Genomic DNA, 138,050 nt, shown 5'->3' with positions numbered 1-138,050 from the left:
GAATGGAGAGCTGATGCCTGTCCCAGCTCTAAGCATACCGTAGAAATTTTAGGACATTATCTTAATATGATATATTTATGACATCATTAATTGCTATATCCATGCATTGGAAATTTGGATTTTTGAAAATCTACAAAATCAAGTAATTGAAGAAATAGATGCACTACATAAATTCAATTCCTCTTTCATTTCTTATCATAATTTTTTGTTTATTTATTTCTACCTAATAGCAATACCCATTTCAATTGATGTTTCAGAAATTATTTTTAACCCACTTTATTTGTCATTAAAATAAATTAAAAATTATTAATTAATTTTTCAAATTTACCCTAATATAAATATTTATAATAATATATATTTTCAAAATATAAAAAACTGGATTTAATGGCAAAAAAGAGAAGAAATAGTGAGCCCGTGGTATTGGCCCAAAAACAACTTGGCAAGGGCACAAACACAAAATCAATTAATCAAACACTCGGGCTTTATCGGTATCGGTTCCTAAATTCAATACCTTGTTAAAAGATACAGAAATAAAAGAATACCCATTAAGAAAGGATTCGATCTGCTTCATCACCGCCTTGATCGTCTCCGGCGACGAAAGGTAGGTTTGTTTTGTCTGTATGTTTCTCGACACAGTTATTTCCGATTGAGCTTATTCAATTTTTATATATGTGTATATTTGTATATATGTTTTGTCTGCTTCTCACTAGAATTCTTATCTGGGGCTCTAATTGTGTGCTCAGTATGTCCCATTATCCCCTTCTTGCTCTGTGGTCTTGGCTTCTTATTTTGTTTCAATTTTTTCCTTGTTCCCAGCTCACTGAATGCCTCTGCTATATCAGCAGTGCATAAAATTGTTTTGTCTTAGCTTGAGAGCTACCTAACCCGAACCTGAACATGACCCTTTTCATTAAATGGGCTCAAAATTGATAGCCCTAATTCTGGCACCTATATTTGATGATCCAGTAATCGGGTAGCTTAGCTTAATTGGTTCAATCTGGAAGTTACTTTGTTATCTATATATTATTTGTTTGGTGGGGGGTGGTTTCTGGTGGATTGCCTTCGTTTTGGATTTAGCTAAGTTCTGAACTTGCATGCCCAATGTTATTTTTTTTTAACTCTTTTTGTTTTTTTAGTTCATAGATGATTTCTGGTAAAGTTCAATTCAATCAATGTACCTGCTTAATGAATTGATTTAGATTTACCTTTTCCTTCTTTTCTTTTAGTTCGTAATTTTAACCTAGGTGTTCGCCTTGTAAATTGTTATTATTTTGACATTACTTCATTTTGGTTCTGAATACTTTGTATTTTCATTAGATATTTGATACATGCCAACACAGAGCTCGATTGGATGATAATGGCTGCTCCTGCATATGTGAAACAAGGCACCTATGACTTCAATGATGATGATGATGATGATGGGCCCCTAGTTTTTAAAAGGGGTAGCAACTCAACTTCTAAGCAAAATCAGTTAAACCTCGAAACAAGGAAGCCTCTATTGTCATCTCAGAACTCTAATGGTCAAAGCTCAAATGTCCAAAAGGGTAAAAACGCTGTTCCATCTTCCAAGGCATCACCAGTGAAATCTCCAATTGGAAGCCCTAAAGCATCAACTTCATCTGTGATGGCATCTTCAGTGAAGTCACTGGTGCCAAATTCAAAAGCCTCAAGTTCTTTAGATGAACACATGAAACAGGCATCCAAACATAATACATCTAATGTTGTCAAGGAGGATATCAATTCTGTTAAACGTGAATCAAATGATGCTGAAGATGATTCTGAGGATGATCTGCCATTGAGTTCTAGAATTAAGGGAACCAACAGAAGTGCACCTAATGTTGTCAAAGATGAAGATTCAGATGATGATAATACCCCTTTATCCAAGAAGTACATAATGAAGTCGAGTACAGGGACATTGGATAGTAAGCCCAACAACTCTAGCTTAAAGAAACCTTTGGCTTCGAAAATTCTAGAGAATGGTTCCATTATGAGGGACAAACAACAGAAAACATCTCAGCTGCCAACTAAGAGACCTATAGATAAGCCTAATTCATCCGATCAGTCTTCTTCTAAAAAGCCTAAGCTTTCTGATGTATCTACAACAACAAAAATTAAGCAAGTGACAGTCAAGCCAGAACAGAAGGCAGATGATGATGCCTGTGACAATGTTGTGCTTAGTCAGAGAAAGAAGATGGGCTCTTCGGATAATAAATTACCATCTTCCAAGCAAAATGCAACAAAAGTTGCTTCTTCTTCAGTTCAAAAGAAGAATATTAAGAACAAGAAACAAATTAAAAATGCAAAATATTCCAAGTCAACAAAAATGCAACCTAGTTCCACAGATGGGCAGAAAAAGTGGACTACCTTGGTTCACAATGGTGTCATTTTTCCACCTCCATACCAGCCTCACAGCATTAAGATTCTCTACAAGGGGCAGCCAGTTAATTTGACTCCTGAACAAGAGGAGGTATCTCTTCCCCTTTGTATTAGAGCGTTTCATTTGCAATTTTGCATGTTTGGATGGCCTTCATTCCTCTATTTCTGTGTCAACCACTTCAATTTCTCCAAGTCCTTTCTTCATATTAAGTGAAAGCTATTTGTTTTACATTGATTTTGCCAATCTGCAGGTTGCAACAATGTTTGCAGTTATGAAAGATACAGATTACATGCAAAAACCAAAATTTCTTGAGAACTTCTGGACTGATTGGCGAAAATTATTGGGGAAGAACCATGTGATACAGAAGTTGGAAGACTGTGATTTCACCCCAATATATGAATGGCATCAGCAGGAGAAGGAGAAGAAAAAACAAATGAGTACAGAAGTATGTTGCTGCAATTAGCACTCTTTGGAATTGACACTCAAAAACATGATAAATTTTGTCATTAAGCAAAGACTCTCATTACACTTCCCAAGCAACTTGATCAGACCATTCATGGTGTATGCTATTATTTTTGTTATGGCTAGAATGGATTTCTCCAGCTTCAATCTGTAATGAAGCATTATTTTACATTTTTTAGGACTTTCTACTGCTTTCAAAATTGTCAATCAATGAATTATGCTGTTTTGGTTATAAGCTCTAGATTCCCAGGAGTGCACAGTTTTTGGGCTTTATCACATTAGTATTGACAAATCAATATGTTTGTTTCTGTCTTCTTCTAGTAGAGAATCTTTCATATTATATATCTTTGATAATCAATATTACTGTTCATATAGGAGAAGAAGGCCTTGAAAGAAGAGAAGTTGAAGCAAGAGGAGAAGTACATGTGGGCTATTGTTGATGGTGTCAAAGAGAAGGTGATTAACTTATTATTATTCTTGTAAAAGAACCGCTGTTGCTGTTTCTACATGTCAAGGGTGTGTGTGTGTGTGTGTGATTGTATTTTCTGGTCAGATATCCTAGCAAGCTGTGGTTTTTATTGTGAACGTTTTTGTTTTTATATATTCTTTACTTGCCTAGATTCATCTCATTTCCTAGTCATTTCTGAATCCCAGGTAGGAAATTTCAGAGTTGAACCACCTGGGCTGTTCCGAGGCCGGGGAGAGCATCCAAAGGTACATCTTTCCCACCAACAACAATAATAAAGAGATTTTGCAATATTTTATTTGATGTTATTGCTTTAACTGAATTATACTTGTTTCTGAGTACAAGTTTTTTTAAGAAAAAAGGTGTGCATCACTTGTTAAATCTTGATACTTGTCAGATGGGAAAGCTGAAAAAGCGCATCCGTCCAAGTGATATTACCATAAATATTGGAAAGGATGCCCCAATTCCTGACTGCCCTATTCCTGGTGAAAGGTGATGTTTCATTTTCTTTCATCCAAATATGGGAGGCATACTATTTTAACATAAGCTGAAAAATTATAATTTCTTTGCTAAGCTGAAGTCTTTGCATTGCAGTTGGAAAGAAGTGAAGCATGATAATACTGTTACATGGTTGGCTTTCTGGAATGATCCAATCAATCCAAAAGAATTCAAATATGTCTTTTTGGCAGCCAGCAGTTCCTTGAAGGGGCAAAGTGACAAGGAGAAATATGAGAAGGCAAGAAAGTTGAAGGTGGTGACCTAAAGCTTCTGGCAGTTACCATTTGTGTATCTAAACTTAAGTCAACTGTTAACAATGAGTTTTGTTTGAGTGCAGGACTACATATGGAACATCAGAGCAGCCTACCAAAAGGATTTTAAGAGTAAAGATCTTACAAAGAAGCAAATAGCAGTTGCTACATATCTTATTGATAAGCTAGCTCTTAGGGCGGGTAATGAGAAGGTATAACATATTTAATCTTGCTTGATATGTGTTTATTTCTTTCTTCCTATAATTTCTTTTAGTGTTTGCACTCCTTTTCTAATAAGTGTGGTGCCTTTTGTGGCTTTAGTTAAATCCCTAGAGATTATTGTTAATTTGTATTGAAATTGTTCTGATGCAGTAGATTCCTTTTGAATAAATTTCATGCTTCCTTGTTGAGAGAACTAATTTTCAATTTACTTCTGGCCTTGAAATAGATTCCAGCTGCTTCATGGTATTTGAACAAAACAATAGGATTTTTTTTAAAAAAAATATTGGCCTCAATTTTTCATGGAATTCATGAAGACTTAGTTTATCAAGTATCAAATTCTGCATCAGATCACTAGCCATTGTTGCCTCCTAAGATTTCGATTCCTTTTTGTCTTCTTATCTTTGTGTCACTTTAGCTTGAGTTGGCAGAAGAATTTTCGGTTTCTATTGTGATAGTCCACAGGTGAATAAAGCTAATGGCTATTTATTTTTCTTTTATCAATATGTAGCAATTGTAGAATAATTGAGATCTTATGATCAAGATTGGGAAATTCTCAATTCCAGGCAACTGATTCAGAAATTTGCATCTTCTGAGATAATTGAGACCTGTTAAATATTTTCTACAACTAATTGGTGGTGATCACTAAATATTTTTGCGTTCTATGTTGGTTCTTAAGACTTGCCAAGTTATCATAACATGTTTGCTTTGGTTAGTTGTGGCGCTTGATATTATTGGGTTAACTTCCAAGCTGTCTAAAATATTCTCAGTGGCAATACAACCTGTTTGCATTTTCGGTCAATATAGATTCATGTTTTTCTCATATTGGGGTTATGCAGGATGATGATGAAGCCGATACTGTTGGTTGTTGTACATTAAAAGTAGCAAATGTAGAGTGTATTCCTGGAAGTTCTAATTTGAAGGTACTTTTTATGTCTCTGGAAAACCTATCCTTGCTTTTTATTGGATAACTGTGTAAATGAGCCTATTTTTGTTTTTGAAAATTCCTTTAGAAGATTTATATGTATCTTGGTTCAACTAAATTTTAAATGGATTATTTTGTTGATTTTTTATCCTTTGCAGCAACTATTAGTAATTCTACAATTTGAATATAAAAATGCAAACCTTCCAGTCAAGTATTAGCCTTGACACTTGCACTTTTGTTGTATTGTTTAGTTTGACTTCCTTGGAAAAGATTCCATTCGATACGAAAACACAGTTGAGGTTAAGCATGAGGTGTATGAAGCTATTGGAACTTTCCAGAAGGGTGAGAATATTATCCCAATATCAGGTTTCTTTTGGTTAATGGTTAGGCCTGATGGACTTGTTGTTTATCTCAGGGAAAAAGCAAACGGATGATCTTTTTGACAAGCTGGATACAACTAAACTGAATGCTCACCTGAAGGAACTTATGCCTGGCCTTACAGCAAAAGTTTTTCGTACATACAATGCATCAATCACATTGGATGAAAAGGTGAATTGCAAAATGGGGCTTGCTATCATTTTTAATAATGCTTATTGAATTTAATGGGTTATGGTAAAGTATGTGAGACAGCTTATACCATATTGTTGTGTTGGTCATAGTGAGATTTAATAAAAGGAATCCAAACATTCATTTGCTGAAGTTATATGGTGATATCTGAATAGAATTTTCATAGTAAGCATTTGTACGTGTTTGGTGATGTATGCATTTTGGCATAACAAAGTAAGATCATGATTGTTTATGCTGATTTTATCCTTCTGACCTATGGAGACCTGATGAAAAAATTTTAGTATTTTGCTGCTTTATGCTCTCTTTTTTCTGCCATCCGTGTGAAGTATATTTGTTGGTTTTGGTCCATCTTGACTTAGAGGCTATTTTTGTTCTGTTGACAGTTGTATGAGGAAACTGAAGATGGGGATGTCGCAGAAAAAGTTGTCATTTATCAACGAGCAAACAAAGAGGTAAAGCAGGCTTGGTGAACAACCTTCACGACTGGTGGCTATCCTTGTTTTATTTGACTTTAAACCCATGATTTTTGTTTCATGTGTGCAGGTTGCGATCATTTGTAATCACCAGCGTACTATCTCAAAATCTCATGGTGCACAAATGTCAAGGTTGACTGAGAAAATTGAGGAACTCAAGGTGATAAACATTTCTAATACTGTTCTCATTGTTGAGGAATTCAGTGATTTTGTACCTTAGACATTGGATCTTTGTTGGGTCACATGGAATTTTCTGGGACAAAACTCACTTTCCACTTCCATTTCATTTGTGTTTGCACCCTTGCTCGTGTATATTCATTGGCCTTGTACTTACCCTATGCTCGTAAACATCCTGGGACATTCAGGTTTCCATGAATTTGACCTGAGGAGCTATTCATGTTCTTGAAGTTCATGCTTCGAGTTGATTTTATTCTTGCAGGCCACCCTTAAAGAGCTGAAAATTGATTTGGACAGGGCAAAGAAGGGGAAACCCCCATTAAAGGATTCTGCTGGAAAGCGAAAGAGGAACCTGAGTCCGGAAGCGTAATATAACTTGAGCCTTTTGTTGAAGTATTTTATGCCTTTTTGTTTTTGTATGCTGTTTGACTGTGGTTCATCTATTGATACAGCATAGAGAAAAAGATAGCATCTACCAATCAGAGGATTGAGAAAATGGAATTGGCTATGAAGACCAAAGAGGATCTGAAAACTGTGGCTTTAGGGACGTCCAAAGTCAATTACCTTGATCCTAGGATCACTGTGGCATGGTGCAAACGACATGAAGTTCCAATTGAAAAGGTGCACAACTTATGCAAACTTTTCTTGGGGACATTACGGTTCCATTGCTGCTGATCGAAACAAACTAAAAATTTCTTGCTTTCTAACTAGGGGGGGATGATGTTAAATGCTTGTTTTTGTTTTTGCAGATATTCAACAAATCTCTTCTGGCAAAGTTTGCCTGGGCAATGGATGTGGATCCCCAATTCAGATTCTGATCCTCCACTGCGACCACCTCCCAAAAAGGAAAAAAGAAAACCAACCTAAAAAAGTCATAAAAAAGAGTACAATTCCTGTTCTTTCATCACCCTCATTACAGTTTATTTGAACATATATATTCTTTTCCTCATGTTCAAGCAGAAAAATTAATGTTGTATGTTCAATCTAATCTAATCATGTGGCGATTTGCCCTCTTCTTTATACTGTCTTTATTTGAGATCATTCAGTGATGGTAAAGAGTTGCAAAAAAGAATTATTTGCTTAGACTTTGAGGTACCTTGAGCTAACAATATGATAAAAAATAAACATCAAATTAATCAGACAAGTAATTTTTTGCTGGTTTTCCTGTTGATCTTCTCAAGATGTCAAATTTGTGATGGTTGCAGAAGTTGCCATCTGTCGATAAGAGTGAAGGTCAGTTGAAATTGTGCGTGTATTTGTGTATTTGGATTCATGGATATGGTTGGAGGTGAAATTTAGAATGAGTTTTGCAGATTAAATTAGATGAATAAGGTAATGCTATGTCATGAAAGAAATTTTTTGTAGCTGCACTGAAAAAGTAAGGAACTATAGTAGCTGTCCATTTTTTTGCTTTAATATAAGAATAATGTTCTGTTTATGCCATTAATGCGCAGTTTAATGCGAGATCTTGTCGTCATAATTTTTTATTTTTTATTTTATTTAGTTTTTGTCAAACAGAAGGGAAGATATTGCTGAGTAATGATTGTTTTGCAAGCTAAAAATTGACAAATTTGTCTGTGGATTGAGTTAGATATTGCAGAGTAAGGTCCAAGGCAAGGAATTAGGAAAGGCTTGGTGCTTCCCATTTTTTCTAGCAACACGGATATCATGTCCATGTTCTTATTCATGTCCATACTCGTATGCCCGCCCATCTTCATGTTTGCCTCCATGGTTGTGCCTGTGCTCATCTCCATGACTCTTTGTGCTCGTCCCTAGACTCTTTGTGCTCGACGAGCATCAGAAAAAAAATTAAAAAAATCGAATCGATTAGTGCTAATAATATGTTATTTTTAATAATATAAAAAAATTATATCTCTTTAATTTTAATTAAATTTTAAAATATTAAAAATAAAATATAAAAAGTAAAAGATTTATTAAAAATTGAAATCGATTGAATCGAATTAAATCAAATTGATTTAATTTTTTATTAAAATTGATTTGAAATACTCACCCCTACTTATGTCTATTGATTATCTGACCCTATGTTTTTTAAAAAAATATTCTTCAATTTTAATTTAAATATCATTAAATTTCCTTTAATATGATATTTCAAATTTATATATTAATTCCATTAAAATTTATTCTGTTTTTATATCTCACGTAATTTTATTTTTCCTAATTAACATTTACGCTAATAAAAATATATTTCTGCTGACCACATCATATATAAAATTTATTCTTTATTAGTTTTAATTATTAAATATAAAATTTTTAATTAGATATTTTTATCCTCTTATTTACTTACTTTCTTTTGAAATCAAATAATAAATAAATAAATATTCAATATGAACTAAATTGTAATAATTCATAAATTTTTAAAATTATTATAAATATTATTAATTTTAATTATATTTTATTTGCATATTATAATTATTATAAGCTATCCATTATTAAATATTTAAATATTTTATCTAGTTAAAATATTTATTTAATATTAATATTAAAAATGTAATTAATAAAAAATTAATTAGTTTATTTTTTTCTTGTTATTTGATTTACATATTTTATTAAAAATTAGCAATAAATATAGTTACAGAAACTTCCACAAATTGAAATATATTTGAGCGTAGTGACAATAAATAGACAATAATTAAAACGTTCAAAATGACTAAATATCTCCTTTATAATAATAATAATAATAATAATAATAATAATAATAATAATTTCTTAAAATTATCATAAATAAATAATATATTTCGCACTCATAAATTTATTCTGATAATAAATATATCTAAATAAATATGAGAGATCTCAGATTTTATTCTTCGATTTCAAATTTCTATTTTAAAAAAAATTACTAATATATTTCATAAATAAAATTAAAGTTTAAAATTTAAATTTAAAAATTTTTGGGTTAAAACTATTAGCATTTTTTTTCTGTGAAACAGAGAAAAGAAAAAAAAGAAAGAAAGAGATCGGAAAAAAAAAGTTCAAAGAGTTTTAAAAAATTTAAAGTTTAATGATTAAATTTAAAATACGATCAAATGAAATGCTTAAATGGGCCTAAATGAATTTGGGCCTGTATCCCTACTGATTCAAGCATCGCCTATATTCACAAAAATGGATCTCGCAGCAACCTACACCGCTAGAAGCTTCAAATCCATGTAAGGTCCACTCAAATTTTCCTTTTCCTTTTTCCTGCATTTTCTCGCCAACCAAACTGATTATTTATAGCATTCTCTCCTTTTGTTTTCTTTCTCTCGCGATCTCAAATCTCTTTTCGTTATTTATATGTTGAATCTTGATAAATTAAACCTCGGGCCCTTCTTCTCTTGAAGCATTGCAGAAATCTGAGATCCAATTAGGAAATCGAGATGGGGTTTTTCGTAACAACTCTAATTTTTGTAGTGATCGGAATAATCGCGTCGCTCTGTACCAGAATCTGTTGCAATAGAGGCCCGTCTGCTAATTTGTAAGCTTCGTTTGCCTCAATTATGTTGTTTTCTGTTAGTTTAATTATTGAATTCGTTGTCATTAATTTAATGGATGTTCCATTTGTTACTAAGGGAATGTGTGCATAAACTTTTGCTTCTTTACATTTTTTTTTTTTTTTTTTTGCTTTGCCTTCTCGGAGATTTTAATGAGAGGTAGTGTCTCTAGTTTTATACTTTCACGAATTGAGTAGATGGATAGAGATGCAATTTTTTAAGCATAAATTCCTGTAAAAGATGGATGGATCAGATCAGAACAATTGAATTTGACTTGGGACACATTTCATCTGACTTTTAGCGCATCAGAACTTGATATTTCTTCTCTTCCCACCCCCGCCTCCCTGCCTATTCTTCTTCTTTTTTTGGTGGGTTGGTGTGCTGATTATCAGATTGGATACTTGCATTTAAATTGTGTGTTATTTGATTGTTGATATTCTGTAATTTCACTAGTTTCACTAGATGTGAACCATACTTTTCTGGTTTATGGATATTTCTTCATGTGCTTTTTGTAGAGAATGTAATTTTTCTTCATGTGTATGCTTACCCTTTTGGCATTGTAACATTACGTACATGTGCTGCATGATCTGTAACCTAGTGTAAATCTTTTTTTGCGGTGTGTATGCTTACCAGTGTGCACGGTTTATCTGCCTAGTGATAGATTATGTGATGCATATGCACTCACTGGATGCTCTTATTTTGCACGTTAGTTGTCAGATTCTTGTGTTTATGTGGTTGCTTTAATAAGCAAATGCTGATATTAGGCAGATGCTTTAGGCTTTATTTTTTGTTTCCTCTTCATGATTACTTTACTATCTTTTATTCTTGTGCAATATGTCTTACCTGGGCATTTTGGTGCAGGTTCCATTTGACATTGGTTATAACAGCAACGGTCTGTTGTTGGATGATGTAAGTTTGTGTTCCACAACACCTCCTGTATTTTCATGAGATCCCACTGTATTTTCATGAGTGAATATTTATACTACAGATACATATTTATTATTATGCATCCATAACAAACATGAAAATCTTTGGGGAAGGGAGTATGTGATCAAGATGCGTGATTTACTGAATATGTATCATTGGGAAAACTGTTGAAGTGTTGGTTGCCTATGATTTTCATACTTAACATGAACTGCTATGAAACTTGTTATTGATTCTAAACAAATTCTATATTTGTGTCATTATGACCATAGCAACTGCCAACTTGCACTGCTAGCACATTGCTTCATGTTACCATTAACACTATCATGTTCAACAAGGAAACTAGGAAACTACTGTCTTCTGGTTTTCATACTTCAGTTATACGAAGACATAGGCTGTATTTACCTTTATCTGTTACATTGTAATATAGTGAGAGTTTGGCAGTGTACATGCTTTTCTCAAATGGTAATATTGAGGAATAGATTCCAAAGCAGTTATATTTACATTTTTTTCTAGCCTTTTCATGGGTTCAAATCGGTTTCGGTTCTGTTGTAGTTCTAATCTAGAACAGGAACCAAACTGGTTGTCTGATTTTTAGGTGTCAAACTTTAGTTCCTCTTCTAGTTCACTTCTAAGAAATTTCAATACGGTGTTGGTTCTATTATGATTTTAATTTTGGTTCTAATTTCATGTCAAATCTTGATTTTTACACACAAAATTACAACATTTTTGTGTTCATTTTAAATTAGTAAACAATTGTAATTTCTAACATCAAAACTACAATAAAAGTAATAATGACCCTTGCATACATGTCTATATTTTTCTCATTCTCTTCTTTTATCTGTTAGGTGGGCTATTGTGTATCTTGCACAAATGAAACCACTCATTGTTCCGATTCTAAGTGAAGGAGAGTGAAGATGTTCCTGGAAAAGCATAGTAGTAGGACGACATTGATAAACCAGGAACATGTATTGTCCATTGGTTGCCGGAGAATGTCCGAGTAAGACTCATGGATCATTCAATATTTTCTTATTTTGGGTCTGCGTGTAACATTTATCAGTGTGAACTTTGAATTGATTTTAGTTTGGTGGTTCACTTCACCTGTTTTGTTGATCTCGCATTCAAATTTCATTACATTGAGCAGTTATTCTGTCAGACAGCGACAGCAAAAATATGTAATTTGCATGAAATAATTGTTGCAGAAGAGAATATTGATTTTAGTGTCACGAAGAATTTAAGGAATATTATTATATTGTGGTAACTTGTAAACTGGCAATTCAATGCAGTCTAACATTCTTTTATGGCTGTTGAATATCTCACATATGTTCTGGGGGTCATAGCCTTGGCGATGAACCAAGAAAGTTCTGCGATCTTTTCTTCTGTTCTTGGTACATGAGAAATTTTTAAGTTCAAATTTATCATCAAAGGGGTAGTATTTTATAATTTGGTTGTAAACCAAATCGAACTGAATTAAAAATTATCGATTCAGTTTGTCAGTTTTGATATTATCTCATTCATTGGTAAAGTTGAAATACAATGACAGTTCAGAATCCATACTCACGAAGATGAAATAGAAAAATCTTTCAAACACAAATCTACGACCAAACAAGACTCATCCAAACAAAATTAGACCCGGGAAATTTTTTCACAAATTGCTAATACAAAAAGAAATTTATAACCCAAAAATCAAACAAAAAAAAAAAGCAAAAGCTTTTTTTTTTTTTAAACAAAGAACCAGATGAGTTAGTCAAAGAATGTCTACCATGTTGCCAATCGCATATCCAAACCCAATCAAAGAAACCCTTGTCTTTCTAAAACAAAGAGAAAAGTTGAACCATTCGAAGATCTGGCTATCTTGGCCATCACAATTGAATACTTGAAAGCTAAGGCCGAGATTTGCACAAAGAACTGAGAACATGTGGCAACAAGGAGGGGCTTAGGGGTGAGGGAAAGCAAAATGCGTTGATTGAGCCATTGAGGGCGGAGGAAGGCAAGAATAAGAAGAGAATGAGGAGGAAGAAGATTCAATAAAATGAAGAAGACAAAGAACAAATAGAAGAGGGAGTCGTGAAAGAAGAAACGGTGGCAGGGATGAATGAAATGGAAGTTAGTTATTAGGTTAAAGGAGATATCTATATGTATACAACATTTCAGCGCAAATCAATAAATCAGTTTGGCCTATTGAACAAAAAAAACTTTCATTTTTTTATATTTATGTCCTAATCTTAAAATTTTGAATAATAAAGTTCATCTTTTTACATTTGTTTCAAATTTAGTTATTTGCTTTAATCAATTTTAACTAATAAATTTATAATTCATGTGTTATGTAAAATTATTTCTTAAAACACCGGTTAGATAAAAAAATTTAAATGTTTACGTTAATTTATATTTATATTCAAAACCTTAAATTTTAAATAATAAAACTAAATTTTGTTAATTTATTATAATTATAATTAAGAGATAATTAAGAGTATTAGATTAAATATAAAAAAAATTAATAATGAATTATAATATATTCTCTAAATTTTATATTAATAAATATATAGTCTTCTAATTTAAATTTTATATTAAAAGTATATTTATTTTATATTTATTATTATATATATTGAACAAATATTTAATATAAATAAAATTTTCACTATATAAAATATTATATATAAATATTATTATTAGAATATTTTTTTAAGGTTTATACTCACCATAATTACATATTTTTAAGATATGAAAAATTATATTTTATATTAATAATATTAAATAAAATATTATATGTTTCTGTGTGTAAAGCAATTCCTTTATAATTTTTATAAAATTTAAAATATATTAAATATGTCACTTATAATTTATCTTAAATATTCAATATTTTTATTTTACTTATCTATATAAAAAATAAACTTATAATGTATATTAATTTATTAGTTAATAGAATAAAAAATTATATTTCATATCAATAATATTAAATAAAATAAAATATTATATACTTTATACTATAATTTTTTATATTTTAAATTTTTATTAATATATATATATATATATATATATATATATATATTTATATAAAAGAAGAAAAAGTAAATAATGAGATTAACAAAAAAAGATATTGTTGAAATAGAAATATATATTTTAAGGACTATTTTATTGTTCTAATAAAACTTTAGAGGTTATATTGTAATTTTTTGATAACTTTTCAAATTCAATATAATACTCTTAGTGATAATTATTTAATTTTATTATTTAAAATTTAAAGTTTTGAATATAAATATAATTTAAGGTAAATAGTTCTATTTTTTTATTTAATAAATTTTTCAAAAAATAATAAGACACGACAGATCAACTATAAATTTTTTATTAAAATTAATTATGATAAATAATTAAAATTGAAAAAAATATGAAATAATTAATTTTATTTTTTAAAATTTTAAGTTTGTAAAGAATGAACAATGATTAAATTTTTTTATTTAATAATTTTTTTTAAAATTTTTAAATAAAAAATTAAACTAAAAAAATTAAAATTTTAAAAAATTTATAACTAAAATTATAGTATTTAATTGAAAAAATTAAATTAAATCTGTCGATTCAATTTTTGGATTTTAACACGTTAATGCTTAGCCCTCAGTCCTCTCACCTTCCCCTTTTCTCGTCGTTCTCTCTCCATGAACATTCGTATAATTTCAGGAGAAACAGCTTTATTCTTTCGTTTTTAATGCAAAAATTAACGACAATTTAATTTAAATAAAATAAATATATAATTTTTTATATTCAGAACAACAAAAATTATTTTTAGATATATAAGATATACGAATTAGGAAATATTTATTATTTTGGGTTATCCACTTTAATTTAAGAATCACTTTAAATATATTAGGATTTATTAAATCTAATTTGTTTTACTAATTTGAGTTGGTTTAATTATTTATATTAAAAATTACATTAAACAGTTAAAATAAATATATACTTATTATATTAATTTTTAAACTTAAATAAGAATTGAAGCGACTCTCGTAATGATGGCAAATGCAGTTTATTTGTTGCGACGGCGTCGTTTAGGAATTAGAGCAAAAGCAGAAGCAGAGGCCCACCCGATCTTTATGCAACTCCCAAAAATCAATCAGCTCGAAGAATATTGACAAGAAAAAGGAGATGTTGAGATTCAGATGTTTCTAAAACCCTAAAACCTCTCTGTGTTTCTCCCTCAAAAGCATCGAAACATTTTCTCAAAAAGATAATTCTGATAAAACAAGAAAATGGCGACACTTCATCTTCATCTATCAAATCCCAATGCATCGTCTCCGTCATTGTCGACTTCATTGCACCGCAAGTTTTCTATTTCCCAGAGAACTGGGCGAAGTTCCGTTTGGAAACGATACCGTTCTGGCTCTGGGTCTGTGAGCTGCTCATTTGCCCCAGTGGAGTCTGCCAAAATAAAGGTTGTGGGTGTGGGTGGCGGCGGCAATAATGCCGTCAATCGCATGATTGGCAGTGGTTTGCAGGTATTCGCTTTTCAATTTCGCATTTTTCCTATCGTGAATTTCGTAGTTAAGAATAAAATTTGAGTTTAGACATTGTTTTCTCTTTTGTGGGCTAATGTGTGCCCTGGTTCTTTTGTATAAGGATTTTTGTTTTGTGATTCTTTTTTTCCCCCTAGACTTGCTTCGGAATACAACTGCATCTGTAATTTGTCACGCGTTTTCTTATTCTTAGTGGAACCCAGAGTTTGAATTTTGTAATTTATTTATTATGAAAATTATGATGACAAAGTAGGATTTGATTGAGTAAATCAATGGGGAATGTACCCAGTGGCATGAAGATGAAAGAATAATTGATTTCTTGAACTTTGGCACGTGTTGACTGCTTGACTTGGTGTTTACTTGCATGGAAGGTCTTGCTGATGATAATATTTGTCGATACTCGGTTTTGAAATTAGGGCGTTGATTTCTATGCCATAAACACCGATTCTCAAGCGCTATTACAGTCTGCTGCTCAGAACCCACTTCAAATTGGAGAGCTTTTGACTCGTGGTCTAGGTCTGACTCTCTCCCTTTGGTCCAGATGGAAATTCTGTTTCTTAATGTTCTTGACATGGTCTAGTATTTTACCACCCACCGTTACTTCTCTTGGGGTGTGTCACTTCTTTCTTGTGTTTCTTTGATTCGATTGCAGGTACAGGTGGAAATCCCCTTTTAGGAGAGCAGGCTGCAGAGGAATCAAAAGAAGCCATTGCAAATGCTCTTAAGGGCTCAGATCTTGTTTTTATAACAGCTGGTATGGGTGGAGGCACAGGATCTGGTGCTGCACCAGTTGTAGCCCAGATATCCAAGGAGGCAGGGTATTTGACTGTTGGTGTGGTCACCTATCCTTTCAGCTTTGAGGGGCGTAAGAGATCCCTGCAGGTAGGTGTTACTTTGGTTGTTATCATTCTAATTGGCTTGTTAGCATTGGTCCGAGGCAGAGTAAAAGTGGTGTGTTTGTTCAACTTTCAACTGCAATCCACATCCAATGCATTGCTGTCAATCTTAGCGAGTGGCACAAGAACTTTAGATTGTAAATGAAGAACTGCATACATATCTCTTGCTGATGTTTCTTTTCCTTCACTTAGACTGCTTCCTGTTTGGAATAAGCCATTTGCAATAAAAGTATTCAATTGATTTCTTATGCAAACTTACATGATTTACATTTCTTTTGAAATGAACTTTCTTTTAAATTAAAAAGAATTGAAGAGTCTTTTATTCCAAACATGAAAGTTAACAGAAAAGAAATCAATTGAATTGAATTTTTACAAATTTTTAGATTCCAAATTGGGGGGGGGGGGGAGAGAGATTTTCTTATATGTTTTCATTGATATACATTGAATGATCTGTATATCTTTTCAGACAATTTGGTTGACGGCTTCTTAGTTGCCTTATTTTATGTATGGAGCTTTGTTTACTGGCAAGCTGCTTCCTCAAATTTTGAATTCAAACATAATTTTGAGCTTTTAGGTCATGGTAATTTGGTATCTCGAACAGATGCTTATATTTTTAACTTTTGCTAAATAGTTGTCCTATTTTTGTATTTTTCTGCAGGCTTTGGAGGCTATTGAAAAATTACAAAAAAATGTTGATACACTAATAGTGATACCCAATGATCGCCTGCTTGATATTGCTGATGAGCAGACACCCCTTCAGGATGCCTTCCTTCTGGCTGATGATGTTCTACGCCAAGGAGTGCAAGGAATTTCGGATATTATTACAGTGCGTGACTGTACTGAAATAGTGCAATAGTAGGCCTTTTGATAAGCTGATTTTGAATGTCCTACATTACACATGTGAAGGCTTGACAATTTTGCGTTTAAGCAGAATGCCAAACTTCTGAAATCAACCCACAAATATAACTGCATCGTTTGATGACAGCATGTTAACAGAATGCAATCCGTAGTTGGTTTTATTCCCCAAACACTGATTGACACATGTCTAATGATGGAAGCTTAGTTTGGAACTTAGGCCTTAGCAGCGTTGGTTATATCTTTGTTAAACTGAAAATTCTGGTCATACTTCAATTTCTTTTTTTCATAAGAAGAGTAGCCTCTTCTACTTAGGTGACAGTTACCTTGTTTATAAATTTTGGCAGGAAAGTTGACTGTGGTTGTCATTCATAAAATTTTCCTTGATATTTTTTACTCCATACTTTTTTTTGCCGGATTTTTAACACCATAAAACCTTGGCAGTATATGATGTTAACATTCTCTTGTTATGCAGATACCTGGATTGGTTAATGTGGACTTTGCAGATGTAAAAGCAGTTATGAAAGATTCTGGTACTGCAATGCTTGGTGTGGGAGTTTCCTCCAGCAAAAATCGGGCAGAAGAAGCAGCTGAACAAGCAACCTTGGCACCATTGATTGGATCATCAATTCAATCAGCTACTGGAGTAGTTTATAACATTACTGGAGGGAAAGACATAACCTTGCAGGAAGTGAACAGAGTGTCGCAGGTACATTGTACGTTTCATTTTCTAGACTTTCTAGCTGAGAAAGGAACAGTAGGCATCAAACTCTGTCTAAGGCCTTTGAAAGTATTCAGAAGTTATTAACGTTAAGCATGGTTATAATTCCAGGTTGTGACGAGCTTGGCTGATCCATCTGCAAACATAATATTTGGTGCTGTTGTGGACGATCGCTATAATGGAGAGATCCATGTGACTATTATTGCAACTGGTTTCTCCCAGTCATTCCAGAAGACACTTCTAACAGACCCCAGGGCTGCAAAACTGGTAGACAAAATGTCAGGGAGCCAAGAAGGCAAAGGAGTTCCACTCCCTCTCAAGCCTGCAACCTCACCTTCCACGGTTCCTTCTAGACCATCTCCTAGAAAGCTGTTCTTTTAATTCTTTTATTTTTTGGGCTTTTGTGTTGGGTAGATAGAGAAGGGAGTGAGTGCTTTCTCCTGTGCGAAATTCACCTTTTGTAATCGTGGAAGTTAAATCCAAATCAGTTGGTTGTTTCTTGCTCATCATGGTGCATACTATTATCCGTCCATTCTTATAGCCATGACAAAAATTTATGGATCTGACGAAGAAATATTAAAACTTGCCAAATTGCTCTTGATTTGGGTTCTGAATTATGATCCACGTCTCCAGTGCAAGTACTCGGATTGTGTAAAACACATTCCAGTAATGTTATTGGACTTTTTTTTTTTTGTAAACTTAATTCATATGAAATATTACTCAGTTTTCAATGAACCACGTCTCCAGTGCAAGTACTCGGATTGTGTAGAATACATTCCAGTAATGTTATTGGACATTTTTTTTTTTCGTAAACTTAATTCATATGAAATATTACTCAATTTTCCTTGAAAACATTTAAATTTAAAATATTTAACTTTTCAATGTATAAACAGAAGCAAGAGGTTGCTACCCTTGTTTTAATAGTAAGGGAGCTTTTCCCTTTCACTCAAGTTTTCTCTCATTTTCAATGAGGTTCTCTGAGGCAGGATGCCTCGTTTTGTGCCAGTTGTGCGCCTGTCCTTACCCTATCCAGGTCGGGATGGCTTTTCCCTCTCCCTCGCCTTCTCCGCTAGGTGAGATTTGTACATAGTTTTGGTGGTTTCGGTTTTGCGTTCAGTGGTTTATTGGAAGGGAGTGGTTTTTGGCCTGTCATATGTTGGTGCAAGTGGTTGTTTTCTCTTGTTTTTGTAGGTTTTGTAGCTCTAGATCTACAAGCAAAAGGAGTCTGATGGAGATATGAAGGCGGGAGGTGTTCTCTGTTTCTTGTTTGAAGCGGTACCCTCTCCCTTCTTTGTCTGTTTTGTAGATCTTGTAGAGATGGTTGACCTGACTTGATTGAGGAAGAATGACTTCTCTTTTTGTAGAGTTAGATGCCTTTCTTCGTCTGACTCGGTGCATGTGCTTCTCTATTCTTTGCGTCTTTTGGTTTTCTCTATTCTTTGCGTCTTTTGGTTTTCTCTGTTCTTTGCGTCTTTTGGTTTTGGTTGACTTGCATTTCTTTGGCACTAGTGGTTCTGAACTCCTTGGGCTTCATCTGGATGTTTAACTCTTCGATTTTCATGGATGAGGATCAATTTCCTTCTACCGCCGGTGATGTTGGCTTCTAGAGTTGAGAGCGGCGTCTTTTTTTACTTTTATTAGGTTGGGAAGTTGGGTTGTCTTCTAGTTATTGGGTCTAGGGTTCTTTGGCTTCTTTGCTATTTACCTTTTGAGCCCTGGACTCTTGTTTATTCCTTGTGCTTAGTTTGTAATATGGCCTTGTTTCAGAAAAAAAAAATAAGGGAAAATTATTTTTTAGTCCCTAAGATTTAATGTAATTAATATTTATGTCCTTTTATTTTGGCGATCCAACACTCCGTCCATTTAAATCGTTTGGTCAAAGAGTCAAAGGTGAGAGTTGATAATTTTTTTCAAAAATACCATTCTCTTAATGTAAAATCCCTATTTTTTCAAGAAGAAGAAGGACCTCAGGAACTAAAAAGTAATTTTTTTAAAAAATAATATCTAAAATGACGCAAAGAAATATATAAAAAAAGTAAATTTATTATTTAATTTTTAAGTATTGATATTATTAATAAATTAATTTTTATTTAAATTTATTAAAATGTTTTTTTTGTTAAAAATAAATAAGAGGTTTTTATTAAAAATAAATTAGAAATTAAAGATAAAATTTTTAAAATTTAATTTTGGTTTCAAATAAAACTTCTTCGTGAATATTATTATTATTAACCAGTCAATTTTTATATTTTTAAAAAAAAACTGAGAGTCCATGTTATTATTTTCAAAACTAAATACTTATTCTTAGTGCAAAAGTTGGGTCCAAATCCATGTTTGTAAATTTTTATTGCTAAGTTTAGAAATTGTTAAGGTTAGGAATTAGAAAGAGAGTGGGGTTGGTACCAGTATTAAGATTTTGGGGAATCCTTAGTTGAATAAGGATATTAATTTTTATTTAGATAAGGATATTAATTTTTATTTAAATATTTTTACTACAAAAGGATTAGAAAATTTTAGAATGGTTCTAATCAAGACTAGTCGTGATTGGAATATGGTACTATTATATAAGTTGTTTTCCTAATGAAATGGAGGTGATACCTCGCTTTCCAATTTTTATGCTTAATCAAGAAGACAAGCAAATTTAGCATTTATATATGTATATATATATAAAAAATAAGCATTTTGTAAAATTTATATATCATATCATTTTTAAGTCCCTTAGCAAGCCTGAATTGATGTCAAACCCAGGTGATTTGTAGAAGTTATGGAACTTTTGAGCCCTTTCAAAAATCATAAATTTTCTTTGAAGGCCGCTTAGAAGTATTGGCCGCTTACTCTCTCGCTAAGTCATGAGTTAAGTGTTCAAATCTATTTGGAATGAATTTCAATTTAATGTTTTCCTATGTCTTTTATCTTAATATTTCAGGGTTTAAGTTTTGGAGTTAATCATGCTATTTGCATTGAAAAAACCATTGGACTAAAGGTATACGTAGGATAAACAGACTGAAGCCTAACAAAAAAGCCTAAAATCACAACCTAGCAACCCACCAAAGGATCCAGCCCATAAGCAAAGCTCACAACAAGCCACCCATTCTATAACAACATCACATTCCACCAGTTAGTGCTGCCTGAACACAAATTGACAATCTATCGCCACCATTGTTCTCCATTGCAGTTGGAGGCATATAAGAAATTGCATACCTAGAAAACATAATAATAAAAAAAAGAACATGCACATTGAATCTAGAGCCAGTTAGCACACAAATAAAGAAAAAACAATTCGATGAAGATGACAAGGAAGGTAAACAAACCCAACAGACCCATTGTCATAGCTAAATAAACTAACACCAATATAAAACAAAGCTTAAAGTCTCCAATAAGATAGATATAGTACTAAGAGAGAGATGGTCACGAATTCTTTAGGAGTAATGATTTAGATATCGACGTCATTCGAACATATATCCTCCCTCGAAGCTATGTCCCAAAAAATAAATAAATTCAAATTCACAAAAACTATATTAAGAATTTTTAACCAAAACCAAAGAAAACAACAGCGGAAGCCTCCTCTTCATCAACAAACCATCACGAACGCTCTTGCTTGCTCTTTCTAAGCAGTTGTTTTTCAAGTCGTAGTCGTCATGAGTGAAATTAGATCCGATTAATCAAATGATTATTTAAAAAAACGGTGGAAAAAAATTGTCTTATTATAATAAATATACTCTAGATAAGATATATAATAACCTAATAATAATAGTGCAACAGATAGCCAGCCGCCCTTCTTATAAGGTGAGGTGTCGAGATATGATCCACATATTGGAGCAACGTAAACGGTGCGTTTAAGTCGACGACAAGAACGTCGCTAAGAAACACTCGAAGCTTATTTATTTCGCGTTATATCAAAACGACGAATGGGTCGGAAAGACATTCGCCGGTTGATGTTGACGGCGTATCTCGTACGTTAGGTCCCGCTTACTTTATTACGACCCCGTTTTTATCACGCTTCAAATCACGGCTCGCTTCTCTCTCTCTCTCTCTCTCAACCAAAATCATAATTTTGATCGCAACGAGTAAAACTGTACACAGGTAATTCCCGTTCTGTTTCCTTCTCTCATGTCCTTCCTTTTTCAATTGCCACTCGGTCTCAATTCATAATCGTTCCGATCGGTTCATTTTTTGTCTGGTGGGTTAATAAATTATGTGAATTTCGATGAATGTAGTATATTGTTGTAATCCGATTGTGTTTATGCTGAATTTGACAAAGTCGTTAGGGTTATGTTATGCGTTTTTGTGAGCAACAGAATGATTTATCTGTTAACCTTATCAATAGGTGGATATCGGTCTCAATTTTTGGGTTTTTGCGATTGATCTCTTTACCCCTTATTTGGTTAGTCTTCTGAATTGTCGAAATTGTTGCTGTGCGATTTTTAGGTGACTATGGTTTGGCTTTCTATCGCAGATGTATTTGTTATATTTTAAGCTAAATGCTTAGCATCTTTGAGGACATGAGGCAAATTAGGGGAAGAGAATAAAATTATGTTTTATGGCAATTGGATAAGGTGCTAAAGAAATTGAGCGCCGTCTATTTCAAATCATTTAGAATTTTTGGCCTATTACTTTTTTTTTTTTTTAATTTTATTTGTTGTGTATTCCATTGGGTTCTGCACTCTTCTCTTTTTAATTGAGCGCCTGAATCTGTATATGAGTTATTGCACCTTTTAATGAATAGTTATGCATTAATTCGTACTAAGATTATCTGTTGATCAGCTAAGTTATCATTTAGGTAAAAATGGCATCTTCTACAGACCCATGGATGAAGGAACATAATGAAGCTGCAAAGCTTGCAGAGGATATCAATGGCATGATTGCAGAAAGGAGTTCTTTTCCTGCATCAGGGCCTGACACACAGCGTCATGCATCTGCTATTCGGAGGAAGATTACAATTTTAGGGACAAGGCTTGATAGCTTACAGTCCCTTTTGACAAAGCTTCCTGGGAAGCAGAAAATGTGAGTTAGTTCTAGTTATCTACAATTGAATCCTTCATGATTTTGGTGTTTTGTATATGCTAATCATCTTTTGTCGTACTGTATGTCTAGTCATCTACATTCTTGCTTCTATTTTGTTCCAGGCTGTTACCTCATGGCATGTTTTTTTTCTTTTCATAGTTTTAAGTCTGTTGTGCTTCTCTATCTCTGCGCTTTCTCAGGTTTCAACTTTGTTTCACTTCTTCTAGTTGAATCTGTTCATCCCCTCAGTTGCTGGTCTATCCATATGTCTTTGGATTCTTTGAACGTGGCCAAGTCTCCTGAATTTATCTTGAAATGTTGATGTACTGCTGTTTCTTGCTTCCTCCATTATTTGGTGATTGCATATCATTTTTTTTTTCTTCAAAATTGATGAACATGTTGGTTACTGTTATGGGAAATTTATGTCCTGAGTGGTATTGTTGTGTCCTAAGGGTTTTAGGTTAGAAAGGACGAGCATTTGAAAAGAGAAAAGAGAAGTGCTTACTGCACAAATTTCACTCATTACAGTTTGCAGCACAAATTTGCTCCTTGGATTGGCGCATGATATGTTCTCTTCTCTATATGAGATGTTTCCACTTTAACCTTCCAATGCTCTGTACAATAAAGGGTAAATTTATCCTATTTCTTGCTTCCTGCGCTGTTTTAATTTTGGTGATTCACTATTGTAGTTTTTATATTGTTCAAAATGAATAACCATGCATGCAAAGCCCAATGTGGTAAATAAAAGTGATGCTTATTTATTATGATCTTCTGAAATTTATAGGTGTTGCATTTTTTGATGCACAGATCAGAGAAAGAGATGAATCGTCGCAGGGACATGGTTGCAAATTTGAGAACAAAAGTAAACCAAATGGCTTCCACATTGAATATGTCAAACTTTGCCAACAGGGATAGCTTGTTGGGTCCAGAAATAAAGCCAGCTGATGCCATGCGTAGAACTGAAGGTCTGGACAACCACGGCATTGTCGGTCTTCAGCGGCAAATTATGAAAGGCAAGCTTCTACCCCTTGTTGCTGATGCTCTTATTGTTATGTTGGTCGGTTTCTTGCGGTACTGGTTCCTTACAAGCTATATGCTTTTGAAGCAGAGCAAGATGAGGGCCTTGAAAAGTTGGAGGAGACAGTAACAAGTACAAAACATATTGCACTGGCAGTCAATGAAGAACTTGATCTTCACACTAGACTTATTGTATGTTTTTTTTTTTTCTCATTAACTTGGTGGTTACATTATTTCCCCTGTATATTTGAATATCAGTACCCAAAAACATGTCCTTTATATGTTGAATCGTGCAAGGCTCTGTAACGATTATTTCTCTCCCACCACGCAGGATGACTTGGATCAACACGTGGATGTTACTGATTCCCGCTTACGGGTAATACTCTTGCCTCGAGTTCTATAACTCCATAATGCTTTGGCTTTTTTTATTTACATTGGCAATAAGGGGTGAGTAAATAAATTAAGATAGAAAAAAGTCCCTGACAAACAGAGAGAGATGGAAGGAAAAGAAAAGGTTACATTGTTCTTTTAGAAATATTTGGAATTGTCTGAAACCTTCGGGAATTTGATCTTTGTTAATGCTCTACAAACTGTCAAACTTAGGGGAACATTGGGGAGTTTACTTGCTCTTTTTAGGCTGCTGTTAGCGTGAATCTTAAGTGAAACAATTAGGTCAGTGGTTATGGTTATTGTCATTTTGAAGCCCCCGCTTTGCAAATGCAACTGAAATTCGAAAATATATTTGAGTTTTAGTTCATTGTATAATTTGACTTAGATTTATAAAGGAGAAAAGAAAGAAAAGGAAAGGAAATCTTTAACGACCAATAATGTTATAAAGGATTTTTGCGGGAAAGCCAACAGTGGATGTACTGCAATGTGTGTCAGTGGAGTCATCGGAGTGGTCTGCTGTTTTATTTTCTGTATTTATGCTTCTGTTTTATTTTTTCTATACATCTGAATCTCATTTAACAATATAATTTGGATTGAATTTGGTCATTGTATAACAGCGAGTGCAGAAGAATCTGGCCGTGCTGAACAAGCGTACAAAGGGAGGCTGCTCCTGCTTGTGCATGCTTTTATCTGTTGTCGGGATTGTGGGTCTGGTTGTCGTCATATATTTACTGATAAAATATCTGTAACACTACCAATAGCAAACTTATACATTTTTCCTCGTTATTTATGTGTGATGTGTTGTGCAATTGGCCTTAATTATTGGTTGATGTTGGAACATTGCGTTTGGCATTTCTTCTTTTTTAATTTTCTTTTGTTGCTTTGCGAGTGAAGATGCTGAGTTGTTAAGCAACTGTGTAAATTATGCCTCTCTTTATGGAAATGAATACTGTGCTTTTCACTCAAGTATTGCAAATGCAGCACCACCTACTGATGCATCTAAAATTTGGTTTGATGCTTGAGAAGAAACAAACCAAGTGTGGGGTGAAAACAAGTACAAGCAACCAGAAAAATGGGGAATCAATGATACTGGGATTTATTATAAAAATGACCCAATTTCTATTTGTCATAATTTTAATTCAAACAAAAAACTATGCTTGTAGTTATTATAAGTTTGATTTTACACAAGAATAAATCAATTATTGAATTGGATATTTATACATATTTGTTTTTAAAAGTCAATAAGGGGTCATTTGAGTTTTTGTAAGTTCACAAAGTAGGTAAAGTTTCTCGTTTAAATCTCTTTTATCTACTTATTTTAGAATACATTTTGTTGTGCATCTTATTAATAATACTCGGCTATTATAATTCTTTCTTTTTTCAGAAAAAAATTTTGTTTTTAGAAAGAAAATCTTAGACGTAAGAAAAAACTTTTTATAACTCGAGATATAAATTTGCAAATTTTACTAATTTTACATGTGATATGTATATTTTTAATTCACTATAAATTAATTTAATATTGACTCATTTTCATATGAAACCAATAAAAAAATTTGTTAGAATTTAATTTAATTAATTTTTTATAGATTTTTTAATTTAATTTTTTTATTTTAAAATAACTTCATTTTAAAAAATTGAATTCATATATAATTTGATAATAATTTATTTAAATTTTTTTATAAAAATAATTATTTTAAATGAAGGGATTAAGATTTATTTTACAAAGTAAATCTAAAACATAAGGGAAAACCTTTTTATTATCAGTTTATATTAGACTGGACTTACAAATGTGTAAATTTTACCTATTTTGAAAGTGAATTTTTCTGTATTTTCAATTCACTATGACCTAACAAGAATTTTTTTATAGATAGAAGTTTTTATAGATTAATTTATTAAATTCAACTAATCCAACCCAGTACAAATCAATGCTAGATTAATTTAGATATTTTATTTAATTTTATTTATTTTTTATTAATTAACTAATAAATAATAATTTTATATTCAATTATACATTTTGATTTTAACTTTATTATAGTTTTTGTGTTGGTTTGTGTATAATATTAATTTAATTTATATATATATATTATTATTAAAAATATAATATTTCAATTTAATCTCTTGATTTTGATTTTTACTTTTATTTTTTAAAACCTGAATTATGAGTCATAGGCAGATTAATTTGGATCCGAAATTCTACTGGGCCTCCATCACATGCATAATCAACCCGAGCCCAGCCTTGCCCAGACGGAGCTTCATTATCGCTTACTAGCCTCGAACAAATATCGTCTGAGGCCCATGAAATTGCCGAACGCGGCCTTGGCTAATAGCTATTACTGCTTTCCAGTTTCCATCGCCTCGCCGGTATCAAGCTTTGCAGAATTTTACGGTTAACCCTAAATTCTGATTCAGATTTTTTACTCTCCAGTTTCAGAGTTAGCTCCAATTTTTAAATTTATTTGCTTCTACATATCTAATCTACCAACGCTATTGGACACGTATAAGACCAATGTCAGCATCTGAGCTCGGGCTTTCTCTTTCTTGCGTTTGATCAGTTCTCTGTTCTCTTTTGGCGGTCGTTGTGCATAAACCGGAATTGAAAATGAGTATAGTGCCCAAGGAAGCAATCGAGGTGATTGCACAGAGCATTGGAATCAACAATTTGTCTCCTGAGGTTGCTCTTGCTCTAGCTCCTGATGTCGAGTACCGAGTCCGCGAGATCATGCAGGTGTTGTTTCTGTCACTTTTTTGTTATTTATTATGTTAGTTCTCTGCTATGAAACTGTTTAATGAGTTTGGAAACTAAAAACAATTGGAATTTGGTTTCTCAAGGAGGCTATTAAGTGCATGCGCCATTCAAGGAGAACTACTTTGACCACAGAAGATGTGGATAGTGCTCTCAGCTTAAGAAATGTGGATGTTAGTATTCCATTTTAATTTTCCCTTTTGTTCTGGGAGGGGGTTGTGTTTCTTTTTACTTCTTTTCTTCTTACTGCTGCTGCTGGTGGTGATGGTGCTGCAGCCTGTGTATGGCTTTGCCTCTGGGGATCCGCTGCGTTTCAAAAGAGCTGCGGGACATAAGGATCTGTACTACATTGATGATGCGGATGTCGAGTTCAAAGATGTAAGGAAGTTGCGATCTTAAACTGTTATTGGTTGAAGAACCCTTTTATCTCCTTGTATATAGTTTGTATTTGATGTGGTGTTTGTAGGTGATGGGGGCTCCTTTACCAAAAGCGCCTCTTGATACGTCAGTTACAGTTCACTGGTTGGCAATTGAAGGCGTTCAACCTGCAATTCCGGAGAATGCTCCTGTTGAAGGTATTTTCAAATCTTAGGTGCATAATTTGCAACTATTGCATTGGTTCCAATATGCTGTGGAGTACAAAAAGTATGAATTAGTTATTCCAGATGCTATTGATGAATAGTTAATTCACTCTTCTGCATTTTCTAAATTTTTAATAGGATGTTTTGATGGTCCATTTGTCTCACACCCTTTTCCTACTATATAATGGTTATGTTTAATAAGCTTCTATTAACCTTCATTATGAGTTATTTGCTTGGATAAAATTGTTAGGTTAAAAAATTTATGCTGGTGTTTTACTTTGTTTGCACCACTTGCAGCATCATCTGATGGTAAAAAGTCTGAATATAAAGAAGATGGTCTTCCTGTTGATGTTAAATTACCTGTCAAGCATGTATTATCGAGGGAACTTCAGGTAAAATTTTGTGTAGATTGTTATGTATACTCTCTGCCCTCTACCTGCACCTAATACTTGTCAGGAACATCTTATGGTTTATGTGCAGCTGTACTTTGACAAAATCACTGAGCTTACCATGAGAAAGTCTGGTTCTATACTCTTCAAACAAGCTTTAGTAAGCTTGGCAACAGACCCTGGTCTCCATCCTTTGCTTCCATATTTCACTTACTTGATTGCTGATGAGGTAGCTTTGGAGGATTGTCATATTGTCTTATTTTGATGAAGTTTATTCTCACTTGAGCTCATGTTCTTTTCACAATGTTTTCAGGTCTCACGAAATTTGAATAACTTTTCTGTCCTGTTTGGTTTGATGCGTGTGGCACGAAGCCTTATTCAAAATCCAAACATACATGTAGAACCTTATGTAAGTTTATTTTCACCTTAGCAAATTTGTACCTAATAAAGTGTCAGAAGTTTTTGTATCTTTTGTGGTAATTTATTTCTGATCTGTGGTTCCTATATCCTCCACTCACACTCAGATTCAATGTTGTTTAACACTTCAGGTGGTTGAGAAGTTCTAAATTGCTATGCTAAAGTTAAAGGGCATGTTTTCCTATCTAATTTTCCCCCTTTTCTTCAGCTACACCAATTGATGCCTCCTATTATTACCTGCCTAGTTGCTAAAAGGTTGGGAAATAGATTTTCTGACAATCATTGGGAGCTTAGAAACTTCACAGCAGACCTGGTTGCTTCAATATGCAAAAGGCAAGGATTTTGTTTCTATTTTGTATGCATAAAAATCAATCTCTTGGGTTATCAACTTTGTTTTTGCAAGTTTCATTCTTAATTAAAAACTTCCTAATCAACTTTGATTAGAAATGTTCATTCTTTATTATAAACTTCCCAATGAAAGGACATAAACAGATGTTAGAGATCAAATTCTCAAACCCTGCTATTGATGTGATATATTTTATTGTGATGCTTAATAAAGATTGGGTTTCTGGTATTGAACAGAGCGAAATTTAATTTTTCAGAAGCTTGCCTTGCATAGTTCCCTCCATTTATAAGAACTTGTGTATTGCAGTAATTCTTGCATTTAAGCATTAATGTACATACAACACAAGTGATGTACTTCTTTGTGTAGACATTATAATGAATATGATGATGCTAGCTAGTGTGGATTATCATACATCTACTACTATTATGTTTGAGAGAATGAAATACTAAATCTCTTTAATCTGCCTTTCTATTCACCAGTACTACATATAATATACTTCTTATCAGATGATATGTTGCAGATTTGGGCATGTTTATCACAATCTGCAGCCACGTGTCACAAGGACTTTACTCCATGCATTCTTAGATCCAACAAAATCATTGACTCAACATTATGGTGCAGTACAAGGATTGGCAGCTTTAGGACCCAGTGTGGTATTCCTCTGTTATCATCTTACCATATATATATGACAATTTTTATTAGGAACTGTGAGTTTATTTTGCAAGGATATGAGTGCCTTCTTGGCATGCTATTTAGGAGATCTTAACTCCTCAGAAGGAAAGAGGATAAAAAAGGGAACTAAAGTAAGAACTAAAAATGCTATTTAGGAGATCTTAACTCTTCAGAAGGAAAGAGGATAAAAAAGGGAACTAAAGTAAGAACTAAAAGGAAAGTAGTTTGCAGTGAAATTATTTTAGCTGTAATAACATTTGTGTTTTTCTGGATCCCTTGTCTTCTTCACTTCTGGTTACACTCTTCACTCTCACTAACTTTACTTAATGTGGTTTTCAGAATTTTATAATGATTTTTTTTGACTTTGGACAGGTTCGCCTTCTTGTACTGCCAAACCTAGAGCCATATTTGCTACTGCTTGAACCAGATATGCTTCTTGAGAAGCAAAAAAATGAGATGAAGAGGCATGAAGCTTGGTGTGTTTATGGGGCCTTGATGGTGAGTTTGTTTTTCAGTTTGATGCTGAAATTCAATTCATGTTCAATTCGGATTTCTGTTGATGCAGCCATGCTGTTACTAACCTAGTCTAGCATAAATCATTCAGCGTGCTGCTGGTCTATGCATGTATGATCGGCTCAAAATGTTACCTGGTATGCTAATGTCACCAACACGGTCTGTCTTGAAGAGCAATAGAAGAGTTATGACTCAAACACCAAGTATGACTTCATTTTACTTCCTTCCTGGAATAGTATACGTTAAATGCTTGTACATATCCATTTTGGCATTTTTTAGAATCCACTGTCTGAAAATCAATGCAAATGCTTTTCTTTATGTGGTGGGTCTTCCTGAAACCCTAGTTAACATGCATGTGTGTTCATTAAAAAATTTAAGTGCTGGATATTGAATACCCTGCATAAAAGTCATGAGATCAATGCTCTGTTTGCGGTGGAAAATTAACTTGTCAGTTAGAAAATATTTTCAAAGAAAATAACTTATTTTCCAATGTTTGGTTGTAATGCTTAAAATTAAAGGAAAATTATGTTCTCCTATTTGGAGAATACTGAAAAACATTTTCTTTCAATTCATAATACTGCAGAAATATTTAGACAATAAAATTCTGTTCTTTTTTTCTACTCTATTGTTCTAATGAGAAAAAATACATAAAAACCTTAAATTATGGCTTTCACGAGTCATCACTGACCAGTGGTGGCTGGCGGTAGTCAAGAGCGATCATTTAACCATTCAGTGTATGTTTACCTCATGCATTTACAACTTCATTTGCTTTTTAATAAGTTTGTGAAACTCTAGAAAATAACTTTTCTGGAAATAACTCCCTTTTTGAGAAGAGGAAGTTATTTTCTTTAAAGGTTACTTAGTTTTCTCATTGATTAATAAAATATTTTTCTTTAAAGGTTGCTTAGTTTTCTCATTGATTAATAAAATATTTTCTATTAACTAATTTTCCTTAGCAGCGAGAGCCCCAAATATCTGAAAATGCAAAATATGTTCTCTTGGAAAGTTTTTCCATGAAATAATTAGAGCCCGGGTACAAGTAAGTTGTTTAAGCAACTTGCTAGTGGAATAGCCTATGACAACAAACCTTGCTTACATATTAGAAAAAAAGTTGCTTAGATCATCTGTAATTTCAATATATCACTTCACATGAGTCCTGGATAACTCTTTTTTCCAAGCCATTGTGCATGAGCTGGTGGTGGATGGTTCCTTGATCCACACAAAATTATTAAGTTCTCATATGATAGTGTGATGTATAAGTTAATCAGAATAAATAATAAATTGAGTTCTTCAATGCACATGACTTGGAGAATTTGAGTCATGTTCATCCTTTTGGCCAAAATTCATGTGAATATCTCATTAACTTGGTGACATGATTTAGCTTCTTCCAAGTATATTACACTTTTGCACTATGTATTCCTGATAATTCTTTTTGGGCTTCCATTTCCTTGGGGGGTCATTACCTTCAAACGTGTAAAGATAAACGAAAAGCAAGCACAGACAACTTGATGCAGCAACCACCACTGAAGAAACTAGCAACAGATGGTGCGATGGGCGTAATGCCAATGAACACCATGCAAGTTGAGATGCAAGGGGCAACAGGTGGATTTCCCAAGGCTGTTGGGGCTTCTAGCATGGGCGTACCATTAATGTCTCGGCAGTTGCCTAATGAAAACATGCCAGGAAGGGATAGCGGTCAGGTGTTAAAAACATCAACTGTGCTCGCACAGGCTTGGAAGGAGGACATAGATGCCGGACGTTTGCTGGCATCTCTATATGAACTTTTTGGTGAGAGTATGTTTGCCTTCATTCCTAAACCAGAGTTGTCTTTTTTCCTGTAATTTAACTGGAACAATTGTCCTCATAATATCTTTGTAAATTACCAATTACATTTATTTTGTTTTCCCTCCGGGGTAGGTTATAGATTCTAACTTGGGGATAGCTCATGTATTTCCAAAGAAAGTTGCGTGAATTTCATTTTGTAGATAATCAGTTGTGCTATGCCAAGTTGTGGTCCAGTCCAGGAGTGGATGACCCACAGCTGAATTCTTAGTGCAGATCTTAGTGGTCCTTCCATGCTTACTCCTTCCATGCTTACTCCTTATATTACGGGCAATTTAAGTGCTTCTTAAGACTAATGGTTAATTGGGAAGGGGTCATAACACCTACACAGTAAATCAATTTTATTTGCTTATAACATTAATTTTTCGTTTAGAATCAATAATTTTATAAAAAATTTAATTTAATTAACTTTTTTCTTACAATTTTTTATTTAAAATAAAAAATTTAATTATTTTTAATTTGGAATTTTTTCAATCATGCAAAAAAAATTCATCTATTTTTTTTTTAAATTATTCATTTCAGATGAAAGGTAAGTTTGAATAAGAAATTTCATTTTTAAAGTTTAATAATATAACTTTATCAAATTACTGTTAAGTAATTTCAAATTAAAATTAAATAATGATGACTGGCATCCAGAAAATAAATTCGGTTCAGAGCCTGCGAAGTTACTTAAGTCGAACAGTTCAGCTCTATAGGTTACTTAAGTCGAACAGTTCAGCTCTATAGGTTTTGATCTAGACACACGAGGCATGTTAAATAATATGTGAACCCGAGTCCAGTGAGGAGAAATTCAGTTTGTTGATGTGACGTGATAAAAGATAGCAGTTCCAATCACTTTGCAGTCGAAAAAATTAAATGGTCGCTTAGCATGAAAAGAGGTTTGACACTTTCGTACGTACGGATTTATATGACAGAAATATGTGATATGACAGAAATATGTGATATTGTGAGAAATATGTTATTGTAATAGAAAGACAATTAAACGTCGTTAGCAATAAGAAAACAGTTAAACGGCGTTAGCAAATAAAAAAAAAGGATAATATTTCTTTTCATCTAAACTCTAAACTTACAATTATACGGTAAATTTTAATTTTTGGATTTGGGAACATTGAATATTGATTAATTTCATTAATGTATATTGAAATTTAATGAAATGATTAGGCTAGGATAATATGTACATTGAAATTTAATGAAATGATTAGGCTAGGGATTATCCGTCAAATTAAGCCTTCAGATTTGAAAAGTTGGCTTTATCGCAATAATGTATTTATTACGTAAGAAAAGTTGGACAGGATATACTCCGCATTCTTTTTTCAAAAAAGTGAAACGTTTCGGTCAGTGTTAGTGATTTACTGGGAAATTAATTATTTAATTTTTATAATATATTAAAATTCATTAGTTAATTTTTATATTTTAAAAAATATATTAAAATATTTTTAATATTTTAAAAAAATTATTAATTAATTTTAAATATTATAAAAAATTTTTAAATATTTTTAATATAAAAAAATCAATTAATAAATTTTTTTAAAATTTTTTAAAAATGATTAATAAATTTAAAATCTTAAAATATTAGTAGTATTTTAATATATTTTTTAAAATATAGAGATAATTAAATAATAATTTTTCTTAATTAATATTGAAGTGGAAAAGGAAATGTTCAAACTGATGGGGGCCAAAAGCTAAAAATTTAAGGAAATACGAGCATAAAATTGTCAAAACAGGCAACTTCGAGGACTAAAAGAAAGAAGTGAACCAGAATTGTATAAATTGTACTAGTAGCAAACGGCAAATATGACAGACTAGTGAGAAAATGCTTTAAGCAGTAGAGGCAGAGCCGCTGAGATTCAAAGAGAGAGAGATTACAAATTCTCAATCCTGTAATTTTTAGGGTTTCTGAGAGGAACGAGACAGTGGTAGAGGGAGATGTCTGACCTAGATAGGCAAATAGAGCAGCTAAAGAAATGCGAGCCACTGAAGGAATCGGAAGTGAAGGCTCTTTGCCTCAAAGCCATGGAAATTCTTGTGGAAGAAAGCAACGTACAGCGCGTCGATGCCCCTGTTACTGTTAGTATTTATACATACAAATTTTCTATTCTATTTTGTTTGTATTTGTGCATTTTCGTTTAGTTTGGTTGATTCTGATTTAGATGAGAGCTTGCTATGGCTTTTAGCTTTGCAGCTGACTGGTTTCAATCTTCGTTGCAGCAATCTGTGGGTTTATTTTGTGGGTGGGGGGGTAAATTATGATTTAGGGTTTCTGAACAGAACACTGCTTTTCGCATTACATTATGGTACTTTTGGTATGCTTTTGAAGATTCAAGCGGAATGGTATCCCGGAAAGTTTTTTGAGGCTTCTCTCTTCTTGTTCTTCTTCTTCTTCTTCTTCTTTGAATAAGCTTTGCCTATTTACCATCTCTATAGGAATTTATAGTTGTTGTTGTCATAGGTTACAGAGCTCCTTGAAATTGTTGGGTCTTGGATGTCTTATTGTGCTGGGATGGTTTTGGTTTAGTCGGAGCTTATGTGGCTTTGCTGCAACAATTTCTTCACTTCATTTATGAAGCCATTTTGACTGATATTAATTATGTGACTTTTTGGGTCTTAACTAATTTTTTGGGGTTGAGGAAAGTTCTACAGCATTTTTCCGAAGTTCATTGTGTGCATGTTTCAGTGCACAGTGAAAGGCGCAAGTAATTTCTAGGAAAGGTATAGTTCAACTAGGCAGCATCAGGTTAGCATGATGTTTTGATGTGAGTTCAGTGGTGTACCAGTTGTTCCAGGTGGAGCCCTGGAGTTTCAGCTAAAAGTTTATTGAAATTGGATTAGTGACCATGTTGGGCCTGAATCTGGTCAATTTGCATGATCCTTGTACTGTTAATTGGATTGTGGTGTACTTCCTAAACTATCTAGGTCAATTTGATTTATATAATTTTGAAATGGAGCTAACCCTAATTGCTTCAAACTTTTCAGAGTGGTGCTGGTGAAAATTGTTTCCTATTTCTCCATTTTAACTTGGTGGTGCTTTTAAATCTAATATATTTCTTATATGCTCTATATTGAGGGAAGGATTTTTTCAGTGGTGCATGGTAGGAGTAGAATTTCTTATTCTCTTATGGAGCAAAGTTTTTCTGTTTTCTACATAATTGTATATATTTTATCACCTGTTTAATGTGATAAAAAAGAGGTGCTTCTCTTTTTCACATGCTCAATTGCTGAGTTCTGGCAAAAGCAAAACATTATGTTTGTTTCAAGTAATGGCTGGCACTGAATTGATTCCACTTGTTGCTTATCTATTTCATGCTGCAATCTTTTCTTTCCTGCCTAGTTAAATAGAAAGTGCCAATATATCGGCCAAGGTTTGCATGGAAATAATCCACCTGGAATATATTTTTTGGTTAATGTGCAATAATTGTGCTAAATTTTGGATACCTTGTACTATATATTTAACGATTGCTCTTTATGTGCACAGATATGTGGAGATATCCATGGGCAGTTCTATGACATGAAAGAACTTTTCAAAGTAGGAGGGGATTGCCCTAAGACAAATTACTTGTTTCTTGGAGATTTTGTTGACAGAGGATTTTACTCTGTTGAAACATTTCTGCTTCTGCTAGCCCTTAAGGTACTGTCCTTATCTGTGGGAAAATATGTTTTTTGCTTTCTGTTTTATGTCTTATTTTTCCCATTTGTTCAGATTAGGTGGATTCCTTTACATTTATCTAATTTTAAGCAGAATGGTTGTTGACTTTGTAGTAGCTGTTTGTTCTGATTATGTCTTATGATGCTGCTGTGTATGCCAGCGTTTGGTTATCACATCTATATTGTGATTAACTCTGGAGTTCTTATGCAATTTATTCAAGCAATTTGAATAATTTTGTGCTACCTTATCTCGACAATATGTATGATGGTAGTGGCTTTATTAAAATGTGTTTTCCCTTTCTCCTAAGGCTTAATTGAAGTAATTGCATAAGAAGATACGTAAGTGCTGTCATTTATTGTGTCTGTGTTTGTTAACTAGGCGCAGGGTTTACGAGGCCCTTGAGCTAGTGTCTGCAGGGATGAGGCAGGTGGCATCATGGACTAGAGACTACTAATGTTGATACCAATAATTTGCCATGTTCCTAGTTGTTCAGCATTCAATTACTAATATTACTTACTTCTATCAAAGAAACTCATGGTTATGAGAAAATCATGTGATTTATTAGGAATCAATGTTTTTTTTTTAATGCTTGTTTAAAGGGGTGGTTTATGGTCATTGATAGGACGCCATTCATGTCCCATATCTTCCATTATAAATATGGACTCTTATGTATAATGACAACACAAATGAATAAATTAGCCCTTTCAGATGTGTCCATGGGTCTAGGCTTTTGGTAGCCAAGCTACTTTTATCCTCTTCTTGCTATTTTCTCCTATCTTTTCTGTTATTCTAAAAATCAACATGGTATCAGAGCCTTAGGACCGGTACTGCCATTTGAAGGAGGTCTTCTGGAAGGCAGTTGACCTCACTTCCCTGTCCAATAGCCATGTTGGTCATCAATTGCCTTCTACATAGAGCCATCAGCTGAAAGTCCATGCTCTACCATGCATCACCACAAACTTCTGCCCTGTACATGTGTTGGCATATGAGGAGCTGCCAGCTGTCTTTTTCTGATGGAATCAACTCTAGCCACTTGCCTTGATAAAGTGCCTCAGCCTGCTTCTATTCTTCATGTGGCTTCCTTGAATCCTCAACAATTCAGCATAACAATGGCCTTTTCACTCTGCACAATTATCATTTTCAGTCTTGGTCTATTTTTTGGCTCATCCTGCTTGCTGAGTACTTTGAATTTGGCTTTCTGCTACTATTGAGGTTAAATACCACTTTATCGGTAGTATTTTTTCTACCTTTACTTCAGTTTTTGACTGTCATTGTTCTGCATTTATTTGTCTAAAAGCCACCTTCTGTTCTTGGTTGGATCATTGTTATAATCTACTGCTTCAATTTGCTGCTTGCTTTGGCAATCTAATGCTGGCTCAATCCCCTTGCTTTTGTTTTTGCTGATTTGCTTGCTTTGACTTGATGTTGGCTGTCTATTTGTGGCTCACCTCTCCCACTTTTCTGCTGATATCTAGAATTCAGTTTATGCACTGTTTTTGGTCTTGGCTTGCTGTTTCTATTTTCTGTTGAACAGTTTGAGTGCTGTGACTTTCTTCAACTTCTGCTACAAATTTTCATTTGTTGCCATCTCTACTCACTTTTTGAAGCCTTGTACCTTAAATCCTTTATTGTTTATTTCTCCTCTTATTAATTTCTTCGCGGTTTCAGCATGTTCTTTTCTTTTCCTTTCATCCATTGCTTCATTTTTATCCAATTTCAACACCAATAAGCATTCTATTCAATCATCCTTCTTCACCATTTGCAAGTTTGGCACTTTATCATCACTCCATGCACAACTTGTGGGAAAAGTATTGAAGAATCTCATGTTAAGAGAAAATCATGTGAATCATTAGCAAAAGCATTGGCTTGATTAGTGCTTGTATAATGAGTGATTTAGCAGTCATCAATAAGATGCCTTGTGCACCTTGTAAACCCTACTGTAAAAGTGGACTCTTATGTTGATGTGTTCTGAATTCTAATACAAAACTGATGTCCCTAAAAGACACCAAATAGAGAAATTCGTTAGGTAGCCTAGAAGCACTAAGGTATGTCCAGCAGAAGTTTAAATTTTGATGGAATAAACAAAATATAGCGCAATGAATAAGAAAGAAAAGTTGAAAACAAAAAGGAATATTAGTTAATCAACAACTGAAAATTACATAACATAGAGGGTTATTTATAAGTTTATGAAAGAATCCTACTTAATCAACTGCTAAACCCTACAAAAATAATTTAACTACCTACTTGAACTAGGAAAATACAATGTAACTTAACTAGAAAGTATAAACTAAATAAGAAACAAAAATAGAAGTCTACTTGCTGCCATAATTAGTTGCACGTGCCAAAGGATAAAGAATTATTGGTAGTTTTTAACTCAAGTTAGGACTTTTAAAAGAACACAAACACATGACAAAATTCATCGAGAACGCAAACACATGACAAAATTCGTCTATCTCAGTGGCTGGCAAAAGTCCTTCATATAGGAGAATCTTTAGTCAATGATGTCTATTTAACTCATAACCCATATAGGATTATAAGAAACATCAAAAAATTTTGAGATGGCCCCACAAATTTTAAGACAAATATGAGATCTTCCACACATTGCCATATTGAATTTGAGTGGAAATTTTACATTTGGGCTTGGCCTTCTTCAACCCAAATAGGCCCAACCCCCTTGATCTAATTGAAACCAAATTCTTACATTCCATTTGCGCACTATGCTTCCACGTCACATATTTGTGATTGACATACTTCGAGGTTTCATATGTGGTGCCTAAATGTGTCCCATGATGTTTCACATCATATATATTATGTTAACACAGGTGTGTGAAATGAAGCTGTTTGATGTTTTGTGTATGGATTGGATATGGTTTTCAGTATCTGAACTTCGCATATCCTTCTCTTGTTATGTTATCATATCTTCTCAGTTATTCTAAATTTCAACAGCCGCTACTATTATTGTTAATCCTAGTTATTTACATTCTGCTGCCGCTACTATTACTATGAGTGTTTTGTCATCTTACTTCTTCTTCTTCCTTACTTTCTGCTACTACTAGTATTGATATTGGCAATTTGCATTTATCAGGTGAGATATCCAGATCGGATAACCCTTATTAGAGGGAATCATGAGAGCCGTCAGATAACACAGGTTATTTATTTAACTACTCCTTTTTTTACATACTATTGCTTAAAGTTATTTATCAGCTATCCTTCTTCTCAGGTGTATGGATTTTATGATGAGTGCCTACGTAAATATGGCTCTGTGAATGTTTGGAGATATTGCACAGATATATTTGATTACTTAAGGTATGTCAATGTGGATTAGAGAAAACACGGGGCTCTTTTCTGTAATCAAGGTTGAATGATGTAAAATTATGGATCCATTGCGCTCTGTGGGGGATGTTTGGGCATATGTACAATTTGCAAATCATGATGAACTTACTTATCCTACATCTTTTGGGTGATCAAATAAATTTTATTCATTTGGATGGTTATAATCACCCAATAAATTTGGATGCTTACACCTGAGATAGTCTTCTGTAGGAGCAATCAACAAATGCTTTATTTTTCTGGCATTGCTAAAATTGATTTCCAGACTCCCCCATTTCTGCGAAATCAGATGCTCGATGTTGGTCTATGTGGATAATACTTCTCTTGTGCATAATTGAGTTTCAATGGCTGGGAAGTCAGATTTTAGTGTGGCTTATATTTCTTTTTTGCGTAGTAACATACTTCCAGCATACTATTGTGTCATCCAACTGGCAGGTCCCTGATTTTGATTTGCCTACTTGGTTATTGTTGGGAACAAATCAAGGTTGTTAAGCTCGCATTTTTAACCTAGAATAATGAGGGATGTATAAACTTGACTTGTAAGATCATAACCATGTAAAATATTCTTTAAAAAAAACTATTTCCTGATGTTATATATGACCTTTTTAATATATTGTTAAGTCTAGTATCCATGCTATTTTAATTTTAAATGTAACATTTTCTTCACCTAGTTATAGATATGAGAATGATTAAAATTATTTAACAATTTAATAGGTTGATTTATGTTTTTTAAGCTTCATATTTGAAGGCATGATCCATCTTTGAGAAGTTGTGAATACAAATAATAGAAATACATTTACTATGAGAACATTATATTGAATAATATATACAAATTTGCTCATATTTATGATAATAACAATATTGCAAATTTTGCTAAAAAATATAGAAAAAATTATAATGTATATGTATGATATATTTAAAAACTTGAAAATCTAGGATTAATGTAAAAATAAACAAATGGGGTAATTATTCTGATAAGTTAAAAGGTAGTATTTAAAATTTAAATATATAAATCGTGTAGTTGTAAGCTTCTATTGATTTCATTATTTGATTTATCTCATTTCTGATTTATCTACATTTTGATAAGCTTTGATGATTACAGCTTGAAATATGTAGGAGTTCACCATTTTAACTACAATGAAATATATACTAATCTTCCTTATATTGTGTCTTAAAAATGTTCAGTTGTCTTATGACAACTCTATTGAACTGATTGTCAATGAGTAGGTACTGCTTGCATTATTAGGCTAAACATTGCTAACATTGAGTTAGCAAGTTTTACTGCATTATATACTGCCTTCCCCTGTATCATGGCAAACAGCAATTGGGCTTCTGGTAGTTACTTGTAATGATGTTTATCTTCCCTTTTCTTTTCATTTTTATTTCCTCCTGTATCTTAAGTTGGTTCCTATAAAGCTTGCTACTCCTGATTTTACAGTTTGTCAGCTCTCATTGAGAATCGGATTTTTAGTGTTCATGGTGGTCTGTCTCCTGCCATATCAACATTGGATCAGGTAACAATCCATTCTGAATGTTCACTTGCTTTTCTGAAGTTATACATAGGAAATTACCATTGAGATCCTTTTCCAGATCCGAACAATTGATCGAAAGCAAGAAGTGCCTCATGATGGTGCCATGTGTGATCTTCTATGGTCAGATCCTGAAGATATTGTGGATGGTTGGGGTTTGAGTCCGCGTGGTGCTGGTTTTTTATTTGGTGGCAGTGTGGTCACTTCTTTCAACCATTCAAACAATATAGACTATATTTGCCGTGCCCATCAATTGGTAATGGAAGGATACAAATGGATGTTCAATAACCAAATAGTTACTGTCTGGTCGGCTCCAAACTACTGTTACAGGTAAATCGGCTTCTGAATTTCTCCCTTCGTCTATCTCATACTAATGATTTCTCTATTGGATTTGCTACAGATGTGGTAATGTGGCTGCAATCTTGGAGTTGGATGAGAACCTTAACAAGCGATTTCGTGTTTTTGAGGCAGCTCCACAGGTTGGTATATGTTATCCAAAATTGATCCCATAAATGGAAAAAGAAACTGTTTGGCATTGATCATTCTAAGTATAAGTGGGGCAGTATGAAGGCTTATTGACAATGGGCATGTGATATTCTTTGTTATTACAGGCATACAGTGGTTGAAAAATGCAAAAAATCATTTAACAAATGAGTAACTGTATGCTGTGCAGTGTTATTGTAAAGAATTCGATCTGATGCTAATGCTATGATTTCTATCGTATGCTTTCTGTGTCTACATCCTTGTGAGCTTCGTGAACTACTAGCACTATAAGATTATTGATATGCTTCTCTGAGAGACCACCGAGTGTGTATGCAAATGCTCGAGTAGTTTAAACATATAGGGTTGCTGTGAGGTTGCGTTCTCTGTCTCATCAATTGCAATTTCTGATTTTACTTGTCCTTCAATGCCCCTTTTTTTTTGTGTGCGTGTGTTTACGTGTCTGATGTACATTAATAAGCCACTGAAAAGTTCAAATTAAATGCAGGAATCAAGGGGCACGCCTGCAAAGAAACCTGCACCCGATTATTTCTTGTGATAAAATTGGCGAAGCCATTTTTTATTAATTACCAATGGGTTGATGACAAAGAAAGATCGACTGTAGCATGGCGAAGGAAATCAGGAGCAATACTAGAAGATCCAATAGGGATGTTGCCCTGTAACCAGGCAGGGTTGAGCTTTCTGGTTCTTTTATACATTTGGATTATTGGGGTTTGCTTTCTTGTATTCCCACTTCTACCACCGTTGATTTCTGTGTAATAGTATTTGTATATCATGCCTTGTGCGAGTGGGTCATTGAAATATAGGACATCTATCCTTCCTCAACTCTGGTGGGGGTAAATGGGTCTTGTGGAAGGAGACTTTGTTTTTTTTTTTTTTTTTCACAGAAAAATATTAGGTTAGGAACGATGAGGAAGCAAAAGAGGTATATGAAGCTCTCAAATTTGTTATTTGCCCTTCAGGACAATAAAAGTTGTGATTATCTTCCTTTATTTGTATTTTTGCGTGGTACCATGCTAGTGTTAACAAGATGACAGGATTGAAGCAGAGGTTCACATTCCAAGTATTTGTAGGATTTGTTCATGATGATTTCTACCTCTCTTTTCGTGTGGGTCTTCCAAGTGAGATGGTTAAGGGCATCTACTAGTTTTAATCCCCTGGAGGGAGTAGCGAGAACATGAGGCCTCCTTGGTCATCGGGAAAGGATGGCTTATGACCATGATTGCCAAGCTCTCCTGTTTCTTAAAACGCAGATTTTCAACAGAAGTTCAAGTTCCTGCAATTGATCTTTACTCGTTCACTGATTACAAATAATTCCACTGGATATGTGTAGGTTTATGCAGTTGTCCAATGGAAATGCTACCAGTTGGTGTGCTGGTATCATGTTGGTTTCATAGAATATTTGTCAAAATTCATCCTCTCATGTGAATTATCTACTAAAAAGTTTGTTCTTTTCCTTGTTTTTTACACTAGAATTGGTGAAAAACCTTTCGTGGAAAGGGAAAGGAAATCGAGTTTGAGTTTATGGTTTAATTTAATGGCTTCTGTTGTTTAATCAACTATTCCCTTGTTGGTCGTTCGTATAGATTCTTCTGTTGCCGGCAAAAGAAGAATCACGCGCCTTAAACATCGACAATAGACCGTCTCTGTAACGCGAGCTAGACGCGCGTGGTTCTTGTTGTCAGCTCTTAAAATCCAAGCCGACTATAAATCAAAATAATGGACTTCACGCCAAAATCTTTAAACCCGTTTCGTGCACGTATGACCTGAACCCTTCGCCCGTTGCTTTCGCCCAAAAGGTTTTCTTAGCTGCTTCTCTCAGTGGATTTTCATGGTCTGTTTTATGATTTAATCATCTTATCTTACATGGATATCTTCTTGAATTTCATGGCATCCCTTATTTGCTTTCTAGTTTTGTCACTTGTATTGATTCCTGCAAGTACCCACCCACAATCCAATGAACAAGGATATACATCTGTGATCTTGTCGGATAAAGGCATTGATTTTGCCAAGGATATGCTAATAAAAAAGGCAGTATCCTCCATGATTCCACTTCAACTGCCAGACATAGAGAAGTACGTGAAAATCCCACTTCTGGGCAGAGTCCATGTGGTTCTTTCAAACATCACCATTAATAGTGTGATTGCTCCTTCATCTGTTGAAACCGGAGCGACAGGTATAGTTCTACTTGCTTCAGGTGCTACCGCGGATTTGACCATGAATTGGCGGTACTCTTATAAAAGTTGGATAGTTGTTATTTCGGATAGTGGAGATGCCTCGGTTAAGGTAGGCAAGGGCAAAATTCTTTTTGTTGGCTTAAGAGTTTAATAAATGTTTATGTTGTTGATTGCTTTGTTTTGTTCTTTGATGTGACATTATCGTTGCAAATTTTATCAAGCTTGAGAAGAAGAGACGTGTATTAAGATTCATTTTCAAGGTTGTGCCACTGGGGAATTGTGCATCTGTTAAAATTCAATTATGCTAGGGAAGAGGGAAACATTAAGGAGGCAAAAGGTTAGCATTTAGCAATGTTACTTGCATAATTTAATGAACTAAAGTCGAAGTGCATATTAATTTATGATTTTGGTGTTCTGACACAAGAGGGATACAATATTACTGGAGAGTTCATAACCTATCTTGTCAAATCCTTAATGGGGCTTGTGACTAACCCTTGGTTTGGATGCTTCAATGTGTGAGGAAATGAAGAGACATTAAAAAGGAGAAATGAATAGAATGAGAGAAATGCAATCTCTCTTGAAGGGAAAGATGAGAAATGACTATTGTATATCGTTACAAACTAAGAAAGAGAGGTTTAGAGAAATGAATACACATAACACTCATTCCTTTTCAATTTTTTTCTCCATTTTTCTACCGATTTGGAGAGAAATGCTTTGGGTTAAATAGAGTTGAAGAGTTTTTTTTTTTCTCATCTACCTAATATGCAAACAAGAGAAACTAAGGAAATTTCTTTTCTTTTCTCTTCTCTCCATTTTCCTCAATCCAAACAAGAGTAAATGACCTTCTTTAAGTTGCAAAATACAAAAGCCACTTCTATTATGTAATTTCCATGATATTATTTCCACTTAATACATCTGAGAATTTCTTTATTCTTACACCTCTGCTTGGCTACGCATTCCCATGTTTCGGAGAGTTCCAATATTAAAAGCTTTTTAGTGACCTATTCAACATTCGATGAAGAGCAGTTGATTATATAACCACTCTAGTTTTACATCTTCTGAATAGCAAAGTGTGCAGTTTATCTTATTCAATTTTTTAAGAGAAGCATCTGCCCTTACCGAGGGCTATTACTTCAGGGAACTGAAAAAGCAGGCAGCAAGTACAATGGTCATTATCTTCTTTGATGCATTATTGTGATGAAACTGGGATGTGAGGGATGTGTATGCATCATGAGCATAGAGTTCTAAGTTGCAGAGTCAGATTAATTAACCTATAATAAAATGAGTGCAATAGTCAAAGTCAAACAACAAAGAATTAAATATGCAGTACAATAAAATACTAATTTTGCTTCTGTTATCATTTTTATGGTATTTACTTTCATAGGAAAAAAGGTTTTGTGATGTGTCATTTATTTTCTGTCATTTTAATTTATTTTTTTTTCATATGTGGCACAATAAAAATCTCTTTGATTTTCAAATCCATAAAACAAAAATGATGACTTTGTTTCTGCAAAGGTTAAAGATATGGAAGTTGGGCTTACTGTTACTTCAGAAGAACAAGATGGAACCCTCACTTTGTCTCTCTTGGATTGTGGATGCTATGTGAAAGATATCTCTATTAAGATGGATGGTGGAGCATCTTGGCTTTATCAAGTGTAAGCTTCCTCTCTCACACCAGTTAATCCTTGAGAAACTAATTGTTTCTCTTGTTCTAGTAAAGACGGTAGTCTCACTTGATACTTTTAGGTGTTTCTTCTTCTTCTTCTCTTTTTTCAAAAAAATAAAATAAAATAAAGTTACATCTTCCTGCAATAGATCTGGGGGAAAATGTTTCTAGATTTATACTGTTCGTTGTGTCCTATATAGTTATTGGTCGAACCAAAACAAAATACTTTTTCGTGGTATGTGTGACTTGTTGGATATAGATCCAAAATTTCACTTATTTCAATTCCTTAGAATTTGTTGTTGCTATTCCTGTTGGTATTAAGATATCACTGCATATGGATGTTCTATCTGTCTCTCCTGGAAAATGGATATCTCCATAAAAGATTTTAAGTTCCAATACTAAACAAATTATACTGCATAATATGATCTCAAATTTAGTTTTTAACTACTGGTTATGGTGACGGCCCTAAAAGGAAGAAGCATATGGATGTCCAAAGTAAAGGTTAACTATGGCATTGTACAAGACAAGACAACACTACAGCAACGTGCAAGTTATTTTGCTGGTTATATCCCAATTTCAATTTTATCCTCATGTCTTGCAGGGTGGTAGATGCTTTCGAAGGTCCAATAGGATCTGCAGTAGAAAATGCTATTTCTAAGAAAATCAAAGAAGGGATATCAAAACTTGATTCCCGATTACAATCACTTCCAAAACAAGTCTCAGTAGATCATGTTTCTGCAATGAATGTCACTTTTACAGGCAACCCTGTTTTGGTTAATTCTTCAATTGAAATTGATATCAATGGTCTATTCATGACGAGGGACAATGTTTTAATTCCCAGTTATTACTACAAGGGATTGCAAGCTTCTGATTCATCAAACTGTCCAGCTAAGATGATTGGAATTTCATTACATGAAAATGTTTTTAATACAGCTGCAGTAGTATATTTCAATGTAAGTTCTTGCTCAACTACATTATGAACTTTGACATGATAACACTAGTACGTACTGCATCCTTTTTCTCTTTGAGAAGTTTCTGTAAAATTAGTAAAACGATCTTTCAAAATAAATGGAAAAAACAGGCAGAATGTAATTGTTTCATATTTTCTATTTCAATAAACATAGTGCAAACTCATATACATCAGCCATTGTGCACTCTCATGGAGATGTGCTATCGCATGACATATAATGTTATTGTGGTTAAGCAGTTAAGCTCACAGTTCTTTGGCTAATTTCTTCGGTCAGGCAGGTTATATGCATTGGACAGTGGATAGATTTCCAAATCAATCCCTCTTAAACACAACAACATGGAGATACATATATCCTCAACTCTACGAGGTGTATCCGAACGATGGCATGAAACTTAATATATCACTAACTTCTCCTCCAGTGATTAAAATTGTGGAGAACGACCTTGATGTGACCATTTATCTAGATGTGACAGTTAATGTTTTGGATGCTGATGAAGTTATACCAGTTGCATCTGTCTCATTGGTATGTAAGATTATATTTTCTTTCCCTTTTCGCTGTAATTTCACAAACTACTTCTCATTACCTTTTATCCACTCACATTTTGGTGCAGGTAGTTAATGCTTCATGCTCTCCACATATTTTGAGAAATAAGCTAGCCGGTATCCTCAAGTTGAAAAACTTTACTGTGTCTTATAATTGGAGCAATATAGGGGACCTGCATGTGCCTCTAGTTTCGGTATGTTAATACTGAATCTCACATTGGATTTGTTGATATATGCAACTTTTAATCATTGGCCAGTTTGCGCTTTAGTCAATTTTCTATGTTATTGTCGTCTGTGTTGAGGCTATGGGTTAAAGCTCGAAGCCATGCGCATGATTGAACATGTTACCTACAGTGTACATATTTCCCTAAGCATTGTTATTAATTCATAATATTTTCTATTAAATGGGAATGGAAACAAGATTCTGTCTGATTTCTCTTCTTTGAAGCATCATCTCTTGTGAGATTAACTTGTTTATTTCTGGGGTGACTGGTAAATGGTATCTAAATCAGTCTAATCTCACAGAGCTTTTGTTACCATTCGCAGCCGATAGCTTATGCAGTCGTTGAAACCATCTTCCTTCCATATGTGAACTTACCCCTCTTGAAGGGGTTACCATTGCCATTTCTTCATGGATTTACCCTTAAGAATGCTGAAATCCATTGCATGAAATCCAAGATGATGATATGCAGCAACCTTGCCTTCTCACAGCAGTACCATATCAGTTAGCAGTCAATGGATCAGTCCACTTCAACCAGATGCTTAAAGTTGCATATTTTCATCTGTTGTGTTTGATGTGTATATACACATGATGGTGTAAATTAAACACAAAAATCAATTCAAATCCGTAATTTAGCAATTATTGATTGTTTTGGATTGGAAAATAATTCATATTCCTGCTGTATGCATGATTGCTGAGTGCCTGCGTCTGGGTAAAAATACCCTAATCTGTTTTTATGTAGTCTTTTTCTGGACATGATTGTATGTACATATTTTTCACATCTTTAATCCAGTTACAGATTAAATGATTGGCTTCTCAATATTATTGTTATTTTATTATTATAACACATTATCTTTTTATAAATAATCAGTATTATGTCTGATTTATTTCCCTTAAATGCTTACAATTTTATTTGTTGTTATAAATCATATTTAGTAACGCTATATTTCATTTGCATTTTCTTTGAATTCTAATGAAATTAATGCATTGGTTAAAGATATATCACTTCTTACTAAATTTAGATTAATAATTTTCATATCGCCGGTCTGATTTGATTATATTTGGTATTTTTAATATTTTGACTCCATTTGATTATCTTTCCAAAGCGTTTTAATTAATTGATTTATGGTTTACCAACCAAATGCTCAGCTTTAATCGCACACACTTTGTACCATTCGCTCATTATCTGTGCTAATGCTACAATTTGAAATCAGCGCTTCCGCCTGAAATCAATTTTACCCAATTTGGACTACCAAATAATTTCTAATTTTTATTTAATTTAAATTAAAATAATTCAATGTTTACAAAAAAAAAATCAAAATTTCCAGTTAATGAACGATACTATTAGGCGGAACCAATGATTTAAATTTCGACTTGATGCGAAAATTTGAAAAAAAAAAAGCTTAATTCGTTAAATATTCTGATATAATCCGTAATTTTGATTTAAAATCAATAAATAAGGACATTAAAATCATCTAATTAAATGAAAAATTGAATTTTCACTCACTAAAATAATCAAATTTGATTACTTCAATTCGGTTATACCTAGATAAGGCACAATAAGTTATTAAATTGTGAAAAATAAATCCCATGCCATAAGAGTGAAGGTGTGTAATTCAAGATTTACCAGCATTTTAGGCATCCTATAAATAATTTATAAACATGAACATAGTTTTCTATCTTCTAAAACTTGTGGGCTAGCTACTCTTGATTATTTTGTTAATTTTCTCTAAACAATGGCATTTTCTACTGGCTGCCCTCCATTTCTTTTTTCTCTTTATATTAACCCTTCACTAGTTTCGTCCTAATGTGTTTTTGCCTGTCTTCCAATAATCCCAATCCCAATTCACCTCAATCAATGCCTTGTGTTCTCATTGTCTCCCTCCAAAAGCTCACCAAATTGCAATTAATCCACTCCTACGTTAGTTGGTTATGAGAAAATACTCGAGCATGTTTAGGATCTAATGCTAGATAGTAAGCCTACCACTTGATGTATTGCCTATATATGCTATTATACCTATATATATAGTTCGCAAAAAATGGTGGACGACGCGGACGCGGTTGCTCTTGAATACTAGATAGCTCTTCTCTTATCGGTCTACTCTCGAGGTTCCTTGTTCTCTAGTTCGCCGCATGGATGCGGTCTTCTACGACGGCAGGGCTCCCCAGAAGCAGGTGTCTATATAAAGGTTTTCTTAATATTCTTAGGCGTTGGTGTCTATATATAACTTGAGAAGCCTTGTTGCATATGCAATAGTAGCCATACTTGCTATTACTAAATTTCTTTGATTTTCATTTAATGTCTATTTATAGAGTGGTAGAGTAATCTCGCCATGCAATACGAATTTCATGGCTGGCACGATCCGAGTACTATATCTGTATTGAAACAACAAATTTTGTAGAACCGTTTCACCTAATCGATTGCTGTTACCGAGCCAAGGGCAGAGATGAATCTCACATTGTTATGCCTAGAAGAAATTACATTACTTTAATCTAAAAACTTTAATTTTTAGAATTTCATCCTATTTGTTGAATGCCCTTGAGAGGAGTATCAGCATGGGCAGATTTGGAGTAGTACACCTGGTAAATTTGAAGTCTCAGTCCACCAATTGTTCTTCATCATAGTTTAGAATTGTTCTTTCTCTAGTTGTTTGAGAAAAGCTTCAGGTTTTGTCTATCATACTGAAAATAGTGAATTTGCTTTTATTGATTATGCAAATCATGATTTTCTTTGAATGAGTTTTGTCTCAAACAACTGTCGTATGATTCAACTGCAAGATGGAAAATAACGTGGAGAACTTAATCTTCTTCTACTTTAGTATTTAATTTTTTTTTTCTATAATGGTAACAAAACTTTAATGATTTTATAGAATTTCTGGAAAAAAAATTGTAGTTTCAAAAGTAAAATTTGAGAGAAATAATCATGCACAAATTTAAAGATCTCTATTAGCTTGTGTTGGTTACCTAATATCTGAAATATATGAAAACAAATGTTATGTGTTAATACTTATGTAATCCATATGTTTTATATATTGATAAAGGGGGAAATATAAATTTATAATCAAATTTATACTTAGATTCTTGTTTAAAAATCTTTGATGTATTTAGACAGTTTCTATAATTTTTGTCATCTGAATTTTAATGCAATAAAATTTACCATACGAAAATAAAGTTTTTATTAAATTTTTGAGATTATGATTTAATAGAATCAAATTATGATTTGACTTAATAAAAAAGGTGTGTATATGGTGATTGAGCAAATTTTAATGGGACCGAAATACAAAATTTTTCATGCATAAATTAATGATAGACGAAAAATGAACCATATTACTAAATTAAAGGAGTCGTCGGGTACCTGGATCGAGAATGAACAGGAAATTAAAAATCATGTTTTGCATTATTTTCAGTCCATTTTTTATGGCGATTTTGTAGATTGTGAACGAGTTTTTGAGTTGGTGCCGCCCTTGATTAGTGATGCCGATAATGTTGATCTTTGTGCTCCTTTTTCGAATGAGAAATTTAGAGCTGCTCTTTTTTAGATGCATCCAGACAAGACACATGAGCGGGATGGATTAAATCCTGCATTTTACCAGAGATTTTGGCATTTGATTGGCAATGATGTTTCCGATGGTTGTCGTCTATGGTTTCAACAAAGTACTTTTCCTTCTTCTCTTACTGAAACAATAATTGTTTTGATCCCTAAAGTGGATAGCTCTGAAACTGTTAAAAACTTTCATCCAATTGCATTATGTAATGTGTTATATAAGATTCTCGCTAAAACTTTGGCGAACAGATTTAAAAGGGTCATTCCTATGATTATCTCTGAGAATCGGTCTGTCTTTATCCCTCATCGATTGATTACCGATAATGTTATGATTGCATTTGAAATGATTCACAATATGAAAATTAATAAGGGCAGAAACAATGGTAATTGTGCACTTAAAATTGATATTTCTAAGGCTTATGATATGGTAGAGTGGGAGTTTCTAAAAGACATGCTGGAACAATTTGATTTTTCTACTCAATGGATTAAGTGGTTGACTATGTACTTTTCGGAAGTTTCTTACAATATCAATTTTAATGGTGATTGGATTGGTCCTATTGTACCTAGTAGAGGTCTTCGACAGGGGATCCTATTTCTCCGTATCTCTATTGTAATACCCGGCTAGACTCTGGTATCAGAATTCCTACCGTCCAGTGAAATCTCGGATGTTGGAAACCTCTAGAAGGGTAAAATCATGTTTTTATAAAATGTTTTCAAGTGTTTTAAGGTTTTAAGTAAGAAAGAAATTGAGTTTTGAATGAAAATGACCATAGAGGGAAATCCAGGTTCGGCCGCCGAACCTCATGTTCGGCCGCCGAACTTGGTGGAGTTTTGGAGTCACCTTTGGCTTCCGAAAGTGGTCTGGCCAGCCACCTATAAAAGGCCCCATGGCCAAAAATGGGCGAGCTTTCTCCCCTATTTTCGGTCAACGGTGAGTCCATGCCCTTCCATGATTGGTTTTGATGATTTTCCTCAAATCTTTCAAGTTTTAACGAGTGCTAACTTGGTTTTGAGGATTTTTGGAGCTAAAGATCAAGATTTGAAGTTTGGAGACCCCGGAGCTTTCTTCCTCCATTTCTCCAAGTTTAGGTCGCCTCCCCTCTTGATCCTCAAGAGGTAAGGGTAGATCTTTAGCTTATCCCATGTTTTACACAAGTTCTATGAGGGGTTATGGGGTAGACATGCATGTTTAGGTTAGTTGATTGTTGTTAGGGTTAATGTTGAGTTTATGGATAATGTATATTATATGAGTTGCTATATGTGTTGTTGTTGGGGTTTAAGAGAGTGTGAGACCCCTATATGCTTGTTTGCTTGTGTATGCATGTTGTAGAATAGCTAAATGCATGTTTGAAAGGTTTGGGAGGCAAAATGTGCATGAGAAGGCTGAGTTCTGCCACTTTGGAAGAACTCAGGTTCGGCAACCGAAGGACTTTCAGCCGCCGAATCTGCCTGTGGAGGCAAGCTTTTGGCTGCCGAACCCTACCCCCGAAAGTTCGACTTTCGGCTCTGGAAGGGAGTTTCGGCCGCCGACGGTGCCGCCGAACATGCATGAGTTTCGTCTCTGGAAGGGACTTTCGGCCGCCGAACCTGCCGCCGAAAGTGCCCTGTTCAGCCTTCCTTTACATGATTTCTATGATTGTTTTATGATGTTTTAGGGGGTTTTTGGGGAGTTGTTTAGAGTTATGTTAGTCTATGTTTGGTCCCTCATTTGAGTCCGCCTGTGTAGGTTCGGACCCGAGGAACCAAGGACCCCAGTAGTGAGATAGCTGCTTCAGAGTCTTTTCAGAGCTAGCCTGAGGTGAGTAGAATGACTCTTTATATGGCAAATATAAATAAATAAATTTTGAGTATGTTCATGCATCACGAATGCCATGAGATATATTAGGTTGTTTGCATTAGAATTCACGAATATATTGCATTGCATAATATGATGTTGATGTGGATGAACATTGGATGATCCATTAGCCCTCGTATGAAATGATACGATATGATGATGATACGGTATGGAAGTCCAGGAAGACCCATTCTACGTCCCTGGCACAATGTAAGAGAAAGTCCAGAAAGACTCATTCTACGTCCCTGGCACATTGGAATGTTATGATATGTTATGTAAGGGAAAGACCAGGACCCATTCTACGTTCTGGCACTATTGGATATGTAGGGGGCTATTGGTGACAAGTTCATCCTTAAGGTGATTTGTTTGTGATGTGATGCATTTCATGAAAGCATGAATTTTAATATAATGTTTTACTATTCTGCTCACTGGGCTCTAGTAGCTCACCCCATTCCCTTAACCTCCAGGTTTGCAGGTACGAGATAGATTAGGAAGTCAGCAAGAGTAAAAAAGTCATATTGTATGTAATAGTTAGCTGTGGACATGTACTGTAAAATGTCATAATGTGATGTAATGTAAAGAATGGTATTGGGGATAGAATTATGCTTGGCCCTAATGTATGTTAATCCCTTTTTAGCACATGATCCTTTAATGAAATGATTTAATGATGTCTAAGTAAACCAAGCTTAATGTATGATATGTTACCCCATTTGAGCATTTGATGAGGGCTCCAGTGTGAGGTTTTTATGATTATGAGTTTGTGCATGCACGGGTTAAGCTTGGTGAATGAAAGAAAAAGTTTAAAGTTTTTATGCATATGTATGATCATGTATGGGATTTAACAGGTATACAGGATGTATGTTAGGCTTGCTACGGGTCCCGTCGGCCTTAAGCCGATTTGGATCCTAGCACCAGTAGCGGTCCGATTTCCGGGTCGTTACATCTATTTGGTGTGTGCGGAAGGTTTATCATTACTACTTAAAGATGCTGAATCTAGGGGCTGGTTGCAGGACTGTAGGGCAGGTGTTAGATGCCCAAAGATCTCATATTTATTTTTTACAGATGATTTTCTGCTATTTTTTAATGCTAGACTGGAGGAAGCAGATAGTATTAAATCTATTCTCAATACCTATGCGGCTGCTTTTGGACAAGTGGTGAATTTTAACAAATCTGACATTTTCTTCAGTCTCAATGTGGTCTCCTCTGTAAGGACTAATATCAATAATATCCTGGATGTTCATTTAACATTGAGTCATAGTGCTTACTTGAGGATACCTTCTCTTATTGGGAGGAACAAAAAAGTAATTTTTGATTTTCTGAAAGAAGGAATGTGGAAGAGGATTAATTCATGATGCAACAGATTCCTATTTAGAACAGCCAGGGAGGTTCTCATAAAATCTGTGTTGCAGGCTATACTTGCATATTGCATGAATATTTTTTTGATTCTCATTACTATTTGAATGAATTGCATAGAATGGTCAATGGCTTTTGGGAGGGTAAAAGAGAAGGGCGGAGGGGTATTAATTGGCTAGCGTGGGAGAAAATGTGTAGTAGAAAAAAGGAGGGGGGTATGGGGTTTTGGGACTTTAGGAGTTTTAATTTGCCTTTACTTGGCAAACAACTGTGGAGATTCTTAACAAATCCTAATACTCTTTGTTATAGAGTGTTTAAAGCAAAGTACTTCCCAAATTATGATTTATTTTCCACCAATGTAAGTAATATATAGTGCTATCTTTATTTGAAAAAGTGTGATGGCATCAAGAGAGTTGATTCGCAGGAGTACAAGGTAGAGGGTGGGTAATGAAGAGAAGATTTTAGTGGCTTCAGCTCCCTGGATTCCTAAGGAGGATACCTTTTTTGTGGATGATGGCCCCGATTTTATTGAACCACATTTGCGTGTTTGTGATCTTTTTGAAGGTAATGGGAGGGTTTGGAACATTGCTCTTTTAATAGAGCTTTTTTCTCCAAGAGATATCAGGGCTATTATTAGTATTTCTATTAGTATTACCACTAAGGAAGATTCCTCCTTGTGGCACTTTTATAAAAGAGGTGTGTATACGGTGAAGTCCGCGTACTTTGTTTGTATGGACTTACTAGGAAGATCAACTTTTAATGTGAGGGTAAGTTGTGGACTAATTTGTGGAATGTTTCGGTCCCTCCAAAAGTGAAGGATTTCTGTAATACCCGGCTAGACTCCGGTATCGGAATTCCTACCGTCCGGTGGAATCCCGGGTGTCGAAGACCTCTAGAAGGGTAAAATCATGTTTTTATAGAATATTTTAATGTATTTTATGTTTTAAGCTAGAAAGAAAATGAGTTTTTGCTTGAAAATGATCTTGGAGGAAGACCCAGGTTCGGCTGCCGAACCTCAAGTTCGGCCGTCGAACATGCATGCGCTTCGGGAGTGCTTTAGGCCCCCGAAAGCATAAGTGAGGGAAGTCCAGGTTCGGTCGCCGAACCTTATGTTCGGCCGCCGAACATGGCATGCATGCGGAGGCACGTTCGGCCCTCGAATGTGGCCTGGCCAACCACCTATAAAGGGGTCCCTTAGCCGAAACGGGTGAGCTTTTCTCCCCATTTTCGGCCAAGGTGAGCTCTTCGCCATCCCTCGCCGATCTTGAGTTCCTTCCTTCAGATCTTTCACGATTTTCACAAGTTTTCACTTTATTTTGAAGATTTTCGAGTATAAAGCAAGTTTTGGAGCTTTGAGGTTCAAGAAACTCAATCTCTCCCATCTCCGAGCTAGGGTCGTGTTCCTCTCGATCTTCAAGAGGTAAGGGCCGATCTTGAGCTCACTATATGTTTTAAACAAGTTTTATGCAAGTTTATGGAGTAGAAATGCATGTTTAGGTTGTTTTGAGTTTATGGGTTTAATGTGTGTTTATGAGCAATGTGGGTATATTTGATGTGTTGTAGTTGGGGTTTAGGCTAGTTTGGGACCCATATGAACTTGTATGCTTGATTGTGTATGATTGGGAGTGTTGTAGAATAGGTTTATGCATGTTTGAAAGGTTTGGGAGGCGTTTGTGCATGTTGGAGCTGAGTTTCTGCCACTTTGGAGAAACTCAGGTTCGGCCGCCGAAGGAACTTTCGGCCGCCGAACCCGTTTGTGGAGGCAGCCTTCGGCTGCCGAAGCCTGCCCCCGAAAGAGGACTTTCGTCTCTGGAGGGCAGTTTCGGCCGCCGAAAGTGCCGCCAAACATGCATGAGTTTCGTCTCTGTCTGGGAGTTTCGGCCGCCGAAGGTGCCGCCGAACCTGCCTGACTTTCGGCTCTGGAGGGACTTTCAGCCGCCGAACCTGCCGCCGAAAGTGCCCTGTTCAGCCTTCCTTTGCATGTTTTGCATGATTGTTTTGAGGTGTTTTAGGGGGTTTTTGGGGGATGTTTTTAGAGTCATGTTCTAGTATGTTTGGTCCTTCATTTGAGTCCACCTGTGTAGGTTCGGACCCGAGGAAACGAGGACCCTAGCAGTGAGTCAGCTGCTTCAGTCATTGTCAGAGCTAGCTGAGGTGAGTAGAATAAACCTTTACATTTTAAAGCGAATAAATTATAAAGTTTTGAGCATATTCATGCATCATGAATGCCATGTGATATCTTAGGTTGTTTGCATTAGAATTCACGAATATGTTGCATTGCATTCTATGATGTTGATGTGGATTGGTTATTGGATGATCCTTTAGTCCTCGATATGATGTGATGTGATATGATACGGTATGGCATAGTATGGAAGTCCGATTGACCCATTCTACGTCCCGGCACTATGTAAGAGAAAGACCGGTTGACCCATTCTACGTCCCGGCACCTTGGAAATGTTATGTTATGATATGTTTAAGAGAAAGACCGGTTGACCCATTCTACGTCCCGACACTTTGGAATGTAGAGGACTATTGGTGACAATACCATCCGTGATGTGATTTGTCTGTGATGTGTTGCATTCCATTATGGCATATGATTTAAATGTTTTTATTATTCTGCTCACTGGGCTCTAGTAGCTCACCCCTTTCCCTAATCCCCCAGGGTTGCAGGTACGGGCTAGACAGAGAAGTCAAGATGGGTGAAGTTATGTGTATATAATAGATAGAATGTGGACATGATAAATTGTAAAATGATGTAAAGATATGAATAGTTATGTTATGTAAAAATGATATTGAGGATTAGAGGTTGTGCTTGACCCTATGTGTATGGTGATCCCTTTTTGTATACATGATCTATGTTTTATGATGTTTATGTTGATGTTCCACCAAGCTTGTGTATGAGGAGATGCCCCATTGGAGCATTTGATGAGAGCTCCAGTGTGGGGTCTATGTTTATGTTTATGTATATGTTTATGGGCATGCACAGGTTGAGCTTGGTAAAAGAAAAGTTTAAATTTTTATGTATGTTGTTGATCATGTATGGGATTAACCAGGTTTACAGGATGCATGTCAGGCTTGCTACGGGTCCCGGCGGCCTTATGCCGATCTGGATCCTAGCGCCGGTGGCGGTCCGATTTTTGGGTCGTTACAATTTTCGTTGGAGAGCTTGTTGAAATATATTGCCTACCAAGGATAACTTAAGGCAAAAGGGTGTGGATGTGGATGCTAGATGTCTTTGGTGCCATAAAGATGAAAGTGTCAATCATATTTTATTGCATTGTCTTGTGTCCAAGGAAGTTTGGAGGTTAGGGGGTTAGGGGGAGTGAGAGATTTGCAGCCTAATGATAATTTTTTCAATTTTTTACTGCAGATTTTGAAGTCCTAAGACAAGATTCGAAAAACCTTCGTAATGGTCTGTGCATGAAGATTATGGTCAGCAAGGAACTCATTATTATGGAACCAGGTGCAAAATTCAACAGTTCACCTTGTGGAAGACGTCATGCATCATATCTTTGCATGGAAACACCACTGCTACTTTATATCAGGGCAGTAACTTGTTTTATTCCTCCAACCCTGCTCGAGATCCTAAAGCCATTCCTCTCCAAATTCGTGCGTCATCTTCAAGCTTAGACAATTTCAGTTAGTTTTGTCAAGTTGATGGGGCTTTGTTTCAAGTTTAAGATTTTATTGGTTACAGTTTTGTTGTGGAAAATTCTGAGAGTATATTTCAACGTGATGTTTCTGGTTTCTCGGAAGGTAATGGTACACCGGTAATTATTGAAACTTTAGCTCTCCGTCACTGTTTGCTTTTTGCGATGGAATTTTTACCTTTTAATAGCCGTATTCTTATGGATTGTTTGCAAGTGATTCAATATCTTCAGTCTTCACATTTAGATATTTCAAAACTCGATTTGATTTTGAATGATTGTAAATCTTTGTTAGACTCTAGAACTGATATTTCTGTTAGATGAGTTCGTCGTAATACTATTCTAACTGCTCATATTTTGGCTAGAGAATCTATTAGATATGATCGTCTCTCTGTTTGGAATTATATCTCTATTTATTTGATGAAATTTTATTAACACAATTGGTTATGGTTTTAAAATATATATATATATATATATATATATATATATATATATATATATATAATTTTAATTAAATTTTAAATTTAAAAATTTTAAACTTTCTGAAAATGACTCTAATACTTACAAATTATAAATTATTAGTTATTTCCCTATGTATTTCACCTTTGCTAAAAATCACCAACCACTTGTTTCCATAACAAGCACACACCAACCCCTTGTTTCCATATTATTTATTACAATATCTCAAAACAATATTTCCATTTTTGTTGTGTATATATATAATTAATTTTAACTGACTTTTTTCTTTTTTTTCTTTTTTTTTCTTTTATTTCTATTGTGAACATAATTAAATATAACTCTACACTAATGTGGCAATATAAAATAGGGAATATCTATTTTCTCAACCTAATTTATTAGGGCCACAAATAATTTAATAAATAACTTATAAGGAGAAAAAAAAAACAACTTAAACCAATTTTTAAACTTTTCTTTTAAGTCCTTGCATCAATATTTTCTAATGTTTGAAATATTAAAAAATTTAATTAATAAAAAATAATTAAAGAGAAAATTAAATATTTTTAAAGAAAATAACTTTATTTTTTAAAAGGAAAAAAGCTATTTTTTAAATTTTAAATATTTATTTACACTACTATATATATATTTATTAATATCGTTATTTTTTTAAATCACAACAATAAAATAAAAATAAATTTATTAATATCCCTAGAAAAATATTTTTTTACAAAAAGTAATTTCTAAATACAAATTATTTTCGCAAATTAAATTTACAAAAAATTATCTTATTATACTCCACTATAATTAATAATTATAATAAAATTATATTATACATACAATAAAATTTCTCTTCATAGTAATATCATATATGGTAAGTAATTAAGGTTTACACATTTATTTAAATAATAATAATTAATTATTTATTATTTATGGCCATTAATCGTAACGTAAGGCCATTTGAATTGTAACTTAAATGCCCAGATTCAATGGCCAATGTCATCTAGCTAGCTTTTTTTGAATCTTTTCGTTTTATGGTTACTTTTTTTTTTTTAAATATAATAATTATTGATAAAATCAAAACATTTAACGTAGATTGATTTCAATTTCTTGGCTATAAATAGAGGCGTTTTGTGTCATTTGATACACCAACCAAAAAGCCATTTTCAGATTTCTTAAGACAACACTACAACTTTCATCTCTGCTATGGCTTCTAAAAGAGACAATGTTGCTCTTGAAGAATTGCTTTGCATGAAAGGAGGCAAGGGAGAGGCTAGCTATGCCAATAACTCCCAAGCCCAGGTTGCTTTTTTCTCCATTTTATCTATCCTTTTTATGTTTAATTTCTTTCTTTTTCTCCCATAAATTATATATGTTTAATACACCAAACGCAGTTAAAAATTCAATTAAGATCAAATAGAAAATTTCTTTACATTCCATTTATTTTAAAAAAATTCAATACTAAATATAGTATAAGATTATACATGGATAATCTTTAGTTTATTTGTATAAATACTATTTTAAGCAATTATAAATTATTTTTTCTTACTATCCAAACAGACAAACACTATTCACAATTCTAGATATAATTATTAATTTAATAAAATGAACGAGATAATTTTTAATAACGTCCGAGGGTGTATATATATCTAATAAAAGAAATAATCTATTATTAAAATAATAATACCTTATAAAATATTAATTTATTAATTTTTTTAATGATTATTACAAGCTTTAATTAGTAGATTTTAAAATTTTTCCAAATATATATTATTTAAATATGGATGAGTTATTGATAGCTTATGGTAGATCGGACTTATTGATAGCTTACTATTGGTCTGAGTCTTTATGCATGGCGGTGGTAATTTTGGATGCAGGCTTTGCATGCTCGATCAATGCTTCACCTTGTTGAAGAAACTCTAGATAAGGTGCAGCTGAACTCTCCGGAGGTCCCATTTCAGGTGGCGGAATTAGGATGCTCTTCTGGAAGCAACACACTTTTTATAATGGACGTTATCATCAAGCACATGATCAAGCGATACAAGTCATCTGGACTTGAACCTCCTGAATTCTTTGCCTTTTTTTCCGACCTTCCCAGCAACGATTTCAACACTCTTTTTCAACTCCTTCCTACCATGGGTACCAGTTATGAGAGAAGCATCGAAAATTATCTAGCTGCCAATAACGGCCACCGAAATTATTTTGCAGCTGGAGTTCCTGGTTCCTTTTACAAGAGACTCTTGCCGTCGAGGTCTATTGATGTGTTTCATTCAGCATTTTCCTTGCACTGGCTCTCTCAGGTTAGCTTTTTTTTGATATCTTGGTAGTTATTTTTGAGATCTATACATTACATATATTTAGTTGTGCGCGTGTGTATATATATATATATAGGTGCCGGAAAGTGTGGTGGACCAGAGATCGGAAGCATACAACAAAGGGAGGGTGTTCATCCACGGTGCCGGCAAGTCCACCGCTAATGCTTACAAGCACCAGTTTCAAGCTGATCTTGCAAAATTCTTAAAAGCAAGATCACAAGAAATGAAGAAAGGTGGGTCCATGTTCCTTGTCTGCTTGGGTAGAACTTCAGTGGACCCCGCACACCAAGGTGGGGCTGGCATCTTATTTGGGACCCACTATCAGGATGCTTGGGATGATCTTGTCCAAGAGGTACATAAAACACAACACAAGAGATGGAACTTTTGTGTCTAGCTTAAAAGAAAATTTTTACATGGTATTATTATTTGCTACAGGGGCTTATTACAAGTGAGAAGCGTGATAGTTTCAACATTCCTGTGTATGCACCAAGCCTAGAAGAATTCAAGGATGTCGTTGAAGCTGAGGGCTCATTTGCCATAAACAATCTTACGGTTTTCAAAGGAGGGAGCCCTCTGGTGGTTGATCGTCACGACGATCCTGATGAGATTGGCAGAGCATTAGCCAATGCCTGCAGGAGCGTCTCTGGGGTGCTTGCCGATGCCCATATCGGCGACCAGCTAAGTGAGGAGCTGTTCTTACGAGTGGAGCGCCGAGGCAGAAGCCATGCAAAAGACCTAATAGAGAAGCTGCAATTCTTCCATATCGTGGCGTCACTTTCTTTTGTCTAAGGAAAAAGATACAGAAAGTGGACAAAACTCTCTTCTTCTGGTTTGCTATTTTTAAATTATGGTAATAAAGGAGAGGATGATAGTGCTAATAACATCGTGTTGTGTTGGAGTGTTTCTTAACTTTCCTTAGTTAGTTGTTGCCTGAGCAGGCTTTCGGTTTGGTTTAATTGGCAACGTCTGCCATGTGTTCTCTATATCTTCTAACTTTTAATAAAATTATGCTTATAGAAAAATTTGGTGGTGTTTATTATAATTTGTGTTCTTCTGAATAGTTGTGATTTCAGTAAGAGATTGCACAAATAAGAAGTCATGAGAATTAGCTGCCTAGCTAGTCATGGAATAAAGTAATTAGTCGTTTCAACGTCATAATAGAGAATTAATATTAATTACATTGAAAAAGTATTGCCACTTTTTCATTATGATAAAATTTTCCCATTTTAAATACATTTAAAAAAAAAATTTACAAGCTTGAAAGATGAATACTTTACCATTGTGACCACCACTTAAGAAATTCCCAGAGTCCAAATTAAGCAGCACTTACAGACAAGCAAATTAAGCAGTTTATAGCTATTCATCAGTTTCCTCTGATATATTATATACTATTATATCAGCCTCTTCTGGTAGTCTAAAGCTCACCTTCTTCTTCCTCTTCCCACTTTGGCTTCTGCTCAATGAAGAATAAACTTCCACTTCACTGCTTCCAACTTCACCAGCCTTTAGAAGCCTTTGCTTTGAGAAACTGCCTCTTGGATTATTAGATGCATAATCTGAAGGATACACCTTGTTCTGCTTCAGCACATGGTGGTGTAATGCTTGATCTCCATTAGAGTTATAGCTATTAGGCATTGGTGAAGCTAGAAAACACTCCTCTAGAGTAGAGAACTTCTTGTAATTTTCAAGCTGAAGCTGCTGCTGCTGCTGCTGCTTCTCTTGTGGGCGAAACTGCCTCTTCTTTACCTCATGCCTTCTCCAAGAACGTCCTCGCTTCATGAACTCGACATCTGATGTTAAACCAACATCTTGGTTGTTTAATTTCCGTTTTGGCGATCTCTGGGGGCTGGGTTGTCCGAAACAAGAACCACATATTCCCATTGCTTCTGAGAGTTGAGCACAGTTAGCGATTGAGCTGTGGTTTTTTTGACATTATATATAGAATGCTACCTTTGACGTTTTCTCCAAGAGGGGAAAAGCTCATTACCAACTTGAAAATTAATGTATAGCTTAGTTATTATCAAATTACTGTACTCGCAGAACAATTTTTATTACAAAACTGCTTATCCAATGAAATTAATATCTTATTACTGTATATACGGTGAGAGGCATGAATATATTCATCATAGGAATTCCAACTAATTATTAGGAAAATAGTAGTAATAATAGTAATCTAAGTTGGAAGTAGGATGATGATAACATTGTTTCTAGGCTTATCCGATCGAATGGTGATAAGAGCAACACCACTTAACTGTCCAAGACAAAGCTAGATTGGGACAAAACCCTTGAATGGTAAGGACAAAGCAAGCTACTGTAGTTGCTTAATTGCCAATCAAAGGGTTTTCAAACTGTTACTTTGCACATTTTGACAAAAAACTTGCATCGACAATCTTAGAATCTCTCCTTGTTAAGCTCATCCATCAAATACAAGTTTCCAGGATGGATCTATGGTGGGGTCAAATGAGATTCTTATCACCACTGCCCCCAAGGGGATCTTTTTGAATTACTAGGTAGTTGTTTTCTCTTTAAGATTTGCCCCATATTTTATATTTATATTTGTTCTACATCTCTTTTTTTTATTAGATTAAGGCAACATTTGTTTTTATTAGTATTATTTAGATATTAATTGTAATAAGTAATAAGAAATTATTTTGACAAAGTTTGAATTTTATGTTCCTCCCTTCTTTGGTATTTTCATGTAAAGTATTAAGTAATTTTTATGCAAAAATAATACTACAGATTAAGATTATAATGAACATAAGAAAAATAAATAAAAAATACTAATTTTAAAGCTAAACTTAATAGGTATGAAAAACTGATAGGATCATTCGTTTTAATTCTTAAGATTAAAAATTAAAATAGATTAATAAATAATATGCATAGTTTTATAAATTAAATTTTTAAGTTCGTGGAGAAATTCAAATTAAGTGAAAAAAAGAAAAGAAAAGAAAAGAAAAGAAGAGTACAGAAAATTTGGATTTGATGGCAAATCTGAATAGAAAATATCACTATTACTATATAATTTAAAAAGATCTAAGTGCGGGCACTTGCCCATTCATCCCATTGAAGATCCCCGAATTCATCCTTGTATTTTAGCTAGACTCGACCAAATTTAGAAACAGCAGTTTTCAGTTGCAGCATTATCTCTGCAACATTAACTATAACTTGACAACTTTGCTACTTTGATATCTTATAGCAGAGATGCACGTTTTTGAGCTCATCCCATTCAAATTTGATAACTGATAGAGTAACGTTTCAGCCTGAAAAGATGCATCTCAAATACAAAGTCATTTCCCAACATCCAAACAGCCACGACGCCACAGAACTTAAAATTTAATATCAATAACTTCCATTCACATCAATATGTCAAAATGGTCAATTATAGCTCTTCTGTTGCAAATATCCAATCACTTTACATACCAAACCATTCAAAAGCCAAAGTCCAAATGACAGAAGCACCAGAAAAATCCGATTCCATGAAAATAACTTACTGACTAGCCGATGGATTCGTCAGAAGTTCAAGTGATTTCCTCAGGTAGTCTACTGCAACGGACACATCATCAAATGCCAAGGCTCCAACTGCAAATCTTGCAGCCTTGTGTGCCTCAGCAATTTTTTCAGGTGGAGGCTGGTAATTGCTGTCATATTGGTATGACTGAGTGGAAGTAGGGGCAGGATCCAAGTCAGTCCCATTTCTATTTGTGGAAGTGTATTGGGCACTTGAAGGATAGCTAGTAGGAGGAGCTGATTGTGGAACAAAGGAAGAATCCGAGCCTTGATAATAAGAAGGATAGTGTGATGGGACTGATGGGAGACTGCTCTCTGTGAAACCAGGATACGACTGGAAGTTGGGATATGAGTAGGAGGGGGTGTCATGAGGTGAATAATTATGTGGCACATGCTGGTGAAGATCTTGTGAGTAGGATTGATGGTGGTAAGGCTGAGAATATGAATCATTCTCTGACCTGCTGGCTGGAGGAGGTGGATGGAAATCGTGGGAAGGATAACCAGCAGAAGGATAAGGAGGTGATGTACTATGGTGGTTGTTAACAGAGTCATCGAACTGAGGCTGTGATGCAATGTGTGCAGAATGCTGATTGTTAACCTTCTCATGGAGCTGGCTTGATGGTGGTATACTTGTGTAGTGCTGGTCATTGACTTGATCATGGAAGCGTGATGACTGATCAGATTCTGGTCGAGGACTAGTTGCCACAGTTTCAGTAGGCCCAAGATCCTGCAAGCACAGCAACAGCTTGAACAGATGAGACATTTCCATTGATACTAGTTTTTCACTGATTGTTTGCTAATAAGAATAGATGAGACATTTCCATCATCAAATTTACAGATCCTACATTACTAAATTCTCAAGGTCTCATTTCCATGTATAAGAAATAAAAAAGAACAAAAGAAAGCATTTTCATTCTCATTTTTCCCCGTTAATGAAACAAAGCCTAGAGTTATCTATTATTCCAACAGCGATAATCTAATTTACAAGAAGGCTTTGAGATGCCAAAACGCAAAATGAAAAAATCAAAATTAGTACAATCCCTTGTATTCAATTATTTATGAACTTTTTAAGGATGAGAAAACTACAGTAAAGAGACCTGTATTATATTTATGACCAGTTTGCAATCAAATTAGTAAAATGCTCCAACCAACACCCTCCAAAGTCCAATCTCCATCCCCTAATTCAACCCAACAAAAACCAGAAAGACCTTCTCTTTTCAGTTAGACCTCCTAAAATTAAAGTTATAAAAGAAATAGCATATGTTGTTTCATTGATAAGCTCAAGACAAAGCTAAATTTAATTTTGAAAACATACATAACCACCACCATGTGCAGTTGATGGAACTGACAAATCTTCATCACCATCAGGAGGACCAGGAGTGGGCTTCCTTCCTTCTTTCAATGCTTTCCTTATATCTGCAGCTTTCCAAACTGCATACTTCTGCTTCTGCTCCAGCTGTACAATATAAAAAGAGAACATAAAAATAAAACCATTATTTTAAAAAGAAAAAGGAGATGAAGTGACAAACCACTAGTTTATTTTTAACAAAGACAATCCCACACAACAAACAATAGATTGAAGCTTTTTTTTTCAATGAGCAGAATCTCTGAACTCCTTGAAGGATAAATAAAATAAGGTGATAAGAAACTCACATCAGACTGAAGAGGGCCAAATTGGTTTAGAATCTCAAAGAAAATGCTTGCTGCATAAAATGTTTTTGCAGTATTCCTGAAACCAGGCACAGGTTTTAATACCAAAATCCAGAGCAGAAAATTTTGCAAATAAGTTACGTGAAACCACATAATCATCATCAAAATAAATTCAGATCTTATTCAAGTAGCAATAATTATTATGATCACAGTCAATAGCGCAAATAACTAGACATACACCTTCCCAACAGGTATAAAGTTAGACTCATTATTCAACTGAGTCAATATCAGAATTATCAGTATCACAATCATATGAAATTGCAGTGAGGAAAAATAAAAGAATTTCTTGTCCATGTGAACCAATCATCTGTTCACATTTATAGATTGAATCCCATTCACTAAGGATATGCTAACTCATAAATTGAAACCCTGCCCAGTCCCTTTTTCCCTGGTACAAGAAATGTGAGCTGTGAGGCATATATGTTGAAGAGACACAAATAGCTGTATATATATATATATATCACATGAGCTATAGTGCTCCGAACAGAACCACATGATTCTCAGGTATAGCCACTTTTCTATCATTGGATTTGAAACCAGCTTCCTCAAAGGAATGGAACAGAATATGTTATAAGGTAATAAATAAAGAGGGAATCTCAAAACTCGAAAGATAAGTTCTATGAGAGTCTTGCACCTAGAACCACACTTCCACAGTCTCTAAGATAAATATGCAACTGTAGACCTCGGAGAGGCATCAATTCCCCTCTGATAACAAGGTGTAAAATGATAGAAGAAAAAAAATCATACAAATCTGCTCGTCCAGCACGATCTTGCTTGTCTGCCTTCCCAAATACACTTAGTGCAAATCCCTCCAGGTGCAAATTGTCGTCAGGCCCCAATTTCAGTGACTTCTTATCCTGTAAAAGACAAAACCATGGACCATAAGCAGGAGAGAAAATATGAGGTAAAACACATTTCAAGATAAAGCACATAATTAGCTATAGCAGAAACAAAAATGTGCTCAAGGTAACTCCATAGAACATAGAAATTTCCCGGAACATGTAACAAGTACTTATTCTATCTATCAATTTAGTAAGCTGCATATGATATTTGGAAGCATACACTATTACAAATTTGATATGTTGATCCACAACACATCATAATCTGAAAAGCGTGGTTTTTAAACACATTTTTAACAATAAAGACAGCTAAGTTGTTCAGACTCAGATGCAGGTGGCCAATGTGGAGATGTCTGTAGGCCCTCAGGCTTCAACACAAAATATGCAAAAGTTCAGAATGCAGGGACTTAGCCCAAAAGTTCAGAAAATTTAACAGGTGTCTGTATCATTAACAAACAAATTAAGATGAACTAAATGATATACACAGAGTACAGAATAAATATAAATTTACAAGTTGATGGGGATAAGATTTGCATATGGAATGGAAGTCAGAGAAAATTCTAATACTTCTGGAGAAACTACATCATAAGCATTTAACAGCTTAAAATGGCTTTCTAATCCAGAAAAGTTTCAGTCCACATAACAAATGGCATGCTATAAAGAGGTCAAATATTCAATATCCCCACAACAGAACCATCAAGAAGCTGGCTACTAACCAGTAGCAGAAAATTGAAAATAAATAAATAGGCATGTCCACTTCTATAACTTTTAAAGAATTCACACACTTGAGATATTAGGAGAACATATAAAAAATGTGTGGCCACTACTAGCAGCAAAATACATGATCATAATTTAGGTTGCAAAGCAGTTCCCATTTCCCAACAATTGATTTTTCACATTGAGATTAGATAAATCAGTTAATCTTCGATACCCAGAGCCTTAGTACTAATGCAAATACTAAAAATTCGTTTCTCAAAGTGCAGTAGCACTATATTTTACGAAACCGTGATAATCACTTGCCTGGAATAAGATGCTGAACAAACAATAAGAAAAAGTAAAACAGAATTCCTTAAAAACTAAATGCGGTCACCAATTCCTTAAAAACAAGAGGCGAAAGAAGCACAAAACAGAGACAAAAACAAATATAATGAAACGGAGCAAGCCTTTTCAAGTTGATTCATAAGGGAAATAAGGAGAGAATTGGTGGTCTTGGTCCGCTCGTTCTGTGGAATCTTCAACCCTTTTTCCATTGCATACAATCGACCTAATTAAATAGCCAATAGATAAAAGAGAGTTAGGGTTTAAGGAATAAGAAACTGGTATAAGCCTCTAGGTTTTTCAATTAGAAAGAGAGAGGTAGAAATTACAGTAATAAGAGACCAAAGGTTCGTGTTTTTGCAGCTCATCGGCTCGTTGCAGGTACGGCAACAGAAGCTTCGCGGGCTCGTTATCGTTCGCCATTACTCTGCTTGATTGATCTACTTTGGCCTATTTCCTCTGTTTTCTTCTGTTTTGGTTTTTAGACAGAGAGAGGAGGAAGGGAGGTGGAGTTGCGTGCGGAGAGAAGATAGTTTTTAGTTGATTCGGAAAGACAACTTTTGATCGAGCGACGAGTGTGAAAAAGTTTATTGGTTTATTTAGGCTTTAGTTAACAAAAAATTTCTAAGCTATACATTTATGTGTAAAATTTTAAATTTTAGATAATAAAATTAAATTTTCAATTTAGAGTACCAAATTAAATTTTTAAAAAAATAACAATAAATTATGATACAGTTTGTAAAATATTTTATAAATGAAATATATAATTTTTTAATTTAAATTTTATATTAAAAATATAAATAAATATATTGATGTTGCAGATATTAAATGGAACTAGTAAAAACTATGAGTCGGTGGTTAGTCACTCTTACAGGTTCATTTACAAATAGATAAAATATAGTATTTTTTAATAATAGCGGGCTATTCAATATGAAATATTACTCGCAGTTATAGGTGTAATGAAAATATGTCGAGTTGAGTTTGAAAACGGTTACTTCATTTTGAGATTTGGATTATATTTTCATTCATTGGATCCTTTATCATGTGATCCTGTTTTATGGCGACAGATTATGGCAATCTGCAATTGTTATATAATATTAGAGTTTAGCTAGTCTTCAATTTTTCTTATTCGAAAGGGATGGTTTTAGAGGTTTGGGGCACGTGTAGACTGATTTTATGCTCCTCATACCATTTCACCTTCCTATCATTTTCATGATAATTGCAGCGTGTAGCATTTAAAATCGGTCGTTGAAATCGTATTATAAAAACTCTTTATTTTTTTCAATTCCATTTTTAGCCCTTTATTTTTTTCAATTTTATTTTTACTATTTCTTGTAATTATTTATTTTCATAAAAACTGCATGTAACTTCTTCTCTGTTTTTACTTTTCACGAGTTTATACTCATTAGGATAATTCAATATAAACAGAAATACTAGCGAGCATTCTTCCTTCAGTTCCTCGTCCAATCCGAATACTGAGCCTCTCGAAAACAAGAGTGTAATTTAGTGAGATTTTACTTATCTTCTCATAATGTGATGTAAACAATCTCTATAATACTTATTAAATTTTTTGAGGATGTTTTATATTTTTTTTAATTTTTCCGTGTTTGCGTATTGAAAATACTATAATTATTTTTTAAAAGCAATTGAAGGCAGATTTTGAATTTTCTATGGACCATTTTTTATAAATGTACTTACATTTCACCAACTTTCAATTGTTTAGTTTCATTTTAATAGCAGGAGAATTCTAATGATTTTCGTCTGTCTCGATAATCATATTGAGATTATTGAGTTCTGGATAGTTTCCTTGTCAAAAAAAGGATTATGGCAGGTGATTTTGTGTTTTTTTATTGTTTTATTCTAAGAAACGAAAAAAGCCTCCCCTCGTTGGTTCTTGGTTTCAACTCTCTCTAGTTAGGATCTTTTTTGCTCAAAGCTTCTAGACCTAGGATGATGTGCTTCAGTTTGTAACAAATCTGTATACTGAGCGTTCAGCTGGAATTTGGCGTTGGCGTTGGCCAGCGACACCCTCTCCTGGTACCCCTCTAAATGCTAGGGTTTCAATTGGGCTAGTTTGTATTTGGGCCATGGGCTTTCTTTAGTTTCCAACTATAATCTAAAACTTGGGCCTCTTGTAATGTTGGGTGTCAACCTTTTATGAAATCCAATTATTTTTGGGAAAAAAAAAGCTTTTAGTTTTAGGAAAAACTGGCATTTCCTTTTGTTGTTGTTTTTCTCTTTTAAAAATTAAAAAAAAAAAAAGTGAAAGCCAAGGGGTTATCAGAGTTTTAACCTGACTTCTTATATTGACTTAAACTATGTTGTATTATTATAATTCTTGTTTAATTATATCCTATCATTTTTCTATTTTATGAAATGAAATGCACTCAATAAATGAATACTTACATGATCAAATGGAAAATAATTATTTTTAAGAAAAATGACTTTATTTTTTAAAAGTAAGTTATTTTTTAGACTTTAAAAATATTATTAATATTATATTATTATATATGAATTTATTAATATTCTTTATTTTGTAAATTAGAATAAACAAGCTTATATTTTGTATTTTTTATGGTGTGTGAAGAGATTCTCAGTGCTTATGGAACCACAACCGTCAGTGTCAATTGTCATAGTTATATGGAGAGTTGGTTCAAGTAGAATCTAAAAGAGTAAATGATTGCCTCTCCATCACAGTTTGTTTCTTATTCTGCACTATTGCTAATTTCACAACTGATCAATATGAGTAAAAGAAGAACATTGTTTGCAAGTTTCGCGACAAACTGAGCATAATCGTGAATCTTGCTTCAGACTAATTGTTTTCATGCCAAATTTCAGATTCACAAATACTAATGCTAATAGAGGGAAGAGTGGTTCTTATTCACCGAGGCTTTATTTTCCACAAGCTGCATGTGACCCAAGATTATGGAACTCAAAAGGCAATCATCAAGCTTTGTTTTGAGTGCTTCTGCTGTAAATGGTTCAGCAGTAGTTCAACATCCAGATCGTCTTACTCCAGCACAATTATGGCAACAACCAAAAGTTCATACCCTCTAAACCCATTTACTATGAATTAAGTAGATAGATGCACAGGATGCTGATCTGCCAAAATGATTTTTCAGAGGTAATACATCGATATATTCTAAAATGAACAAGTATAGCTCCATGGATTATACAACAGCTTAAAACTGCCAATAGAACACACAACTAGAAACAGTTCACTCTCCAATTCTTGTTTTTCACAACTATTTCATTACAACAACCTCCTAGTAGTAACAACAGTGGTATCAAAATGCCTTGAACATGCAGATCTGTCTTGTTACGGCGAAGCTGGAACTGGTTCAGCACCAGAAATGTGGGAGGCAGCATCCTCTTTTGATACGGCAACATAGTTAACAGGAGCTGCTGGTCTACTAGTACTGTCCCTTCTCCCCTCTTTAGTGCTGGACCTGCTGCCATTTTGATGAGCATTCAAGGATAGCCGTCTGTTGGGAGTGCCATTTGCACCTCCATTTGCACGAGGACCCACCACCTTCTTTGTACCAACTGGTCGAGCAGGGCTGGACCTTGAGCCAAAGACAGTGTCTTGTTCTGTGTTTTGCTGCTCGTTGAACTTCTTTTGATCCTGTCATGTTCAATGGTTGTAACCTCCGTTAGCAACCGAGATCTACCATACCAAGTAACTAAAAACAAGTTGATCTAATCTCAACAGTGTGCTTGGTCCACATAGTTATCACTTGAAACTTACCCTAAGTCTCCGTTTTTCTTCTTCTCTTTCCTGCCTGAGCATGGCATATTCATCTAGCATGGCCAATAGGGGAACTCCATCATAAGAAAATTGCATGCCCCGATCTTCCTCCCATGCACGTGTTTTGGCAACCAAGGTGTCCACGAGTGCTTTAAAAAAAATTAGAAAAAAGATATGAATGGTTATGAAATATCTGTTAAAACTTAAAAGTTAATTCTGACAAATCTGGTGATTCTCTGATTCTATAGATACCTGGAATTTTGTTTACCAAAATCCGAGCTTTCTCTGCACGCTTGAGGTTCAAGTGTGCACCTCTGCTGGCATTGTACCTATTTTCATCCTGTGATAGCAAAAGACAGCTAATTAGTTTTAGCCCCAAGTAGGTAATGATACAAATAAGTTCGACACCAACATTATATCCTTCCTCAGTTAACTATATTTTCCTTTCCTCTCTAACCTAATAGATTCAACAGTTCAGTAAGCTGATATAATTGAAATTGAAGTGATACTTCTAAGAAATAAAATCACCCACTTAGACTTATTTATGCTCAAGAGAAAGGACAGAATCATGAATACCCGATTGTAATCCTCAAGCCAACTCTCTTCCTCACATGCTGACATCCATTTCTCAACCTTGTCCAAAATTTCTTTTCTGCTAAGAGCTTCTTCTTTGGATATTGCTATCTGGTTGTCCATGTTAGCCAACAACTCAGCAGGCTCAACATTTCCAGAATCAATCAGCGCCATGATTTTGTCTCGTGCAGCTTCTGGATCTATTTCTATATGTGCAGATGCATATATTTCTTCAAGTTCTGCTTGCTTTTTGAAGGCAATCTCTTTCATTCTGCTGGCTTTCAGCTGATCGAGCCTTTCCACTTCAACCTCAGCCTTGAACGTATGACAATAAAATAAGTAAACAGCTCCCACAGTTCATTCAAACCTGTATATCTATTTCCTAGAAGACTTCATACCTGCTCAATCAGATCCATAGCAAGAGCACCAGGGACAGTCACTTCATCAACTGAAGCTGACATGTTACAGGTAACATGATCAAACAATTTCCTTTCTTCTATGGAGGTATCCATCAGATTCCATAGATCAATCAACTGAGTTGCCAACTCTTGAAGCTGTGGAGTAAAGATACATGTCAAAGAGCTTTATCTAATTTATAGAAAAGAAAGCACATAGAAATGAAATCAGTCTTAATGGGACAAAACTGCCTAAAGATCTTTTCGTATGTCCAAAAATGTCTCAGAGATTAGGTAAAATAGAAATACCTTTTAATGCCCCATCCACACATAGAATAACATGTTTGAGCTATTTATTTTATCTTCCACTAAGACACACTCATGAACCGTATGGACATATTAATAGGAAATAGCACAGTTTTTCATATGCTCTGAGATTGTCAATTGTCAAACAGAGACACCTGGTGAAACCAAATTGTCAAACAGGGACACCAGGTGAAAACAAAGTTCTCCCTTTCATATTAATACATGTATCCAAAATACAAATATTAACATTACCTGGAAGTATAATTCATGCCTAAATTTACAATAACGCCTTCTGAGAAAAAAGTCTTCTGAACAAAATTTTTACCAACTTTTTCTGCTGAAATTATACAATATTTTCTATTGAATATACTTCCTATTTCTCCATTTAAAAAAAAAAATTACACGGTAAGGTATTCATATATCAAGAAGCTTGCCAGCCAGTCTCAGGAAGTAGTATGCATATCTATGTCCAAGTATAAAGTAGCAATGGAAGTGAGTAGTCATGCTTCTTTTCTGAGCGCCAAAACTAAAATAAGTAAAGCTTACCTTATGAAGCCTCTGCTTCTTATCTTCTTTTAGTGCTAAGACTGTCTTAGCCAGCCTTGCTAATGTATCATTACTAATGCTTTTGCACTGCACAGCAGTAGAATCATTTAAGCTCGGATGAACTTCAGTTACGGTACTGAAGAAGTCTATTCCAAGAACAGCACAGAGATCATGCACACTGCTCACAAATTCAAGGACCTTCTGCAACCTATCACTCTACCATACCAAATAAGCAATTAGCAGTTATAAACTTGACAAGTTTACAGGGCTAGGAGCTGCACAATTTTTTTTCTAATGCTAATTCATTACCATCAAGAGAGAGGTTTACCTTTTCCTTTTGAAGTTCCTGAAGTTTGGAATGATATTCATCTAACTTCTTCAGGGATAGATCAGTCTCATCAACTGCAGGCGCCTCATTAACATTCAGGTTCCCAGAAATTTCTCCACATATTTTTTGAATTTGTGACTGTACATCAGAAAACTCTTTTACTCTGTCCTCTTTCTGTTTCCAGAGCTGTTCCAGTGCTGGTGCTATAGCTGCAAGTTGTTCCTTGATTGTTCCTGAAGATTTCTCTGACTGCGGCTACAATTAGAGGAAAAAGGAAACCATAAGGAGCCCTGCTTTCACTGTTGCTCATACCATGGGACACATGAGCAAATAAATAAATTACTCACAATTCCGACAAAACTTTTTTCTCCAAGGGCTGAAAGAAGACTGGCCAATTCAATTTTGGCATCTGACAAGGCCTGAATAAGCTGTGACCTTGACTTTGCAGCCTGCTCAACTTTCTTCTTGTACACATCTAGACACTCCTGTTCTATTTGAAGAAGCATTTTGTCCCGTTCCTCATCACTCTCACCAACCTCATCCCAGATTTCCTAGCACACATCAAGGACTCAAGGCCAATGAATTAAGCTATTTCTTTATAACAAACACATTAATTGGGTGGGAGAAAACAAAAAGGAAAGAAGTTCCAAAAGTAAAATACCTGCAATTTTTGCAGCAAAGTACCGCAAGTTGTTTCTCCAAGAAGAGGATTATGACCATCTGTGACCGCCATTGACGGCAATTTACACCTTATTGAACAGCAAGAAACAGACTTCTACCAGACAACTAAAACATGCACACCTGTCAAAAATGGTCACAGAAAGGATAAATGACTAGTGAGTAGCGGGTTCAAGCATTCAAGAGTTGGGAAAGTTGAAAAATATAACAACAAATAAGTTCACATGGTAGGAAAGACTACCCAGTTTAACAGTTTTTCAACTAATTTAATAGCAGAGGCATCACAAAATTCAAATGCCATTAGATGCATTAAACCATAAGGAACAAGCAGGCCCTAATGCTTGAAAAAATGACACTCAGCTCATCTATTGCCATGAAAAAATCCTCTAGTTAACATATGAGATTCTGGCATTGATCACTAAATCCTGTTTCACTGTAAGCAGAATTCACAAATTCCTATTCAACTTTACCAATTTACAACCTACTGCCATTTGATCTCTACAGAAATGTGACAAAAGAAAGAGAAACTGTAATCCTGAATCTTGAGTATTCAGGTATTCAGGCCTGAAGAAACTGCCTTAAACTTGCCTAGTACCACCATTTACTTATTCAAGGTGTTTTAATTTGATAGAGACAAGGACATCAAATTGCAACTAGTTACCATCTTTGTTTCTTCACTTTTACCATATTTCTCATTGCCAACACACAGGAAAACTTATTCAACTCTAGCTCCACATTTATCATTTCTCTCTCCTGCTCACATATTCTCAACAATCAAAGAAAACATCACTTAATTGGATCATAATTCATAGCAGCTCAAATAACTGAATCACAACCGCAATGGACTGCTTTATCCTTTCTCTCACTAAGTCGTTAACCAAACTCTGCCTCAGTTTACCCAACTATAAAAACACTTGAGAATGAAAACTCAAGGCACATCTCCAAATACTCAAACTGTAATAAAAGGAATGAATGACAAGATCTCGAGTTGGCAAGTCAAAACACATTCATCGAATCCCATGATCACAATCATATAAAACAACTAAAAGAACCCAAAACTCGGAATCCTAATAATTTGAACAAAAAATGCACCACAATAAACCCCGCATTCACAGAATCAAGCACGAGCATAGTTTCAACAAATATCAGATCTCTCCCCTAGACCTGAAAGAGAAGCACGAGCCACTAACCAAACAGTGCTCAAAACGAGATCAAGAAAGTTACATTAGGCTAAATGGGAAGAATGCTCATAAAAGCTGAAGCGTACTGGAGGGACAACAAAACAATGCATACCGTATCGTCCTTGCAGCTAGGGCTTTGGAGGGTTTGTTAGTTTCAGATCTAAAGCTTCGTCTGTGGTCTTTGGGCCTCAGTGTTTGCATACACTGACCGAGAGAGAGAGCAGAAGAAGCTAAGAGAAGGACATAGAGAGAGAAAGAGAGACATGGAAGGTGGGGCCCTTTCATATCTAAATCTGCTCGTCCTGAGAAAACTCTGTTAGTTAACTGCCCGCGGGTTCCGGAGTTATTTACGAAAATGACACTGTCAGCATACATTGTAATTTCCCGTCAAAGACTCATTTGGTCCTAGGCTTGACCGCTACAGAAAGCGGTCCATCAGGTGGGCCCTTGGGCTAATATGCGGTTATTTGTGTCGAGTTGTCATGTGGGGTCAATTGTCCTTGGAATCAACTAATTTTGTCGTTTTCTATCAGTGGTCATATGATTAATAAAAAATATATATAAATTAATCACGATCGATTAAAATTTAATTTCGCTCATTTTCTCTTATTAAATTTAATTTTTTTATTTAATAAATTAAATGACGTGATTATATATTTTTTCTAATTTCCGATTCCATTTTTTTTTTAAAAAAAAATCTAATTCGTAATTAAAAGTAATGCAATGGCGGTGGCAAAATGGTAATTAAGAAGAGAGAAGAAGGGCATAGGCAATTCACGGAAAAGGGAAAATAATAAGAAAAATGGTTGGAAAGGCAAAAGAGAGATTGAGGACAAAGACAAAAGTCATTGTCAAATGCAAGGTGTCCATCACGCAGCCAACAGTCTTTTTCTATCCTTAAATTAACAATTCACCATGCAAATCCTAATTTCAATGTGATTATGATTTTTAAGGCTAAACTCACCCAATTAGGGTTTTTTTTTATATTTTCTTTTCTTTGAATTCGAAAATAAGAGCCCACATTTTTTTCGCTATTTTTGGTCTCTTAGTCAATTGTCATGCTGGAATCCACACTCCAGCACTAAATTCTTGTGCATTAATTGAAATTAATACCTTGCATTTTACATTCAATTAACAAATAATGTTTTAAGATACAAGTGCCTCAACATTTTTGACATTTTTGTTTAAAACTATCACAATATAACAGAAAACATTTGTTTAAATCGAATATTAATAATGTTGTTGAGATATTGTCCGTATCACAACATTTTCAACAAAAATGTCAAAAACCAAAATATGAATAATATATATTATGTGTATATACAATTGCATATACATGATTCAGTAATAATGATGGGCATATTGCTAAATAAAGTAAGTTAAATGAAGGAATGAAATTAGAAAATTTTAAAGTTATTTTATACACGTTTTATATTGTGATTGGATGATAAATAAAAGGTGAAAAAAATTAGGATTAAAATAAAATTGAGACAGGCAAGAATGAGCAGGTGAATCAAATGATGTCTGAAGAACAGGTATTGAAAGAGAGGTTTGTAGGGCAAGGCTTGGTGTGGGGAAAATGGGAATTGTTTGGGTTGATTGAAGCAGCCAAATAGCCTCACATGATTTTTGTATTTATTACACTTGCTACTTTATCATATGTTTGCTTCTTTTTTTTTTTATGTCCACAACTACAATTATGTCCCCATGTCTGTGCTCAGATTGCAACCTTTCCTCACAAGTTGAGTAGGCTCAATTGATTCCAACACATAATACTATAATCATAGCATCTACATTACTCTGCCCTTAAACTTTATTTAAAAATTCATTTGAAAATTTGATCAGTTGGTTATTAACTTCTCACACAAAACTTTTATAAAAATTTAACTATTTAACTTCTATCAATGCTTGCACATTTTTTTAATTTCATTAATTAAAATATTTAATATATACTTTGAGTTTATTATTTTTTTTAATAAAAAGAATTTGATAACCGCTCGACTTTCTACATTTGTGACCAATGCCAGACCTTAATAAAGAAGGTAGATCTAAAATCCATCAAGCCTTTCTTAAAGTGAACTAGTTTATGTTGCGAGTCTCAGTCCGGTCGAGAGAATCAGGTCAGACAGCCTTCACACGCAGACCCTTATAAAAAAGACCCAGTCTAATGATGTGAAAGGAAAAGGCGAGTATGCCAAGTCACCTCGCAGCCCTGTCCGCATGCGCATCGAGAGAATTAAATTACTGTCTAGCATGGAGAGATACTCTGTATGTACGGATCTGAGTGACAAAAACATGTGGTACTGTAGCTGAAAAACGATTAGATATCACTGGCAGACAAAAAAAAAAGAATAAAAAGGGAGGAATGTCTTTCTCTCCATCTAAATTTACACGACTACCATAAACTCTATTTTCTGACTCTGTCATACTTTATGTGTCGAGATTAATAGGATACTATGTAAAAAAGTTCTTATAAAAAATAATACTAATTAATTTATTTTGATTATGAATAATCGAATCCTTCCATTTTTATGAAGGAATTTCAGTAATGATAAATCTTTTTCTCCTCCTACTCCATGATCGATCATGGTAGATCTGGTTCAATGTTCTATTTGATAAAAAAACCTGCAAAATAAGGAAAAACGGTCATGGATCTATCGGGGATCTGCTTCTTTTCTCCTTCCTGAACTCTATTTTTATTTTCTCTCGGCAACTCTTGCCTAGAGATACTACTCTTATTCATAAAATCTGACTTGAACGTTGGAGGATCTCCACCGGGGTATTCCCGGTAGATTCTGACCGTTTTTTCTTATTTTGCAGGTCATTTTATCAAATAGAATATTGAGAGACCCATTTAATAGATTCATATGATGGATCAGGAAGAAAATCAGATCTACCATGATGATCATGGAGCAGTAGGAAAAAAGGATTTATCAAGTAAGAATAAATTTTATGAAGCTATGTGATTCTAATAAGAACAAATGGAAAATTTTAAAAAATAGGCAACAAAAATAAATTCCCATTTATACAATTTCAAATTCAACTTCAGTTACAAAATTCCAACAATAACAAGTCCGTAAAATTCAATCTGCAAAAAACAGTTATTAAAAAATGAAAACCAACAAATTTCAATTATATAATTAAGAAAAAAAAACAATTATTTAAAATTAATAATAAAAAAAAAAGATCAGAGCATAACATAATAAATGCCAAAAGACAATCTCACGTCTTTATCAAAGTTGGTGGCTTTTCTCGTTCCCGAGACACAAGATGAGCTTGAAATGCTATACTACTTCAATTGGATTGTTTCCCACGTGGCTATGAAGGGTTCTTGCCATGTATTAGCTTGAAATCGACGTCCAATTTTATGGTTATCTTTTTCAGTTCTGTTTCTATCAAATATGAATCGATGATAGATCAACTTCTAAGCTTTGTTTCTATTTTTGATCTTCATATAGAATCATATCTTCTGTAACAGTGGAGTGGAGCAGATTACAGTAATAGCAATGCACAAAGACCATAATACTTCTTCCAGTGCACCATCTACACGACGAATTCGCCATCGGAGGCGTTCTAATGAGGTTAATTTACTAGTTCTTTTTCATTTGTGTGCCTCCAGGAGGGTTTATTTACTGATGGGTAGGTATTTTAATGGTGTTTGGATTCATATCTGTGTTGGGAATTTTGAAAAGTTTTAGACTTTTGCTTTGGTGCTTGACAGATTCCACATGAGTTGAGCAAATTGAATGGAACCCATTTGCTCATTAATGACCAAGATAAATACAAATCAATGTGGATTCGAGCACACTCATCTCTGTGGATGGTTGGGGGTTTTCTGGTTATTATTTACTTGGGTCATCTTTACATTTGGGCTACAGTTGTTGTAATCCAAATATTTATGGCCAGGGAGCTCTTTAATCTACTCAGAAGAGCTCATGAAGACAGGCGTCTTCCTGGGTTTAGGCTCCTGAATTGGTAAGAATCAACAATTTTTGGTATGCTCTGGTATTGGACAATGTGAGAGTGTTGTTAATGCATTATGTTTAATTGCAGGCACTTTTTCTTCACCGCTATGCTATTTGTCTATGGCCGCATTATCAGTCAACGCCTCGTGAACACAGTAACTTCAGATAAATTCTTCTATAGGCTTGTGAGCGGCTTTGTCAAGTACCAGATGGTCATTTGCTACTTCTTGTACATTGCAGGTTCCACAACTTATCATAGTTGTAGTTCTGAATTTTGAAAGTTATAAAAGCCACACTATTTTTATCCTAGCTCTTACTCTACTTCCAGGGATTTGAGCTTCCTTCTAACCTATTTTATTTGTGTTAATTTTCACCATTCTTGAATCTTGATATTGCAATCACTAACTAATTGGGTTAATTATCACTAATTTGTCAGGTTTTATGTGGTTCATTCTTGCATTAAAGAAGAAGATGTACGAGTATCAATTTGGGCAATATGCTTGGACACACATGATTCTTATCATAGTGTTTACCCAGTCCGCTTTCACTGTAGCCAATATTTTTGAAGGGATATTCTGGTAAAATGACTTTCAATGCTCGTCATTGGCAAGTTTATGCGTTCGATATAAATCTACATTGCTTACTAGTCATTCTTCTCTCTATACTGTAATGGTTTAAATAATAATCTTCAGAGTATTTGATATGTGCACAGAGAATATCATCAGTAAAACCTGGCTAACATCAGTAGAAACTGGCTAACTTCCAAGAGTCTGATACTTATTATCATAGAGATATATGAGTTCGTTTCCTCTTAATTGAAATCCATTTCTTGTCGTGATTAATTGAATTGCTTTTACATCTTTCACTAGTCCTTTACCTCTATTTATTTATTTACTTGTCATGTTTGACTTGTATGCTTGCTTCCCCAAATTCTGTTCTTTGGTGAGATATCTGAGAAGTCTGGATATGCATGCAGGTTTCTTCTCCCAGCATCACTTATTGCTATTAATGATGTTGCTGCTTATATATTTGGTTTCTTTTTTGGAAAAACGCCTTTGATCAAGTTATCTCCAAAGAAAACATGGGAGGGTTTTATTGGAGCATCGGTTGCAACTGTTATCTCAGCATTTGTGGTAATTAAACATGATTCATTCCTCAATCAACTGTTTTTTCAGTTGTTACAGAATTAGCTGGTCTTGACTATGATAAGAATAAGGAACTTACGGACATCTCAGTAATTTTAAATTTTTTTTTATTGTTTTCCTTTATTTGTATTGGCACTAACAACAATCTTAATAGTTTGTCGATTAGGTGTTAGTCAGAAGCATGATCTGATCATAACAATTCAAGTTTTTTATGCTTAGATTTGTTAAAGAACACCATAATAGTTTGTCTTAGAGTATAGGTCTCAAGAGTAATACTAAACATCTGAAGGAATGTCTGTTCATATGAGGACATTATTGTTTTTGTACTGGGGACTTATGAATATTTCCACTGCCTTTCCTCCAGTTAGCAAACATCTTGGGCAATTTCCAGTGGTTGACATGTCCAAGAAAGGTAACTTGTTTGACATATGTTTTATGGAAGTTGTTTCTTCCATTTCATATGCTTATCATATAGAAGCAAAGCCTGCAGGACTTATCCGCAGGATGGCTTAAGTGTGATCCCGGCCCACTATTTAAAGCTGAGAACTATCCCTTACCAGGATGGATATCTGATTGGGTGAGGATTTATCTCAAAATGTTCTATGCATTTTCTGTTTAATTTCTAGGACAAGTATATTTGAATTGACAATAATTTCATGCACCTCATACATTACTATTTCGAGTGCGCAGATTTTATCATTTTGAAAAATATTGAGATCCTTATAACCATTTAATTTCTGGAATTAATTGTTGGCCGATAAAATTGGTTATAAAATCCTCAAGTTTTTTAACTTGATGATTATAAGATTGGTGGTTTTTCAAAGTTGAACCATCTGGACCTGATGATAGTTCAATACCACATTCTTGCTAAATTTTCCAACTTGAACACTCAGATATATGTTGCCTTTTGTGCTAAGTTCAACACTAATGGTTAGCTTATTATGCTTGAAACATTTGATTATTCATGCTGTTCATTATCTCATTTCCTGGAGAATACAAAATGCGTTTTTTGCCAATGTTTTTACAGTTCCCTTGGAAAGAGATATCAGTTCTGCCAGTGCAGTGGCATGCTATGTGGTTGGGTTTATTTGCATCAATTATAGCGCCTTTTGGAGGCTTTTTTGCTAGTGGTTTCAAGAGAGCTTTTAAGATCAAGGCGAGTCTGTTGATTATATATTGCTGCTTAAAAGTTATATGGCAGTTTTCTAAAATTTTCAATTGCTAATATCTGTTTCTTCCTCTACTTGTCGCCTTTCCAAAAAATTTACAGGATTTTGGGGATAGCATACCTGGACATGGTGGATTTACTGATAGAATGGATTGTCAGGTAAGCTGCTGAAATCCCATGTTCTTCAAATCTCAATGGATGTTTTTCATTGCACAACTCCCACCATTTATTTTCTGTTTTGCATGTTGCATCAGCACTATCTGCAGGCAATAAAATCAGTGATCCTTGCAAGACGGGGATACATGTGTATTTATGATGCCTTTACCTGATGAGCTTTAGTTTTGCATTTGTTAGATAAAATGCAATTGCATTTTTTTAAAATTTTAAATTAAACTCAGTTACATGTTGCAGATGATAATGGCTGTTTTTGCGTACATATATCATCAGTCATTTGTTTTTCAGCAAGACTATTCAGTTGAGACCGTTTTGGACCAGGTAACAGTTTTTTTCTGATACTGCTAGAGGGAAGCCCAGGTCATATATGGAAATGACAGCTTTTCCTCAAGTTCGTTCTTAGTTTTTTTTATCCTAAATTCTAGAAGAAGCATATTGGAAAAACTTAAGTTTCCAATTTGTGATGTAGATATTGGGGAGTCTTACTCTGGAGGAGCAGCAAATTTTGTACTTGAAGCTAAGGCAGATATTCCAAGAGAGGCAACTGAAGGGGACATAAAGTTTTGTAGACGTCTTGTTTATCTAGGCTCGCTATGTATTCCAGTGTTGTATCCGATAGGTGACAGAAGGGGAGATTGTGTGAAGTTCCTTCTTGAATTGATTCTTGTTTTTCTTTTGTAACACACGATTCTTTCAGTTGCATGCACTCAAATACTGACCCCTGTATCTTGTTAGAGCTTTTTTTTTTTTATGTTTTATTTTTAATTTTCACCAAGACTGACATTTTGAAGTCATGTATTCCAGCTGATTGTATAACCGTTAACCATAATTAGAAATGCAAATTACAGATTTGACTTGTGGTTTAGCTTCTTGGATATCGTATAAGGGATGATACAGAACAGAGCTGGTCATGGAATTGGCTCAATGCCTAATGAAGGTTTATGTCACTTTGCAACGAAACAACTCTTCTAAAGGCAAAACAACAATTGCAACTAAGCAAATCTTACTAGGCTCAGCTATTACTAAAGTTAAACAATCTGCTTTCATTGTAAGAAGCCGCGTTCATCGCCTACACAAGTGCATAATTTACAACAGATGCACAATTTGCATATCGAACTGCATGTCCTATGTTCATCCTTTCAGATTGCTACACTGACGAGACGCATTTCGTTCCATATTTATTGCAGAAAGAAACAAAATTTTGAGAACCATCACCACCTCTATAATGCAATTTCTACTAGACCCTTTCGCACTGTGTAGAAATCTCTTCCCCCCACCCTTCTCCCTCACCTGGTTATGTACTGAATTTCTGCATGTTCTCTCAGCCACTCAAGCACTTTAGCTCCCTCTAGTACCTCTTGTACCTATCAATTCATAAGATCAAACTCGGTCATTAAACCATAAAAATGCACAGTAAGAAAAGCATTTTATTTCAACAGCTCTATGGTCATGTAAATTTTTAGAGGGTCAAAAAGAACAGATAATAGAAACCGGAACAGTTCATAATTATGCTAACCTGTTCCCTAATTCTGTCCTCGTCATATTCCTGTTTGTGCCGTTTGAATTCGGCAATTGAGTTCTCAACTTCTTTTACAAGCTCGTCAGTTGAAAACTGCATCACAATTGAACATGCATGTATACAGAGAGTTACTAGTGTTTTACAAAGCTAAAAATCTTATTGTTTCACCAAATAATCAAAGTGGAAAACATTTAAACTGAAATGCACACCTGCAAGTTTTCTCGTTCAAATATATCTCCAACAGCCAGATTTTGTTTCATCATATTTGCTATGTTCTCCTTTTGGTTTTCCAGGTACTCATTAACTGCCTTTGGACTAGACAGAGAAGCCAACTGCTGCTCATTCAGTTTCATATTTGCCTATACCAATGCAATGCAATGAGAATTGGTGCAAGCATAGCACAACTCAAGTGTACACGCAGAAATTAGCAGCCAGACTAGTCCCCGAGATAAAGACAATTTATCAGTACCGACCTGAATTTCAAGAAGTCTTGCTCCATATAGCTGTCTACCTTGTTCCTCAAACAGGGATTGGGGAATATCGACCTCCACCATCTGAATAGAAGACGACATAAATGATAAAGACAATAAGCCAAAAAATAGTGAAATACAAAATCTATAAATAGCCCACTGAATATGTGATGTAGAACACAAAAAATTAAGGGAGAAAAAGAACTAACTCCAGAATTTTCTATTAGTCCTCAATTGTTGATACTGATAACAATAACCTCTAATAGAATACATAGATGACAAGATATTTACAGCATAATACTAATCCTACTACTAGGACTAAAACACTCGGTAATATAAAAAATACTTTAACCAATTTAACAAGGAATATAAAACCAAAACTAACTAGAAAATTCTAAAGAATAAAATTCCCAAATAATTAAAGTACTACTTTCTAATTAAATTTCCTAAAGAATAGAAATTTAAACATACTAATTTTACTGAAAACCGAATTAAAGATCTTAATTTCAAAAATAACAATTGAATCAAAATAATTCCTAAATCTACCCTTCCATGAGTATATTTTCCCCTAGTTGAAGAAAAAACACCTCAACATTGAGTTTTGTAGTGCCCAAGAATCAAGAATTGAATTCAATTCAGAGAACAAGCAATCCTATCTTCTTGAATGAAACCAAAAAGACTGAAAAATGAACTTCATGATTTTCTCCACGTCTCCAAGAACATCTGAACAGATAAATTCAATCCCAACTGCAACTGGAAGTCCCTTAATTCTAGGAACAATAAATTGGCTTTATTTTCAATTTCCTTTGTCACCTCCATGGTTTGATTTTCTTCTTTCCCTAGGATAATTTCTCAAGCTTTCTTGCTTATTCTCATCTTTTTCTCTACAGTAAGTTGCTCAAAATTTCCAAATCATCCTTATCATCTTGGATGTCAACGTGTGAAGGATCAACATTCAAATTTGAAGATTCTTCAAGTTGTTTTTCTTGTTCTTCATCATGAAAATTATCATTGCATCCTTTTGAGTTGTACTTACATCTTCAAGAAATCTCAATATCTCTAATGTTGAGATGATGTAACAGGGCCTAGTCAGAAGCCTATATGGAAGACTTGGAAGGTTTAATCTAGAAGAGAAATAAGAAGGGAGCTGATCTGAAATAGGAGGAGGATTCTGATGGAGACGAGCACAGCACTCTCAGGGTGAAAAGTTACAAAATGGCATCAGTTACACGGAAGCATGCTCTTCATTCTTCTTTATGAGAGTTCAGCAAAGAGCTTGGGGAAAACTTTTGGCAATTGAGTTTTACAAAAATGGATTTATCCTTTGTATTTCCTTTATAAGTAGCTATTTGTGTTAGTGACTGTAATTGTTTGGAGTTGTCTTCTTGGCTATTATTCAGTAATACAATCCACAATTGTTCTTCCGTTAATCTTTAATGAGTCCACTTCTTGCTTAATTCTCCAGGTTTTTTTTCCAAACCAGATACTTCACCAAATTGGTCTGACCTACCTTGTGAATGACACCCCCTTAAACAAAGTCCAGGGTAGGAAAGATGAAGAATCTTGCTCTCATTGATAATGAGGTGAGACCAGATAATGAATAACTCCACTCCAAACTGGCAGCCAATGTTGCTTTCTGCCTACCCAAAGTTTCTTCAATGTGCATTCCGCTTTTTTCTAGAGATTTTTCTTGAATCGAATATTTGAGCAAATATCATAAACCAAATAGTTAGAATACATTTTTGGGTGAAGTTGAATAAAAGAAGCTTTCCAATATACTTGTTGAAACATATGTTCCTTCTATGCTTCAAGATCCCTCTCTAACTCTTAGAAGTTATTTGACAGTTAGACATCCATAAAACAAGTGAAGAAGACAATATTCAGTACTACATAAAATTTCCTCAAATAGCATATCTCATCTAATAGTACCTTTAGTTATCAATTCCAGCTTATAGTCTTTCAGTTCAGCTGACTAAAACACAACCTGCATATTTTATTGCACTTCATGTTTTTGTCCAAAACAAATGTCAAATTGGAATTATAATATCCAAATTAATGGGGTAGGGTTTTGCCAAAATTTGTTGACAAGGTGGGATTGGTGATTTAGTGTCGTCAGGTGACGTATGAGATAGCAACTGATGTGGTGCACTGGTGCAGCAAGAAGCGGGACAGGATCAATTGTGGGTAGCACGGATTTAAGCAGTGGATACCCGCAATAGGCCAGTAATGGCCATAACAGTAACAATAACAGTGTATCAATGTTCAAATTTTTTACAAAAAATTGCCAAGAGAAACAATTAAAACTAGGTATGCACAATAAAATAATAAGCATAAATACGTCAAATAAAAACATTATATACATTATTCTAAGACATCATTAATATTAAACAACTAAAACTAAAAAACTAGGTAGATAGTAAGGAAGTAACCTTATTACTTATCACCACAAAAAAAATCCATTACTTATGTATTTTACTAAAAAAATTCCGAAAATAATTAGTAATTAGAAAAAAAAAAAAAAAAAGACTAACCTACATATTGGGTAAATTAATACTCTCTACTCTAAGATTCATCAATAACCTAGGATACATCATAATTTTATTTACCAAATGAGCAAAAAACACTAGCAAACATGATACACAAATCACCCTTGACTAAATATTGCAAAACTATAGCTTAATTATTCTCCTTCATTTCACAAAAAATTCACTAACCCTGGCTTAAGAAATGAAGATTTGCAAAAGATGGAAAATATGAAAGAAAACAAACTGGAAGTATAGAAACTAAAAAGAAAACAAGTTCTCTCTTTTTTCTCAAAATATGGTTGTTATCCGATAACTAGAGATACAAGTATAAGGTTTAGGTTAAAGTATTTTTAGTAGGCGTAGTCTTGATTTGATTATCTTTCTCCTTTTATTCCTTCCCTTTCTTTTTTTTTTGGGCGTGCTGTTATCGTCCCATGTCCTGACATGGCTGCTATTTACACGCGGATGACATATCCGAGGGTATGAGCCTCTATGAGGTTATGAGGTTCTGATTTTTATCAGGCGACTATTTAATTTCTTATTTGGCTTTCAAGAAGCACAATCCCTATTTTTCGGTCCTTTGTCTCTGGTTGATCTTGTGGACCACTGAAATCTGGCTGGATTTCCGAGCTCTCTTGGACCTTGGCATGAACCCATAATGGGAAGTCTAGCTCGGACACATGCCTCAGTTAGGGTTGCTCTTCGAACCTATGTTTCTCCGGCCCACGCTTTACTTCCGGCCTGGGTGGGGTGTTAAATGGGCCACTGTAGGCTTGTTGGGTATAGCCCTATTGGTATCATTATCCATAACTTCAGCAAATAACGGATGTAATAGCTAATTACCAACACCATTTTTTTTTCATTATTTGATAGGGTAACATTTTTGCCTTTGCCCTTGTTAAGAACTTAATATTTAATAGTCTTATGTTATATAATCACCATTATTTTAAAACTATGGGGGGTAGGTACCAAATAAAGTATGAGAGCAAATGGAGAGATGGACAGGTTGGGTTTGACCTGACAGGATTTGGCTTGTGGGTGGTTGGAATAATGATAAGCTAAAGGTTAAGCACTGATGAGTCGGACGTGAGGCACTGGTTAGTTTCAGATGACATATTCTGGATTGGATGTGAAGTTGGGTTAAAACCTGACCCAAATGGGAAGATGGTCTGGGTTGTTTTTGGTGGTCAGAGTTATACCAACTCACTGAGTGAGTCATGCGGTGATGGCTAAGGGTATGGCTGCAATATTTTGATGTTTAGCCGAAGGTGGATGAAGGGTGCAAGCAATGGCAAGGGCTTAGGCAGCAAGAGAGACTAGTAGCCACACAGGAAATTCACGAAGAAAAAGCCAAATATATTGGCTGGCTAATTTCATTGGTAACAAATCAAAGTTGATCTAATACCAAATTGATGTAGAACACAAAGCACACTAAAGAGGGAAAAATAATTTGTCTCTATTAATTCTCAATTGCCAATATCAATAATAAATAGATTTATAATATATCTAAATAACATAGATTATAGTACAATTCCTACTATAATAGGATTAGGAATCCTAAAATAAGAAAATACTAAACCAGTCTAAGTAGGAGTGGTAAAACCAGGACTAACTAGGATTTTAAACAATAGAATTCCTAAATAATTAAAATATTATTTCCTAATTAACTTTCCTGGATAACAGAAATCTAAACTTCCTAATTATACTAGAAAATCTGAATTAAAGATCTAAATTTCAATTAAATCGAGGGTTAATTACTAGCAGGTCCCTGCATTTTATTAAAAGTAAATATTTAGTCCCTTTTTTAAAACCTAAGTAAACTGTCTTTGTGTTCTGTAAATTGAACTTGTTAGTCATTTTTTCAAAGAAATATTAGTCAACTTGTTTTGTCTTGGTCATAGGGACTAAATAGTATGGATAGCTAAAATTATAAGGGGTAAATAGTATGAGTAATTAAAATTACAATGACTAAATAATATAAAAATTTAAGACTAAAATAAATCGATTAACTTTTAACAGGATTACAAAGTTGGATTTCACAAAATACATGGATGTCTTAATTGTGTTTTGTAAAATTAAGGACCAATTAATTAATTTTGTCAAGATGCAGGCACTTCATAGTTATTTACCCTTAAATCAAAATAATTCTTAAATCTAATAATCCTTGACTGCATCAATATAGTGAAGAGATATTGGCTTAACAGACAGATTAATTTATTATATCATTCATATACATAGATGATAGACATCAATTATCTATGTGTAATACGCATAGCGTCCATATAGCACAAGGATACTCTTTATCATCAAAAGACTTATAAGAGAAACAGATACCATATTAACTGATTTGCAGTGATGGAAGTACCACAGAGAGAGAGAGAGAGAGAGAGAGAGAGAGAGAGAGAGAGTTCTGCAAGTTCCATATTCAGAAATTGAAATTAACCTTACAAAGCTGGTCAAGAATTGCATTGTCAGTTGCTCGATCTTTTGCCATTTGCTCCACTTCTAGGCATTTCTGAAACAATGATTCCTTGACCTGCATTTTTGAACAGCTAGTACTCATTGCAGAGTTGAAGCAAATATGATTTGAATCTAGAACTACTTTAAGATTTTACATCAGGAGTTACCTGTTCCAAGGTGGTGCATCCAGGAAGGAGTTTGTCAGCAAGGGAATCATCCAACTCAGGCATGTCTCTATAGAACAATTCTTTGCATTGAACCTAAAAAAGAAAAAGAACATAATGTTGATTAATAAAGCAGCTTCACAGCTCTACCAGACTTTCATATAATTAGAATGCTTTCAATTTACATACAAGGTCACATTTAGATGTAATTCCTGAAAGGAAAAATTGGAGTGAGTTTCAAATTTAAGCAGAAAATATCTTCCACCTCTCCCTTTCTCTCTATTTGTGGCTACCAAGCAATATTTGACCTTTTTAATCATCAAATTTTTCATGATCAAGATGATGGGCATGACTTCTGGGATTTTAATGATGGACATAAGAGGCAAAAATGCAAAAGGTTTTTCCTTGGGGATGAGGGGAAGAAATATTATATTGAGAGCCGCATGAAACTTCCAGATAGGAATGATGATAAAGAATAAGACCAGACAGAGAACTACCTGCTCAGCAGATTGAAGAATACTCAAAATGTAAACACAGAAACAAGAAAGGCGGGCAAATGTGAAATGACCTTACTAATTTACACTCTATTCCACAAAGATAGGTTTATTTCTATTTTCACAAGGATTAAGAAAACAAAGTCAAAATGGTTGAGAGTAATAAGTTCTGCTTTGTCTTTCTTAATCTGCCCTCCACTTATATTGCTCTATTAAATTAAAGAACTCATGTTACTAAGTTATTCATAGGAATAAAGAATTTTACTTTCTCAATTCATGTTAAATTGGGGTATATTAGCAAAGTAATACATAAATTGCCTTCTAAAAAAGGTTGACCTAGATTTTGAGACAGATTGAAAAGGAAAGTAAGCCTACTTTATGGGAGGAATGAAGTATTCATTTCTTCATTTATGCAACTATATACATTCTAATTTTTGGATAAGAGAATGACACCTCCAAAACAGAAGGGAACTCACAGTAAATTGAGCATTAACACCACGAAGACTTGGTTGGCTCCATGATTCAGGAAACACAAGTGGGAAGGACTTTTTTTCTCCTTGTTGGATTCCAATTATTGAATCAAGAAAACCAGGAAGTACTTTATCACCATCCTCCGTATCAAAATGAAAACCTGCATGACAAAGGTATTGAAGTAGTGTTAAGGAAATAGGACTCATGAAAATAAACTGAAAATAAATACATGGTAGAGGAGGAAAATTCTATAGGCATTTGAAGGAAAATTTAGACTTGATTGCAGAACAGAGCAGAATCTACTATTTTAATTCAAAATAAAATCAGAAAAAAAAAGTGAAGGGAACTGACAGCAACAACAATAATTAAGCCTTAATTGCAAACTAGGCGGGGTCAGCTACATGAATCCTTTATCGCCATTTAGCTCTTAGCCACAAAGTCCGCATTGAACGGAAATAAATGAACAGAAAATGAAGACTAACAGAAGAAATGACTATTCTAGTACTGGGAGTCATGTCCCTCCAATTGGTTATAAGCAGAACAATCCACTGACATTTTGTTAATAGAAATATTAGTCCTAGACTCAGTAAACTCAACCAGTGATAAAAATATATTCCTAATAGTACTTCCCTGTATCAATGGCATAACAAGAAATATTAGTGCTAGACCCAGTAAACTCAACCAGTGATAAAAATATATTCCTAATAGTACTTCCATGCATCAATGGCATAACAATTCATCATTTGAATAGAAGCTCGAGACAATTTGATGGTAAACTTATGTCACATGCAAATTCAAGATACCTTTCCAGGAAAGACTTTGGACACTGATAAGATGAAGATAATAGCGAAAAACTTATTTATAATTCAACAAAGCATCACCCATATAACAACCAGGATCCAGAAAATTCTTCAGTAGTCAGAACTCAGGCTAGACTCTTTCCATAAAATTTAATTACCTTAAGATATCAGCAAATGTTATGAGCCCTTATTTACAGACACTCACTGTGGTGCCTTTCATGATGAACGAAACCTCTTAATTCTTATGCACCCCAGGAATCAATAATCATGCTTATATCTATAATTCACACTTTTTCTGTACACCTGTTTCCAACTTCCTAGTCCCAAAAATTTGAGGGAACACATACTGCCCATTGAATGCATTTCAACAGTAACCTTCTACTACATGCACAATTGACCTGTTAATACTTCTGACTTTTGAAACAATAATTTTCTGAAGTTAAATTAGCCCATCATGTTTAGGAAGTGAAGAAATTTTTTGGGATATCTAAAAGTGAATAGCAGAAAATTAAGATGGGTCAGAGAGAGGTTTCTTTTTTCTTTTGCCCTCTCGAGCAACTAAGATCTTATCATTAATCAAGCCTTCCTTCACTATCACATTGATTCTGGGCATAAATTTCTAGTAATAGGAAGTTCGATATGACCAAATATAATATTGACTAGAGAACATAAGATTAACTGATTAAGCACAAGATGGCAAACCTTTACTCTCTGCGTCTGGAATATTTTGAGCATTTGATTTATCTTCATCAATTTTTGTTGCTGAAATGTCAAGCACTACAACATCGCCAATCTGCAAAATCTCAAGTTCTCAACATAAATTGCTATACAAAATTTTCTAATAAATCCAACCTTCCAAGCTCAATTTGTATTCATATTATATAGAGCTTTAGAGTTCGGTCCTAACTGGTTAGCTGCAAATACAAATAGGTTGATGATAAAAGTAAAGGACATAGATGAAAATGTCAAATCAAACTAAAACACGAAGAAGTTCATATAATGTGCCAACATGAAAGACAGAGAAGATACAATTTAGAACGAGGAACCTTGAAATTTTTTTTAAAAATCCTGCAATTTTAAAAATTTATAGAACATAAGCATATCCAAAAAGACTTAAAAATATTTAGTAATTGGGAACTAACCAATAAGGTAATACCTTGTTCAATTTTGCATATGTGTCCAACACTTCATGTAGTAATTACAATTGATCTAAGGTCTAATATCTCCTTTTAAGAGATGACATGTCCATTAAAACAAAAGCATTTATCTCATAAAACATTCTTCTTTATCATTGTTATTTTTATCTAATGGAGTCGATCATGAATCCACCGCTTGTTCTACTTGAGCCTAATGAAATGTTATTGCATTAATAGATATCGTTTAATGTCAAAGTCATCACTTCTAAAGAGAATTTAGGCCCTGGACACAATTATAACTAGAACTTGAAATTGCATGCCACAATAATATGCTTTTGAGGAAATAGCCAAAGTCCTTTTTTTTTTTGGTAATTAACCCTTGGTAATAACAAATAAGTACTTTTTCTAGTCCAAAAAAAGAAATCCTCATTCACATAAAAATAAATTTAGTAGCTGATATAGATTCTCTCCAAATCCAAGCCCCAACAAAAGGGGAAAAAACGTTCTCATTATTATCAGCCAATCAATGCATAACTTCATAAAAAAAAAATTCTCATGCAAAAATTTTCAGCAATTACTCCATCTCATTTATATCTGATGTAATGTTGCAATGATGCTTTAAACCAATAAAACTTTGACTTGAAAAAAAAAAAAAAGAAAAAATAAGCTACTTTAATATTTCTTTTACCTGCAGTCCTCTGTCAGTCACAATTTTCAATGCACCAAGGGACTTTTGACGTTGTCTTAATTCTTTTTCAGAAGCTACCTTTGCATTTATGTCACTGTCTATTTCAACAACAATCTTCAAATTTTTGTATCCATTATCAGGGATCCATTTGACTTCAGGTGCCACATCAACGATAACGTCATATCTGGCCAGCCAGTATTCTCATATAGCAAATTTAAAAAAATTTGTATGAATTGCTAGTTATTGACACACACTAAATAATTTGCTAAATAATGCCCTTTATTCTTTAACCACAACATGACAGAAAGTCCCGGTACCTGATAGCAACAAGTATTTTGTAAATCTATACAAGCAAGGACATGTAATTGAAAGGGAAGTAGATGTGTAACAAACCTGAGAGAGTTGTGAGAAGAATATGCCTTCTCCATATCAGAGAATTTGGTTACAATGCGGACTGAATCCCTCAAAGCCCTTCCAGTTACCTGGGGAACAAAAAAAAAAAAACAGAAGACCACAATTCTTCAATAAACTGCACTCAATTACAAAGTACTTCCATACTGCAGCATTTATTGTATAACTGCATTATGGCCTTCATCTTGTAGGAAAAAGCACTATTAAAAGAAAACATATTAGATTTTTAAGTTTTAAGCTTCAAGTTGAAATGCTGAAAAGAGGTTTCTAGTTTTCCAAAAGTAGCTGATGCCATGTTATGTGTTCTGTTAAGAAGACTTGAACATTCCCAACTTCCAACACGATTTACTGGATCGAATAAACAGCCTATGCCAGGATATCTCACAAGGATTCCAAAATTCTTAATGCTAATACAAGTTGAATAGACAGCACATACCGAAGCCATGGCATGTGGAAGGGTCCTCTTCAAAACAGATTCCACTGTAGCCTTCAGAACATTCTGCTTGCCAACATAACTTAAAAGAATACTCTCTGGAACATTCTTTCCAGGACGAAAGCCAGGGACCTGTAACCAAGCCAATTTGTAAGGAACCATTGACCATTTTTTTTCAAAAGCCCACTAGCATGAACCAGTATGAAGAATACGTTCTTCACACTGATGAATGTAATCAATGTACAAGGAAAGAGCATGGCAAGGAAGTATGGTGATCAATTTTTCCTATTGTTCAACAATATTACAAATAACGCAGCAACCCAAAACATCTCGCTCTCAGACATTCTATGCCCTTTGCAATTAGTAACTCATTGAGACTAAGCATTCTTTCTCAGAACTAATTTTTTCCTTGAGTTCGAGTTCTATTTTATAGAAATATAGGTTACCAAACCCAAGGGATAAAAAAAAAAAAAAAAAAAAAGGCAAGGCAGAAGCAAGGCCTTACTTTAGCTTGCTTCATGAACTCATTCATGACCCTTTTATAACAGTCGTCGCATACAGCCGGTGGAACTTCTACAGCCAACTTCAACTGCAGAAAGAATGAAAATTTTAGAACTAACCATGTACTACTGATAAACAAGAGCGTAATTATCAACACAGACTATGCAAATTTAAAACTTTCAACAAAAGCCCCCGACTCACTCTAGAATTGGGCTCTACAGTCTCCGTGATACCAATGTCCGCTGGAAGTCGGTCTTTCTCAGGTCCAACAGCCACAGAAGAAGAAGAAGCTGACGCTGTTGATTTACGAGCACATTTAGGGAATGCTGAATGATGGGTTCGGCGGGAAAATGATGGGAGTTTGTGCAAACTCAAGGGATTACTCTTCTTCTTGTTGAATTGGAGAAACTGGGTTTTGAGGTTAGCGGAAAGAGAGCTTTTGCCCAGAAACTGTGGTGCCTGTTGGTTCCAATTTAGAAGCGCTCTGGACCTGATACAAAGCTCCATGGCATTGGCTGTTGGTCTCTGAACCTTTTCCAGTTGGCTCTAAAAACAATGGAGATGGATATGGAGATTGTGTGGAAGCTATAAAAATATCTTCTTATTTGAAAACGGTGCGTATCGTTTGGAGAAACAGACGAAGAAACGGCTAGAGCAGTAAACGACGTCGCGGAATAACGTGCGCGCCATACGGTTGGGGTTATTTAAGACAGCTTTGTGGTGTTTGAGATAACTTTACCTTACGGCTCGCTGCTGCTGTCGTGACCAATAATAACGGAACCGCCACCGACGACTGTAACCCCGAAAAAAGCCGAGATTTCGGTTTCGCCGGGGTGAGCGGGACGAGGAATGGAAGGAGTGGGGTCTCGACTGGGCCGTGCCTCTTCTCGGTACGGCCCATCAGCGACGGCCACTGTGTTTAACGGCCCTGTGAGGAAGTGGAGGAAGAAGTGGGTCCATGTGTCCCCGTCTTCCACCGTTAGTCACCATAACTCCCACTCCCAGTCCAACGGCCATACCAACAACAACTCTCGTCTCCTCCTTTGTCGGTGGACTCCTCTTTCCCCCTCCCCCGCCACCGCCGCCGATACGTCCTCCTCCGAGGAGCCTCCCAAACGCAAATTCCGATACACTCCGGTATGGGCCCTCTTTCTCTCTGTGCTAGAAAATATGTAAATGGGTTACCTTTATTTCAGCTTACCGGTTATCATCTGTTCAACTGCTGGTTGAGTTCATTTGCTGGACTCTATTATAGTGCGAGACTGGGGTTTAACTTGTGTTTCCATTTGGTGGTCACTAGCAAAAGCATTCCTGCTTTTCAATTATGCACTCAAATAATTGGATGAAGTGGTTGTAGATTAGAGAAGAGGATTCTGTTTATGTTATTTTATTTCACCAACTGAGCTTGATTTGATTGTTTTCATGCCTCAAGATTGCGGTGCTAGAAGAAAGGATGAAGACAGCCAAAATGGTTGATCATGAAGCTAAGGTAGGGAGCATCAACCAGTTCACAACACTGCAAACCGCCAAGAGCGATGAGCTAAATAGTGACACTTCTTTGAAGACAGAAACCCAGGTATCGTTTTATAAATTTTTGGTAACTATTTGATTGCCTCAGAGATTTGGCCCTTCTATCTTATCTGTATTCCTTTTCTCTTCTTCTTCTTTTTTTCCTTTTGCTTCATCGTGCTTGTGGTTATGAACAGTAGTTTATCTTTTTTCATGGGAATGAGATGGTTTCATTTGCATTCATTTCTTTTCCATTTCCATTTAACATCAGAAGTCGTACATATACTCAACAAACACTTAACTTAAAGGAGACAAGGAAAGGCCAGAATGCTACCAAGTCTTGGCTTTGCTCAAGAATGATAACTTTTTACTATTGTCTTTGATTTTATCGTTTTTCTATGCTCATGAGAAGAAGTTTCAGTATGATGCAGTATTAGGTTAACACTTTCCATGTTTGTAGATTGTGCTTGAAAAATACATAAAATAAAATGGAATTAAATGAATAAACAGGTTTTCTGGATCAATACCCTGTTGTTTGTTGAGGATTATTAGTTGAGAGAATTGCATATCTTCATCTCCCTGGCCATGGGTTTTCTCAATAGGCATAATGAAAAGATTATCTCTTCATGGATTGTGGGATTCAAAATTTCGCATCCATGACAAACATTGTTACCCAATACTTTATTCATGGATTTTAATGCGGTCAAAAAAAATTTTGAGGCCCTTCATTGAAAAATATTAAATTTTTTATAATGAAGTTTGTCACTAGAATTCGTACATTTGTTTTCTCATACAACATCAACTGAATCTTTGAATGTCATGCTACACCAAGCAGGATTAATCATTATGAAGCTTGTTTGTTACATACAGACGACTAGCAGGCATTTTGAGATATTTTTACCTGTTAACAATCTGGCATATAGAAGTCATGCTAAGAATGTGCTAGACAGTGGGAGTGTTTTTTTGGTAATTCTGAAATTGTTGAAGGGGATGCTGTTCTCAATGTATGAACTCTGACCTTTTTCACAAAGAGGCAAGCACTGGTCTATTAAAATCAACTCTAAAGTAGTAGAATGAAACAAGTGTCCTTTTCTTTCCTTTACAGGATTCGAACGCAAGTAATCTGGATTTGGGGTTGTGCTTGAAAGGCCACAATGGTGAAGATAATAACCATGGCCAGAGCAAAGAGGGTCAAATGAAGAAAGCAAGCTCTGGTGGATTCTGGAAAACTGGTTGATACCCAGCAGACCCTTGAAACAGAAGAAGCTCGTTAGTTATGCACTAAGTATGAAGTATGAATTAATGATGATTATGGCAATTTGACAGAATCTATGTTGTAGGAGGAGCAATATTGCTTCATCTTGTAATTAATTGTAAGGTAAGGCAAGGCAGCAGTTATTAGATGAATGTTTTATATCAATTAAGGCATTTGTACGTAATGAAAAACCATCTCATCCTAAACTTATATTACTGTGTATGCATATCGTTTAGCTTCGCTGTTGCCAAGTTTACAGTAATCAATGCATTATGAAGGAATAAAATTCAGTAACTCCATTTGCTTCACGATAATTTTTTTTTTTAAATATTTTTTATATTTTCTGATATTTAAAACACTCAAAAAATTTAGTCAAATTAAAAAAAATAAATTATTTTTTAAAAAAATAAATTTTTTTCACATTTTAAAATTTTTATATATAAATTTATTAATAAATTTTATTTTTTACATTAAAATTAAATAATAAAAATAAACTCTCACCAAAAAATATTTTCTATAAAAAACATTTTTTAAAATAAATTATTTTTTCACAAAGAGTTTGAATAAAATCATTTGAATTTAATTTATTTTTTTTAATAATTTATTTTAGTGAAATGAAAAATATTATTTAATTTAAAAAAAATTATTTTAAAAAAATAGAAACTTTTAATAATTTTATAAAAATTTATTTCGAATAATATCAAACGGAAGATAATAATAATTGGACTTTGATTCATCCTCCCATTCAACATTCCATATTCTTCCGGTGACAAACTCGGATAGAATGTTGTCGAATTTTGACGACTTTATATTAAAAAAGTAATGCGTGTTGAGTCCTTAAACCATTTTTATATAAATAGTTAATGAAATCTATTTTAATAATAACAATTACAGATTTTATATCCATTATATTTAAATAAATAGAATTTTAAATATTTTATAAAACTATCAAATTTTCAAAATAGAAAGTATAATTCAAATATATAAAATTTAATAAGTTCAAAACATTTTTCAAATAATAATCGAGTTCAATGTGGAGTATATTTGGCTGTCAACAGCTTTGCAATTCTGTAGTTCTAAGCTGGATTGTTAATCCCCCTCTCCCGCTGGAGAATCTACTATCACCCAGTCCATTTCTTATTTCTTCTTTAAAATGGAATAAGAAAAAAGAAAAAAGTTTTTATTTATTAATTTATTTGGAAGGGGAAGGGGGGGATGGATGGTTAGTCCTACTATAAATCAATGATTCCTCTAAAAGGTATATATATATATAAAAAATAACAATATGTAAAAAGGACCCAAGTATGTCAAATTTCAAAACTATAGTATAAGCTTAAAAAAGAATTTTCATACCAATGACCCTCTTGTAAGTACACTAGATACCAGGTAAGGCCAATCTAGCAAGAAAGCGTTACTTTCCAATTTTATCTCACAAATGCAAAACTTTTTAAATTCGTATCCTGACCAAGTCTTCTAGCGTTACCACCTTAATTGTTGGACCCTGCGCCATTCTCCTCTGCCTCCTTTGTAACACCAACTTCAGCTGGCCGGATAACACGATCATACATAGAATATCCTGCCTGCAGTAGGTAACACAAGGCATCAGTTCACTATCTACTCATGAATGCATGCCTAAATAAGCCGACTCAACACCACCCTAAATCCAGTGACTAATAAGGCAATCCTTTGCAACAAATAGGAAAAGAACATTATAAACTTTAATACCGCGTGCAGTAAGAGGATGTAATGCCTCCTCAAAAAATGAGGCAAAGAGATCATTCCCAGTTTTATAACAATGATAACAGTTTCAACCAAAGGACAAATATAACATCATGAATTTTTCTTCAGTCTTACCTTCAAAAGTCTTGAGAGTTTAAACGGAATCTTATTTTGAAGACAAGAATCAACATGGTTTCTTAATTTGTACTGATAAGCAGTGATAGTCACATTAGTATTTATATGTTAAAAAACTCGGTGTTACTCAAATAATACCTTTAGAACTGCCGCAACAGTGCCTGGAGGCTTAGAAGCATCTGGTAACTGGAAAACTGCATTATGCCTATGCGGATCGAATGGCTCGTTTATTGGATCAAATTTTTCTATACCGAATTTCCTAAATACCTGAAATCCCAAATATCAAAGTTGTTTCAGCATTAAATAACTGCCCTCCCAATCACATCTAGATGCAAAATATTGGCAATTAGGATACAGTGTGGTTGAGTGATGGTTGATTAAGTAATAAAAGATGTTTACCTCAGCAAGCTGCTTCTCAGTCATTTCAACCCCTTCCAAAAGAGTCTTGAGGAGTGGAACTGCCCCAGCAGTATCAGTAGATGCATCAATTTTTGAGTAACTGTCTTTGACAACTGATGAAGCTCTTCCCAAATTGTCTGCAACATCAAGGAGACCCTTTGCAAAATTCTGCAGCACGCTCATGAAAATTAGTTATACAGTGTAAAATTTCTGAACAAAAGCATAACCATCCAAAAAGAACAGAAAAAAAAAATTTCTACGCATCTAAATCAAAAGTTAACAGTCATTAGACAATAAAGCAGCCACTAAACAAACCTGTATGGCAAACTTTTTCGAGTTCTCTGCTTCACGTTTTGTCCTTTCCATGACATTCTCCATTTCTGCATAAGTGCGAAGAACTTTATCTTGCATTTTTTCAATCTCTTTGTGCTTCAACTTCAGAAGTTCTTCCTTTTCCGCCACAAGCTTCACCAAATCATCCATTGACAGATCACCTTCAGCCTCTGAATCTGAATCAGAAAATTTAGTTCGTTTAGTACCTCTTCTCCTTCTTTTGACAGATTCAGACCCATTTGATTGGGGCTCCGAATTAAAACCTGATTCTTTTGTATCTGCAGAAGATGTTTCTGCCTTATCAGAAGGCTTTGCATCTCCATTTGATTTTTCTGATTCAACATTTGAGGAAGCACCATTATTCTCTACACTGCTCCCTTGTTCCTTTTCATTAGGCTCAGGGGATGCAGAGGAAGCAAATCCAAATCGTTTAAAGGGAGAAGAACTGAAGGCTGAATGATGAAACAAAGACACCTGGCTTGCAACAAGTTGGAACAGGACAAACATGTATGTCATTTCAAATTTTTGCATCACAAAGTTAACAAAAAGTAGATGAAAAGGAGGAGGCCATATTCAAAATCAAGAAGCTGCAATAAAAATGTGTTATTTACTATATAGCTCGTGGGATTACCATTATTAACACATCGGTTCCTTTAATTTGAAAATACAAAGATTTACTCCTCAGATTTGATAAAATCAAAAGTTAAGTTTTTCCTCCAATTTAAATGGAATATTCAATTAGTCAAAGCTCTTCGACTTGATCTAATGAGAGAGAGAAAAAAAATATAACTATTAAATCTAATTAGAGAAAAAATCATACAACTTTTTAAACTACCCTTTCCCTCTCTCTCCCCTCTCTTTTTCCCCTTATTTCTATCTTCCTCTTCCTCAATTCTGTTACTACATCACTAAAACCTTCACCATTGGAGTAAACTATGGAACTCTAGGAAACAACCAACCACCACCTTCCTAGATGGCCAACTTCGAAAAAAAGGACAAAAGGAAAAAAACCATAGACAGCATCAAAATACTCGCCATTTTCACACAGATCAACCTATCAACCAACAAATAGAAACAAAGAGATAAAGGGAAAAAATTCAATGATTCAATCAACAAAATGATCAATTTCAATTAACAAAATTGCAAAACACTGATGTAATACATAATTCAATAAAAAAAATTGAAGTTTGGTGGCAGAAGTATGGAAATCTTTTTAGTGCAACCAAATTCAGCTGCAACTTCTTCATGTCACCTATTCGATTGGCATCATCAGACCCACTAATAATCATGTTGCAGGAGACAACAATGTGAAACTCCATCTTAGCAAAATCTCACCCAGTCATCTATTAACCACAATTGAAGTACATGGTCAAAACATGTTTGAACTTAGGAAAACGGAAAATTCTAATCCTGAAAAGATGAGCTGGGCATGGAATTTCTAGGCAACAGGTTTGGTGCACATTCTCTCATTTCTTTATAGAAGTACTGGAATAGTTGAATGTAAGAAGATTGTTGAGTGGAGGCAAATTTTGTTGGTTGGAAAATTAACGAGGAGGAGGCCGTTGGCAGTGTGAGAACTCATACATTACCAGCCAGTGCAATAAGAGCTTTGTGATAACTCAGTATCAGAAGATTTCATTTCCTTGTAACTAGACAAAATGTCATTCTGAGTGGCTGTATCTTTCAACAGAACACAATGAAACTTCAAATCCCAGACCATTACTTAATAAAGCCTCGAGAAATTTCTAAAATGAGCGAGCAAACAAACGCTCTCATTAAACCCAGTTTTATTGGTAATAAGCATCACAATTCCTAATAGGAACATTGTACTCTAGAAAACCAAAAAAAATTGTTGTGAAACAAAATATTGAATATTAGAAAGGTGCGTACAGGCTGTAGAATAATGAAACGCTGCGTCTTAAAAGAGGAGCTGTTATCGCTTCAAAGGTTGAGCTGTCAAGTATCCTGTTGTGAAAATAGTTTAGAGTTGCTGGGAAACTGTTAGATGGTTAACATGTATTCTTGACAGCTATAAATGATTTGTTGATTTGTAAAAAGAGGATTATTCTTCATGTTAATGAAGATTGATTGAGATTGAGATCCACTTACTCTACTTGTCCTTTTCTTTCATTTTGTATCACACCAGAAATCTTAAACCCTATAAAACCCCCAGTCAAAACCAAACATGAGGACAATCCCACGAAAATAAATACAACACTAAGGGGAAAAACCTAAAAACAAAACAAAACAGAACAGAACAGAACTGAACTTCAAACAATTTACTTAAAATCCTTAAACCCTAGCAAAACCCTAACCGAAAGCCAAACTAAAAATTGAAGCTGTTTATTAAGTGTCACACCTGATTATGATACGCATGAACTAGGGAGTCAGTCTGATTAGAGAATAATGGTAGCTGCTGCTTCTGCGAAGGAGAAAGGAGAAGCAGGGAGCGCCGGCCCACGGCCCTCGATGCGCGTGACAAGACCACCCTGGACATCAACATAGCTGTAGAGAATGATTAATTGGAAGCTAAATGGGGGTTATACAAAATTCCAGGGAGGCAGAGGAGGAGGAGGATTCTAGAGAAAGTGAAGGAAAATAAAGAGAGGGAAAGTGCGTGTGCTTGGAGCGAAAGACACAGGACTGAGACGAGAAGGCGTTGATTTGTGTTAAGGTATTTATTTAATGACCGAATTATCCTTTTCTATTAGGAAAGTTCTAAATGTCTCCCAACGAGGGTAAGGATTTTGAGTTTTCTACAAGGGTATTTTTGTCCTGTCATGATTGGAGGTTAGGTTTTTCATGGAATGATCCAGAAGCTTTTGTACAGCGAGGTAAGAGGGGCTATGTTCTGAATCTACTGTTCGGCAGGCATTTCAATTCAATTAAGACAAATAAATTTATTTTAATTTTTTAAATTAATTAATCTCTTATATTTTTATGTAAGGATTAAATAAATTTTAAATTAATATAATATTAATATTAAAAGCTGTTTGAGCTAAGGATTAAACAAATTTTAAATTAAGATTTTAAAGCATATTTTCCCCTTTCATTGTTTGAGCTAAAAGCTGCTTCTCTTAGTTCTTTCAATGGTGGCTTGATGTAATTGCGGAATTGTTGTCTTTTCTTTCTCAAAGGCTAAGTTCCATTGTTTGTATCTTGATCTAATATTGCATTTTATATCTACGTCTATAGCTTCATTCCTCCTTGGTATGAAAAGTTTCCAGGCTCCTCGATGTCGTAGCCAACATGTTTGCTTTTATGCTCTTTAGTTTATTAACGTACCTTTGGCTACTATTACAAGAGCAAATATCTTCTGTTTGGACTTCTTCAAGCATAAGCAGTAGAAAATGGCAAGAATGGAGGAATAGCACAATATAACGTTGATTCGGATTAGGGAGACTGAGTAAAGCTGAATTGGGTCTTTAGGATTCTATAGGTTATTGGGTTTTTGTGTTCTTAGGCCTTGGAAACTTGCATGGGTTGGTTATATTCCTATAGGTCATGGGCTTATTTTAACTCTTGATCTTTTCAGTGGAATATTTCCTTATCTTTAAGAGAAAAAAAAAATTATTGTTTCCTATATAACAATTATGCAAACTAGTTTGTGAGTAGAAACATAATTTAATTTAAAAAATATTCTCATTATCAGGTTAAAGAAAACATTATACTTACTATAAGGTGATAGAAATTGGCCCTTAGCCATCTTAGGTAAAATTTACATTTATAGGAAAAAGCTAAGGGCTTCTGTTAGGAGTCTCGTGACTTTCAGATGTAATTATTATTTACAAAAAGTGGAAAAAAAATTTCAAGCGTTACATGTTCCTCTCTGAAACCATTTCTTCTTCTATTTCACCCACGCAAATCCATTCCTCTGCCTACTTTACAACCACAACAAAGCAAAAGAACAGGACCCTTTACGTTAAGCAGTTCTTGTTTCCAATCAAAACCTAACATAAACATCCAAAGCTATTAGGCAGATCAACTGCTCCATCACATTTTAACTGTGAATCAAAGACTCCCGTCTTTGATTATGAGATTTTAAAAAATACACTGAAATTAAACTTTGAAAGATTATATTACATATTTTTATTATAATGTAATTTTATTAATGTTTTATCCGAGAATGTAAACTCGGGTTGAATTAAGTTAAATTTTTTATATCTATTTTATTGTTTCTTTTTTCTTTTTTAGAATCATGTAATTGTTCTGACATGCGAAATTTCTGCAGACGTTATATGTTAGAACTATGATGTGGCCTCGGAAGAATCGAGGAACACCATGTGGATACGTCTTTAAGGGCAATCTCACTGTAATTAGAAGTGGGTTGCCAGTTTTGGCAAAGGAATCAATACCCAATATTGGCAATCACCTACTGAAGCAATTAAAAGTCTCAACAAACTTCATGTGTTAGAACTTTTATTGCCTGAACGAAATATCCCCCTTCGCCAGATTCACAAGTAATCATCTTCCTTACCAGCTTCACCAACCGTCTCTAGGATACTGATATTATATACACAACTTGAGTCAAGACAAACCAAATATGGCAAGTGAGACCATGTGGTTCTGGTTAGTTCATCTGCTACTGCAAGTCTTTACTGTAAGAGGAAAAGTTCCGGCCATCATTGTGTTCGGAGACTCTTCGGTCGATTCAGGCAACAACAACCATGTATCTACAGTGCTCAAGAGTAATTTTGCGCCTTATGGTCGGGATTTCTATGATGGTAAGCCAACTGGAAGGTTTTCCAATGGTCGGATTCCGACAGATTTCATTTCTGAAGCGTTCGGGAACAAGCCAATAGTACCTGCATACTTAGATCCAACATATGATATAAAAGATTTTGCCACAGGAGTTTGCTTCGCTTCTGCAGGAACTGGCTATGACAATGCTACTTCTGATGTCCTAGTAAGTTGTTTTCAGGCAATGATGCTAGAATTTAGCAGAATTTGCATTCACCAAAGCATTTTTCGAATGAATTTCTGAATGTTTTTGTTGAATCAATCCATTTATTTTATATTCTCTCTCACTGGACTTGCAGTCTGTAATACCTCTTTGGAAGGAGTTGGAGTATTACAAAGAATACCAGGAGAAGCTTCGAGGATATCTAGGAAAGGAGAGGGCTAATGAAGTACTAGAGGAAGCACTCTACCTGATAAGCATTGGAACAAATGACTTCCTTGAGAATTACTATATATTTCCAGGCAGATCATCTCAGTTTTCTGTTGCAGAGTACCAGAATTTTCTAGTGCAAATTGCTAGAAATTTTGTTTCAGAGCTTCATCATCTTGGAGCTCGGAGGATATCTCTAAGTGGGCTTCCTCCAATGGGGTGTTTGCCTTTGGAGAGAACTACGAATATATTTTTTGGAAGTGAATGCATTGAAGAATACAATAATGTGGCCAAGGATTTCAATGAGAAGCTGAAAGGAATGGTCACTGATCTGAATAAGGAGGTTGCTGGGATCAAACTGGTGCTTTCAAACCCCTTTGATATTCTCTCACAAATAATTGAGAATCCCAGTTCTTTTGGTAAGTATGAATATCATGGCCAATTGTAGTTTAATTATGCTTTAAGTGAATTCATAAAGGAGACATTTTTCTGATATGGTTCCTATTTACAGGGTTTGAAGATGCAACAAAAGCTTGCTGCGGAACTGGGTTGTTTGAGATGAGCTACATGTGCAATAAAAGAAACCCATTTACATGCTTTGATGCAAATAAATATGTATTCTGGGATTCTTTCCATCCCACAGAGAGAACAAATCAGCTTGTTGCTGATTATGTGGTAAAGAATTGTTTAGCCCAGTTTATGTAATGATGACCATAGATAATATTCTTTATTAGTGTAACAATTCTAGTTCTAATCCTCATTGGTTGCATCTTTAATGGTGGCTTTATTGTAAATTAATAATCGACGTAGCATTGTGCCAAGCAAAATTCTTCCATTAATTTACTTTTGAGTGCAGAAAGGAAGTTTCTCCTTGAGTTGATCAATCTAAATTCTCATGAACAAAATGAACGATTCAATGTGATCCCACCAGACATAGATGGGAAATGCATTGATTGGTAATTTTGCAAAGACAACAACTATTTCATAAGTGGGTCACATAATATTTCAACTTCTATGTATTCTTCAAGGAATCAGTGCAATGCAAAAACCAAGCAGATATACCAAGCATGGGATACATGTCCTTGGATATAATTAATCCTCACTGAAAAGTTGCAAGGAGCTCCAGGGAAAGTTACCACTTTTGTTCATGAATTCGATTTATCCCAACGGTCAAAGAATAATCAATACTACATGCCAAAAACATCACTTTTGATATTTGGAACAAAAAAAAAAAAGAAAACTAAAAACCAAAAATTCTACAATGAAAAAGAAAAGGCCAAAAAAAAAAAGTCAAAATATTTTAGTAAAGCTTCGACTTGAAACTGGAACCTTATCCTGAAAAAACAGAACATTGATGCCTTGATCTCAAATTGCAACTTATTTTGGCTCTTTAGGAAAGTGCAGTTTGATAAGAGACGGTAGTTCAGCTAGATCAACCTGAGGCTTGCCCAATAAAATACTCTTCAGCTTTTCGTCACAGTTGACAACATTCTTGTTGTTTGGATCCTAGTGAAAGACACATCCAGAGTATTTATGAGAGTTGAGAAGACAAACAAATATTAGAATACTATTGAAGGATAACAGGAGAAAGAGTTGGAATCACATTTGCAAGATATTTAGCAATTTCAGTTCTATGAATTAAGAATTAAATAAACAACCTTATGTGTGCAATAACATCGTACTGGCATTAACTATTTGAAAGATCAAGAGAGTTACTCAAACTAACTGAAAATTGTTCAAGAGGTACCAATTAATGTATGCTAAATTCTGACATGACACGTAAAACCACATTTTAGAAATAATATGCGGATCATAGATGGACATTAGACATATCTTCAAGTAAAACAAATAATATTTTCAAGTCCTAATTGTAATAATACTCATGGTAGATGCAAGAAGAAAAATATGACTCGTGAAAAAATATAGTTGGTAGCAAAACATTAGCTAAAAATTTTTTAACAAGGGTGAGGCAATTATAAGCTCAACATTATATGAGAATTAGTTTAACTTAACAATTATGGATCAAATATTTGCATATAGATTTGTGTACTCATTATACTCAGTCTAATTGATTTTGCATACATTTTGATACAAATATTTAATCTAACAGTTATTAAAACTTATTTTCATATAGGCCATGTTGGGCAACAACTTTTTAATATTAAATGTTTTGACTAGAGAGTAAAAACACTAGCTAGAGTGATCAGATAGTGTATCATCTTCGACAAAAAAAAAAGTGTATCATGAAAATTCACTCCCTCTAACATTTAGCTAACAGCTACTACAAACCCATGAGGTCAAGCTAATATTAGTAATTAGATGTACCCTTATGAAGAAGTTACTTCAAGATGTATAGCTGCAAAATTAATTGGAGAAGTAGAAGAACCTGGAGATTATTGGTCTTGATGTAGGACCAGACACGCATGAAGCAACCCAAACGAGAAATTTGAGACTGACCCACAAACTCTCGAAGTGTTGAAGGAAGATTTACAAGATCAATCAAATTAGCAAGCTTCTTAGGGTTGTCTGTGACAGCCTTCTTCACTTTATGCGGCAGCATTCTCCTCAAGCCTGTCTTTGCTTTCTTTCTGCAACTCAAAAATAATAGATAGTTATCAATATTCCCGTGCTACTCAGCTCTTAAAAGAAGACTTTAAAAAAAAATCTCCATGTTAATTTGGCGGTTTGATAAATTAATTCATTCAAAAATCGAGCAGCAGAAATAGACAAGAAGCACAAGGCAACCCCGAAACCGTATGGAGAATTTAATCAAGCACCTGGCATGCATATTCAAAGAATCCTCTACAGAATCCAAATTCAGTAATCGTATCTTGCTATGAAACCAGAGAAACAACTTTATCTACTGAACGTACTACGGCATAAAGTTCAGTCAGTTCGAATCAAATAATACAAAAGGGAGTTAAAGAAATTGAAGAGCAACAGAAGAAAGACTGAAACAAGATGTATCATACCGAAAGATTGTAACTTGAAGGTGCAAAAGGGCAACTAATAGAATACTTCAAGAGTCTGAATCCCAATTTTCTGAAAGAGCTTCGATTTATTTTACTGCTATGATCCAGACTATGGGAGGAAGTGAAAATACTCGAATTCTCTCTCTCTATCTCTATCTCTCTCTTACGGCGATAAATAAAATAATACGAAAAATCCAAATTTTTTTGTTATTGTAATTTCGTCCTCTAATTTTGGTGTTTTCTCAATATGGCCTCTTTAAGTTAAAATTTGTGCAACTGTGTCCTCTCACCTTTTTTAACCTTGCAAATGAGAGGTATTATCTTATCAGGGGCTCCCCACTACTGTTCGGTGATTCATTGAGCTGTTAATTTACTCGCTCTTTTTTACAAAATAGAGTCCTGAAATTTTATGTATTTACAAAAATTAGTATAAATGAAGGATAAAGCATGGACAAGGAAGGAGAGAAGAGAGCAAATATAGTAAGAAAAATGATCGAGGTACAGCAAAAGAATCTGCCCAAGTGCAGCTGTGGTGGAGGTAGATAGAAGAGACGAAACAAGGGAAAGTGAAAGCTGCTGCAAATGAAACTAATGGCTGTGATTCATGCTGGAATAATCAAGCGGTAGAAGAGGTAAGAGTGTCGGAAAGTTGTAAGGAAACAAGCAATTGCAGCTTTTCGAAGAATGAGTTTTCATTTGAAATCAAACTGTTAGAGACAGAATTTTGCTTGAATGAAATAGTGTGCACTAGGAAATTGGGAAGAGCTAAGGCGTTGTCGAAGTTGGATTCGGGGACTTCTAAGTAATGAATATTGCTGTTTGTTTTCTTGAAATTAAAACCTGCAATTATAGGTAAGGAGGAATTTAATAATTGAAGTTGGATGATGAGTTTTAAGAATAATCCCATCAATAATTTGTTCTCTTAAATTTCGAATGAGAGTAGTCATTGACAAGATGATTGATTTGTTTTCTAAGCAAAATTAGAATTGATTTTAAACCACCTTTGAGGAGAAGTCTAATGCGTCTCACAATTAGTTCCTGCAACTAGTCTAATTGATGTTCTCCTTATGTTGGAAAGACTACATTCATCTCATTTTATTACATGAGCTCAAAATCCTATGAACTGAATTGATAAGATTAAGAATTTGAGCTTCAAAAATTATTTTGCATCTTTCCTTTCAAATGTGCCAAATTAATTTATTTGGACATCTTCTTAGAGGCACCGGGACTGGAAAAATAATCATAACAGTTTCTTTATCAATCCGGGTTTTCAAAGATAACTTAGCAAATTTACTATTCGATCATTAGCTAAAAAATATATATATATGATTAACTAATTGGCGAATTTGAGAAAGAGTAGATGTTATATCCAATTGAAAAAGAATGTTATTCAGATACATTTCAAGTAATTGTAGTAAAATCTGATCTATTGACCTTAAGATGTTTGTGTCAATACAAGCATGTTCAAGTAATTGTTACTCTATAAAATCATAATGAAAATGCAATTTTATTTTTCTTCTAAACAAGTACGATATTGAAATTTTCTCTAAACATGATTGATTTAAGATCACTCCGGATCTAGGCCTTTTTACTAATTAGTCTCGGCAAAGCTCCTAGAGGGAGTCGGTTGATGAGGGTGAAATTCAATTTATAGGTTTATTGGAGAAGGTAATTAAGGAAAAGAGAACACATATATTAGAGCTGACAACTCGCGTTTGCTAGTCATGAACAAGCCATATCAGCTTTACAAGATTCTACCATTATTTGAAAAAAAAAAATTACAATTAACAGATAATTACTACAAACAGGACACTCACCCTCATTCATCATCGATCATCATTCCCATTTTCTCAAAAGAAAAAACAATAAAGGGCCATCGTACCCTTCGCTCCTCCAACAGAAAAGATAAACTAGAAGCCTGAATAAATCAAACATTATAAATTGACTACATATTCTCTGAATAATTCAATCCATTCAAATCAAATATTATGAATTGGTTATATATTTTCTGGATAACTCAATGGATTCAAGGCTCAAGCCCTCTGATGACCCAAAATCGATTTGTCCAATGATCCTACAATATGTAAATGATTTGAAGTCTATATAGTCTTGATCTAGATTACATACCCTATACATTGCTAATATATGGTTTCTTAGTCGTAGGGATTTCTGAAGTTCTTCAAGAGCTCTGGAATGTCATAACCAAGCATGTCATCTACAGCTTGTATCATTTTAGGCTTCAACTTTTCAAACTTGTCGATGCTGTAACCGGTCAAAACCTCTCTGAAGTGCTCAACATTTGGGAAATCACCTGGAGGCAAGTGGAACTCCCTTTGAACCTAAAGAAACAAGAATAAGGAAAGTACCACAAATATATTTAAAGCAAGACAAATGTCAGGCATGTCCATATACATGCTTTGGAGAGACAGAGAGAGAGAGAGACAGAGGCAAAACCTTTCGAAACTCATCTACCAAATTATCTACAAGTCTCTGTTGAGCCTTTGCTTTACCCATCATTGCAGGCATCTCCTTTTTCAGATGACTAATAATGTAAGCATGTATCTTAGCAGCTCTAGCTCGTTTCACAAATTCATTGATCTGTAAGAATATAAAGTAATCAGAGTTTTAACCAATAGCCGAGTCCAATAACAAAGTTTTATTTCCTAGAAAAATTACTTTGGGGGATATCAGTTCACCAAGTTTAAAAATTTGGAGAACATCATGCAAATTAAGCTTCATTGCACAACCAACGGTTCATCCTAGTACATAGTGCACACATGATATATTGTGTGTACATACTTGTGATTCTCAAACTTATAAACATTGATGAAAAACATTAACTTCTAGCAGAAAGAGGGAAAAGCAACACACCCGACGATCACAAGCCTTCTTTGGTATATCTTTTAGATCTAACAGAAGGTCATCCTGTTCTTTCTCAAAAAGTTCTTTCCCAATTGGACCAACAGCAGCTTCATTTACAGGTTTATCATTGAATGAGCTGCCAAGCAATGAGAAATTAATTTTCTATGACAATCAACATGCAAAAAGACACAAATAACATCCTACCTCTTTTTCATGCTATTGTTGCATAAACATTAGAGCAAAAAGTTCAGAATCACAAACTACCATTTGGGGAATTTGTTTTTACCAATCCAAGAAACCTTAAAAACCTAATGAAATCATATTCCATTGATACACTATTAATATGCTTGAAAGGGATCTCCCCAGTTATGCTATTGAACAAATTTATCAATAGAAACTTACCCAATATAAACACGCATGACTTCAGGAGTGTTTAGAACTTTCCCTAGTGACCACATTAATGCACCATAAACTCTCATTAGCTGCAGCGAGAGGACAAAAAAAGGTATTAGAATGCTTCACCAACAATATGAGAGAAAAATCCATACACAAATAGATGCCAACGAGAGTGCTGTTTTAAAATCAGAGAATCAAAAGCAAAATGTTGAACGAGTTCTTACTTGTTGAGTATCAACTTGGTCTGCCTTGTTCAGAACCACCCTAATCTTATCATCATGACCACGCAAAGATGAAATGACACGCTTGAACTCATCACTGATATCAAGTTTGTGAGGATCAAACAGAAGCAGAATGAGGTCACACTTTGCAGCAAACCATGAAGTTACACCAGTAAAATCATAAGCTCGTTGTGTTCGTTGTTTTTCCCCTGATAAAACTCCAGGCGTGTCCACAAATGTAATATGCTCCAGCAACTTCAGGCACAAAGACACACATTGATATAGATATATGCAAATGCTTCAGATAACATCAAGAATATCTTTACTGATTGTAGAAACCAAGACTCACAGGATGAGGCATTTGAGAACATTCAAATTTTGATAAAAATGCAGTTCCAAAAGTTGTCAGTCCATTAAAGGGCATATCTGCTTGGACTGCCACTGTGTTGCCGGGTATACTCCTTTCATCAGTACCAGACTGTACAAAGCACCACTAGCATGTAAACACTATTGCTAAAATATTACAAGAACAGTAATGAGATACTAAGTAGATTATTAAAAATGGATAGCAAAGCAATATGCAATAATTGTCCTAGTGCAACTAGTTGGCTCAAGTCTGATACATCAGTAGAGTTTAAGTGTAACTGGATTTTCTAAATACCATAACAACAACAAATCTGTCAGTTGTTGGCTCAGGTCCAATATGAGCTCCTGTACCAGCATCAGAAAGACAAAAACAAATTAGTGACAGGAAATGGAATATAACTCTCACTTATTTTGTGGGGGAGAGAGAGAGAGAGAAGAGAGAGAGAGAGAGAGAGAGAGAGCTCACCAGGATAACCACTCTTAAGTAAATGTTTGATGAATGTTGTTTTTCCTGTGGAATATTGGCCCAACAGCATGACCATTGGTTTGGCATCAAAATCACTGTTTGTCTGCAGAGGACAAGTGCCCAGATACCTATAAGCTCACATTCTACTATGTTGTGGAATCTATACTAAAGCATGAATAATACTATTGAACAAACTTTACACAAATCCTGAAATGTGAAACTAAATCAAAAACTAGTTGGACAAATTATCTTGGTAAACATCAGAAGCAAAAACTATTGCCCACTTACCAACAGTGGAGATACAAAATCATTAAAACGATAAGTAACTTCTAACGGCTTGAGCTTCTGAATATACAATCTCTTTAACCCATCAAAGATGGATGTAACGGAGGATAGAGGTACCTAAGAAATTACCATAAATTTTGAGCACAAAAAAAGTAAGAGGTGTGAGTAGAAACCTAAAAAAAAAAATTAACTTGAAAGCAAAATAAAACAATGCAACACAAGGTTTTTGCATGTATGAGGAACTTAGTACCATCAGGCCATGGGTTAATGACTCTGTAAAAATTTGTCCTCTGACTGGACAAGATTAACTTGGTAGCAAATACACAGAAATGGATCTCGAAATTCTTTTTATTTTTATTGATCATATATGCAACAATTTGAATATATGCTTAATATGCATTCGAGGGGGAAAAGGAGGTTCCTTGCATTATGAACTACAAAGGAGGGAAAAAAATCTACTTTTTTAGAATCTAAGCACCAACTTTCAATGTACAAGGTGAACCTTTTTCGATGATTTTGAGGAAAACCAACTGACTGAAGGCGATGTTTCCACTGGAGGACTAACTGCATTATTGACAAGCATTGTTTAAACGATTACAAAAAACCACCGTTATAATAAATAATAAGAGGAGTTCTTTACCATTTATATCAGGGTCACTTGATTTTGAAGTGCGCTTTTTCTTCTGCCATGAATTAGATTTAATAATTAAAAAATAGACTGCAAGTCAATTTTAGTAAAACAAAAATATTAGCAAAACACTTACAGCAATCAGGGCATCCAGACCTTCCATGGATGGAGGCTTCAGATTTTCAAAGTCAACTGCAATATAGTAAAATATGAACTTAACATCACACAAAATAAATTCTTCAAAGTGCTAAAACTGAAAAAATTAATAAAACAACATCAAGCATGGAATCAGTGAGCATAATAAAACCTATATAACATACCATCGCTTTTTAAGAGATCACTTGTGATTTCATGTCCAGCTTGTGCCAGGGAAACTAACTACAATTCAAAGGAACAACGGATCAGTAAATAACAATTGATTCCCAAAAAAAGGGCGGAAAAAAGGTACTAAATGGAACCTGCATAGCACCGATGAACTCATTGAAGCCAAGATATCCCTGTCGCTTAGAATCTGAAATCGCCCACACCTATTATGAAATGGGGAAAGGAGAAGAGTGAATCTTTAGTTAAACGTACTAATATAAAACAAGAAGACCTCAATACTGAATTGAACAAAGATGCAGAAAAATAAACCTGCTTGAGATCCTGTCGAGATAAATTAGACATTCCAAAGAACTTTATAGCATCACTACCGGTGATCCGACCATCACCATCTGAAGAAAAGAAAAAAAAAAAAAAAAAAGCAGAGCTCAAATTACAGTACTAATCAGCAATTGTTTACCAAAAAAATCATAGATAGAGGTGTAGGAGGAGAATGAACCTGAATCAGCGAAGTTAAACCACTCAAGGTAGGTCTTCTGGTTCTCCTTGGAGCAAGAACCGATTGGTCCCGAAGATATTTCCATGATCACAAATTATCAGTCAAGCAAACTTTTTGGTTTTCGATTATACGATTCCGAAGTTCCGTTATCCTAAGTCGATTTGTTTTTTCTTTTAAATTATGAACAAGCAAAATCTAGAGAAGAACTCTTTCTTCCTTTTCTCGCGTTTTGGGGGATGGGGGGAAGAGAGTCCTTTCGGCCAACGAAAGGGTCTGGGATTTGTAGGAAAACGCTGTCGTTTTCACTTGTTACTGTTCACTGTATCTTAAAATTTGAAATACTCAAGGTGACGTCCTTTAAAAAAAAAAAAAAAAACAATTTTTTGGCCGTCATTTAAGAAATTTTAATTGCGTTTAAATATAATGCATGCTTTAGCTTGTTGAGAAAAAAATTCTCTTAGATTTTCCAAAAATCCCAAAAAACCTTAATTTGCCACCTTTTTAGAAGAAAAATCAATTTAAAAAAGCAAGGAAACTGAATTTTTTGTAAATTTTCAATAACCAAATGAATAGCAATTTTGGCTGAAACACTGTACCGGCAAAGTTCCACTTCATGACCAATTAGCTTGGTATTTTAGGGTCTTATTGACGAGTTCTGACTTAGTGCCGAACAAAAAGGACTAAACTGGAATTATCGGAGCCTAAGTTATCCAAGTCCGAATCATCCAAATCCAAGCCATCTAGACTATTGAAATTGAGAACACCCAAGTCCAAGTCCAAGTCCAAGTCCAAGTCCAACGGGTCACTGGTCATCTGATAACTACAGCGGTCCAGCAGGTCTTCGCAAGTCTTTAGGGAGGTAAATAGATAAAATATTTACGAAAATAATTCGATTTAAATTTAATTAAAATTTTATAGTAAATTATTCAAACTTACTTCATATCTAATTATTATTATTTGAAATAATATTTGAAGGTATTTAATTTTATATATTTTTAATAATAATTATATAAAATATATTTTTGTTAATAATTTTATTTAAAATAAATAAATTTGAATATAAATATATAAATTTTATTAGATTCAGATAATAACATCCTATATATATAAAATTCAACAGATGATTGGACCTTCTTCACTGTGGTAAATCCATTTTCTTAAGAAATACAAAATGTCCTTTCTTAACCATAGAGCTAAATTATTTTTTAATTTTAAATTATTATATTTTCTTAATTTGTTTTTGCCTTTATTTTTTTACATTTAATTATGAATTTATTAAATCCGATTAATATAATTATTTATCTCAGACCTTTAATTTTTATTTACAATCTAAAGTAAAGTGTTAGTATTTAAGAACATAAAAGAATGATTGAAAATTGATATTTAATTATATATGTTAATTGATAAATATATTATGGGCATGCAAAAATAAATTATCATGTGTGATTTTATTTTTTATCATGATAATTTATTTATTATGAGATGAAACTCACTATTTTACAATTCAACCTGAATTAACTAGATCTTAATTAGGTCATGCAATTTCTTTTTTTTTTTTTCCTTCCATTTTATCTGGAAAAGTTACAGTAAATGTAAAAATAAATAAATAATTTGTAAGTTCAAGAAAAACTCACAAAAGTTAACTGTCATTACACTAGCTAACAAGCCCATATGCAAAAAATAAAAGTTACCGATAATTAAGCTCTATTTATTTTATGAAAAATATTTTTTATATTTTTTAATATTTTAAAAAATTTAATTAAAGAAAAATATTTTTTAATAAAAAATTATTTAAAAAAAATACTTTTTAAAAAAAAATATTTTTTAATATTGTAATTTTTATTAAAATTGTTATATATAAATCATTAATAAATTTTATTATTTTCGGTAAGGAAACAAAGTTGTAATAGTTTCCTTTATAGGCAAAGAGGTAAACGTCGAGTGAATGGGTATTTTACGAGCTACTTGAGACTTGCAAAAATGCGGTGAGCGTGGATCGAACACGCGACCTTCAGATCTTCAGTCTGACGCTCTCCCAACTGAGCTATCCCCGCATGCCTTTCGCTTTCTGAGCTTTTTTCTCTAGTTTATTTTAGCAAATATACTTTTAAATTAATCATTAATATTTTTAATAAATATATTTAATAATTTTTTTTCTTTATTTGATCAAAAAATAAAACTAAATAAATCCAGAATTTCTTGTTATTGATTTTGAGATGAAATTAAGAACTTATTTGATGTGAAAATAAGAAAATAAACTTACATGGTGTAAAGCTGCATATGCTGACAAAAGGACATCACATTTACTTAGCAGAGATAGATCCATTCCCAGTTTAAGAGTGGAAGATAGAGGTACAGTATGTTGGAATTAATAAAGGGGCTTTGTCCTGAAGTCGCCATGCCAAAATCCCTTCACGGACCTCACCAAATCTATTCTCATTTCAGGCCGAATATGCTTTTCCATTGGCTGGTCCGTCCGCCAGTGACATCCTCTTCGCATATGGCCAACACAGCTGAAAATGATTGATCGGAGAGAACCAACAACGCATTATTATTACCCACAACTCGTTGCTTTCTCACAATAGACATTCCCACCCATATCTCATCTCTTCTCATCAAATATTAACAACATTGATTTTTTTTTTTTTAAATTCCAATTAACAGTGACCATATAACCATAAAATCAAACATAAGCCATTCATTTTTTTTTATATACATTTCCATACATTGGATTAAGAGCATTTCACCTTGCAGAAATCTCAAATTCTCACTCCGTTTTTTTTTCCTTTTTTTTTACCCATTTTAATTCGCATGATAATAAGAAACAATCGAGGGGAAAATCCTTTTTTACATCATTTCAGAGTCTTGAAAGTTTGATTGTAACCTTTCACGACATAGAGCAATACAATGAAGATCATCCCAAAGTCAACCTGATCCAACAGAACCATTGATTTTGTTGCTTTCGGCTGCTGGATGGTGACACGGGACCGCTGAATGATCCCACAGCAAGATGCTAAATGTGAGTCTTTGCGCATGTACGTGATGCTTCTTCACGCCCATTTTGTTCTGCATATCCCTTGATCCATGAACGAGTTAGGGGAACATTGGTAAGTGAAGGAGCAGAAATCGAAGGCGGGGATGGAAAATTGATTTTTGGCCTTAGATCCGCGGAGGGACTGGGCGGCGACGTTGTATGCGCGAGCGACGTCCTCAACAGAATCGAAGAGAAGAGTGCTGAGCTGAGTCACACCCTCGTCTCTTTCCAAGGGTCTCCCTTATCAAACCGCGAATTTTCCCCATGGCCTTCTCCGTAAACCGTAATCGGCGTATTTGGGCTCTTTTTCATCGATGCTGCAGATCCGCTAATTTCCATGATTCTCGTTCCGGAAGAAATTTTATTTTTATTTTTTCTAAGAAAAATAAATGGTAAAATTAAAGAGCGCGAACGAAACGATTTTCAAACCAAAATTAAAATTCAAAAACAAACCGGAATTACCTTCAAATCAGACCATAACTTATTAGGGATTGGACCCAGCTGGAACGATACTTGTCCAATCCGATTTCAATTCCGGTTCGAGCTGAATTCAGATGGTTTTGTGAAGGCATGAGATGTTACTATTTGTTTAATGCAAAGCACGCGTTTTCAGAAAAAAGGAAGTATGGAGAAAAGCATCATACGTGCATAATCGTATACATTCAAGACGAGTTTATCTTAACCTAATCTTTGAAAAAATTTCTTTATCATCATCATCAAAGGCGTAGATCAGTACAATGGAGATTATCGATAACAAAGTCAACCTCATCCAACGGTGGAAAATTCAGATCGAAAGGTAAGGGCTTTCTGCAGCACAAGGACGAGGATGATGCAATTTCTCTATCGTCAACCACCGAAGAAGACGAATCACAATCGCTTTGACAATCCTCCGGGACCATAGGTGGCGTCCGGTGATGGCTCTTCCTCGGGGCCGTCACTGCCAACGATAGCCCAGATTTTTCTGTTGTCCTTGTTGTTTGCTGCTGCGCCGGTGGCCTGGGACCGCTGAAAGACTCCACCGTACTGCTCTGACTACTAGATGTGGGTCTCTGGGGATTTACGTGATGCTCATGAAACCCATTTGCTGTATATAATCTGTGGCCCACGAAATGATCGGGGGGGTTTTGATAGGTAAAGGGAGATAAATGGGAGTCGGAAATGAGAAAATTAGTTTTAGCCTTGGGACCACGAAGAGAACGGGCTGCGGCGTCATAAGCACGGGCAGCATCCTCCGCAGAATCGAAGGTGCCAAGCCAGACCCTGGTTTTTTTCCAGGGATCTCTGATCTCAGCGGCGAATTTACCCCATGGTCTTCTTCGCACTCCTCTGTATCTGGGCTCTTTCCCATTAATGATATTTTGAGGAGCAGATCCGTTTGGTTCCGCAACTTGTTTAGCTGCGGCGGCGGCTCCTCTTCCTCTCCTCATATGGGTTCTTCAAGAAGACAACAAATAAAAGGGGGAGGGTGGGTTGTGAGAAAGATAAAAAAGAAAACCCACAATCAGCACCAAACCACTTGATCAAAACAAACTCTTCATGTATGAAATACAAGTATAAAGAAACTGAGATGAGAAAATTAGTGGGTAAGATAGAAAAGGAAAGAAAATGTTATAAGCTTGGGGAGTTCTCTTTCAATGGCTATGGATGATATGGGTTTTGATTCTGGATTTCTCTACCTTTCTCTCTCGCCCCGTAAACCCACCCGGATGGTTGCAGCGTCTGCTTTTTATTTTATATTATGATATTATGATTTATTATTGAAAATAATATTAGCGAGTGAAATGACAAAAATATCCTTGAAGTTTTCCTTAATTGTGGAGAGTTGGTTGCCCTGTTCAATTTCTTGCGGGTCATGCTGGATTTGGTTTAGATTTTGCACCATGTGCAACTTCTTCATTATCTTTCCTTTTTCTTTTTTTTTTAATTGATTTTTTCAAAAATATTTCCCATTCTATTACAGAAAATTAATCCAATTATACAGGAGGTTTCACATGGTGCACCAAATTGATTTTTTTTTTTTTTTTGAATTTGGCTCAAATCGGTGTGAACAAGTAAGATATGTCAAAAACTGGAATCATTGATTGAAAATTATATAAAATTAAGCCAAATAAATTAAATAAAAAATATATAAATATAAAGAAAGTATTAGATGTATATGCATAATAAATTATTTTACTATATTTATAATTTTTTCTAAATTTATAAGTTTGTATTTGAATTTAACTTTTTTTTTCGAATACAAAAAAATTACGACTTGTTCAAAATAAATATGCCTAGTCTATCATAAGGTTGGGAATTTTATATGCTATGATATTATGTAAAAACAAGATCTTGATGAATAATTATAATATCTTGCACAATACTGTGAATGGATAAAAATACACCTCACAATTAATAGCAAAAATCAATTCTTTGCATTTACCCTAAAAAATGATTTGATTGTAACCTTTATCACAAGCTAAGCTCATTGCTTCTGCACAAGCAAAACTCTACATAGTAAGGGATCAAGGATATTCCGATAAATTTTGCACCTCCAATCAAGTATCTGAACCACATGGTTTTTCACCACAACTGCTGAAACTCTTTCGCCGGTATTTTTATTAAAGGCTGTGTCAAAATTGTCTTTGGGCATACTTGATGGAGGGGAATTTCATTGCCTCGTGGGAGGCAGTGGCTCTGAAATCTAATAGAGTTATGATATTTAAAGGCTAACATCACCATGTCATATGGTTGCTGTAAAAATCATTGAAAGACGAGGTGGTTCCGAGCTTTTTATATACTCTAACATATGAAAACCAGAAGCTAAATAAGATCTTCATATATAATTATATTTTTATTTTGTCAATGTGCATAAATTAAAAGATACAGATAAATTACCAAATAAAAAAGTAAAAAATGATTTGAAAAATGCAAAAAAACATATTTTTTTATATATTTTTAAGCCGTTCCCATGAAAGCAATAAAGGCAGTTGGTCACTCGGGAATTCCATGAATGCATTTATCCTACGATTCATTTAAAAAATAACAATTCTAAGCTATTAATATATATATATATATATATATATATAAAATATTTAATTATTTTTTAATTTTTTTAAATCAATCAAATAAATTGTTTGATTTTTTGTTTAAAATATTAAAAAATTAATTAAATATTAAAAATGTGAGAAAAATATATTTTAACTTAGTTCTAAATCAATAAAGTACTATAAAAATTCGTTATTGCAGGTGTAGTGTGACTTTTTTGTTACTTGAAATAAATTGAAATTGTTTAATATTAGAGGAAATTGTGGATTTAACTCTATTATTTATAAATTTTTTATAATTCTACCATGAATTTTATATTCTAAATGTTTTAACAATTATGTCTAATTATTTATTTAGCTATTAACAAAAAAATCACGTCAATACTATAGGTATAATCCACATAATATAATATAATTATTAAAAAAATATATATTTTTAAATTATTATAATTAAATTTTATACCATGAGCATTTAATTAATTTTATTTTAATTTTAAGAAAATTGTTATGTCATTAGTGAAAAACACTATATATATCTACATGAGTCTCGTTAAACTTCTAAAATCATTTTCTAATTCTAATTTCCTAAAATTATTTTTATAAAATATTGAATATTAAATAAAATAAATTAAAAGTTATTTTAAAAAGTGAGAATTTTAAAAATTATTTTAAATTGAAGTAATATAATTTGTTGATATAAATAAAATTTTATCATTTTAATATATTTTATAAAAAAATTACTTTTCCATCATGAAATATAACATAATTAATAAATTTATTATCGCTATTTTTAAAATCTAACACTTATAAAGTTTGATTCCGTTAAAATTAGAATTCTATTTATATATGAATATAATTAGTGAAAAGAAAAATAATCGAAAGGACCTTTTTTAGAACTCAACGATTTAGTTTTTAAAATTTAATTTCTATAAATTTATAGGTTCCTCAAATAATAAAAAAAATATATATATTTTTTCATCTCTAAAATATTACATAATTAATAGATTTATCCCTTTATTTTTAAAATTTAATACTTTAATTTTTAAAATTTAACTCCGTTAAAATTTAATATAAAAAATATCAATTTCGATCTCTACAAATAAATAAAATTTTCAATAAATTTAATGCTGAAACGCAACAAATATAATAAAAATTAAAATATATAAAATTTAAATTATTAAATATAAAAAATTAAAATTTAATAAAAATTGATTTTATGATATCGTTCGCTGTCGATGACTGCTGAAAAATATATTAAAATATTTTTAATATTTTAAAAAATATATTAATTAAACATTTTATTCATTTTATTTATTAAATATTATAAAAAAAATTAAAATACTCATAATAAAAAAAACTAATTTATAAAATTTTTAATAATTTAAAAAATTGATTAATAAATTTTTAAAATTATAAAAAATAAATAGTAAAATGCTTAATCACAAAATTAATGATTTTCTCAACTAACACAAATCCCCACTTAATAAATTCTCGTGGAAAATCACACGCCGCTTTTTCTTTTTTTAATCAAAAGATAAGATTGCAAGATACATCATTTGTGATAATTAAATTATTTTTAATTGATTACTTGTGTTAATTCGTGGTTTTATTTAAAGATTTTAATTTAAATTAAATATTTTAAAATTTTAATTCAAAGAAAGTTTGTGTTTAAAATTAAAAATTCATCGATAATACTAAAATCATATGTTTATCATGAATGTTTTTAACAATTGTATTAATTTATAAAATATTTTGATAAAACTGCCGACTAATTGTTAAATAATAAATATTTTAATGTCGGTTTAATTTGTGATTAATTTTAATTTTATTTGTAGATTTGCGAATGATATCGCTTATATTCTAGCAATATCGGCTCATTCTGAATCAGGTCAAGAAGTTTGGATTCATATCCCTCCTCTTCATATAGTTTCATTGATCACTTTGCGTTAATAATATTTCTTTCATTTGAAAAGAAAAAAAACTTTAATTTTATAAATTTTACTGTATTTACAATTTTGTAATGTATAATTATGTAAATAAAAAAATAAATTTTTAATTATTAAATTTTGTATGGAATTAATTAAAATGTTTATAATTATTAAATTCATTAATTAAAAGTCTTGCTTCTCTTTGCGTTTGGTAGTGTAGAAAAAGTGGCAGTCTCTTATAGGTATAACCACCCACTCACTCACAACTCATGATTATCTTTTGGAAAGCCTGTAAGTTGAATTTAATTTTTTATCAATTAAACTTTTGTATTTATTTAATTTTAATTTTAATTTTAATATTAACATAATTTAATAATAATTACAGCTGATATTACTTAATTTTCATGGACAACATTTCTCAAAATTTTGGCTATGAAAATATTGATAATAAATTTACAAAGTCAATTATAATAATTTTGAGGACGCAACATCATTATTGCGTTTAGGACTATTAAATAATGGCTATTTTACTGAAATGGAACAACTTTTTAAATTTTGAATGAATTGGTTGAGTGTTTATATTTAATATAATTTTAATTAATTTTTAAAAATTAAAATATGAGAGTTTATATGATATATTCTATATAATATTTTATTATTTTTAAATATAAATTAATTTTATATATAAAAATAAATATTAATTCATATTTAATTATAGTTAATAATGTGACTGAAATGAAATTATGTTGTAATGGGTCAATTTATAAGAAAAGAATTATGAGATGGTTAGCATCTACGGCAGCTATTTCGACGATCAAATCAATAAATTGAAGATGAGTATGAGTGTAATTGTAATACTCGGTTAGACCCCGGCATCGAAATTCCTATCTTCCGGCGGAATCTCCGTTCAAATCCAGAATTTCCTCAGATTGTCGGAAGTTTTGTAGAAGGGTAAAATAAAAGTTTTCTAAAATATTTTTACATGTTTTTATGGTTTAATCAAGAAAGAAAATTGAGTTTTGAAATAAAATAAAGTTTTGAAGGGAAATGTCAGGTTCGGCCGCCGAACATGGTGGAGTTGTAGAAGCACCTTTGGCCTCCGAAGGTGGTCTGGCTAGCCACCTATAAAAGGCCCCATGTCCGAAAATAGGCGAGTTTTCTCTCTCCATTTTCGGGCAAAGGTGAGTTCTTGACCCTCCATGGTTGATTTTATGTTTTCCTTCAAATCTCCCAGAGTTTTTATGAGTTTTACCATGTTTTGAAGATTTTAAGCTAAGATTAAGGTTTTAGAAGCTTGGAGACCTCCAGAGTTTATTTTCTCCACATCTCTAAGTTTGGGATCACATTTCCTCTCGATCTTCAAGAGGTAAGTGTAGATCCTCCTCTTCTTTCATGTTTTAAGTAAGTTTTAAGAAGGGGTTAAGGGTTTTAATGCATGTTTAGAGTAGATCTAAAATGTTAGGATTTATGTACCCTTTATGTTAAATGTATGCTTAATGTAATGTTTGTTGGGGTATAGGTTAGTTTTATGCCCCTATGTGCTTGAATAAGTGTTTATGCATATTTTAGAATAGTTGAATGCATGTTGGGAAGTTAGGATGGCTGAATGTGGGATGGCAGAATCAGGTTATGCCACTCAGAAGGATCCAGGTTCGGCCGCCGAAGCAAGGTTCGGCCGCCAAACCTGCCAGGGAAGGCAGTTTAGGCCGCCTAAACTCGCCCCCGAAAGTTTGGACTTTCGGCTCTGGAGGGGAGTTTCGGCAGCCGAACCTGCTCCCGAAAGTGGGTGACTTTCGGCTCTGGAAGGACTTTCGGCCGCCGAACCCTGCCCCCGAAAGTGCCTGACTTTCGGCTCTGGAGGGACTTTCGGCCTCCGAACCTGCCGCTGAAAGTGCCCTATCCAGCCTTCCTTTGCATGTTTTCTATAAATGTTTTGTGATGTTTTAGGGAGTTTTTTAGGAGATGTTTAGAGTTATGTTAGAGTATGTTTGGTCTCTCATTTGAGTCCACCTGTGTAAAATCGGACCTGAGAGACTGAGGAGGTCAGCAGTGAGCTAGCTGCTACAAAGTCAGTAAAGCGTTAGCCAGAGGTGAGTAGAATACAACTTTTTTATTTTAAAGCAAATAAACTTTTAAGCATGTTCATGCATCACGAATGCCATGATATGTACTAGGCTGTTTTGCATTAGAATTCACGAATATGATGCATTGCATAATATGTTGTTGATGTGGATGGATATTGGAAAATCCATTAGCCCTCGATGTGATATGATATGATATGAGATGGAAAGACCAGGCGTGGCCGTATTGCCCCTGGCACAGTTGGACATGTTATGATATGTATATGTAAGAGAAGACCAGGTGTGGCCGTATCGCCCCTGGCACAGTTGGACATGTTATGATATGTATATGTAAGAGAAGTCCAGGTGTGGCCGTATTGCCCCTGGCACAGTTGGACATGTTATGATATGTATATGTAAGAGAAGATCAGGTGTGGCCGTATCGCCCCTGGCACAGTTGGACATGTTACGATATGCAGAGGGTTATTGGTGACAAGTCTATCCGTGATGTGAATTGTTTGTGATGTGATGCATTTCATGAAAGCATGTGTTTAATTAACTGTTTTACTATTCTGCTCACTAGGCTTTGGTAGCTCACCCCTTTCCCCTAACCCCCAGGTTTGCAGGTTCAGGATAGACCGGGAAGTCGTCAAGATTGAAGGTTGTTTTAAGTGTAATAGATTAGTAGTGGACATGTAATGTAAAATGGTATAATGTAATGTAATATAGAGAAATGTTTCATAGTTTAGTATTGTGCTTGGCCCTATTAGTAGTGGTAATCCCTTTTTGTACATGATCTATATGAAATGTTTTAATGATGAGAAATGTTGAACCAAGCTTGATGTATGTTATGTTGACCCACTAGAGCATTTGATGAGGACTCTAATGTGGGGTTTTATGTATACAGTTATGGTGCATGCACAGGTCAAGCTTGGTATGTGAAAAGTTTAAAGTTTTTACGAAAATGTATGATCATGTATGTGATTTTATCAGGTGTACAGGATGTATGTTAGGCCTGCTACGGGTTCCGGCGACCTTAAGTCGATCTGAATCCTAGCACCGGTAGCGGTCCTGTTTCTGGGTCATTACAGTAATGTAATGTCTTGAACTTAACAGTAGTTGCATAAAAATTGCGTCAGAAGAGCGTAACTCGATCTTTGTGTTCATCAGTTTTTATATTGTCAAAAGATGGAACTATTTATTGCATCTCTTGAAAATTTAAATGGTGTCGACTAGTGGATAGGAGATCCCACAATTATAAGTGTAACGAGGATCTACTGAATTGCATTATCTTACGGTAACTTCTCATAAGGTCTTGTTCCGTAGGTTGAGAGGGCGAGCCATGGCGAAGAGCCGAGACTTGAAGTATCCAAGTCTTCTTTTCTTTCGATGGGACCAAGTATAATCTGATCAGACTCTTGTCACGTTGCTCTATCTTCTAATGTCAGCACATGGCCTGCCTTGGGAGATTATTGTACTATATCAAAAGTCCCCCAGCTAGTATTCGATTCTTTAGATTTAAATGTGACAGTTGTCTTCACGATCTCGGGCACGTGGGCTGTTTAGTTTGGCCTTCTATGCTCGCGTCACTTTGCCTGATAATTGCCCTGTTTTGTAATTTTCATTTTAATGAGAAATCTTTCCTTCAATACTCTTTGTCGTTATTTTCGCTAAGTGTTTATATGCTCGATACTCGACCATGTCCCTCGTTCAACTATATCCAAATTAAACTTTAAATAATCTCTTTAAAAGATTTGTTAAGGGGTTAATACCTAACCAAAAAGAACATAGTAATCTTTGCCAAAAGATTATTAAACCAGGCTCGCCAACCAGGCATAACACCCGGTCACTGGCCTAACTAGTGGCCATGAAATAAATAACTAGAAAAATTTTGAAGAACGGGACCAATACTCGGATATGTGGCCAAGTGGATACCCGCCTTTTGGTCTGGACGTGATAAGCCTTAGAGATATTTTTATGAAAGGGGACTAACGCTCGGTTGCATTGTTTGGCAGATACCCACCTTGAGGCCTAGGCATAAAATATCTTAGAGACATTTTTGCGAAACGGGACTAACACTTGGTCATGTGGCTTGGCGAATGCCTGCCTTGTGGCTTGGACATGAAATATCTTGAAGACTTTTTTACAAGAGGGGACTAACTCCCGGTCGCATGGCCTAGGTATGAAATGCCTTAGAGACCCTTTTTCATAACGGGAATAACACTTGGTCGCGTAACCTGACGGATGCCTGCCTTGTGGCCTAGGCATAGAATGCCTTTGAAACTTTTTTGTGAAATGAGATTGACACCCAGTCGCATAGTCTGGCGAATGCCCGCCTTGTGACCTAGACATAAAATGCCTTAGAGACATTTTTGTGAAATGGGACTAATATCCGGTCGCATGATCTGGCAAATGCCCATCTTGTGGCCTAAGCATAAAATGCCTTGGTTAGCAGGACTAACACTCAGATTGTGGCCTGGCAAATACCCGTCTTGTGATCTTGACATAAAATGCCTTGAAGACTTTTTTGTGAAACGGGACTAATATCCGGTCGCGTGGCCTGGTGAATGCTCGCCTTGTGGCCTAGACCTTGAATGCCTTAGAGACTTTTTTGCAAAACGGGACTAATACCTGGTCGCATGGCCTGACGGATACTGCCTTGTGGCTTAGGCATGAAATGCCTTAGAGACTTTTTTGCAAAACAGGACTAACACCCGGTCGTATGGCTTGGCGGATGTCTTCTTTGTGGCCTAGGCATAAAATGCCTCAGAGACTTTTTTATGAAACGGGACTAACACCTGGTAGTGTCACGGTTTCAAATTTTAGCAATCGCCAGGAACCGTGCGGCACTTGACTTGAACACCTTCAAGCCAAGTCAGCCTTAAGAATCCCCCAATATTCTGTGAACATGAATACCCTGATTAGTCAATGTTATATAAACGAACAACGAAGCCAACAGACAGCATTCCATCAGAAGCCTCACAGTAGATACAAAAGATAAGAACTGAACATGGAAATTCATGAACAGGCTACTTATTTTATTATAGGGGCAAAATAGTAATTATACATTATCATCGATGCAATCGTTACAATAATTCTCACCTCCCTTGTAGACAGGGGGGATGGTCTACAAGGAGTGAAGGCACAACTTGGATCTCCGTAGGCCTACGGTAGCCAACTGGGCCCAGCCCCAGCTGGTGGCCAACTAGTCACTCCCCCCTAAAGAGCCTTAAGAATAACTTGGCCTATGGCAGGAGGAGACATCAACATGTCTCATATGACACCCCCCCTAAAACAAATACATGGAAAGGAATTACAACAAATTGTCTCGGCCATTATCTTCCTACTAATTTCTACTATTTTATCCTAATATTGCTTTCTAGGAATTCCAATGTTGGAAAAGTACAGTTTTGGTCCCTGAAAACTCTATGACCCTGACACTCCCCCACTTAAATGGTCGACGTCCTCGTCGACTGGGTTTGTTGGGGTTCTTTAATCTTTGAGTCCGACATTCTTAGGCTTGCAGTGTGATTTGATCCCAGTCCTGCTCAATTAAATTGTTGGACAGCCTTAATCCTTAGTATCTCCTCCCAATTGATCTCCGTGGACTGCTACTTCTTAATGATGATGAGACTACAAAAGCTCTATCTTCTGGTGGTAAATGTTCTGCCCTTGATTCCTTAGACTACTGCAAATGGTGCTAGAAATTATTGCTCTCCTCCTCTCCACGAACTTATTGCCTGAAGTCATTGATCACTGGTTCTTTTCTCTGTACGAACTTATTGCCTGAAGTCATTGATCACTAGTTCTTTTCTCCTAAACCTGTCTCGCCATTACTCGTCTTTAATTGTCGACCTTACTCCTCGCCTCAAAAGCACGACCTCATCGGGCAACAAATCTATCAACCTGCATACACTCGTGCCACACGACATCGTGATTAACCTGTAATAGTCTCATAAGAAAGATTAGTACCACCCATGTCAGATTCAAATACAAATTAGTATAGCAAGTCATCTAAAATACAACCCATTACAACTCAACAGGTGTGCCAACCGCACTAGACCACTAAGACTTGAACTGATTTTACCCATTCCCTTGACATAACAACACGTTATCCCACTTGCAGCGAAGCTCGGCGAATACTCCTAAGAAATCGGTGTCTCCATTGTCAATAGAGATCACTCCACACTCTCTTTCTCTTTTGTCCGTTTTACAGTCCTCCCTTCATAAGCTCCGGTATTATGCTCACTTTATCTCCTTTTTCTCTCTCCCTAAGAATGTAGTTAATGCAAAATGCTTACAAAATGACACACATCACACACCAAATAACCACGACCACTGAACCCTATGAGCCGCAGAAGACTACTCAAAACAGCTATTAAGATTGACTCTACATAAAGCAATTAATATCATCATTATGATTCAATAATAAGAAATTACTAGAAGATACCCCCTTTATTATGCCGCTTTCATCATAGCTCTCAACATCGACTTGCCTCACCAACTTGGCTTAAGCAACCTCTGCTTCTCGACCTATCTCGGTCCTCTTCCACGTTGATCCACTTGTGAGAACTTTTGTTTAGCCCTGAGGTCTCTTTCCTGCTCAACAACAAGGGTAGGACTAAATTTGTCCTTTTAATTATACATTATTTTCCAATCCTCTTTTTAAGGAAGCCATACCCTGTATGTTCACAATATCTGTTAGCACCAACTTGTCAAGTCCCACATTACGAGGAATCTGACTCAATAATACACAAAATATCTCAAAATGAATAACTAAAATGAAGTAGGACAAAGAATAATATCAGGAAACACCAAAGCATTATACTTGTCTGATGTGAGAGAGTTCCCTCTTGTTAAATTCCCTTCTCTCGTACTGAATTGTCACTAAGGATCTCAATCTCTCCTCATTACCTTGAGCCCCACACTCCTTTGACTAGCTCACTGGTCCTCACTTTTGCCAGTTTCCACTTATCCTCCTTCTTTTGTCGTAGGACGAGTGAATTACTTGCTTTCACAGCCTTGTTGCTCTCAATGGAATTTGATACAACTCTCGCCCAATGTCACCCTACATGCCTCTTGGTTGTCCGAACAAAATGTTCACTTACCTCAAAGAGAATGAACATGTGCTCGGCAATCATAGTTGGTTGGCCCCTATCATCCATTGTTTCATACTCTTGTAATTGTTATTTTCTTTTTTTAGGGTATGCCCTTCCTATTTTGATGCTCGTTTTCTGTATTCTTGTAAAGGATATGTTTTTGAGAGATGAGGCAACTACCACTTTTGATCTATCACCATCTCATCCACACCAGTGTTTCACATGGATCCCTCAATGCTCTTCTTTCTGCACTAACAACGTTGCACAACATAGCAAAAGTTATAGGAGCAATAACTTGCTCACTAATTACGCACCAGGATCAAGTAATTTATAAAAGAATATCATAACAGTTGATAACCATGGTACTCATTTCTCATCATGACCACATTTATTTATTTACTTATTTTGTTCCACTTACTCACAAATAGACAATACTTCATCGAATGCTACTTTTTGTCGAGTTTACTCTTGCACCCCCTCGTGCTGGATAGCCACTAGTTTCTTCTTCACTACTCTTGCTTACCTCTCCTTTATCAAGGAACAATTATTGGACAATACAGAGATAACTTGTGTCTTTCTTGGGAGACGCCACACCCATTAACGTCTCGGATTCACTACAGGAAGGAATTGTGAAGTCCATCTTGCTTTTCGATGTCCTTGATTAAGCGAGTTTGTCAAAGGACATTGTAACGACCCGAAAATTCGGACCGCTACCGGCGCTAGGATCCAGGTCGGCATAAGGCCGCCGGGACCCGTAGCAAGCCTACTATGCATTCTGTACAGTTGGTATAATCCCAAACATGATCCAACATTTTCATAAAACATTTAAAACTTTACCTTTAACCAGTTTGACCTGTGTATGCACTATGACTGAGCTCATAGAACCCTTAGGGTCAGCATACCCTACGTCAAACTCGGTCCATCACATGAACAACATAAAATAAAACTCATGTACAAAGGGATTATCCAACTCGGGCCAAGCACAATACTATAACTCTGAACATATAACATAAAGTCATATTACAATATAACTCTTTTACATCCTTACATAACTTTACATTACCTCATGTCCACTACTATTCTATTACATAAACATGACCATGGACGTAACCTGCTGATCTCCTGACTATCTCTGACCCTGCAAACCTGGGGTTAGGGGAGAGGGGTGAGCTACAAAGCCCAGTGAGCAGAAACCACAAAAGAAAACAGTTCATTTTAACGTATGCTATCATGGAATGCGTCACAACACAAACATATCACATCAAGGATGAATTTGTCACCCATAGCCCTCTACATACCGTAATATGTCCAACTATACCAGGGGCGATGAGGCCACACCTGGTATTCGCTTACATAACTCATGTCATCACATGTCCAACTACACCAGGGGCGATTAGGCCTCACCTAGTGTTCGCTTACATAACATAGTACCAGGGACGACCTGGTCTTTCTATCTCATCTCATACCATGTCATATCATATCGTACTGAGGGCTAGAGGATCATTCAAGATTCATCCACATCACTTTCATCGTATTATGCAATGCATCATATTCGTGAATTCTAATGCAAACAACCTATTATATAACATAGTAATCATGATGCATGAACATGCTTAACATTTGATTTACTTTAAAACATAAGGTTCAGTTCCACTCACCTCTGGCTGACTCTGACAACACCGAAGCAGCTGAACTCACTGCTGGGGTCCTCGGTTCCTCGGGTCCGAACCTATACAGGTGGACTCAAATGAGGGACCAAACACACCTGAACATAACTATAAACTACTCCCCAAAAAAACCCCCTAAAACATCATGAAACAACCATACAAAATCATGCAAAGGAGGCCTGGACAGGGCACTTTCGGCTGCCGAAAGTCCCTCCAGAGCCGAAAGTCAGGCAGGTTCGGCGGCACCTTCGGCGGCCGAAACTCCCAGACAGAGATGAAACTCATGCATGTTCGGCGGCTCTTTTAGAGGCCGAAACTGCCAGACAGAGACGAAAGTCTCCTTTCGGGGGCAAGCTTCGGCAGCCGAAAGGCTGCCTCCCCAGCCATGTTCGGCGGCCGAAAGTCCTTCGGCTGCCGAACTTGGTTTCTGCCAAAGGGCAGAAACTTGGCTCCCTTTGCACATTTCGCCTCCAAACCTTCCAAACATGCATTAAACCTATTCTACAACACACCAACACAAGCATACATGTCCCTAGGGGCCTCAAACCATCATAAACCCCATCTACAACACATCAAGCATTCACATTGTTCATGAACATACATTTATACCCATAAACATAACCATAACCTAAACATGCATTCTAACCCATAGATCTTGCATAAAACTTACTTAAAACATGCAATGAGCTTAAGATCGGCTCTTACCTCTTGAAGATCGAGAGACACGACCAAAAACTCGGAGTTGGGAGAGATTGGGTTCTTGAACCTCCAAGCTCCAAAACTTTGCTCAAAAGCTTAAATCTTCAAAACAAAGTTAAAGCAAGTGAAAAACTTGAAAAATCTAGAGGAAAAACATCAAAAATGGGTGAGGGACGGCGGAGAGCTCACCTTGGCCGAAAATGGGGAAAAGCTCGCCCGTTTTCGGCTAAGGGACCCTTTTATAGTGGCTGGCCAGACCACGTTCGGGGGCCGAATGTGCCTCCGCATGCATGCCATGTTCGGAGGCCGAACATGAGGTTCGGCGGTCGAACCTGGACTTCCCTCACTTATGCTTTCGGGGGCCTAACGTGCCTCCAAAACACATGCATGTTCGGCGGCCGAACCTGAGTTTTCCTCAAATGCTATTTTCATGCAAAAACTCATTTTCTTTCATGCTTAAAACATAAAACACATTAAAACTGTAAAAATCATTTTAGAAATCACATTTTACCCCTCTAGAAGACTCTGGCATCATCAAAATTTCCATATTCCAACGGAGATTTCCGCCGGAAGGTAGGGATTCCGATGCCGGAATCTAGCCGGGTATTACAGACATGCTCACATTAATCCCTGCACTCAAGTTGTCCGCTTTATCTCTATTTCCTCATATCATCCACTTCAGTTTTCGTCTTGATTCTAGCAATTGTGTAAACGGTCCACGAATCTTGTATCTGTGCCCGCTTTGTAGCATCAACTCCAATATACCTGACACCGGGCAACGATATGTTGTTTTATACTAGCTCCGATTCTCATTTCCTCTCTTAAAGTCCTCCATGAGACTTTTAAAGATCTCCTCCTCCATCCCATGTCCCTTATTTGACACACAAGTCGCAGAATATTTTCATCATGCTTGATCCCTTCACGCGAACAATACTACCTTAGACGAGGAGGAACAAGAAAGTACAAACAACCTAGAGTTGACAACTCTATGATTTATACCTTATGTTCCCTCCTCCCTTACTCACCAAGTCCTTTAAGACCTTCGAAGCATTTTTGCCCAAGCAATTTGTAGAATAATATGGCTTTCTTCATAGAGAACACTTCATACTGCTTAGTTATGCCACTTCTATGTCATCTTGTTAATCACATTTCAGATCGCTCCCCCACTTATTGCTTTAGCCCATCTTCATAGGCGGCTATCAATTAGATACCAGAGTTGAACATCTCTTTAACTCCTTGGTAATAGAATCAACTCAATCTTAGTCATCCTTTGCTCTACACCACATTCAGGAAGGTTTTAAGCTCATCCACGTCTCTTGAATTTGTTGTCATAATCCGCTTACTCTATTAAAAATCAAGTGCCACATTCTTTTGTGTTAGCCATATATGCTAAACAATTCCTTTATGTGCTTTCCTTATGAACACTTTGTTGGAGTTTACCAACTCTCTTGAATAACGAATGTTACATTCTTGTAGTAAAATTGAAGCTTACCATTTCATATCCCTTTTCTCATGTCCAGTGGGAACGCTCTCTATCCATAAGACTTTACACTTTCATCCTTGGAATAAATTTAGCTTTGTAGTTCGATCACATAAATGTTGTTCTTTATATATATGCACAATCACAATTCCCAATAATATTAATAAATAAGTTCATATTAAAGAGAAAATCATTTACCTCCATCCCACGACACAGATTGAGGTTCTGGGATTCCACCCTTGCCTACTTCATAGGCATTAGCTCGTAATGCATGCCATTAATAAATGTTTCTCTGGTTCACTTCTGAAGTATTGCTCATAGTCTCTCCTATGTTATCTTTAATATTCTTGCACCATTCTTGCAAGCAAAACAATACATGAGAGGCTTTTGCCTCACTTTTGTCTCAGAAGGCCTTTTGCCTCAATTCTATCTCAGGAGGCCTCTTGCCTCAATTATGTCTCAGAAGGCCTCTTGCCTCAATTCTGCCTCGTGAGGCCTCTTGCCTCAATTATGTTTCAGAAGGCCTCTTGCCTTAATTTTGTCTCGTGAGGCCTCTTGCCTCAATTTTGAGTGAAATAGTCTCGGGATTCTCAGATGGCCTCAAGTTCTATTGGCTCATCCTCCCCCTTATCACTATACCCTGAGGTCATTACTCCCTCTCCAAGGGCCACTAAAAGGAAGTAGGTAGCACCTAGTTATTACCCTCTCTCCATAAGACATTTCCAATGGAGTGTGCAGTACTAGGCTATTACCTCTCTCCCAATGGTGTCTCGATGAAGCGTGCAGCACCTCTAGTTAATATGGCCAGTCTAGCCCGAAGGCTCATGCTTTTGTCTTCTTTGCCTCACAATGTGTGATTACTCCTCGTAGCTTCATAATTGGGAGGTCACTACCTCCCCCTTTCCCCACTTTATGCTCAAGATCACCCCACTGGGTGTCATTCGCATGAAAGAGGTTTTGGATGGCCTCAATCTCTCGCCAGTTTGGCTATCATAGCCAACAACGTTCATTTTTTTTTTCTTTCTAGTGCCTCAAAGCACTTCTAACCAGAATCAATCTCCAACGCCTTCTCCTCTTACGTGATATAGACAACCAACCAGGCAGCACGATTCTCACCCTTCTCTCAATGGTCTTCGTGCATATGCCAAACTTCGTCCTTCCTTTATATTGCTCGCAGATCTTTCTTGCTCTGATACCAATTGTCACGGTTTCAGATTTTAGCAATCGCCAGGAACCGTGCGGCACTTGACTTGAACACCTTCAAGCCAAGTCAGCCTTAAGAATCCCCCAATATCCTGTGAACATGAATACCCTGATTAGTCAATGTTATATAAACGAACAACGAAGCCAACAGACAGCATTCCATCAGAAGCCTCACGGTAGATACAAAAGATAAGAACTAAACATGGAAATTCATGAACAGGCTACTTATTTTATTATAGGGGCAAAATAGTAATTATACATTATCATCGATGCAATCGTTACAATAATTCTCACCTCCCTTGTAGACAGGGGGGATGGTCTACAAGGAGTGAAGGCACAACTTGGATCTCCGTAGGCCTACGGTAGCCAACTGGGCCCAGCCCCAGCTGGTGGCCAACTAGTCACTCCCCCCTAAAGAGCCTTAAGAATAACTTGGCCTATGGCAGGAGGAGACATCAACATGTCTCATATGACACCCCCCCTAAAACAAATACATGGAAAGGAATTACAACAAATTGTCTCGGCCATTATCTTCCTACTAATTTCTACTATTTTATCCTAATATTGCTTTCTAGGAATTCCAATGTTGGAAAAGTACAGTTTTGGTCCCTGAAAACTCTATGACTTGGTTATGGTGAAGCTATTACCAGAGCAGCTGCGATTCCTTCGCAACCGTGACAAAAGATTAGTCCGGAAGTATGAAGGACCAGTACCAGTAGTTGCCAAGATTGGAGCAGCCGCTTACAGGATCGAACCTCCGAAGTGGATGACAGTCCACCCAGTATTTCACGTCAGCAAATTGAAGCCCTATTATGCCGATGAGTCAAATGCAAGCCGTAACACGGCATCACGACCAGCCGTAACCCGCGCACCACCTGTCAATCAAGGAGTTGAAGAAATCTTAGCGGAACGAATCGTCCAGTCCGCCAGGCGTCCGCCACACATAGAGTAACTTGTCAAGTGGAACGGCCTTGGTGTTGAAGAAACTAGTTGGGAGAAAGAGTCAAGTCTACAGGCATACGCACACAAGATAGAGGACTTCATTAACGCTCAGTCGACGAGGACGTCGACCGTTTAAGTGGGGGAGTGTCAGGGTCATAGAGTTTCAGGGACCAAAACTGTAATTTTCCAATATTAGAATTTTTGGAAAATAATGATGGGATAAATTAGTAGAAAATAGTAGTAAGAAAAGAGCCGTGTCAGTTTCTTGTAATTCCTTTTATTTTATTTGTTAAGGGGGCGTAGCCTGGTGGATGCCTGCCTTGTGGCCTAGACATGAAATGCCTTAGAGACTTTTTTGCAAAACAGGACTAACACCCGGTCGTATGGCTTGGCGGATGTCTTCTTTGTGGCCTAGGCATAAAATGCCTCAGAGACTTTTTTATGAAACGGGACTAACACCTGGTAGCGTGGCCTGGTGGCGTGGCCTGGTGGATGCCTGCCTTGTGGCCTAGACATGAAATGCCTTAGAGACTTTTTTGCAAAACGGGACTAACACCTAAATTATGGTCCGGCGGAACCCGCCTTGCAGTCTAGCATAAAATGTCTTATTTATCGAGACTAATATCTTAATTATGGTATGGTAGGACCCGCCTTGTGCCCTACCGTAAAATGCATTGTTTAGCAAAACTAACACTCGACTTATGGCCTGGCGGAACCTGCCTTGTGGACTGATATAATATGCCTTGTTTTAGCGGAACTAACACTGAAATTATGGCCTGTCAGAACCTGCCTTGTGGCCAGGCATAAAATAGCTTGTTTAGCGGCACTAACACCGGGATTATGGCTTGGCGGAATCCGCCTTATGGCCTTTTTCTTGTCTACATATTTCTTCATCTCTCTGCCTTTTATTTTTTCTTTTGACTCATCCTTTTGTCCTCTCTTAACTCTTCAACTTCATCATCCAGTCTTATATACTTCTGGGCTTTGTCTATTAGCTGTTGGTACGTAGCGGCTGGATTCTTGATTAGATAATCCCTAAACTTGATGCTGCGCATTTCTTTTTTCAACGCTTCATGTGCTATCTCATATTTTAATTATTCCACTTATATTGCTTCTGCATTGAAAAGTGAGATAAAGCTCTTTAAAGACTCGTCCTTTCCTTGACAAATTTTTCGCAAGTTAAAGTAGAGTTTTTTAGGAGGTATACAAATAATAAACTTGGATTTAAATAGCATAACAAATTGTGTAAAGTTCTTAATTGAACATGGACTCAAATGTTGGTACCATTTATGAGCCGATCCTATGAGTGTTGATGGAAACACTTGGCACAACATAAAGTCATTGACATCTTAGAGTTGCACTGTTGTTCTAAAGAGCGCTAGGTGACTCATGGGATCTGCTTTTCTGTCGTCTTTGTCCAAGTTTGAGAGTTTAAACTTGGCAAAAAAAGTCACTGTTAAAATATCTTCTTATAGGAGCGAGGCATTGTCCAATCCATAATCCCTCTCTTGCTCCTTCCAATACCTTTGCACGGCTCGTATCAACTCTCAGTCGATGTGCTTTAGAGCCTCGTCCGATAACTCTTGATCCTCTAGCTTGGCCTTCCCTTTGTATTGCGCTTAGATAGCTTCTATCCGAGTTCTTGGGGTATCAATGGAGGCATCCTCCCTTCCCCTGGGAGTCATAAATGAGGCCTTCTCTCAAGGCTTATACTGCTTGAGAGTGGTCTTGAGCCTTTTTATGTATTGAAGCATTTGCTCATTATTTAGGTTGCTCATATCAACCTCATTGACCATCGATGGAGTGTTTTATTCACTACCAGGAGTGAACGGAATGATTATTCTCTTATTGGTAGTAGCCTTATCAGCAGCTCGAAAACTGTTAGCCATTTTAGAGTATAGAATAGGGAAAATATTATTTTTTTAAGAGAAAATGAAAGACTGATTTTCAATCCAACTGAACAAAGATAATCCAATGGAATTTTTGGTAAAGAAACCAAATGATGTGGTTGAAACGGAGCTATGTTATGATTGGTCAATCTGCAAGAAAAGAAATGTGAGGTACTTGGCGCCTACGGCAACCACTTCGACGCTCAAATCAGTAAATTGAAGATAAGGACAAGTGTAATGTAATATTTTGAATTTAACAATAGTTGTGTAAACATTGCGTTAGAAGAGCATACCTTAATCTCTGTGTTCATTAGTTTTTATACTGTTAAAAGATGAGGTTAGTTATCGCATATCCTGAAAATTCAACCGGTGCCAACCAATTGATAGAGGATACTGCGATTATAGGTATAATGGAAAGCTGCTGGATTACGTTTCCTAAATGTAATTTTTCATAGAGCCTCACCCCATAAGTTGAGAGATTGAGTTTTGCCGAAAAATTGAGATTTAAAGTATATGAGTCTTCTTTTCTTTCGATGGGACTGAGTATTATTTAATTAAATTCTTATTACATGATTCTATTTTCGAGTGCTAACACATGACTACTTTAAATGATTACTGTAGTATATCCGTTGATTAACATTTTTAATTCTGAAAACAATAATAGTATAACTGTTAACTATATAGTTTACAAGTTTAACTATACATAATTTTATTTTACAATAATAATTATAAAAATTTTATAACGATATATTATTATTGATATTTTAAATTAAATAATGTCTGGTATAAAAATATTTATAATCATTTTTATAAAACAAAATTTACTATGGTGGTAAGGGTGTGTTGCATATTTAACGATTAAATTAGTTATTTGAATTTTAAAAATTAATTAAAATTATATTAAATATAAATATTGAATTAATTTATTTAAAATTTAAATATTTAATTATTTAAATTAAAATATAAAATGAGATAAATATTAATTTTTTATTAATTTTAAATAATTTTTATTATCTTAAAATTATTTATTTTTATTTTTAAATTATAACATATAAATAAATAAATAAATTATTATTATATTATTTTTAATTTTTTAAATATTTAATAAAATTTAATGTATTTAAGATGGAAATAATTAAAAAATTAATAAAATATTATATTTTTTAATATATATATATATAATATAGATTAGGGGGAATAATAATGTTATGTCTCAATTAGATAACGTGGTTCTTTAAAAAATATTAATAAAAAAAAAACATTTATCTTGTGAATGGATCAATGAAGTCGGCTGAGTTATAAAATATTTTAGTGGGTTTTCATGATTTCCTGGCTGAATTGGTCGAATTTATCTGGATTTCACACTTATTATGGTGTATATTTGTAATTTTATTCGTCCATAAAACATGAGATACTCATACTGTTTTTTTTTTAAAAAAAAAAGGAAAAAGAAAAAGACGAAGAGATGCTCACGATTTCTACAATTTATAAAATGGCCCAACCGGACACGAACTCCAGAGCAGAGCATGATCTTGTTGACCATGCCGTGTGGGACCCAGATCCAAGCGCTCAGTGGGCAGAGACTGTGTGTGCGTGGCAGTCCTCTCCTCATCTCCGGTCTCAGCCCACTTTTCACATTTTCTTTAAAAAAAATAAAATAAAATACAACGCACCACATTCAAAACTCGACACGTGTTCGAGTGGATTCCCTTCCCGCTCACTTAACGGCACACCCAACGCCTCTTCCTGCCTCTTCTTTTTGATTTATTTCTGTATTTTCTTTCCTTTTACCGGCACCATGCAGTTTCCCGGTTATCTCTCACCGGCTGTTTATCTGCAGACAAAGTTGCAGCGTCTCGTGACTCTATTTCACGCTAAACGATAGGCGACAGCTGTGCTTAGTCTTTCAATGAAAGGCCGACGCGTGAATCCTGTTCATAATTTCTCCTGTTTTTCGCGCGATTTTCTTTTTAAATGTTTTAAGTTTTAACCGCTATCACCTTCGATTTTTCTGACCTTTTTTAATTATTTTTTAAAAGTTATTAATAGTTTTTAATGCTTACGTGTTGCACAACGGAACGAGATAAGTAATTACTGTAGTTTCATATCTATATTGATGATATATTAAGGCTTTATTTGAATAAGGTAATTTAATTAATAAATTTAAAATTTTTAAAAAGTGTAAAAATTATTTTTATTTAATTAATATTTTTTATTTATTAAAAAGTTAAGAGTTTTTTTTACTAAAAAAAGTAAATTTTTTTATTTCAATTTAGTTAAGTTATTTATTTAAAAATAATTTTTCAAAAAATAAAATATTTAAATTAAATAAAATTTAATAATTATTCGTATGGATAATTTTATTATCCATATTGATAAATTTTATTTTTTAGAAAAGAAAAATATATAATTTAAGATGAATGAAGAAAATAAGTTAAATTTTAAAAAATATATATAATTTCTTAGTTTCAATAATAATTTAAGGATCAAATAATATGAATAAATGATATTAAAAAAGTATATAAATTAATTGTTTTATTACTATTATTTTTTTTCATTTACGTGAAAATAATTATAGAAAAACTGAAGAGGGTAATTTTGTTCAAAATTTGATGGGGAGGATAGTGTCCGCACGGGTTAGCAGTATTCGGTTCAAATTAAAAAAATTAATCGAATCGAATCGATTTAAAAATTTGATTTGATTTTTTATATATTTCAATTTGATTCGATTTTT

The 138,050-nt window shown here is 34.7% G+C and overlaps 18 protein-coding genes and 1 non-coding gene across 34 annotated transcripts; 11 read left to right on the top strand and 8 right to left on the bottom strand.

Moving 5' to 3' along the window:
• Positions 1–729: 729 nt before the first annotated feature.
• Positions 730–7,435, top strand: LOC110611408 (DNA topoisomerase 1 alpha). The gene is made up of 16 exons (XM_021751719.2): positions 730–973; positions 1,318–2,467; positions 2,628–2,822; positions 3,215–3,295; positions 3,494–3,553; positions 3,703–3,797; positions 3,900–4,056; positions 4,141–4,266; positions 5,113–5,196; positions 5,450–5,540; positions 5,614–5,747; positions 6,149–6,217; positions 6,309–6,398; positions 6,678–6,781; positions 6,868–7,036; positions 7,165–7,435. The coding sequence occupies exons 1-16, from the start codon at positions 915–917 to the stop codon at positions 7,231–7,233; spliced, it is 2,733 nt and encodes a 910-aa protein (XP_021607411.2). The 5' UTR covers positions 730–914; the 3' UTR covers positions 7,234–7,435.
• A 2,017-nt stretch (positions 7,436–9,452) lies between these two features.
• LOC110610578 (V-type proton ATPase subunit e1-like) lies at positions 9,453–12,088 on the top strand. Of its 3 annotated transcripts, none has more exons than XM_043954555.1 (4): positions 9,453–9,579; positions 9,754–9,887; positions 10,765–10,812; positions 11,676–12,088. In XM_043954555.1, exons 2-4 carry the CDS (start codon positions 9,790–9,792, stop codon positions 11,740–11,742), a joined length of 213 nt encoding a protein of 70 aa, XP_043810490.1. In that variant the 5' UTR covers positions 9,453–9,579; positions 9,754–9,789; the 3' UTR covers positions 11,743–12,088. The 3 variants fall into 3 exon arrangements, with proteins under 3 accessions (XP_043810490.1, XP_043810491.1, XP_043810489.1); XM_043954556.1 differs by having other exon boundaries at positions 9,554–9,579; positions 9,762–9,887; XM_043954554.1 differs by having other exon boundaries at positions 9,560–9,887.
• Positions 12,089–14,906: 2,818 nt separating this feature from the next.
• LOC110612052 (cell division protein FtsZ homolog 1, chloroplastic) lies at positions 14,907–18,310 on the top strand. 2 transcript variants are annotated; one of them, XM_043955391.1, is made up of 6 exons: positions 14,907–15,314; positions 15,749–15,848; positions 15,985–16,214; positions 16,887–17,054; positions 17,559–17,799; positions 17,916–18,310. In XM_043955391.1, the coding sequence occupies exons 1-6, from the start codon at positions 15,069–15,071 to the stop codon at positions 17,933–17,935; spliced, it is 1,005 nt and encodes a 334-aa protein (XP_043811326.1). In that variant the 5' UTR covers positions 14,907–15,068; the 3' UTR covers positions 17,936–18,310. The 2 variants fall into 2 exon arrangements, with proteins under 2 accessions (XP_043811326.1, XP_021608385.1); XM_021752693.2 differs by having other exon boundaries at positions 14,910–15,314; positions 17,559–17,792.
• Positions 18,311–21,657: 3,347 nt separating this feature from the next.
• Positions 21,658–25,178, top strand: LOC110612365 (syntaxin-52). 3 transcript variants are annotated; one of them, XM_021753135.1, is made up of 6 exons: positions 21,658–21,884; positions 22,582–22,805; positions 23,613–23,818; positions 23,914–24,014; positions 24,154–24,198; positions 24,830–25,178. In XM_021753135.1, exons 2-6 carry the CDS (start codon positions 22,588–22,590, stop codon positions 24,959–24,961), a joined length of 702 nt encoding a protein of 233 aa, XP_021608827.1. In that variant the 5' UTR covers positions 21,658–21,884; positions 22,582–22,587; the 3' UTR covers positions 24,962–25,178. The 3 variants fall into 3 exon arrangements, with proteins under 3 accessions (XP_021608827.1, XP_021608828.1, XP_021608829.1); XM_021753136.2 differs by having other exon boundaries at positions 21,680–21,884; positions 22,566–22,805; XM_021753137.2 differs by having other exon boundaries at positions 21,681–21,981.
• Positions 25,179–26,523: 1,345 nt separating this feature from the next.
• Positions 26,524–31,872, top strand: LOC110612152 (transcription initiation factor TFIID subunit 6). The gene is made up of 12 exons (XM_021752851.2): positions 26,524–26,937; positions 27,042–27,128; positions 27,232–27,333; positions 27,422–27,530; positions 27,834–27,928; positions 28,017–28,154; positions 28,239–28,334; positions 28,551–28,675; positions 29,209–29,341; positions 29,733–29,858; positions 29,965–30,076; positions 31,353–31,872. The coding sequence occupies exons 1-12, from the start codon at positions 26,812–26,814 to the stop codon at positions 31,712–31,714; spliced, it is 1,611 nt and encodes a 536-aa protein (XP_021608543.1). The 5' UTR covers positions 26,524–26,811; the 3' UTR covers positions 31,715–31,872.
• A 1,602-nt stretch (positions 31,873–33,474) lies between these two features.
• Positions 33,475–41,710, top strand: LOC110612339 (serine/threonine-protein phosphatase PP-X isozyme 2). Its single transcript, XM_021753095.2, has 8 exons — positions 33,475–33,782; positions 35,188–35,340; positions 38,444–38,506; positions 38,579–38,664; positions 40,127–40,202; positions 40,279–40,547; positions 40,618–40,696; positions 41,206–41,710. Exons 1-8 carry the CDS (start codon positions 33,642–33,644, stop codon positions 41,254–41,256), a joined length of 918 nt encoding a protein of 305 aa, XP_021608787.1. The 5' UTR covers positions 33,475–33,641; the 3' UTR covers positions 41,257–41,710.
• Positions 41,711–42,326: 616 nt separating this feature from the next.
• Positions 42,327–47,099, top strand: LOC110611992 (putative BPI/LBP family protein At1g04970). Of its 2 annotated transcripts, none has more exons than XM_021752599.2 (6): positions 42,327–43,004; positions 44,411–44,550; positions 45,163–45,514; positions 45,806–46,054; positions 46,143–46,268; positions 46,621–47,099. In XM_021752599.2, the coding sequence occupies exons 1-6, from the start codon at positions 42,585–42,587 to the stop codon at positions 46,801–46,803; spliced, it is 1,470 nt and encodes a 489-aa protein (XP_021608291.2). In that variant the 5' UTR covers positions 42,327–42,584; the 3' UTR covers positions 46,804–47,099. The 2 variants fall into 2 exon arrangements, with proteins under 2 accessions (XP_021608291.2, XP_021608290.2); XM_021752598.2 differs by having other exon boundaries at positions 46,600–47,099.
• A 6,439-nt stretch (positions 47,100–53,538) lies between these two features.
• Positions 53,539–60,373, top strand: LOC110610534 (indole-3-acetate O-methyltransferase 1). The gene is made up of 5 exons (XM_021750496.2): positions 53,539–53,570; positions 58,346–58,427; positions 59,003–59,425; positions 59,517–59,792; positions 59,876–60,373. The coding sequence occupies exons 1-5, from the start codon at positions 53,539–53,541 to the stop codon at positions 60,227–60,229; spliced, it is 1,167 nt and encodes a 388-aa protein (XP_021606188.2). The 3' UTR covers positions 60,230–60,373.
• A 2,393-nt stretch (positions 60,374–62,766) lies between these two features.
• LOC110611821 (protein HOMOLOG OF MAMMALIAN LYST-INTERACTING PROTEIN 5) lies at positions 62,767–67,128 on the bottom strand. Its single transcript, XM_021752318.2, has 6 exons — positions 66,864–67,128; positions 66,660–66,760; positions 65,405–65,514; positions 64,601–64,676; positions 64,263–64,403; positions 62,767–63,674 (listed from the first exon to the last, which is right to left on the bottom strand). Exons 1-6 carry the CDS (start codon positions 66,955–66,957, stop codon positions 62,928–62,930), a joined length of 1,269 nt encoding a protein of 422 aa, XP_021608010.2. The 5' UTR covers positions 66,958–67,128; the 3' UTR covers positions 62,767–62,927.
• A 2,504-nt stretch (positions 67,129–69,632) lies between these two features.
• Positions 69,633–74,544, bottom strand: LOC110612315 (65-kDa microtubule-associated protein 1). The gene is made up of 10 exons (XM_021753069.2): positions 74,402–74,544; positions 73,092–73,231; positions 72,778–72,981; positions 72,431–72,685; positions 72,103–72,318; positions 71,254–71,409; positions 70,859–71,170; positions 70,535–70,622; positions 70,283–70,431; positions 69,633–70,159 (listed from the first exon to the last, which is right to left on the bottom strand). The coding sequence occupies exons 2-10, from the start codon at positions 73,161–73,163 to the stop codon at positions 69,854–69,856; spliced, it is 1,758 nt and encodes a 585-aa protein (XP_021608761.1). The 5' UTR covers positions 73,164–73,231; positions 74,402–74,544; the 3' UTR covers positions 69,633–69,853.
• A 2,937-nt stretch (positions 74,545–77,481) lies between these two features.
• On the top strand, positions 77,482–81,606 carry LOC110610298 (phosphatidate cytidylyltransferase 1). Of its 7 annotated transcripts, XM_043954950.1 has the most exons (13): positions 77,482–77,627; positions 77,748–77,870; positions 78,011–78,264; positions 78,343–78,494; positions 78,691–78,832; positions 79,231–79,387; positions 79,764–79,811; positions 79,890–79,976; positions 80,427–80,555; positions 80,670–80,726; positions 80,822–80,873; positions 80,979–81,062; positions 81,211–81,606. In XM_043954950.1, exons 1-12 carry the CDS (start codon positions 77,496–77,498, stop codon positions 81,044–81,046), a joined length of 1,401 nt encoding a protein of 466 aa, XP_043810885.1. In that variant the 5' UTR covers positions 77,482–77,495; the 3' UTR covers positions 81,047–81,062; positions 81,211–81,606. The 7 variants fall into 7 exon arrangements, with proteins under 7 accessions (XP_043810885.1, XP_021605851.2, XP_043810886.1 ...); XM_021750159.2 differs by lacking the exon at positions 80,822–80,873; XM_043954952.1 differs by lacking the exon at positions 80,822–80,873 and having other exon boundaries at positions 77,516–77,672; positions 77,768–77,870.
• LOC110610297 (trigger factor-like protein TIG, Chloroplastic) lies at positions 81,480–93,395 on the bottom strand. Its single transcript, XM_021750158.2, has 13 exons — positions 93,015–93,395; positions 92,818–92,901; positions 92,316–92,444; positions 91,862–91,950; positions 91,469–91,652; positions 90,347–90,437; positions 88,850–89,004; positions 87,883–87,975; positions 87,699–87,791; positions 82,734–82,814; positions 82,470–82,619; positions 82,258–82,353; positions 81,480–82,105 (listed from the first exon to the last, which is right to left on the bottom strand). The coding sequence occupies exons 1-13, from the start codon at positions 93,318–93,320 to the stop codon at positions 82,028–82,030; spliced, it is 1,629 nt and encodes a 542-aa protein (XP_021605850.2). The 5' UTR covers positions 93,321–93,395; the 3' UTR covers positions 81,480–82,027.
• A 139-nt stretch (positions 93,396–93,534) lies between these two features.
• Positions 93,535–95,885, top strand: LOC110610299. The gene is made up of 3 exons (XM_021750162.2): positions 93,535–93,950; positions 94,246–94,389; positions 95,428–95,885. Exons 1-3 carry the CDS (start codon positions 93,663–93,665, stop codon positions 95,557–95,559), a joined length of 564 nt encoding a protein of 187 aa, XP_021605854.1. The 5' UTR covers positions 93,535–93,662; the 3' UTR covers positions 95,560–95,885.
• Positions 95,886–96,882: 997 nt separating this feature from the next.
• LOC110612355 (grpE protein homolog 2, mitochondrial) lies at positions 96,883–100,823 on the bottom strand. Of its 2 annotated transcripts, XM_021753123.2 has the most exons (6): positions 100,523–100,823; positions 98,427–98,637; positions 98,146–98,339; positions 97,831–97,998; positions 97,570–97,698; positions 96,883–97,157 (listed from the first exon to the last, which is right to left on the bottom strand). In XM_021753123.2, exons 1-6 carry the CDS (start codon positions 100,664–100,666, stop codon positions 97,065–97,067), a joined length of 939 nt encoding a protein of 312 aa, XP_021608815.2. In that variant the 5' UTR covers positions 100,667–100,823; the 3' UTR covers positions 96,883–97,064. The 2 variants fall into 2 exon arrangements, with proteins under 2 accessions (XP_021608815.2, XP_021608814.2); XM_021753122.2 differs by having other exon boundaries at positions 98,146–98,637.
• A 1,703-nt stretch (positions 100,824–102,526) lies between these two features.
• LOC110611842 (GDSL esterase/lipase At4g26790) lies at positions 102,527–104,300 on the top strand. Its single transcript, XM_021752358.2, has 3 exons — positions 102,527–103,069; positions 103,203–103,692; positions 103,785–104,300. Exons 1-3 carry the CDS (start codon positions 102,707–102,709, stop codon positions 103,976–103,978), a joined length of 1,047 nt encoding a protein of 348 aa, XP_021608050.2. The 5' UTR covers positions 102,527–102,706; the 3' UTR covers positions 103,979–104,300.
• Positions 104,301–104,309: 9 nt separating this feature from the next.
• On the bottom strand, positions 104,310–106,397 carry LOC110611843 (upstream activation factor subunit UAF30). 2 transcript variants are annotated; one of them, XM_043954982.1, is made up of 4 exons: positions 106,246–106,386; positions 106,051–106,145; positions 105,660–105,861; positions 104,310–104,779 (listed from the first exon to the last, which is right to left on the bottom strand). In XM_043954982.1, exons 2-4 carry the CDS (start codon positions 106,059–106,061, stop codon positions 104,651–104,653), a joined length of 342 nt encoding a protein of 113 aa, XP_043810917.1. In that variant the 5' UTR covers positions 106,062–106,145; positions 106,246–106,386; the 3' UTR covers positions 104,310–104,650. The 2 variants fall into 2 exon arrangements, with proteins under 2 accessions (XP_043810917.1, XP_021608052.1); XM_021752360.2 differs by lacking the exon at positions 106,051–106,145 and having other exon boundaries at positions 106,246–106,397.
• Positions 106,398–108,197: 1,800 nt separating this feature from the next.
• On the bottom strand, positions 108,198–112,562 carry LOC110611841 (EH domain-containing protein 1). Of its 2 annotated transcripts, none has more exons than XM_043954979.1 (16): positions 112,290–112,562; positions 112,103–112,182; positions 111,928–111,996; positions 111,790–111,847; positions 111,606–111,661; positions 111,482–111,524; positions 111,344–111,405; positions 110,845–110,958; positions 110,557–110,659; positions 110,386–110,435; positions 110,074–110,202; positions 109,728–109,979; positions 109,510–109,589; positions 109,117–109,243; positions 108,700–108,843; positions 108,198–108,584 (listed from the first exon to the last, which is right to left on the bottom strand). In XM_043954979.1, exons 1-16 carry the CDS (start codon positions 112,372–112,374, stop codon positions 108,399–108,401), a joined length of 1,638 nt encoding a protein of 545 aa, XP_043810914.1. In that variant the 5' UTR covers positions 112,375–112,562; the 3' UTR covers positions 108,198–108,398. The 2 variants fall into 2 exon arrangements, with proteins under 2 accessions (XP_043810914.1, XP_043810915.1); XM_043954980.1 differs by having other exon boundaries at positions 111,482–111,521.
• Positions 112,563–114,270: 1,708 nt separating this feature from the next.
• TRNAF-GAA lies at positions 114,271–114,343 on the bottom strand. The gene has a single exon. It is a non-coding gene; the product is annotated as a tRNA-Phe (tRNA).
• A 1,442-nt stretch (positions 114,344–115,785) lies between these two features.
• On the bottom strand, positions 115,786–117,039 carry LOC122723387 (ethylene-responsive transcription factor 3-like). The gene has a single exon (XM_043955536.1). The coding sequence runs from the start codon at positions 116,748–116,750 to the stop codon at positions 116,040–116,042; it is 711 nt and encodes a 236-aa protein (XP_043811471.1). The 5' UTR covers positions 116,751–117,039; the 3' UTR covers positions 115,786–116,039.
• Between the last annotated feature and the right edge of the window lie 21,011 nt (positions 117,040–138,050).

This window comes from Manihot esculenta, chromosome 3 (assembly GCF_001659605.2).
Source record: "Manihot esculenta cultivar AM560-2 chromosome 3, M.esculenta_v8, whole genome shotgun sequence".
In the NCBI taxonomy this organism is placed as follows: domain Eukaryota; kingdom Viridiplantae; phylum Streptophyta; class Magnoliopsida; order Malpighiales; family Euphorbiaceae; genus Manihot; species Manihot esculenta.
Note: the sequence above shows the minus strand (reverse complement) of the source record. Positions and strands in the feature narration are given on the sequence as shown.

Excerpts from the sequence above, each read along its gene's own strand:
- LOC110610298 (XM_021750159.2), top strand. The coding sequence starts at position 77,496 with ATGCCAAAAGACAATCTCACGTCTTTATCAAAGTTGGTGGCTTTTCTC. Across the intron at positions 78,265-78,342 it reads GGGTTTAGGCTCCTGAATTG|GCACTTTTTCTTCACCGCTA; the intron begins GTAAGAATCAAC and ends GTTTAATTGCAG. Across the intron at positions 80,727-80,978 it reads CTGATAGAATGGATTGTCAG|ATGATAATGGCTGTTTTTGC; the intron begins GTAAGCTGCTGA and ends TACATGTTGCAG.
- LOC110610578 (XM_043954555.1), top strand. The coding sequence starts at position 9,790 with ATGGGGTTTTTCGTAACAACTCTAATTTTTGTAGTGATCGGAATAATC. Across the intron at positions 9,888-10,764 it reads AGAGGCCCGTCTGCTAATTT|GTTCCATTTGACATTGGTTA; the intron begins GTAAGCTTCGTT and ends ATTTTGGTGCAG. Across the intron at positions 10,813-11,675 it reads ACGGTCTGTTGTTGGATGAT|GTGGGCTATTGTGTATCTTG; the intron begins GTAAGTTTGTGT and ends TTTATCTGTTAG.
- LOC110612152 (XM_021752851.2), top strand. The coding sequence starts at position 26,812 with ATGAGTATAGTGCCCAAGGAAGCAATCGAGGTGATTGCACAGAGCATT. Across the intron at positions 26,938-27,041 it reads GAGTCCGCGAGATCATGCAG|GAGGCTATTAAGTGCATGCG; the intron begins GTGTTGTTTCTG and ends TGGTTTCTCAAG. Across the intron at positions 28,676-29,208 it reads GTTGCTTCAATATGCAAAAG|ATTTGGGCATGTTTATCACA; the intron begins GCAAGGATTTTG and ends GATATGTTGCAG.
- LOC110610299 (XM_021750162.2), top strand. The coding sequence starts at position 93,663 with ATGGAAGGAGTGGGGTCTCGACTGGGCCGTGCCTCTTCTCGGTACGGC. Across the intron at positions 93,951-94,245 it reads GCAAATTCCGATACACTCCG|ATTGCGGTGCTAGAAGAAAG; the intron begins GTATGGGCCCTC and ends TCATGCCTCAAG. Across the intron at positions 94,390-95,427 it reads CTTTGAAGACAGAAACCCAG|GATTCGAACGCAAGTAATCT; the intron begins GTATCGTTTTAT and ends TTTCCTTTACAG.
- LOC110611841 (XM_043954979.1), bottom strand. The coding sequence starts at position 112,374 with ATGGAAATATCTTCGGGACCAATCGGTTCTTGCTCCAAGGAGAACCAG. Across the intron at positions 111,848-111,927 it reads AGTTCATCGGTGCTATGCAG|TTAGTTTCCCTGGCACAAGC; the intron begins GTTCCATTTAGT and ends TTTGAATTGTAG. Across the intron at positions 111,406-111,481 it reads AAGTGACCCTGATATAAATG|TTAGTCCTCCAGTGGAAACA; the intron begins GTAAAGAACTCC and ends TCAATAATGCAG.
- LOC110611992 (XM_021752598.2), top strand. The coding sequence starts at position 42,585 with ATGGATATCTTCTTGAATTTCATGGCATCCCTTATTTGCTTTCTAGTT. Across the intron at positions 44,551-45,162 it reads GCATCTTGGCTTTATCAAGT|GGTGGTAGATGCTTTCGAAG; the intron begins GTAAGCTTCCTC and ends CATGTCTTGCAG. Across the intron at positions 45,515-45,805 it reads CTGCAGTAGTATATTTCAAT|GCAGGTTATATGCATTGGAC; the intron begins GTAAGTTCTTGC and ends TTCTTCGGTCAG.
- LOC110612052 (XM_021752693.2), top strand. The coding sequence starts at position 15,069 with ATGGCGACACTTCATCTTCATCTATCAAATCCCAATGCATCGTCTCCG. Across the intron at positions 16,215-16,886 it reads GGCGTAAGAGATCCCTGCAG|GCTTTGGAGGCTATTGAAAA; the intron begins GTAGGTGTTACT and ends ATTTTTCTGCAG. Across the intron at positions 17,793-17,915 it reads AAGTGAACAGAGTGTCGCAG|GTTGTGACGAGCTTGGCTGA; the intron begins GTACATTGTACG and ends TTATAATTCCAG.
- LOC110611842 (XM_021752358.2), top strand. The coding sequence starts at position 102,707 with ATGGCAAGTGAGACCATGTGGTTCTGGTTAGTTCATCTGCTACTGCAA. Across the intron at positions 103,070-103,202 it reads ATGCTACTTCTGATGTCCTA|TCTGTAATACCTCTTTGGAA; the intron begins GTAAGTTGTTTT and ends CTGGACTTGCAG. Across the intron at positions 103,693-103,784 it reads TGAGAATCCCAGTTCTTTTG|GGTTTGAAGATGCAACAAAA; the intron begins GTAAGTATGAAT and ends TCCTATTTACAG.
- LOC110612355 (XM_021753122.2), bottom strand. The coding sequence starts at position 100,666 with ATGTTGATGTCCAGGGTGGTCTTGTCACGCGCATCGAGGGCCGTGGGC. Across the intron at positions 98,638-100,522 it reads TTCATGCGTATCATAATCAG|GTGTCTTTGTTTCATCATTC; the intron begins GTGTGACACTTA and ends GTTGCAAGCCAG. Across the intron at positions 97,699-97,830 it reads CTGAGAAGCAGCTTGCTGAG|GTATTTAGGAAATTCGGTAT; the intron begins GTAAACATCTTT and ends TTGGGATTTCAG.
- LOC110612365 (XM_021753135.1), top strand. The coding sequence starts at position 22,588 with ATGGCATCTTCTACAGACCCATGGATGAAGGAACATAATGAAGCTGCA. Across the intron at positions 23,819-23,913 it reads TCAGCGGCAAATTATGAAAG|AGCAAGATGAGGGCCTTGAA; the intron begins GCAAGCTTCTAC and ends CTTTTGAAGCAG. Across the intron at positions 24,199-24,829 it reads TTACTGATTCCCGCTTACGG|CGAGTGCAGAAGAATCTGGC; the intron begins GTAATACTCTTG and ends ATTGTATAACAG.
- LOC110612339 (XM_021753095.2), top strand. The coding sequence starts at position 33,642 with ATGTCTGACCTAGATAGGCAAATAGAGCAGCTAAAGAAATGCGAGCCA. Across the intron at positions 35,341-38,443 it reads TGCTTCTGCTAGCCCTTAAG|GTGAGATATCCAGATCGGAT; the intron begins GTACTGTCCTTA and ends TGCATTTATCAG. Across the intron at positions 38,665-40,126 it reads GATATATTTGATTACTTAAG|TTTGTCAGCTCTCATTGAGA; the intron begins GTATGTCAATGT and ends CTGATTTTACAG.
- LOC122723387 (XM_043955536.1), bottom strand. The coding sequence starts at position 116,750 with ATGAGGAGAGGAAGAGGAGCCGCCGCCGCAGCTAAACAAGTTGCGGAA.
- LOC110610297 (XM_021750158.2), bottom strand. The coding sequence starts at position 93,320 with ATGGAGCTTTGTATCAGGTCCAGAGCGCTTCTAAATTGGAACCAACAG. Across the intron at positions 92,445-92,817 it reads AGTTCATGAAGCAAGCTAAA|GTCCCTGGCTTTCGTCCTGG; the intron begins GTAAGGCCTTGC and ends GCTTGGTTACAG. Across the intron at positions 87,976-88,849 it reads GTGTTAATGCTCAATTTACT|GTTCAATGCAAAGAATTGTT; the intron begins GTGAGTTCCCTT and ends TTTCTTTTTTAG.
- LOC110611408 (XM_021751719.2), top strand. The coding sequence starts at position 915 with ATGGGCTCAAAATTGATAGCCCTAATTCTGGCACCTATATTTGATGAT. Across the intron at positions 974-1,317 it reads TTTGATGATCCAGTAATCGG|ATATTTGATACATGCCAACA; the intron begins GTAGCTTAGCTT and ends TATTTTCATTAG. Across the intron at positions 6,218-6,308 it reads ATCAACGAGCAAACAAAGAG|GTTGCGATCATTTGTAATCA; the intron begins GTAAAGCAGGCT and ends TCATGTGTGCAG.
- LOC110612315 (XM_021753069.2), bottom strand. The coding sequence starts at position 73,163 with ATGGCGGTCACAGATGGTCATAATCCTCTTCTTGGAGAAACAACTTGC. Across the intron at positions 72,319-72,430 it reads AGGAACTTCAAAAGGAAAAG|AGTGATAGGTTGCAGAAGGT; the intron begins GTAAACCTCTCT and ends TTGGTATGGTAG. Across the intron at positions 70,623-70,858 it reads GGCTTGAGGATTACAATCGG|GATGAAAATAGGTACAATGC; the intron begins GTATTCATGATT and ends TTGCTATCACAG.
- LOC110611821 (XM_021752318.2), bottom strand. The coding sequence starts at position 66,957 with ATGGCGAACGATAACGAGCCCGCGAAGCTTCTGTTGCCGTACCTGCAA. Across the intron at positions 64,404-64,600 it reads TTGGCCCTCTTCAGTCTGAT|CTGGAGCAGAAGCAGAAGTA; the intron begins GTGAGTTTCTTA and ends TATATTGTACAG. Across the intron at positions 63,675-64,262 it reads CTGCACATGGTGGTGGTTAT|GATCTTGGGCCTACTGAAAC; the intron begins GTATGTTTTCAA and ends CTGTGCTTGCAG.
- LOC110610534 (XM_021750496.2), top strand. The coding sequence starts at position 53,539 with ATGGCCCCGATTTTATTGAACCACATTTGCGT. Across the intron at positions 58,428-59,002 it reads CCAATAACTCCCAAGCCCAG|GCTTTGCATGCTCGATCAAT; the intron begins GTTGCTTTTTTC and ends TTTTGGATGCAG. Across the intron at positions 59,793-59,875 it reads GGGATGATCTTGTCCAAGAG|GGGCTTATTACAAGTGAGAA; the intron begins GTACATAAAACA and ends TATTTGCTACAG.
- LOC110611843 (XM_043954982.1), bottom strand. Across the intron at positions 104,780-105,659 it reads TCAAGACCAATAATCTCCAG|GATCCAAACAACAAGAATGT; the intron begins GTTCTTCTACTT and ends GTCTTTCACTAG.